This window comes from Moschus berezovskii, chromosome 13 (genome assembly GCF_049115385.1).
Source record: "Moschus berezovskii isolate FMDL1 chromosome 13, NW_MosBer_1.0, whole genome shotgun sequence".
NCBI classification, from domain to species: domain Eukaryota; kingdom Metazoa; phylum Chordata; class Mammalia; order Artiodactyla; family Moschidae; genus Moschus; species Moschus berezovskii.
This window is the reverse complement of record NC_142472.1, coordinates 8,345,099-8,489,277: the sequence shown is the minus strand read 5'-3', so window position 1 is coordinate 8,489,277 and position 144,179 is coordinate 8,345,099. Positions and strand designations below refer to the sequence as shown.

Sequence of the window (144,179 nt, the reverse complement as noted above, 5' to 3'; positions counted from 1 at the left end):
CTGAACAACAACAGAGGCAATTAGACATTTGCAAAGTAATTGGAACCAAGGAAGGAACTGAGGACACAGAGGCTGGTACTGAACTAACTTTAGGGATAAAATAAGACAATGAATTACAGAAGTGTTGGGCAATAATTGTTTTAACTACTGAGTCATTTCTTTAAGTAATACAAAGATGAAGAAAGCATCATCAGAAACTTTCTTATTTTCTCTTAAAAAATGATGAGGCAACAGGTGCAGTTGGGGAGTTATTCAAATAAACAAGATACTGAGTAATGTATGGAACATGATCAAGGACCAGTGAAATTTTCTGAGCTGTATTTTACATGCTTCACTAATTTGTGTGATCTGGAAGCCTGCTCCCTGTGATAGCATAGACTCTCTACTTCTGTGTGTGCCCTGTGTTTTTTGAGAGTTATTTGTGTCTCTTTCTCCATTGTATGGAACAAAATCAACCTATTACAAGATATTTGCAAGAATATAGAACTATAAAAGAAGTATAGAATTAACCAAGGATCAATCTGATCAATGTGCCTATGTTTTAAATTTGAGTTTTCAGGGAACTTGGGGAAAAGGAAAACATTATGAATTAGAAATATTTTATCACAGTAAATAAGAAGACTATCAGATCATCAAGAAAACAAATGTTGTCAGTACCTGGAAAACACAGTGAGTGTCTCCGTGAGAAAGTAGAAATATAGGGAAAACAAATGTTGTCAGTAGCTGGAAAACACAGTGAGTGTCTCTGTGAGAAAGTAGAAATATAGGGAATAAAATTTACTTCACCTAATAGTAATTGAAGACTAGATATAATATTTATCTTGGAAAAGAAGGAAGGCTGAAATTTTAATGAGCAAAGAGTCAACCGCAAAAATTTAGTGAAAGAAGAGCAAATTGCCCAAATAATGGGAAGGGAAAAAAATGAAATCAGCAAAGTGAATATTAAAATAAAGAAGATCAATAAAGCCTTGAAAAACTTGCAAAACTGATAGCGGCTGCCTTCCCAAAAAAATAAATGAGGAAAGCACACATACACACTCACACACACACACACACGTTAGGCATGATGAAAGGGGCTATCACTACAGATGGTGCAGATATTTAAAGGGGAGAAAGAGGAAATTATGAGCAACTTCGTGTATGTTTTTAATGCTACTTGATTGATACAGCTTTGTGAATTATTACGAAATACATGGTATTGCATCCACTTCACAGATCAAGGGAAAGAAGCAAACCAGCCCCAGGGTAGCCCCCAGTATGTCCAGTCCCAGCCCCAGCTGTCTCCCTGCACAAGCAACAACTCTCCTGCCGGTTAAGGCACTCGCTTCCTGGAGGAGTTTGCAGGAGAGGAGCCGGAGGAAAAGCTGCCCAATGGGGAAAAGGAAATCAGCGGGTGGAGTGTAACAAGACAGGACAAAAGAAGCGAATAGAGAAACCAAGGGACAGTGGAAGGAAGGGAAGTCAGAAGAGTCCAGTCCCCCCAGATGGGAGGCGCTGCAGAGTGGTCATATTCCTGGGGGAAAGATCCAGTTGAAATAGAGAGAGGTTACAGTCTGAGCATGGAGAATTCATCACAGAGTGTGAGAAAGCTAAAAGAGTTAACCGCATATTAACCATAATTAACCATATATTAGTGTGAAATCTAGAAAAATGGTATGCTGCTGCTGCTACATCGCTTAAGTCATGTCCGACTCTGTAACCCCATAGGCTCCCCCAGTCCCTGGGATTCTCCACGCAAGAACACTGGAGCGGGTTGCCATTTCCTTCTCCAATGTGTGAAAGTGAAAGTGAATTCACTCAGTCGTGTTGGACTCGTAGCGACCCCATGGACTGCAGCCTACCAGGCTCCTTCCTCCATGGGATTTTCCAGGCAAGAGTACTGGAGTGGCTTGCCATTGCCTTCTCCGGAAAAATGGTATAGATGGTCTTATTTGCAAAACAGAAGTAGAGACACAGACAGAGAACAAACAGATGGACAGCAAGGGGAGAAAGGAGGGTGGTGGGGTACATTGGGAGACTGAGATTAACACACACACACTTACGCTTCCCAGGTGGCACTAGCGGTGAAGAACCTGCCTGCCAGTACAGGAGACGTAAGCGAGGCGGGTTCAGTCCTGGGTCTGGAAGATCCCCTGGAGGAGGGCATGGAGATCCACTCCAGTATTCTTGCCTGGAGAATCCCACAGACAAAGGAGCCTGGCGGGCTGCGGTCCATAAGGTCGCAAAGAGTTGGACACGACTTAAACCCTGCACATAAAACAGACAACTAACGAGAATGCTCAGGGAACCCTATTGAGTGCTCTGTGGTGACTTAAATGGGGAGGAAATCCAAAACACAAGGGGATATATGTGTATGGCTGATTCACTCTGCTTACTAACGCAACATTGTAAAGCAACTGTACACCAATAAAAATTAATTTTAAGAAAAAAAAGAGAGATGATGCAGAATCTAAATGAAGTTTGGGACACGTTGAATTTTTAGAAAATGCTCTCCCTCCCTCTGGAGGGAAGAAATACGTGGGTTTTGATGCTGGTAGGTTTCTCGACTTGGAAGTGAACAGATTAAATTCTTAGCTGATGACTTCAATGTTTAAGTGAAAGAAGACTCAAAGTTAGGAGTGGGGATGAAAGGGGGATGGAGTAGCTTGTGGAGAACGGAAATGGGACAAAATAGAAAGTGAGAAACTTACAAGACAAATCCAATCGAGTTGTCAGGCAGGGTTGGGTGCCCTCTTGGAGTTTGCGATGATTAATTTAAAGGAAAGCTAGGCTGCCTGTCTTCTCGTCCTGAAACATTCATCTGTCTGTGTGTAAGCACAGAAGTCATGGTCGGGTGGTTGAGTCATCACAGACCAGGGTTTGACCGGGCAAAAATGACAGAAGAAAAGAGAAGGTGAAGGAGATGGCAGGAGAGTAACAATGATGAAATAATGATAAGCCAAGGACTCTGCGTTGCCCCAGGAAGAGAGTGAAGACAGGTGTGTGTGTCTGGGGGGCAAGGGTGTGAGCTGGTGAGAAAGTGCCAGGGTAGGTTAACTGGAGAGAACTCACTGATGAGAGTTTGGGGCCGTGAAATTATTTAAGCCCGTGAGCGAGGAAAGGAGGTGGTCGAAGAACTGGGGCGAACTGGAGACTTCAAAGATGGTGCAGTCTATCCACATGACGAGTTTCCGGTTGGCCGGTGAGGGCGGAAGGCTGCGGGGGTGGCGGAGGAAAGGATGATTGTGGAAACGGGGGCCGAGGAAGAGAGAGGCTGTTACCCCAGACGGCACGCACCCCGGAACGGTGAAATCCCCGTCGAGGACAGCGTGAGTCAGGGAGAAGGGGAAGGCTGGAGCCGGCAGGATTTGGGGAGCGAAGCGCAGAGGCCGTGGGTGGTGCGGACGCGGCAATGAGGGAGAGAGAAGAGCGGCTGTGCCGCCCGCCATCTTTGAAGCCCTGAGACTCTTGTGTGGGAAACCCCCGGGGCCCCTTGCCCTCTGGTTTCCGGTTCCGCCACCGGTGAGCCCTCTCAGGAGGCTGGCGGCGGGGAGGCCTGAGTCCTCCTCCCCCAGGGGGCACCAGGCTGACTGTGCCCCTCAGCTGAAGGTCACTAGTAGCTCAAGGCAGCCAACCCTACGTGAGTCTCTCCTCCTGGGTTCTGACAATTCCCTCCTGCCTCCCTTGAGGCGACCAAGGTTACTAGCTCCCGGTTTCTGCCCCATTCCTGCGCTATTCCATGTGGTTTCTCTACACCCTATTTGTATCTTTGTAGAGTCTCCCTTTTTTAAAATCCTATTTGAATTTTCCTACTCTGAGGTGCCATCTGTTTCCTTGCTGAATCTCTGATACCACGATAGGATCCAATGGTGTGAGCATGAAGTTTAAAACGAAGGAAGGAGAGAGAAGGGGAGGAAAGAGGGAGGCTGGGAGGGAGGGAGGAAAAGACAGAAAAAGATTGATAGTCCAGAAGGGGTGATGAGAATTAAGGAGGACGCCTACCCCACCAAGTGTCTTGGAATCTTGTGGTATGTGAGAGAGAGAAAAACAATGCCTCCAATTGGGAACAATGTCCTCAAAAACCTGCCAGACATCTGTTAGAGGCCATAAGTGGGAAGAATGGCAAAAATAAAAATAAAAATACCCACAGCATTTGAGGATGGTGGGAAAGATGGGACAAATAAAAGAAGACGTCACACTTCTTCCATCCTGTATCGATGTTTGAGGTGCGGGTGTACCCTGTTCTTCAAGACAAGGAAAGAATGACCCAGAAGGCAGTTCAGAGGCCACCAGAGCTGTCTCTTCTGCTTCAAAGAGTGAGGCCATCATCTCGGTTTCAGCAGGCAAGATGGCAGTCACCCGGAGCCTTGGAAACCTGACGCTCACCCTGCAGAGCAGCAGAGGCAGGACCTCCCCCTCAGGGGGTCTGAAAAACAGAACATTGAACCAGAGAGGATTCTTCTTGAGCCTTAAGAGCTAATGGTATTTAGCAAATGCTATTTGCTGGGGACACATCACCTTTTTTCTCTTCCCTATTTCTCCTGTTTGGAATGGGAACGCCCGTCCCACCAGGAAGTACATGAATTACCTGGGTTCACAGGTTCACAGCTGGAGAGGAATTCTCCTCTGAATCATTCTTCAAGTCTCACCCGTTTCTGACTGAGATCATGTTTAGACTTGGGGCTTTAGACTTTAGAATTGGTGCTGGAAGGGATGAAAACTGTGGAGCTATTGGGAAGGCATTTATATATTTCACATGAGGGGAGAATGTGAATTTCGGGGGCCAGGAGCAGAATGCTATGGGTTAAATGTTTGTGTCCTTGCAAAATTCAGGTTGAAGTCCTAACCCCCAATCTGATGGTACATGGAGGCAGAGCCTCTGGGAAATAAGTGGGTTTAGATGAGGTTATGAGGGGGGCTTCCATGGTGGCTTAGTGGTAAAGAATCCACCTGCCAGTGCAGGGGACACAGGTTAAGATCCCTGGGCCAGGAAGATCCCATGGAGAAAGAAACGGCAACCCCCTCCAGCATTCTTGCCTGGAGAATTCCATGAACAGAGGAGCCTGGTGGGCTACAGTCCCTGGGGTCGTAAAGGATCGCACATGACTGAACACACATGCACACCTCACAGAGTGCAATTGGCAACTTGGATCATGGCAGTTTTGTTAGGCAGGAAACAGGGCAAAGCTGTTCCTATAGGCTATGGTCAGTGTCTAGCTACAGATGAGGGGCACTGCTGTCCGAACGCGGAGATTAGGGGGCAAGTCATAGAAAGCTTTTTTAAGATGGAAGGGACTGGGATGTGTTGAAAGGCTAATGGGAAAGAGATTAAGATAGAGCCAAGGCTGAAGACTCAGAAAGAGAGAGGGCGTAATCCAGGAGAGGAAGTCTCACAGGCAGCTAGCTCCTGACGGTGGTGTGATGGGACTGGTCTGCCTCATTTTGATGGGAGGGAGGAGTTTCGCTAAGAAGCCACAGGGATCTGCCGAGGATGGCACATCATGTACTCTGCATATTAATTACTCTGAATTAGTAATGACACACAGAGGCAGCAAGCTCTGGGCTGAATGAGTCTGTGTCCTCCTCGGGGTTTTCCTTGTCCCCAGGCTGACCTGACCCAGGAGATCTGCTTTTTTTTTTTGCTTCCATGAGTGTCACCCGTGACAGGACTGCACGTCTCCCATGTATCTGAACACTCAAAGTTTAAAACCGGGGTCTCTTTTCTGCCCTCTTTTGGTCCAGCAGAGACATTCTCCATGCTATGCGAATGTTAAAGATCTTAGAGCTCCTATGATGAAACGGCCCTTTACTGCTTGGGGTTTAAACATTGTATGATGGTTCCTCTCATACAGCACCCTAAACGTGCCGAGTCTTCAGCAACCATAGGGGAGTGGTTACACTAGCCTCCACGAAGGCGGTCACCAAGTCGTACATTGGGAACAGAGGCAGGGAGGTCACCATCCAAAGATCAGAGGATGAATCCAATGAAATAGGGGAAGCCGTGGTGTTTGCCTGAATGACCTGAACATAGGAAACCACGTCCAAAGTCCAATAAATCCAGACTGATGGCAACTGCAAAACTCTGTTCCAAGGGAAACAGAGTTCAAGCCAAAGGGAATGTGGACTGAGCAGGGAATCTATCCATAATGTACAGGACAAGGTCAATGAAAGCATTTGAGTTTGTTACAGAGTGAGTGTGACATAAATAGGGAAGGAACCAGGGACGTTTTCTCAGCCAGCCTACTGCAGGAATTAGATCCATGAAGGGTAAAGAGAAACAGGAAAGGGAAAAGAAATACTAGTTTGGGAAGGAAGCGTGGGGTTGGAGAGGTCACCAACTGAGAGCACAGAAAAGTGCCTGGCACCCCCTCCTGGGCCCCGACCAGTGACTATTTCCAAATGATTTCTGGGACAGATGCTATTAATAGCCTGCCAGTGGCTCAAGGGAAATGTATTGAGTAGAGGCTTATTGCTGGGCTGCTGCTCCATAGGAATGGTCACGTACCCACACAACATGACCTGAGTACAAGAGATACACGTAGTAAAACTCTGATAGACCTCGCTTAACGTACATTACCAGGTCTCTGTTTCTTCTGAAGAAGGTATCTCCGACTCAGAAGACAGAGAGTGGAGCTGATCTGAGAGAGGAAAAGGTTTCTTCCACCCTTGAGACTCAGAGATGCTGAGATTGAAAGGATGGGAGTCTGGTTCCCCAAGATGATAAAACCGATCAGGCAGGGGGAAGGCTTGAACCTAGATGGGGGGCTGTATGCATGTGGGTGATCCTACTGCAACTGCTCTGCACGTGGATGCAATCTCACATTACTTGAATGTCTCCCAACTCAATCTAATCTGGCTCGGCACTCAAACGCCAGATTGACATGAAGTCAATCTTAGCCCTTGAGGGTCCTCCCCGCTCTCTCTTGGATAGTGAAAGAAACTGAATCCCCTGCGTTTTCCCAAAGTTGTTGTTTAGTCTTTCAGTCCTGTCTAACTGTCTGTGACCCCATGGACCACAGCATGCCAGGCTTCCCTGTCCTTCGCCATCTCTCAGAGTTTGCTCAAACTCATGTCCACAGAGTGGATGATGCCATCCAACCATCTCATCCTCTGTTGTCCCATTCTCATCCTTCCCTTAATCTTTCTCAGCATCAAGGTCTTCTCCAGTGAGTCAGTTCTTTCCATCAGGTGGCCAAAGTATTAGAGCTTCATCTTCAGCATCAGTCCTTCCAATTAATATTCAGGGTTGATTTCCTTTAGCCCATTTTTGTCCCAAAGAGTTCTCCCAAATGTCCACTCCTCAAAAAGGAAACAGACATTTGCTTTTCGTTTCAGACTTCCAACTGGCCCTCCCCCGTGTCAGCAAAACCCGAGCTGTCACCAGCTACAGGCTCAGGCCCATCAGGTCCTTTGAAAGCTGTGGTTGACTTGTCGTGACCCAGGTGGCCTAGTGGCAGGACCGGGCTTAGTGTTCATGTTTGTTCACCAGCATTTTCCTGAGCCTGGACTACAGAGCGATGCGTCAGAACACGTGTGTTCCACCCACAATAAAGTCACACCCACCTTCGCCTTTCCCCCTGAATTTGGGGATACCCACAGAGTCAAGCTGCTTTTCTTTTCCACCTCTGAAATATCAGCTCCTTCTCTCTGAAAGAAAAATGATTACCCAAGAGAAGGCCTGGACTTTTGAGATAGAAAGGCAATCATTTTCCTTTCTCTAAGAGAAAAACTTGGAGGTTAAAAGTGTAAAAGCATTTATGCCTCTTCTGAGCATATGTGCTTAGTCACTCAGTCGTGTCTGACTCTTGCGACCCCATAGACTGTAGCCTGCCAGGCTCCTCTGTCCATGGAATTCTCCAGGCAAAAAACTGGAGTGGGTTGCCATTTACTTCTCCTCTGAGCATATAGAGTTAGGGTAAACTCCGGGAGTTGGTGATGGACAGGGAGGCCTGGTATGCTGCAGTCGATAGGGTCGCAAAGAGTCGGACACGACTGAGTGACTTATCTGAATTGAACTGAGCATATAGGGTAGAAAGAACAATCTCCACCTCCCTCCTTCCAGTTAAGTAAACAGGTTCCCCTACACACACCCAAAATCAAAACAGTTTTTTTTTTTTTTCTTGGCTGATGGGAGGGGAAAAAAAATGGGTAGACCTACTTTTACCAGCTCACCTCCACTACATGTCTAAACTCAAGAAGCTGTGTGAGCCATGAGCGAAGCTGAACCTAGATCACTGGTCTGGAAGGTCCCAGAGTCTGTGGGCTCCCTTTGCACACCTGGGACATGTAGCTCAAGCACCTGCATGTCATGTAGGAACACGGACTCAATGATGGTGACTCCACCCTGAGAAAAGAAGTGTCTGAGCTGCGGAGTAGCGCCAGACAGCAGCCATGGATGACATTGGGCTTCCAGGCCACCGGACTGTTTAGGGAGGGGACACTGAGGTTGGGGGGCCCTGGCCCAGTTCTGGGGACAAAGGAGACAGCGCTGGGGCAGCTGGTTGGCCTGTGTTTCAACAGTGACACCCTGTGGCAGCAAGGGCTATGGGGACAGCAGAGGACAGGAGAGGACAGGTTTTCTCTCTGACATTAATGACTAGTGACTCTCTGATCCCCTGGAGGAGGAAGTGGCAACCCACACCAGGATTCTTTTTCCTTTTTTTTTAATTTGTTTTTTTAATTGAAGGATAATTGCTTTACAGAATTCTGTTGTTTTCTGCCAGACATCAGCATGAATCAGCCATAGGTGTGCATATGTCCCCTCCCTTTTGAACCTCCCTCCCATCTCCCTCCCCACCCCTCTAGGTTGATACAGAGCCCCTGTTTGAGTTCCCTGAGACCTACAGCCAATTCCCATCGGCTTTCCATTTTACATATAAGGTGGTGCTGAAGAGTTTATTTGCAGGGCAGCAGTGGAGAAACAGACCGAGAGAACAGACTTATGGACGCGGGGAGGGGAGGAGAGGGTGGGAGGTCTGGAGAGAGGAACCACTCCAGCATTCTTGCCTGGAGAATCCCACGGACAGAGGAGCCTGGCGGGCTGCAAAGAGTCGGACAGGACCGAGTGACTAACACTTTCGCTCTCACGAGTAGCCCAAACAAAAAGGATTGTCACCTCCTCCAGGCAACCCTGAGGGGTTTGTACACAGGGATTCAGGGCTCCATCTCTGTCCCTGTTGTCCTGGCAAGATTCTCTGCGTATGGTTCATTCGGGAACCTCAAAAGAGAGAGTAGTTCAGCTAGGACAGAAAGGTCCAGTTCTTCCTCCAGTCAAATGCCAGCTTGAACTCGGCCCATTCATTCTCTGAAAAGACCCCCAAGGTACAGGATGCGAAAGGATGTACTCATGGAAGGATCCATGCCCTCCACTGCCCAGTCCTGGAGACAGCAGGAAGTGGAACAAAAGCACCAAAGACTTGGGCTTCTTTCTAAATTCCAAGAGGAAGATTCTCTGCTGTGGGAGGACTTGCAAAAGACAGGACAGAATGCGCGTGAGTCCAGGCACCAGCATGTTGAAATCCAGTCTTCAGACCTGACAGATGGCCACAGCCAGGAGCCAGGAGCCAGGAGTGTGTGTGTTCGAAGCAGGCATTGTGAGGAGCTTGGCAAAGAAAACGTTGCCTGCGCACTGACGCTTCATGTATGGCAACCTGTGTTTTCAGAGTCACTCGCTCCAAAGCAAGTAAGTGAACAAAAGTGGTGAAACAGTCTGTAACTATCAGAATTTCACAGCGGAAAGGGGAGGGCAAGGGGAATGGAACTCCACTGGCTAGATTCAAAGGAGGATACATTTTAAAAAAAGAAAGGAGGTACAGGAGTCGCAGAAATCAAAGAATTTCAGGCCGAAAAGAAACCCTACATTTCTAATTCTATCCTCTCACTTCCAGGAAAGACTGTGGGTTTGCTTGTTTGTTTATCTTTTGGAGTTTTCCAGAGAAGACTCTTTAGGTTCTTCGCAAATGTATCATAGCTCCTCTCACACATCACCAGTCACCTGGAGGGCTCAGAGGTTTTATCTTAGTTTGTATTCCTAATTGCATACATTTCTACATCAAAAGAGATTTTGCTTTTTGCCCGAAGTATAAACTTGGCTACTGAAGTGCACTCAGGAGATCACTGTAAATGTAAATCAGAACTGTTGGTGATACAACAATAAATCCAAGACTTTTGAAAAGGTTAATTGAAATAGCATATGCGGTTAATAGGAACTCCTTCACCGTGAACTAAATGCACAATTCCATTGCTCTCTAAAGGTGGAAAGGCAATAAGTTAATACAGTATATTTAATACCTTCATTCTTTATGCAATTTTGATATGTGGCGGTTACTTGGGGCTTTCCAGGTGACTCAGCTGGTAAAGAATCCTCCTGCCAAGCAGGAGACCTGGGTTTGATCCCTGGGTCAGGAAGATCCCCTGGAAAAGGAAATGGCACCCACTCCAGTATTCTTGCCTGCGGAATCCCATGGAGAGAGGAGCCTGGCAGGCCATGGTCCATAGGGTCGCAGAGAGTCGGACATGACTGTAACAACTAAGCACGTGAGCACGCACGCAAATGTTGTTAATATTTTGGTTCAAAGGAGCGGTTTTATAACTTGGGTCTCATCCAGTAGCAATACAGAGGAACTGACCAAAGCTTTGAAATTTTAGTCTTTTATTTGTATCTCTTTTTTTTTTTTTCATCTTTACGAAAGGTGAAGAGCAATAGGGAAGCACATTTTCCCTCTAAAATGCATTATTCTTCTGCAACAGCCATTATAATAACAGTCAATTTTGTTTAGAATAACATTTTTCCTTCATTACATAGAAACTGCTGCTGCTGCTAAGTCACTTCAGTCGTGTCCGACTCTGTGCGACCCCATAGATGGTAGCCCACCAGGCTCCACCGTCTCTGGGATTCTCCAGGCAAGAACACTGGAGTGGGCTGCCATTTCCTTCTCCAATGCATGAAAGTGAAAAGTGAAAGTGAAGTCACTCAGTCGTGTCCGACTCTTCGCGACCCCATGGACTACAGCCTACCAGGCTCCTCCACCCATGAGATTTTCCAGGCAAGAGTACTGGAGTGGGTTGCCATTGCCTTCTCCCACATAGAAACTGAAACTGACACAAAACAAGGCAGAGTGAGGGGTTGCAGGTATGTTTGCCCAGTTTAGGCCCATTTTTGAGTATATCTCATATCTCTCATTTTCCTAAAGATATGATACTCTGTACTGTTCCATTTGTCCATGTGGTAGACACTAGCCATGTGTGGCTAACCCAAGTTTTCAATTTTCATTAATTAAAAATAAACATTTGACACCAGCCACACTTCAAGTGCTCAATAGCCACGTGCAACTGGTGTCTACTGTATTGTGGCTGCTCAGTTGCTAAGTCGCATCTGAGTCTTTGCTACCCAGTGGACTGTAGTCAGGCTCCTCTGTCCATGGGATTTCCCAGGCAAGAATACTGGAGTGGTGTCATTTTCTGCTCCAGAGGGTCTTCCCAACCCAGGGGCCGAATCCACATGTCTTGCATCTCCTGCATTGGGAGATGGATTCTTTACCGCTGGAAAGCCCCATCGATTCTCTCAGGGCAGAAATAGAACATTTCCTTCAATGCAGAAATCTCTATTAGATGGTACCATTCTAGGTGGAAAAAAAAAAAATATGTACTTACTTTTGTTAACCTGTTCCACAGTTTTATATCACTTATCTAACCTGTGGTTAATCTTATGGAAAACATATTGAATATACCACAGTTGAGGAGATTCGGGTTTTAAATCATGAGATATATAGTGAAAAAGAACTATCTTTGAATTTTGAAGTGCCCACCAGAAAAATCTGATTTCTTCTCACTGCTTCTAGAGCTTTCAAAGGAATGCCCACTGATAGCTTTGTTAGCTAATATAAAATGCTGATTAAAGCTGGAGGAAGTACATGGCAAGTCCATTGTAGTGACCAAGGACATTTAAAATGAGGAGATGAGACATTTACTGCTTAACTCACCTCTTCATCTGAACCTTGGTATTTTCAGTCCACCCTTACGCCAGTTGGTGAAGTGTCAACCAAAAAGTAGCACAGACCCAAGACCATGTTACCCGTTCGGAATTAAACCTGTTTTTATTCTTGCAGTCACTTTCCTCACATTGCTCTTCAGCCCACATACCAACAGCTGCAAAAGATGACCTGAAATGCCAACAGACAGAAAATGATGATGACGGCCAATTCCAGACTCCTGCCTAAAGACCCTGAGCCCCTGGGAACACTGGGGCCGGGCCATGACCCCAAAGCCCCACGATGCCCCCTTCCAGCAGGAAGTAGCCAGAGACGACAACGTCACCCCTTATCCTATCAAAAGGATCGGAATGTAAGGCCAGACCCCGGTGGCCATCTTGGCTTCTCCTCCCCGGTGGCCATCTTGGCTTCTTCTTCTTCTCCTCTTCATTTCCCGCCAGCGGGAAAAAGTCCTGCCAAACCGCTGAAGAGTCTCTACACAACAGCTCTCGACAGAAATCAACCCTCCCTCCTAACCTCCAGAGCGAGGTCTCACCACCTCAACTAGCTGACCTATGAGAGACAGCCACTCCAGACCTCTCCTTTTTTGGAAAGAATTACGCTGCTCCTTACTGAGAGGCTGTATAAGTCGCCCTCTGCCTTTGTTCAGTGCAGACTTCTCGACCTCGCTCTGTTAGGTCTTGGGGTTCTGCCCGGGGGCACCTGCCATTAAAGCCTGCTACATTATCCAAAAAAAAAAAAAAGCACTTTAGTGTTAGATTTTTATCCTCTGATCAAAGTAATTCTAATGAGATAATTGAAAGAAAATATTATATGAGTCTCCAAAGAAATCTTAGGAGGTTTTTCTATAATTTATTCATAGATTTAGTATAAGGACCTTCCTATCAATGAAAAACAATCACACATAAAAGTAAAACTGTAATTAATTAAAATAGATTTATTGGGTTGGCCAAAAAGTACGTTTAGATTTTCCATAATACCTAACCCCAAACAACTTTTTTGGGCCAATTCAATGCAATAATGCCTACATACATATGTATTGCACCATTTCATATATTATCTCATTTAAAGTCTTGACAGTCTCCTGGTGCAGGTATCATGATTCCATTTTACACATGAGGTCATTGGAGAGAAGAGATTATTCTTAAAGACCACATTCCCAGTAAGTGAAGAGCCATGTCCACCAAATGTTCTTCACTCTACTTTACTCTAGAATGTAAAAGAGTTGGGCATTCAGGGAACACATGGTAGGTCAACTCTTTGTTATTCATTGACGCTCAAGACCAAGTGATGGCAACCAACAAGGAGCCGTCATCCACCTCCATCGTGCTGCTTAAGAGAAACAGGGTCCCATAAGCCCCAGGCTTGCCAGTGGTCACACATCTGACACTGGCATCCGCCAATGATAATAAGCAGCTCATCATTCGTTTCTAAGCTCATTGTCATAGAAACACACCGTTCACTCATTCAACAAATGTGCCTGGAGTTCTCTTTCATGTCAGGACCTATGCTAGGCACTGCACTAGACAAAGGCTTGGATGTGGTCCCTGCATCCCAGACTTAGTGGACCAGTGGCCCCTCAGACTGGTGTTCTCCCTATGTGGTGCTTTAAGCAGATATTTGATTTTACTCAATGCTGTTCTCTCAGTTCGTCCCACCCTCTCCTTCCCCACCTGTGTCCACAAGTCTGTTCTCTGCATCTGCGTCTCCACTGCTGCTCTGCAGACAGGCTCATTGAAACATGCACGTTGCCATCTGTAAAACCGGATAGCCAGTGGAAAGTTTCTGCATAATGCTGGGACTAAAATCCGGTGCTCTGGGATAACCTAAAGGGGTGGGATGGGGTGGGAGGTGGAAGGGATGTTCAAGAGTGAGTGAAGTGAAAGTTGCTCGGTTGTGTCCGACTCTTTGCAACCCCGTGGACTATACAGTCCATGGACTTCTCCAGGCCAGAATACTGGAGTGGGTAACCTTTCCCTTCTCCAGGAGATCTCCCCAACCCAGGGATTGAACCCACATCTCCCACATTGCAGGCAATTCTTTACCAGCTGAGCCACATAGGACATATATAGAACTGTGGCTGATTCACACTGATATAAGGCAGAGACCAACACAATGCTGTAACGCAAGTATCCTCCAATTAAAAATAAATAAATTAAAACATTGAGTGAAAAAAGGAAGATATTAATTTAAAAGTCAGTGGAAGTTTAATATTGGCTGAGGTCTGTTGAACTTTAGGTGTGGGAGAGGGTGAGAGAGGTTTGGGAGGTGTGGGAGAGGTTTGGGAGAATGGCATTGAAACATGTATATTATCATATGTGAAACGAATCGCCAGTTCAGGGTCAATGCATGTTATAGGATGCTCAGGGCTGGTATGCAGGGATGACCCAGAGGGAGGATAAGGGGAGGAGGGAGGTGGGAGGGGGGTTCAGGAGGGGGAACTCATGTACACCCAGGGCGGATTCATGTCAATGTATGGCAAAACCAACCAATATAATATTGTGAAATAATTAGCCTCCAATAAAAATAAAAATATGTATATACCTAATTAATCACCTCCCACCCATTAGGATGACTATTACTAAAAAAAAAAAAAAAAAAAAAACAGGAAACAACAAATATTGTCAAGAATGGGGAGAGATTGGAATCCATTATAGGTGGGAATTTAAAATAGTGCAGACACTATGGAAAACAATACGGCTATTCCTCAAACGGTAATAGAACTACCACATGATTGAGCGATCTCATCTCTGAGTATATACCTCCAAAATGTTAGAACTACTAGACGAATTCAGTAGTGTCAGGATACAAAATCAATATACAAAACTTAGTGTGTTTCTTTACATGAACAATGAAGTTCTGAAAAAGAAATAAAGACAAAAATCTAATCTATCATAGCATCAGAAAAAAATAAAATACTTAGAAAGAAATTCAACCAAGGAAATGAATGGAATAGAGAGAAGAGGAGTGACAGAGAATATTGTTAGGAAGTCAGTGAAATGAGAAAGAAATGAGAAAAGTTAAGCCTATACAAGGGTGTGGGGAAAAGAGGAGGAAAGATGGATTTAGGGGTGCTTGGAAAGTAGAATCAACGATGCTAAGTGGCAAACTGTGTGAAAAGGAAATGGAAACAGTAATTGAATTCTGGTGCTCTTTTGTTTCTTCATAAATTGGACTTTATTGATGTTGGTCTTTTCTTCCTTATGTGTGTTAAAATTTAAGGATATGCATTTCCTATTAAGTATGGTGTCAACTGTATGACATGACTTTTTATGTGTAGTATAGCTATTATCACTTCTAAGTGATTTCAGATTTCCATTAAAATGTCTTTTGGAGGAATGTGTTATTTAACATGCACATTTATATTTTCAGCTACACAGTGCTTTTCAGTTATTTTTATTTCTTATTTTTTACTGAATTGCACTGGAGTAAGAGGACATATTCTGTATAATAATTCCTCTTAAGCTATATTGATACCTTGTGTACTGTGTGGTACAAAGTTCGTTTTTATAAATGTGTTGTGTGTGTTTGAAAAAAATATGCATTCTATAGTTGTTCAGCACAGAGTTCTACATATGTCCATTGGATAAGATTGTTCATTGATTGCATTTTTTAAATATTCTATATCCCACTCATTTTTTTTACCTACCAATGATTATGAGAAACATTTTAAATATTCTATCAAAGCAATTGTCTTATGGATTTCTTGGTCCTCCTCATTTTTACCTGGTGTATGTTGAGGCTGTATTATGGCTATAGTTTGGGACGGCTATATCTTCTTGGTGAACTGAAAATGTTATCATTATACTGGGCACCTCTTTATTTCTTAAAATCTGTTTCATTTGATGTTCGAGTCTGTTTCTGTCTAATGTTTGCCTGATGCATCTTTTTCTATGTTTTTACTTTTCAAACTTTCAGAAATACAACTCCTGAAAATAACACATAGATGAGTTTATTTTTAAATTTTGTGTGACACTCCTCGTGTCTTCAACAGATTTTAAACAAAATTTTTAAATGGTTCCACCAAAATAAATTGCTCTGAAATTTGAAAAATGAGAGAGAACTGTGTGGGTTCCCTAAACCCTTGTCATTCTTTGCTCTGGACTCACATGGTCCAATATGGTAGCCACTAGCCACATAGGGCTTTTGAGCACTTGAAATGTGACTACTTTAAATTAAGATGTACTATCAGTGTAAAATCAGAGAAGGCAATGGCAAGCCACTCCAGTACTCTTGCCTAGAAAATCCCATGGACGGAGGAGCCTGGTAGGCTGCAGTCTGTGGGGTCGCTAAGGGTCGGACACGACTGAGCGACTTCACTTTTACTTTTCACTTTCACACATTGGAGAAGGAAATGGCAACCCACTCCAGTGTTCTTGCCTGGAGAATCCCAGGGACGGGGGAGCCTGGTGGGCTTCCATCTATGGGGTCACACAGAGTCAGACACGACTGAAGTGACTTAGCAGTAGCAGTAGCATCAGTGTAAAATACACTCTAGATTTCAAAGATTTAGTACCCCCCAAAAAAGAATACAAAATATCTTAATATTCCTGTGCTGTTTACAAAATTAAAATGTTTTTCATAGATTCGGTTAAGTAAAATATATTACAAAAATTAAATTCATCCATTTCTTTTTACTTCTTCATGTGACTATTAGATTAAAATTACCATGTGTTCTACATTTGTGGTTCAGGTAATTTTTCTATTGGACAGCATTATTCTAGATCTTGCTAACGCCCAACTGCATTCTTACCCTTGGGGTCTAGATGATACCTTTGTTATTATTGTAACGAATCCCATCTTTTTTCCTTACTATAGTTCAAGTTGATTTGGGGCACTTGCCAGCAAAAGAGTCATAACTAATTACCAACTATAAAGACTTTCTTTTTGGCATATCATTTATTAGGGACTGAATTGTGCCCACCCAAAGTTCACAAGCCAGGAAGAGAGTTCTCATCGGGAAAGGAATCAGCCAACACCTTGCACTCGGCCTTCCCAGCCTCTAGAACAATGAGAAACCAATTTCTGTTGTGTAAGCCACCCAGTCTGTGGTGACTTCTTATAGCAGCCTGAATGAATCAAGATATTATTTCATCATCCACTGATGCCAAATTCTTACTGTACTGATCCTGAGATGTAAGTTTTCAAGAAGCCACTGAGTCATACAAATAAAAGTAAACTGAATGAAAATATCTGTTGCCAGAACAAAGAGGACAAAATTTTTGAAACGGATCCATTAGCATGTAATTACTAACAATTTTCTCTCCTCCTAAATGTTCCACAGAAAAGAGGTTGAGACATATTCTCTGTGATCCTGGGAATTGATACTCGATAACTCTAGCCCAGTTTTCATCCCTCTGGAGAGACACAGCAGGCGTTATCACATTACAGATTTCAAATTGTTCTCAACTAAAGAAATCAGATTACCTTGGTTGCATTCCCCAAGTTTCTGAAATTCATTTGATCGTAGTTATGATCATGTCTCTGGCCAAATTTGACCATTATTTTCTCAGGAGAACAACCAAAATCTCAAATAAATTTGGAAAATGCTGCCCTGGTGTTTTAAAACTTCAATAATAAAGGTTTTTTTTAATATTTTCTTCATTTTCTTTCCAATAAGTTACATCAGATTTTTAATCAGCAAATAATTCAGAGGCATATGCTCTCATTATTTTGTTGGCCCAAATTGTCAGGAAATCACTTAATCATATCAATGGTTGTAGCAGAACTAATGAAAAAATTGAAGCATTATCATTCATGTAAGAAAGCATGGATAATAACTCACTATTAAGACAGCAAAAGTTGGTTTCCACCAGTTGTGATGGATACAAGCAAATCCATCTAGTCTCTCTTTTCCTCTCACGCTAAATGACAGACTTGTCTGTAACAGCTGGCAAAGTCTAGGGAAGGGGAAATTCAGAGAAGCAGGATGTAAATAAAAGCATCACTTTTTGAACCATAGACTTTATCAATGCAGCCTCATAATAGAATTTTTTGGTTTAGAAAAAAACCATGTGGGATCTTAGTTTCTAGACCAAGGGTGGAACTTGTGCCCTCTGCATTGGAAGGTGGAGTCTGAGCCTCTGGACTGACTGTCCAGGAAGTTTCTAGAATGTTTTTAAACATATCCCTACCTCTTATTGTTTAGGGTGGTCCCCAGTTGGCCTACTTATTTCTTAATTTCTAATGCATCAATGTACAGCATATCTACAGAACATTTCAAAAATCTTAATTATAATTAAGACCTAAATCCACATTTATATGTTCAACTGCTAATATTTCTCTTTAGTTTTTCTTCCATTACCTTTTTAAAAATTCTGTTGCTATTTATAGAGCATTTAGATGTCTGCATATCTGAGGACTCTTTCTAATTTGACAATTAATCCAGTATATACGGTTAAATTGAGACTTGTTTACATTCATCTTTGTACAAGAGGAAAGTGTGCCACTTAGAAATTATTTTCAAATGCTATCAAATTTAGTATTTTTAATTAAATATTACCATTTTTAATTTTTACAAAGTCTCCGGTTAATTTGATGAGTGTTAAATTCTTTAAGATAGATTGGTATACTTATAGGATCAGTTCAGTTCAGTTCAGTCGCTTAGTCGTATCCAACTCTTTGCGACCCCATGAATCACAGCACGCCAGGCCTCCCTGTCCATCACCAACTCCCAGAGTTCACTCAAACTCATGTCCATCGAGTCGGTGATGCCATCCAGCCATCTCATTCTCTGTCGTCCCCGTCTCCTCCTACCCCCAATCCCTCCCAGCATCAGACTCTTTTCCAGTGAGTCAACTCGTCGCATGAGGTGGCCAAAGTACTAGAGTTTCAGCTTTAGCATAAGTCCTTCCAATGAACACCCAGGATTGATCTCCTTTAGAATGGACTGCTTGGATCTCCTTGCAGTCCAAAGGACTCTCAAGAGTCTTCTCCAGCACCACAGTTCAAAAGCATCCATTCTTCAGCGATCAGCTTTCTTCACAGTCCAACTCTCACATCCATACATGACCACGGGAAAAACCATAGCCTTGACTAGACGGACCTTGATTGGCAAAGTAATGTCTCTGCTTTTCAATATGCTATCTAGGCTGGTCATAACTTTCCGGCCAAGGAGTAAGCATCTTTCAATTTCATGGCTGCAATCAGCATCTGAAGTGATTTTGGAGCCCAAAAAAATAAAGTCTGACACTGTTTCCACTGTTTCCCCATCTATTTCCCATGAAGTGATGGGACCAGATGCCATGATCTTTGTTTTCTGAATGTTCACCTTCAAGCCAACCTTTTCACTCTCCTCTTTCACTTTCATCACGAGGCCTTTGAGTTCCTCTTCATTTTCTGCCATAAGGGTGGTGTCATCTGCATATCTGAGGTTCTTGATATTTCTCCCGGCAATCTTGATTCCAGCTTGTGCTTCTTCCAGCCCAGTGTTCCTCATGATGTACTCTGCATATAAGTTAAATAAGCAAGGTGACAATATACAACCTTGACGTACTCCTTTTCCTATTTAGAACCAGTCCGTTGTTCCATGTCCAGTTCTAACTGTTGCTTCCTGACCTGCATACAGGTTTCTCAAGAGGCAGGTCAGGTGGTCTGGGATGCCCATCTCTTTCAGAATGTTCCACAGTTTATTGTGATCCACACAGTCAAAGACTTTGGCATAGTCAATGAAGCAGAAATAGATGTTTTTCTGGCACTCTCTCGCTTTCTCCATGATCCAGTGGATGTTGGCAATTTGATCTCTGGTGCCTCTGCCTTTTCTAAAACCTGCTTGAACATCTGGAAGTTCACGGTTCACATATTGCTGAAGCCTAGCTTGGAGAATTTTGAGCATGACTTTACTAGCGTGTGAGATGAGTGCAATTGTGCGGTAGTTTGAGCATTCTTTGGCATTCCCTTTCTTTGGGATTGGAATGAAGACTGACCTTTTCCAGTCCTATGACCATTGCTGAGTTTTCCAAATTTGCTGGCATATTGAGTGCAGCACTTTCACAGCATCATCTTTCAGGATTTGAAATAGCTCAATTAAAGGATATTCACCAAATTACCTCCAATGACCTTTCTCAGAATTTTATCAGCCATTCTCACACTGCTTTCCTTCTCTAACATGGTAATTAAGAATGAGAGTTACAAGTTATAAAGAGCTTGATTCAATTTATCTCCATTAATCTACAAAACCACAATATATGGTACTTACCATCATTTCAATTCAGGTAACAAAACTGACATAATTGTCAGCTTGTCAGTGAGATATAGTCAGTTCAGCTCAGTCACTCAGTAGTGTCCAACTCTTTGCAACCCCAAGGACTGTAGCATGCCAGGCTTCCCTGTCTATCACCAACTCCAGAGCTTACTCAAACTCATGTCCATTTAGTTGGTCATGCCATCCAACCATCTCATCGTCTGTCGTCCCCTTCTCCTCCTGCCCTCAATCTTTCCCAGCATCAGGGTCTTTTCCAATGAGTCAGTTCTTCTCATCAGGTGGACAAAGTATTGGAGTTTCAGCTTCAGCATCAGTCCTGCCAAAGAATATTCAGGACTAATCTCCTTTAGGATTGATTGGTTTGATCTCCTTGCAGTCCAAGGGACTCTCAAGAGTCTTCTCAAACACCACAGTTTAAAACCATAAATTCTTTGGCACTCGGCTTTCTTTATAGTCCAACTTTCACATCCATACATGACTACTGGAAAAACCGTAGCTTTGACTAGATGGACTTTGTTGGCAAAGTAATGTCTCTGTTTTTTAATAAGCTGTCTAGGTTGGTCATAGCTTTTTTTGCAGGAGCAAGCGTCTTTTAATTTCATGGCTGCAGTCACCATCTGCAGTGATTTTGGACCCCAAGAAAGTGAAGTCTGTCACTGTTTCCATTTTTTCCCCATCTATTTGCCATGAAGTGATGGGACCAGATGCCATGATCTTAGTTTTCTGAATATTGAGTTGTAAGCCAACTTTTTCACTCTCCTCTTTCACCTTCATCAAGAGACTCTTTAGTTCTTCACTTTCTGCCATCAGGGTGGTGTCATCTGCGTGTCTGAGGTTATTGATATTTCTCCTGGTGATCTTGATTCCAGTTTGCGCTTCATCCAGCCCAGCATTTCTCATGATGTACTCTGCATATAAGTTAAATAAGCAGGGTGACAATATACAGGTCTAACTCAATGAACGATGAGCCATGCCATGTAGAGACAACAGAGAGAGGAAAAGTCACGGTTGATTGCAGGTCTGTCTGCTTCAGCTTTCTCCCTCGTATGCTCTAACATATTATTTCTGACTGACATTGTATGTTGTACTCCACTTGACTTAACCAAACACTATGGGGCCTGCATCCTATTAAAACTTAACAACAAGTTTTCTATCACCTAAGGGTATAATTGTGAGGCCAATATCCAGGAGATGAGGAAAGTCCAAAGTGTTCAGACCGGTGTTTGGACCAGTTCTCCTAAAGAGGATCTGACAGTTCCAGAGGGTGCAGATGAGAGTCTCAAAGTTGAGCAGAGCCCTCAAGAGACTCAAAAGCCAAGGGGATCAGCTGCAATAAATGAGTGAAGAAAACAATTCCAGTAGCAATAGTATCCAAAGGAATAAGATACCTAGTTATAAAAGTAACCAAGAAGGTCAAAGTAACCAATAAGTGTGATTTTATACACTGCAAATCACAAAACATTACCAAACCACAGGCTTCTATGGAATGGGCCAGCTGATCCCATGGACACACCCAGGGCTCCAAGGACATGACCTGAGCTTTCGTCCACAAGGTGACCCTTGGAAGGACATCCCAAGACAGGGAACAGGCTGCAGAGGGTGGAAAAGAATATTGGGGGAAACTGCTGCAAGTTTTGTGTAGCTTATGAGTGTGTACTTTGAATTCCCCTTGAAATAGTGGGTTGCTTTTTCACCAAGCTGCACAATCTCTCTGCCTCAGGGCTTCCCACTGTCTGAACCCCTTTCTGCCCTGGCTTAACCCCACAAGCCCCTGCAGACCCAGGTGATAGACAGAGAGGGTGCTTACGAAGTGCTGGGAAAGTTCCACTGTCTGAGCTTGCTCATGGTGACATGGTAACTCACCGAAGTAAACTTTATGATCTGTGTGTGTATCCTTATCTATGTATGTTCTGTTTCAATTAAAAAATACAACAGAGATTTCCCAGGCAGTCTGGTGGTTAAGACTTCACCTTCAGTGCAGAGCGTGCAGCTTCAATCCCTGATGGAGAAGCTAAGATCCCACATGCCTCAAGGCCAAAACACCAAAACATAAAGCAGAAGCAATATTGTCAAAATGGTCTGCAGAAGGCCTGTTTTTGCCATGGGTCTGATGACTTGCTGTATCTTCTTAATCTCTTTGTGTCCTTTTTTTTTTTAAATGAGTAAAGTGTGGTGGGCACATGAGCCAAACCATGCCAAAGTGTTGTTACATGAGTTGATGGGTTTGGAAAGGTTTTGAATAGCATCATCTATAAGGAATGACAGTAAAGAACGCCTAACATACTTGAAAGTGAAAATGCTAGTTGCTCAGTCATCTCTGACTCTTCACAACCCCATGGGCAGGCAGTAGCCCACTGGGCTCCTCTGTCTATGGGACTTCCCAAGCAGGAATACTGGAGTGGGTTGCCATTCCGTTCTCCAGGGCATCGTCCCAACCCAGGGATCAAATCCAGGTCTCCTGCATTGCAGGCAGATTCTTTACCATCTGAGCCACTGGAGAACCCTTAATCCACAATAAAATTCCCATTTGCCTTCAATGAAGTTCTTGAAGGAAGCAGCATTCTATCTGATCTGTACATATAACTACAGTGGAACACTGAGGGGGGAAAAATGATCCACATTTTAAAAAATCTTAAAAAAAAAAAAAGTAAAACAAAATCAAGTGAATAAAAAATTGAAACCTCTCTACCGAAGCCTAATCATGCTCTCCATACTGACTCCTGCTTCTCCCTGACTCTCTGCGACATCCTATCATCCAGCATTTGCCGATAACCTCTGATTTTACCTCCCATGTCGAGGCCAGCTCCCATCTCTGGCTGCAACTGTTTTCACCAGCCCTCAGCCCCCCTCCTGCTCCACTTTCAGCAGCCCCAGACCCCTCAACCAGGTTAGACCCCCATGGTGGGCCTTTTCCTTGAGGTGGAAGCAGACACACTTACGTGGTCCATCTTACCTGCTTTGTACAGGTCTGACTGAACTCAGGAGATCATAAACTCCCCATCTAAAGAAACTGTTTTTCAAATCCATGGTTGCCATGGTGAAGGGATGGTTAAGGACTTTGGGCAGGTCATGTCCACACTGCTATATTTAAAATGGATAACCAACAAAAAACCTATTGTATAGCACATGGAACTCTGCTCAGTGTTATGTGCCAACCTGGATGGGGGGGGGGGTGGGGGAGGATGGATACATGTATATGTCTAGCTGAGTCCCTTCACCGTTCACCTGAAATTATCACAATATTGTTAATTGGCTATAGCCCAATACAAAATGGTTTTGGTATTAAAAAATAAATAAATAGGTATTTTTTTTAAAAAAAGAAACTGTTTTCTTTGTGTTTTCATTCAGCAGAATACCTGGCATGGGCCTGGTGTGCAACAGACATTCAACAGATGAGGATGGTGTTGCCTGGGCGATGTATCTGGTGAGATGTTCCCCATCATCAAAAGAACAGAAGGGGTTGCAGAGACCAGGGTGGGGGGCGGATGCTTTCATGATTCTTGTTCTTAACAAAACGGATTTCATTACATATATCTGAAAGAGTTTAATGGTTTGTTTTGTTTCCTTTCGATTTTGCCCTACAATTGAATCCAAATTCCCCTCTGCAAAGTTCTAACCAAGGTACTCTTTACTATAATTACCCCACTACCAGAGAGATTAATAAGCCTTTTCAGCTTGACTCATAAGTCACAAATTTCTGCAAGTAGGAGATTTTCAAATAAGAGGCAAAATCCCCTTGCTTAGTCACTCTGTTGTCTGCTTGAATCAGCTTAGAGTCTTACAGCACTTCTTGTTCACAGGCATATACAAGTATTGACTTTCTTTGAGAGAAATATTATGTTCTAATGACCAAGAGTGATGAATACTGCATTCAATGAAAATAAGACTCACCCAATATCTCAAATGACTATAAATCTTCTTGTTCTCCCGAGCAAAAACACATTCCTATTTCATTACTAGGGAACAATTTGAAAGATTTGAACTACTAAAGAGACTAAGTAATATTATGCTTGGTAAAGGAACCTGGGTCTTATTGAGCCACGGAGAAGTTGACATTAAAGAAACATTGAGTAGGGACTAAATTCACTTTAGGAACCAAGTGGATAAACTTTGAGGCGATCCTTGGGTTGGGAATTTCTAGCGAGCATTCTAAGGACAGTAACCAAAGATTATTTAGCTAAGAAATCAGGTGTTTGAAACACAGGAAGCAGTGGCTGGTGTTATTCAATTAATTCTACTGTGTGAATTGTTTTTCAACAGACCAGGCTAAATGACAACTTACCACCTCCCACAGGAACCACGGGAAGTTAAATCTAGCTGGGAACCTCCCACCTGTTTCACCCCACAGTTTCCTTCCCTACTCATACCTTTGGCATTTTCAGGTGGCTCAGTGGTAAAGAACCTGCCTTCCACTGCAGGAAATGAGGGTTTGATCCCTGGGTCAGGAAGATCCCCCTGAAGGAGGCAATGGCCACCCTCTGCAGTATACTTGCCTGGGAAATCCCAAGGACAGAGGAGCCTGGGGGGCTGCCTTCCATGGGGTTGCAAAGAGTTGGCCATGACTCACCAACTAAACAACAAAGGAAAAATCTGTAAGAATAGGCATTAGGATTCCCTGAACCAGTCATTTCTCCCTTGGACTGCAAGGAGATCCAACCAGTCCATTCTAAAGGGGGTCGATCCTGGGTGTTCATTGGAAGGACTGATGCTAAAGCTGAAACTGCAATACTTTGGCCACCTCATGCGACGAGTTGACTCACTGGAAAAGACTCTGATGCTGGGAAAGACTGGGGGCAGGAGGAGAAGGGGATGACAGAGAATGAGATGGCTGGATGGCATCACCAACTCGATGGACATGAGTTTGAGTGAACTCCGGGAGTTGGTGATGGACAGGGAGGCCTGGCGTGCTGTGATTCATGGGGTCGCGGAGAAGCGGACATGACTCAGCGACTGAACTGAATTGAACTGAACACAAGACTATCAGAGGAGAGCTTAGTCAATCCCCTCTACAATTCCCTTCAGAGACCTTTCAAACGTTACAGCTAAGAGCAGTGGTGAGACAGGAGTCTCACACGTTAGGAGGGTGGGGTTGTCTGAATTGGGCTGGTGGAGGGCAAAACGCAGTACAGACAGGGAAGTCTCCCAAGCAGGGAGGGTGGTAGGGAAAGGTTGAAATTGTGTTGCTGGGGAATCATGGTGTATGAGATCCTCTGTCACGACACCTGCCTGGGAATGGCCCAAAATGCTCCCATGTCTCTGTCTGACAGCCCTGTATTCCAGAACACAGAAATGGAAACCTTAAAAAAAAAAAAGTGCTCCCGGACAGATGGCCTTGTATAAGTTGTCTCCTGGGGGAGACTCATACTCACTGGGTCAGCAGCCTGAGTCAGCCCTGAAGAAAACGTGGCCTGAGGGAGTGAACAACAGATTGAGAATAATTGCTCCCCTGGGGCCCCTGGGAGATTTTCTTTTTTTTTTTTTCCAGAATGGCTGGAAGCCTACATACTTATAACTTAGGGAAACAAGAAGAGAAAACAAAAACCCTGAAATTTCCCATTAAGAACACTGATAAGGATCAGTTTCGTTAATATATTTTTTAAAATTTTGAAACATTCTCAAAGAAAAAGTACAAATTTTTTTTCCTGTGGTATTTGGGAGGAGGTTGTTGACCCGATGTCCTATGACTGCTGTATACATTAGGGTTTATTTCCTTTAAATAAGGACATTCTCTTACATAACCACAGTTCAGTCAGGAAATTAACACTGATAGATATTACTACTTTACTTTCTAGAGCAGGTTTAGGTTCTCAGCAAAATGGAGTGAACGATACAAAGTTCCCATATACCTGCCTTGTTCCTGCACGCATGCACAGCCTTGCCTGCTGACAACACCTTGACATTTGTTATAATCCGTAAACCTGCACTGACACGTCATTATCGCCCTGAGTCCACAGTTTCCATTAAGGTCCATTCTTGGTGGTATACAGTCTATGAGCTTTGACAAATGTATAATGATATGCACCCACCACTATAGTATCATACAGAACAGTTTCATTGCCCTAAAAAGTCCTTCTTGCCACCCCTGTGTATCCCTCCCATCAACCTGGAGATCACTGGTCTTTTCACTGTTTCCACTGTTGTTGTTGAGTCACTCAGTTGTGAGTCTTTGCATCTCCGTGGACTGCACACCCCAGGCCTCCCTGTCCATCACCAACTCCCGGAGTTCACTCAAACTCATGTCCATCGAGTCGGTGATGCCATCCAACCATCTCATCCTCTGTCGTCCCCTTCTCCTCCTGCCTTCAATCTTTCCCAGCATCAGGGTCTTTTCTAACTCTAAACGAGTTCTGGCTCTTCGCATCAGATGGCCAAAACTGTTTCCATTGTTTTGCCTTTTCCAAAATTGCCCTATGATTGGAATGATAGAATGGGGACTATTTCAAACTGGCTCCTTTCACTTAGTAATACGAATTTATGTTTGTTTCCTCCATGTCTTTTCCTAATTTGGCAGCTTATTTCTTTTTAGTGTTGAATAATATTCCATTGTCTGGTTGTACCACAGCTTATTTATCCCACCTATTGAGGGCTGCTTGGTTACTTCCAAGTTTGGGAGATTATGAACAAAGCTACTATAAATGTATGCGCAGGTGTTTGTGTGGATATCAGTTTTCAAATCTTTTGGGTAAATACCAAGGAGAGCGATTGATGAGTCGTATGCTAAGAGTATGTACAGTTTTTTAAGAAACGCCAAACTTCCCGCTTACCCATGACCATTTATGTAGACTTCATTTTTTGATATTGCAAGTAAAGTTGTAAAGAGAGTTTTGACACATAAGAATGTCTCTAGACCATATTCTAAGAATGGAATTGCTGTCACACAGGTTTTGTGAATATTTGACTGAATCAGATGGTGCCTAACTGCATTCCTAAGTAATTGTAGTAATTTACACTTTTGGTATCACTGTGTGCATGCCCAATCAGTGTGTCTGACCCTTCTGTGACCCTATGGACTGTAGTCCTCCAGACTTCTCTGCCTGTGGGATCATCTAGCAAGAATGCTGGAGTGGGTTGCCATTTCCTCAGCAGTGTGTAAAAAAAATGCCCATTACTCCACATTCTAACACATATTAACAGGTTTCTTTGCTTTTTCTAACCTAGTGATATACAATGGTATTGCATTTTTGTCTTAATTGGCATTTTCTGATTACTGATAAAATTGAGAATTGTTCCATAAGTTTATTGGACTTTAGTATTTTCTTTTCTGTACAATGTCTGTCAATATGGGTTGCTAATTTTTCTGCTGAGCTGACATCTTACTGGTTTGTACTGTTTACATGGCCCCTATGGGTCACCATCATAGTCAAATCACAGCACAGTCCCGTCCGCTCAAGAGCCCCTCCTTGATCATTTTACGGCTGTGACAGCCTCTGTTTCTCCTGAGTCTCCAATCCCTCTCTAACTCCTGGCATCAACTTGGTCTCTCTAATGTTATCATGCCAGAAGTGTTATCTGAGGGCTTAGGGGCGGTTCAGTGGGAAAGAATCCACCTGTCATTGCAGGAGACATGAGTGTCCATCCCTGGTCCGGGAAGATCCCACATGCTGAACCTCTGCTCTGGAGCCTGGGAGCCACAACTACTGAGCTCACAGCTGCAACTACTGAAGCCCACGTGCCTAGAGCCCATCTCCACAACAAGAGAAGCCTCCACAATGAGAAGCCCAAGCACCACAACTAGAGAGTAGACCCCCCACGGGTCACAACTAACCCTCTCACGGCAATGAAGACCCAACGCAGCCAAAAAAAAAAAAATAAACAATATAAAATTACAGTTCAAAAGTTATCTGAATGCAATCATACACCATCCCATGAATCACAGCATGCCAGGCCTCCCTGTCCATCACCAACTCCCGGAGTTCACTCAAACTTATGTCCATAGAGTCGGTGATGCCATCCAGCCATCTCATTCTCCGTCGTCCCCTTCTCCTCCCGCCCCCAATCCCTCCCAGCATCAGAGTCTTTTCCAGTGAGTCAACTCGTCGCATGAGGTGGCCAAAGTACTAGAGTTTCAGCTTTAGCATCAGTCCTTCCAATGAACACCCCGGACTGATCTCCTTTAGAATGGACTGTTTGGATCTCCTTGCAGTCCAAGGGACTCTCAAGAGTCTTCTCCAACACCACAGTTCAACAGCATCAATTCTTCGGCGCTCAGCTTTCTTCACAGTCCAACTCTCACATCCATACATGACCACTGGAAAAAGCATAGGGTTGGTTATTTGATGCAACATAATTTCCTTGAGCTCCAGACAAATTATTGAACAGATCAACAATGTCTTCCTTTTTACTGCTGAGAAGTATTCTGTGATATGAATATGCATATGTTTAACCATTTACCCACTGAAGGACATTTTAGTTGTTTTCAGTGTGGGGCTCATAATTTTATTCATAATAATGAATAAAGCTACTATAAACATCCAAACAAATGTTTTTTTTTGTGTGAACAGGTTTTCATTTCTCTGGAGTAATGCCAAAGAGTGCAATTGTTAGGTTGCATTGTAAGCACATGTATGGCTTTAGAAGAAATAGCCAAACTGTTGTCCATAATATGCCTGCTCCATTGTACACTGTGTCTGTGAGATTAATCCAACTTGCTCATGTTATTTTATCATGTTTATATATTATTGGTCATTTTTCATTAACTTGATTATGTCACATTGATTTAATACTGGTCATTTGGGAGAGTCTCCTCCTGATTTTTAAAAAAATTTTCCCTTTTACTTTGTTAAATAGCTTCTAAATTAATGTTGATATTCTGTATCTGATGATGCCAAAATCTGAACTGTTGGAGCCCTAACTCAATTTTGGTTTTTTTCTGTTAAATTTCATTCATGGTGATTTATCTCCTTGTAGGTTTAATGATTTTTTTAACTCATTTTTTTTTTTTAGGTTGATCTTAATCTGTGGGGAAACCAGAGGCCATAATTGAGGATAGTTTCCCTGTGGAAGGATCTGTGTTCATCTCTGCTGGGGGCTGGAGGAGGTACCACCTGCCTGGGACATTTTAGCTCCTTTTCAGTGCCCCCAGTTCAATTTGGCTTCCCTGGTAGCTCAGATGGTAAAGAATCTGCCTGCAATGTGTAAGATTTGAGTTTGATATCCAGGTCATTAAGATCCCCTGGAGAAGGGAATGGCAATCCACTCCAGTATTCTTGCCTGGGGAATTCCAAGGATGGAGGAGCCTGGTTGGCTACAGTTCAACAAAGAGTTGAACATGACAGAGTCACTAACATTTTTCACTTTCAGTGTAATTTAGGACTCAAATTCCATTCCCCCCAGGTCACACTTATTTCACACCCTGGTCTCCCAATTAAAAGTAGATCTTAAATTTATAGGATAAAGGTAAGCAAGGAGAGGGAAGAATGGAACCAAGTGCTGAGTGGCTTGGGACCATGGCATTCCACAAACCAAGGACCCCAACTGGGTCCCCCAAAATGCACACTGAGCCCTGCATAGGAAGAGACAGAATAAGAAAATAAGCACGAGGATTCAGTGTGGAAAGGTTTCCATAGGAATCAACCAGGGGATGAAATGTTTTCAGGGGCAAACTAGGAAGTACTGTCTTTCAAATTTTACCAAAGACCACCCCTGGAAAAAGCCCTTTGGGGCAGCTTTCAGATATATGAAAAGTCTTTTTTCCAACCTTACTCAGAGCATTAAAATAATGAGCACTTGTATTGCTAGTATCCCAGCTCATCTAAACTGAGTCATGTCAGTTAAACAGTGACTTTAAGTAGGGAAGGCTCTAAGTGATGTTCGCCAAGACCAATGTGAACTAGAACATTCTCCATTTATGGGGTTTGTAGCCCAACTTTTGGATGAGGTCATAGTTACTTATCCAGAGCTAGGGGATATTTCCATGCACAAGGAGTTAGCCAAACCTGGATGCTATATTAAGTGGCCTATTTCCGTGTCTATAACAATCCTTTTCGTTGCATAAGAATACAGAAACACAGACAAGAATGTAAGCGCCTAGTTATATATCCCTCACCAAGTGGCAGGAGGCTGAGTCTACCAGTGCTTGAATATTTCTATTTTGAATATTTTCAAACCTACATAAAAGTAGAGAACAGCATAATAAACTCCCATATATGCACCACTCAGAGTCTAAACTTTATCAAAAATTTTGTCATAATTAGTTCATCCTCTTTGAGATTCTTTTATTTGTTATGTCATGTTCTTGTTTTGAAATGGGATATTGTTTTGTTTTAACTAAAAGATTTTAATGCCACCGATGTGATGTCATTTCAACACTAAATCATTTAATATTTATTACTGATATTTTCAGACAATAAATTTCCCTCCCATAAGCACAATACCATTGATCAGTCACCAAGTCCTGCCCAACTCTTCACAACCCCATGGACTGCCGCACACCAGGCTTCCCTGTCCCTCACCAGGGCAAAGAGAAGATGGTGACAGAGGATGAGATGGTTAGACGGCATCACTGATGCCATGGACATGAGTGGACTTGGGCAAACTCAGGCAGACGGTGAGAGGCAGTCCCATTATCACACCTAAAAACTTTAACATGATGCAGGCTGCATAAGGATTTTTCATAATTTTTTCTACTTTCCCTCTTTTGAGGATCATTTGGGATATTTCTGGGCTTTCCTGGTGGTGCAGACAGTAAAGAATCTGCCTGCAGTGCAGGAGACCCAGGTTCAATCTCTGGTTCAGGAAGATCCCATGGAGAAGGAAATCGCAACTCACTCCAATATTCTTGCCTGGAGAATCCCATGGACAGAGGAGCCTGGCGGGCTTCAGGCCATGGGTTTGCAAAGAGTTGGACATGACTGAGCGACTTCACTTTCTTTCTTTTTCTTCTTTGGGCTATTTCTACTCTTTTGTTTTTGTAAGTAATTATCAGAACTTTCATGACTAAATAATTCCTAAAAGAACATAGAAACTTAATTTTGCTTTGGAGCTCCTTTTCCCAATATATGCTTGTTTTTATACATTCAAGTTCCCCTGCATGTGACCTGTTCTGGATTTCGGCAGGAAGAGTAGGTATATTTACTGAGAGTGTTTCTTGCACTGTGCTAATTCGTTTTGGTTTCATTGGGTGAAGAGGACTGAAGTCAATGGCAGACAGACAAATGTGGCCCCAAAGCATGTAATTTACAAATAAAAAGCAAACCCAGCCTCTGGTCACACTAAGAGAGAATGTAATTTTGACCCCACTGATTTTTAAAAGAACAAGTCTTGAAAGTTTCTGAATTTTATTATAATCTAACATGTATTGGCCTCCATTTCCATGAGTTCTTTTTAATCAAATGAAGCTTTTAAATATCTGAGTCAGTGTGAGGTCAAGCGGCAGATTTTTGTATTCACCATTTGTTCACTGAAATGGAACATCAGAAAGACAGTCAATAAATCACTCTGTCATTTGAAAAGTGAGCTAGAAAGAAGATAATAGGAGTGGTAAGAAAAATTATAAAATGCCAAATATATTCATTGCCATTCATTCATAAAACAGAAGAGAACCAATTTTGATCTTTGAAGCGTAATTCCAAGATAACCTTTCTTTTCTTTCAGTCAAGGAGCTCTGAGAACCAACCTCAGCCTGAACATCTCTAAATATAGAAAATCAGTTTAACTTGGGACATGGGACTGTAAAATGTTAGCAGCCTTTTTTTAAGCTTCTGAAGTCCCAGTTTTCACATGCACACTCCATTTCTAGTGTAAAGGATGAATAATGAATAACTAAGGTCCATCATCCCGGAGAAGGCGATGGCAAGCCACTGAAGTACTCTTGCCTAGAAAATCCCATGGACGGAGGAGCCTGGTAGGCTGCAGTCCATGGGGTCGCTACGAGTCAGACATGACCGAGTGACTTCACTTTCACTTTTCACTTTCACACATTGGAGAAGGCAATGGCAACCCACTCCAGTGTTCTTGCCTGGAGAATCCCAGGGACGGGGAGCCTGGTGGGCTGCCGTCTATGGGGTCACACAGAGTTGGACACGACTGAAGTGACTTAGCAGCAGCAGCAGCAGCAGCAGCAAGGTCCATCATCAACTCTCATTTACCCTTCCCGCCCTGCTCTTCAATAGAAGCCATCAGACTGCATATCAGCCTGTGGAAAAGCCCAAACCCTGGATTTGAGCTGAACAGCGTTCCAGCCCTTGCTTTGACACTTACTGGCTGCGTGACTTTGTATAATAAGATTTCTGAATCTTACTTGTGCCATTATCTGTCACAAAGTCATGTCCATCTCTTTGCGACCCCCTGGACTGTAGCCCACCAGGTTCCTCTGTCCTTGGGATTCTCCAGGCCAGAAGAACACTGGAGCGGGTTGCCATTCCCTTCTCCAGGGGATCTTTCTGACCCAGGTATCCAACCCAAGTCTTCTGCATTGGCAGGTGGGTTCTTTACCACTAGCGCCACCTAGGAAGTCCGTGCCACTATATAAATCTGGATTATAATACCTACTTTCTAAGGTGCGGGAAGAATTAAATTGAGTGTTTCTCAAACCTCTTGGTAATTTTGCGTCACCTGGAAAGCTTTGAAAAACCCAGATGCTCAAACCTCACCCTCGACCGATAAGATCAAAATCTCTGGGGGACACTCAGGTCTCAGTATTTTCTGCTAAGTTCCCTGGCAGATGCCCATTGTACAGTCAAGTTCAAGAACCCCATGGCTCTGATACATATATGTATCTAGTACACTCCTGCCCCTCAGCAGACTTTCCGTCTGTGTTGGCTGTAACTATCATGTCCTATCAAGTTTCAGAAGTTTTCTCTTGCCATTCTGTCACCTGAGGTGTCTTCAGACTATTAACGTGAGTAGAATTTGACATCAGAACTTCCTTGCCATCAACATCTCACATTTATCCCTTTGAAAGTCTCTTTTCATTTCTTTTTTTAAATTAATTTCTATTGGAGTAGAATTGCTTTACAATTCTGCTCAATTTTGTAGATTCTACTCAGCTTTCCACAATTCTAGTTAGTCTCCATTTCTATTGTACCACATGGTGAATCAGCTACACACACACCCTCTTTCTCAGATTCCCCTTCCATCTATGTCTCCAGAGGGCCCTGAGTGGGGTTCCCTGAGCTCTCCAGTAGGTTCTCTTTAGTTATCTATTTTATACAAAGTACCAATAGTATATACATGTCAGTCTCAATCTCGCTGTTCATCCCACCCTCCCTTTCCACCCTTGGTGAGAATCCCCTTTCATTTATTGTCTCCCCATCTACTTACTTAATAGCATAGCCATCTAGGGAAATGTATTCAGTATCCCGTGATAGACCACAATCGAAAAGAAAATGGGGGAGAAAGTATCTATAACTGAGTCATCTGTGCAGTAGAAATGAACACACCATTGTAAATGAAATATACTTCAATAAAATAAATTTCTTATAAAAAAGCCCCCAAAATAGCCATCTTATATACCCCAAATTAAAGATGCCAGGCGAGGGTAGAAAGTTACTCTCTCCGAGTAGAATTTCACACTGCCTGGACTCAGAAAGTGAGATTCAGATCAAGGGGCCATCTTAGTGACTCTCTGTGATAAACTTGATCACTGCTCACTGCACTGGGGTAACCATGGGGTTGAAATTTATGATTCACCACTTCCAACTCTACTCAGTGACACAGTAAGGCTGTTTGGGCTCCTTTGTCATCTGATTCCATATTTTTAGTCCGGTTCTTCTTTGTGTAGTGCAGTAATGATTGTCCTGGTTAATTTCACATCACCATTGTCATGGGTGTCTTGGCACGTGGCCAGACAAACCCTGCAAGCATCTGATTTGAGACACGTCCATTCCCAGGGTGGCCAGATTGTCATTTGTTTGCTTTTAACTGAAATGAAAATATGAGTTAATTAAGATGAGACGGTAAAGTGATGAGTCTGTCCTTAGTCAGAGAAGTATTGCTTCAAGAAAACAAGTTGGAGTATTGCTACATGCATGAGCCACCTCATTTTTATACTGATATGCTTTACAAGCATGTGTCAACCACCCTCAATAGAGTTCTCACACAAAGATGAATAATTTTCTGCAAGACTTGTTCAATCAAGGTGATGATTGAAAATTGACAGATGAAAAATCAAACCTCCCAAATAAGCCCAACACTGGAACCGAACAATATGAAATTTCCATCTCTGCGTCTTTAACGTCTCCAAATTCTTCTATCAGTTTATAGCTCAGACTGATAACAGTAATCAACAAAAACAGTTTCACCGCTGCTGAGCTATTTCTGAGTCCGTGAAGATAAGGCTTTGAAGGAAGGTGTACAGCAGCATTTAGAGTCCATCTTTCCGAGTTTGTCGTCAACTACTTTAAAGAATAGTCAACATGTACACACTGCTATATTTTAAACAAATAACCAACAAGGACCTACTGTATAGCACAGGGAACTTTGCTCAGTACTCTGTACTAACCTTAATGGAAAAAGAATTTGAAAAAAAATACATACATGTATACCTGAATCACTTTCTGCCCACCTGAAACTAACACAACGTTGCTAATCAAATATGTGTGCATACTAAGTCGCTTCAGTCATGTCTGACTCTTTGCAACCCTGTGGACTTGGGACTATAGCCCGCCAGTCTTCTGGGATTCTCCAGGCAAGAATACTGGAGTGGGTTGCCATTTCCTTCTCCAGGGGATCTTCCCAACCCAGGGATTGAACGTGCATCTCTTATGTCTCCTGCATTGGCAGATGGATTCTTTACCACTAGCGCATCCTGGGAAGCCCTAATCAACTGTACTCCAATATGAGAGTTAAATTTAAAAAATTAACGTTGCAACATATCTTTTAAAAAAGAGTAGTTAACATTCACATCAACCATTTCACGGCTCAACTTCCCACGATTAGTGGATGGATAATAAGAAAACGGAACTCAGTGTTCAAGTACCTTTGTTTTGATGGCCATGTCTTGACTCCATTGGTGAGGGAGGGATTCTCACCCTGAGATTTCAGTCCAACCTGCAGCACCCCAACTGGACATAACTGACAGGACTTATGAGTCACAGGGACTCCCAGCCCAGGACAAAAGGACACCCGGCCATGCAGGGCCACCTGGGGGGGTGGGAGGTGTGCTCTGGAATAGGGTGGTCAACCAAAGGCTGGGGGAGGCAGGTTTTACAGTAACAAGAGAGTGGGTGACCCCTGGTTCCTGGCGGAAGGATGTGATTGGCCTGTGTGAATAATTTTGGGGGCAGTAAGAAACCCACTCCTCAGGGGTGAACGGCCCTGTGCCTAGTACCCTTGATGAGTGAAGTTGTTTCCTGGGGAGCCCCATCCTCAGGAGCAGAGTAGGGAAACTTAAGCCACTCAAGGTTTTCCCACGTGTCAAGGCACATGTAATACTGAGCTTTTAGCTTAAGGTCATATTCCCCAGCCTTATACATCGAGGGCTCTCCAATCATTTGAGGGGTCAATGAGAGAGACAATGATAAGCCAAGAGAGCCGGTGGTTGGTGTGCTTAACAGGCATTTCCTTGTGTAACTGTATTGTTCAGTTGCTAAGTCATGTCCAGCTCTTTGAGATCCCACGAACTGCAGCATGCCAGGCTTCCCTGTCCATCACTATCTCCCAGAGTTTGCTCAAACTATGGCCACTGAGCCGGTGATGCCATTCAACCGTCTCATCCTCTGTCGTCCCCGTCTCCTCCCTTCCTCAATCCTGCCCAGCATCAGGGTCTTTTCCAGTGAGTCAGCTCTTCCCATCAGGTGGCCAAAGCACTGAAGCTTCAGCTTCAGCATCAGTCCTTCCAGTGAATGTTCAAGGTTGATCTCCTTTAGAATGGACTGGTTGGATCTCCTTGCAGTCCAAGGGACTCTCAAGAGCCTTCTCCAGCACCACAGTTCAAAAGCATCAGTTTTTCAACACTCAGCCTTCTTTATGGTCTAACTCTCACATCCGTAATTGGCTACTGGAAATCTTTCCCATTAAGCTGGAGACTTCTTGTGGATAAGGGCTGTGTCTCTCTCCATTCCCACCGTAGCCCCAGTTCCACACAGAGCACAGTACATTCTTTGATTAGTTAATGTCTTCCTCAGCTTTCTCAGATCCTCTGCACTTAACCATTCTGTAAGTCTGATTCAAGGATGCTAGTTCAGCTTCATGTTGATGGAGGAAAAAACATGATAGTAACTTCACCACCTTGTTATCTTCAATTTTGCGGCATCGCTTAATTGTGTCCTACTCTGTAGGGCTCTCAGGAAAACAAATATCAAGTTTCAGTCTCTTAATACTGTTTCTAGACACGCTTGTTGAGCGTCTGAGGGCCACAAAAGTGTAGCCTCTGCAGAAATGGAGATCAAAAAGAGCCCGTCTCTAGTCAGGGGGAGTGAGAGTGGTCGTGCTGGCTGGTACACATCCAGCACCCTTTCTTTCGGCGCGCACTACGAGTGTCAGGGATGGTATGCTCCTCTAGGCTGCTCTCTTTAGTGTGCATAATTCTGGAAAATGAGTCACCCTTTCACCTCCCCTTCTCTTCCTCTTTAAAATTCAAAACCAAAGCCCAATCCCAAATACAGTTTATTAAATGCTGGCTCAAGAACAAAACATACTGGGAGACCACTGTTTAAAGTCAATGTAGCAGAACGTATAGATGGACACCAAGGGGAAAAGGGGAGGGAAGGAATTGGGATATTCAGATTGACACACTATTGATACTAGGCATAGCATAGAAAACTAATGAGAACCTGCCACACAGCACAGGGAGACCTACTTAACGTCCTGCGGTGACCTAAGTGGGAAGGAAATCCAAAAGGGAAGGAATATATATATATCTGTGTGGCTGATTCATTTTGCTCTACTGCAGAAACTGTCACAACATTGTAAAGCAACTATACTCCAAGAAAAATTAATTTTAAAATGTTTTAAAACTTTTTTAATTAAAAAATTAAGTCAATTTAGCAAGAGCTGCCCAGAAAAGAAGTAAAATAACGAACACCAATATCCAGATGGCTTTTCTGATTAACAAATTGGATTAAATTCTGTCTCTGATCCACAAGCTTCCTTCTTATACAAGGCAATTTTTCATTATTTTGGCTTATTACAATTTCCAGTAATAAAGTGCCCTCAACACAGCAGCCATTTGAAAGTGATTTCAGCGAGAAGAAAACTGTCTGTAATGAACTATTTCAATGGAGATTAGAATATATTTCATTCTTCACAATTTTCCCCCTGGTAATTAATCCTTAGTGGAAAGAAGTCTGAAGACTTGAATCTCCATTTTGTAAGCTATCTGGACTTGGAGATCACTTAATCTCTCCAAGCTTCCATTTCCTCATCTGTGTAAAGTGGGGACAATAATACTTGTCTTGCCAAGTCATTTTGCAAAATCAATGAGACAGTACCCCTGAAAACGCTTGGCAAAGTACAAAATGTTATGTACAAATGTAAGATACTATCAGACCAAAAAGTTCTTTGGTATTTTCATTTCATGCTTTTTTTTTTTTTCCTCCCTGAATCCTCCAGCTATTTTTCTGTCAACGAAGGAAATGAAAACTAAAATGTTGTTCTTATTACTGAAGATAATCTCGGTAATTTCACCACTCATCCATGGGCAGCTCAAATACAATCTCAGACTCCAAACAGCTCACCTATGGAATACTAATTAGAAGCCTGGTCTCTAGACCAAGTGCCTGGGTTAGATTCTTGTTCTGCTATCTCTGGGCTGTGTAGCCTGTACATGGGTGTGTGTTCAGTCTCAAAGTCATGTCCAACTCTTTGCAACCCCATGGACTGTGGCCCACCAGGTTTCTCTGTCCATAGAATTGTCTAGGTAAGAACGGGTTGTCATTTCCACCTCCAAGAATCTTCCCAACCCAGGGATTGATCCTGAGTCTCTTGCCCACATCTCCTGTGTTGGCAGACAGATTCTTTACCACTTGAGTCACCTATGAAACTGCTGTGTAGCCTAGAATACATCATTTAACCTCTCTGAGCCTCTTGGAGTTTCCTACCACAATACTGGAATAATAATGGCTTTTCCTTCATGGTTCTGATGAGTATTAAATGTGTTCATACATGTTCTATTTCTAGACAGTGCCAGACATAGTACATTTTCAATAGACCTGGTTATATTTAATAGAATTACCTCCAGCCATTTTCTTTTCTCTTTTTTAAAAAATGTTTTATTTTGTATTGTGGCATAGTTGATTAACAATGTCATGATAATTCCAGGTGAACAGCGAAGGGACTCGGCTGCCACATAACATTGAGCAGAGTTCCCTGTGCTGTACGGTAGATCTTTGTGGGTTATCCATTTTAAATATAGCAGTGTGTACATGTCCATCCCAAACCCTAACTATCCCTTCCCCCGATCCTTCCTCCCCACCCCCAGCAACCACAAGTTCGTTCTCTAAGTCTGTGAGTCTCCATTCTGTAAGTCCAACTGTATCATTTCTTTTTAGGTTCCACATATAAGGGATGTCGTGAGGTACTTTTCCTTCTCTGTCTGACTTACTTAACTCAGTGAGACTTTAGAGAGTGTCCTAAGTCCATCCATGTTGCTGCAAATGGCATCATTTCATTCTTTTTCACGGCTGAGTGATATTCCATTGTGTATATGTCCCACTCTTTATCCACTCCCCTGTTGATGGACATTTAGGTTGCTTCCACGTCTTGACTATTGTAAACAGTGCTGCAATGGGCGCTATCCATTTCTACCTGCTTCTCCCCACCTGGCGCCCTGCTATCCAGCAGGTCACCTGTTTCCTCGGAGGTCTGAGGGCCAGAGCTCTGATACTGCGATCTTGCCGACGTCATTCCTTTATTCCTCGATTTTTAATCACTTTGCTCTTCCTTCTCCTCTGTCTTGTTTTCTTTCCTTTGTCTTTTTTTTCTTGCTTTTTTTCTTTCTTTTCTGTTCCCTCTTCTGTAATCCATGTCACTTAGCCCCATGTATTTTTCGGCTTAACAAGCTTTGTAAAGATACTCGGGTATTTGGACCTCACAAAAACCGTGTTAGTCAAAGTCAAACAAGATTTATTTCTTTATTTTTAATTGGAAGATAATTGCTTTACAAAGTTGTGTTGGTTTCTGCCAAACATCAGCATGAATCAGACAAAGGTATATATCCGTCCCCTCCCTCCTGAAACTCTCCCACCTCCCACCCCATCACCTCTCTAGGTTGCCACAGAGCACAAGGTTGAGCTCCCTGTAAACAGGGCTTAGAGTGGATATGAAAGGAAGGCAGTCAAACTTAGAAAAAGAAACAACTCTTCCAGGGTGGTCTCTTAATATTGGGAGTCACTATTTAGCCAAACAGAATCTAAAATATGATACAAACGAACTTATTTACAAAACAGAAACAGATTCACAGACACAGGAAACAAATTTAAGGTTACCAAAGAAGAAGGTGGGCAAAGGATAAATTAGGACTTTGGGATTAGCAGATGCAAACTAAAATATATAAAATAAACAGCAAGGTCCTACTATATAGTACAGAAAACTATGTTCAATATCTCACAAAAACCACAATGATAGAGAATATGAAAAAAGCATTTATTACCGAATGCTTAGCTGGATTCGGAGAGTAAAAGTTTTAATACTCTCAGTATCGTTTACCGTTCTCCTGGAAAAAGAAATGGCAACCCACTCCAGGATTCTTGCCTGGGGTATTCCACGGACAGAGGAGCCTGGCGGGCTACAGTCCATGGGGTCCCACAGTTGAGCAGCTAAACCACCATCATAGTTGATGGTTATGGTTATGGTCTCATCCAGAGATATGGAATCCTGGTTTCATCCCGGAAGCCGCTGCATAGTCCATCAGCTCCAGGGCACGTTGAAAGCGACGAGTCCCAGCTGGCCGGGGGAATCAACCTCCCCTTCCCACCAGGCCCTCTGCGTCTCCCACAGCAGTCCACCTCAGGAATGGCAACCTCCCCATCGGTTCCTGCATCAGGAGGTGGGCAGTACCTGGAGGGGTATGGGCCAGAGCCCCTGGCGCTGCTGCTCCCTGCATCCAAGACTCCCTGGGCATGGACAGACATCAGCCACCCAGGAGCCCACATCCAGGTCCCCAGTCAGGGAGAAACAATGGCCAAACAGGGCCTTCCTCCCAGCCTCGCCATGGGTTCATCGGATGAGGGTGGGCAGGGGCAGTGCAGACACCAGGAGCCAAGAACCCATCACGGGAAGAGGGAAGGAGGAGAAGGGAGGCAGAACCACGTGTGAACCAGCTGGAGGCCCCCAGCACACGCTTGCAGACTTCATTACAAGTTCAAAGAAAAAGTATTCAGAAGTGCAAGACTGCAGTTACTGAGCGTTATACCCCAAACACAAAGTTCTTCTAACTGAGGAGTTCAGTGCAACCTCACTGACCACTCCTTTCATAGCTCAGCAGGTAAAGAACCCACCTGCAATGCAAGAGACAGAGGAGCCACAGGTTCGATCCCTGGGTTGGGAAGATCTCCTGGAGGAGGGAATGGCAACCATTCCAGTATTCTTGCCTGGAGAATCCCAAGGACAGAGGAGCCTGGCGGGCTGCAGTCCTTGGGGTTGCAAAGGGTCGGACACAACCAAGGGAGTAACAAGCACATGTTCACTGGTCACTCAGGGTGCAGCTGATCCTAAGACACATTCCTGTGTCAGTTCAGCCGAAGCAGTGCAGCTAAATGTCAGCTGAAAAGGAAAACGGGCGTATTATCCATCAAAGTTAAGGTTCTCGCTGCTGCTGCGTCACTTCAGTCGTGTCCGACTCTGTGCAACCCCATAGACGGAAGCCCACCAGGCTCCCCCGTCCCTGGGATTCTCCAGGCAAGAACACTGGAGTGGGTTGCCATTTCCTTCTCCAGTGTGTGAAAGTGAAAAGTGGAAGTGAACTCGCTCAGTCGTGTCCGACCCTTAGCGACCCCATGGACTGCAGCCTACCAGGCTCCTCCCTCCATGGGATTTTCCAGGCAAGAGCACTGGAGTGGCTTGCCAGTGCCTTCTCCGACTCAGCCATAAAAAGAATGAAATGTCATTTGCAGCAACATGAATGAATCTAGAGAGTATCGTGCTAAGAGAAGTAAGTCAGAGAAAAACAAATATAACATGATATCACTTATTTGTGGAATCTAAAATATGATACAAATGAACGTATTTACAAAATAGAAAGAGTCGCAGACCTAGGAAACAAACTTACAGTTACCAAAGAAGAAAGGGCTGGGGGAAGGATAAATTAGGGCCTTGGGATCAGCAGGTACAAATTGAGGAGGGCATGGCCACCCACTCCAGTATTCTTGCCTGGAGAACCCCATGGACACAGGAGCCTGGTGGGCTACAGTCCACCAGGTCACAAAGAACTGGACACAAGGGAAATGACTTAGCACGCGCACACACAAACTACCATATATAAAATAGATTAACAACAAGGTCTTACTGTATAGCACAACAAGCTATATTTGATATGTCACAGTAAACCATAATGGAAAAGAATATATATATATATATATATGTGTGTGTGTTTGTTACTGAGTCACTTTGCTGTACCCCAGAGGTTAACACAACATTGTAAGTCAATTATACTTCCATAAAAAATTAAAATAAAAACCCAAGGTTCTATCCCTATTCTTACCAGTCAGTAACTAGTGTTTGCTCTGTACCTACTGAGCCTTGTATTGGGATTAACTAAGGGTGCTGCATTTTGGAAAAGATGGAATTCGGGTACATATTTAATTGCATGAAACAAGCTCTCTTGGATAAAATTAGATTATTAGCGTACTGATGATGAGAAAGAGGAGGACGAAGAGGCGGAGAGGATATGGAGGGGGGAAGGTAGAGGGGGAGAGAAGAAAGAGGAGGTGGAAGGGGAGGAAGAGGCGTGCAGACTTCCCTGGTGGTCCAGAGGCTAGGAGTCTGCTTTGCCACGCAGGGGACGGTGTTCAATCCCTGCTTGGGAACTAAGATCCCACTGTGCTGCGGGGCAGCTAACCCCACTCACCACAGCTAGAGAGCCCACGCCACAATCACCCCCAGTGCCCCCCCACAAAAATGTAAATAAGGAAGAGACAGGGAATAGGAGGGAGGAGAGAGAAGTGGAACACAGTGGAGAGATCAAACAGAGCTCGTACTTTCAGTAAATCCCAACAATTACTACTGATTTCTTCTTGCTGGAAAAAAAAAAAACAGTCAGATAACATGTCTGAGTTAGGCATGATTAGACAGAATTCAGCCAGGGTAATGTCAACTGTTTATGTCATTAGTCACGCAACTAGTTTAACTTGCTCTGAGTCTTCCCATTATAAAGCAAATAGAACACAATTTACTCAAAGTCTTTTACTAGAATTTAAGAGCACCATGAGCTACTTATTTTTGTTTTCCGGGTGTATATTTATGCAATTTTACTTTCTGAGTGTGTATAGCTTATCTTTTAAAAAATACTTACAATGATGTTTCTGCAAATGTTCCTATTTACTGGTTGAGCTGTAGTTATAAAAACTCATTTTATTTGCATCTAACTGAATTTCAAAGTTTATAGAAAGACATTTATATTAGTCAACCCCCCCAAAAAATAAGTTTTGTTTTAATGCTACTATTAATTATTAGCTCCAAGCAAGACAGAAAATCAAAGTTAACCTTAAAAGCTATGAAAATGGAATTGGGATTGTTGTTATTTTTTTTTTGGCCGAGCCACGTGGATTGTGGATCTTAGTTCTGCCTACGGATTGAACCTGGGCCCCCAACAGTGGAAGTGCAGAATTCTGCCTGCCAGGAAATTCAAAAGAGATGTTTTTAATGATGTCCAAATTTTGTTTTACTTGTAATGATCCTCTTAAGTACCAGTCCAGTACCAGTCTTCCCTGCCTTTCCAGTTTTGGTTTTCACTTACGATACATAAACACACGTTTAAAAGACGTTTCTCCCTTATCCTAGGAAGAACCATGGCTGTTGGGTATATGGGATAAACTCTAATGACTATATATTGAATGCCTTGAGTATGCCGTATGGGCTTCCCAGTTAGCACAGTGGTAAAGAATCCGCCTGCCAGTGTAGGAGATGCAGGTTCAACCCCTGGGTCGGGAAGATCCCCTGGAGAAGGAAATGGCAACCCCTCCAGTGTTCTTGCCTGGAGAATCCCATGGACAGAGGAGCCTGGCGGGCTACAGTCCATGGGTTCATGAAGAATCAGACATGACTGAGCAAGCACAGACACACACACACACACACACACACACACACATGACCTATATGCCTTCTAAACAGCATGCAGTAACGACACTCACAAGAGCCATTTGATGTGTGTTTCTGTTTACCTGATGAAGAAACTGACATTCAGCTTGAGGAAGCAATTCGATCAAGGACAAAACTGTCCCTTGGTGGATCTCATCTATTCCTGAACAACTTTAGAACTGCTGCTGTCTGAGAGGTTGCCTTCCTTCTCACGGCAGATAGCTTTTCAGTTCATCCTGTGAGGCAGCAGTCCTAAATGTTTACTTTGAAAAGCAGAGAGGTATGCGTGGTGCTAGTGGTAAAGAACCCACCTGCCGATGCAGGAGATGCAAGAGACACAGGTTCGATTCCTGGGTCAGGAAGATCCCTGGAGAAGGAAATGGCAACCCACTCCAGTATTCCTGCCTGGAAGATCCTATGGACAGAGGAGCCTGGCGGGCTACAGTCCATGGGTTCACTAAGAGCCAGACACAACTGAGCAGACACACACGCGCGTGCGTGCGCGCACACCCACACACACTTGAAAAGCCTCAAAGTTTTCTGAAATAAGCCTCCTAACATCTCTAGTTACAGATGATGTGTTTTGACATTTTTTTCATCGAGTTGAACTTAGAAATTCCAGTCATCAGTACCCTCAACTCCAAATCAACAGTATTTTAAGTGTTTAGTTTCTGACTTTGCTTTCACTTGAGTCACAGTGGGGCTGGGGTGAAGGAGGTGTTGGGCTAGGTCCATTGTAGCCACCTGAATGACTTGGACCCTGAAAAGGGGAAAGCTTCCTGGCAAATGAGAGTACCCTGCTTTACAGCAAAGGATCAGGGAGTATGGGCTGGCCTGGGTGGTGCCTGCTCCACTGTTACACCAACAGAACATCGGGATCTTTTCCCTTGTTCCGTAAGTGTTTGGGAGTGAGTCTTCAGACCTATTGTACTGAGGGACCCAGATAAAAGAGGATCAAATCAGTGGTTTCTGATTCCCTTGGCTAAAAGAGGAGCCATCAGAATAGGTGTGGTTTATTCACATATAGAATGAATGCTTTGGACTATGAAGCCTTTTAATTTCCACTAAACTAGACTACAGTGCCTATTACAGTGCCTGCTACACTAGGAACTCGAATTTTGAGCAACTAAACATCTGAGATTTTCAACAATTTGAAACAAAGAAAATTTACTTCCCTCTGACTCCTTTGAAATGTCAGAATGGATCAGTATATTCTACAAATGTCTACTCTACTAAGAAACTCTCTCAGGGGGAAAAAATGCTTTTCAGAAAAATCACTTCTATAGTCTATGTATTAACAAAACCTCTTTTGAGGGGGAAAAAATTGCCAGTCTTCCAGTCCTGGCAATGTAAATGACAGAACCAGGCAAATTACATCTACACTCTGACAAATTACATCTACCTCTGACAAATTTTTCAGAGATCTATGACTGTATTATTTAATACACTAAAATAACAAGGAATCTACCAGGAAATTGTGGAGTCGAAGATATGAAATGTGTGAATTCAACCCCTGCCTGTTCTAGATGAAATCTTGAGCTATGAAACCCCAAGTCTTAGCCTATGAAACACCAGCCATACATCAAGAACATACAGAGGTGCCATAACTGAAGGAAGAAAAGGATGAACATGTCCAGAAAGACTTCTTTATTATATGAGTGTTTACTGCAATGCAGACTTTAGGGAAAGACACTCTTGTTTCAGTACCAGGAAAAACACATTTTTCTTAATTATAATAATCCCTGTTAGCATTGTCTGGTGGGTCTCAAGACATGTAAACACTGTCAATATATAAACTAAGGTGTATTATTTATTTAATATAGGAAGTTACAATCTTTTTTGAATCACAGAGCCTTTGAGGGAGATGATGAAAGCTCTGGGTCTAATTTTCAGAAAATAATACATTCACACAAAATTGTGCCCCAAATTGCAGGTGATCCATGGACCTCAGATTAACAGTCATATATCTATGAATATCCAGGAGCTGCTCAGATCTTTGGACTTCCCAGGTGGCACTAGTGGTAAAGAACCCCCCTGCCAACTTAAGAGACTTAAGAGACTTGGGTTCAATCCCTGGTCGGGAAGATTCTCCTGGAGGAGGGCATGGCAGCCCACTCCAGCATTCTTGCCTGAAGAATCCCATGGACAGAGGAATCTGGTGGGCTACAGTCCACGGGGTCACACAGAGTTGGACACGACTGAAGGGACTTTACACACACGCACTCAGATTTTTAAATATATAGATATTTATTACCTATCATTTCACATAATATTGTACAATACATATTTATCTTCTGCCACAGAATAGCTGAAATTATTTGCAAAGGGAATCACATTATATCAGAATTTGTTACAAAATTAAACTTACAGGAAATAAAAACAATTTAAATTTTTATCTGAGTCAGGGTTTCAGGACTTCCCAGGTGATGCTAGTGGTAAAGAATTCGCCTGCAAATGCAGGAGACGTAACAGACTCGAGTTCGATCCCTGGGTCGGGAAGATCTCCTGGAGGAGGGCAAGGCAACCCACTCCAGTATTCTTGCCTGGAGAATCCCACGGACAGAGGAGCCTGGTGGGCTACAGTCCATATGGAGTCACAAAGAGTCGGACATGGCTGAAGAGACTTGAGTGCGCACGCATGTAGCAGGGTTTCACTGATCTCTGATGGATAGTGAAATAATGAAATAAAAACCAGTCAACAAAGAGGATAACACTTTTGTAATGAGCAAATTTAGAATATATTAGGATTTGAAGAAACTTCTTTTCACTGGGCATAATAAATCAAATTACCATGAAACAAGAGAATATAAAATTTTTTTTTATCTACTTAGCCTATTTTAGCAAAAGTGGTTTCAAGATGGTCACTAGTTTTCCCGCCTTTTACTTGATTGTGACATTTTGTCTAATTTTAGGGGCAAGAAAACTTGTATTTTCGTTTCATTCATTCACTTTCTCAAAAACATCATCCTATCTCCCAGGAAAACATGGGTTGTCCCGGATCAAGACTCTCTTCAAAAGCTCTATATTGAAAAATAATAATAATTTCCCTGGTGGTCCAGTGGCTAAGACTCTGTGCTTACAATGCCAGGGCCCAGCTTTGATCCCTGGTCAGGGAACTAGATCCCGCATAAGAGGTGGTGCAGCCAAATAGATAAATAAAAACACCCTGCAGTGACCTTTGTGCCATGAGCTGCTGCAGAATCACAAGAATTCCTTCCAAGAAGAAGCTTCCAGAAAGGAGGGCTGCCACATCTGACACGCTTGTGGGTGGAAATACAGGTTCTGGAAAGAGCAGGTTTATCTGATTCATCTTTCCCCCATGACAGCTCCTTGGTGACTCATTCAGCAAGGAGGCTGATCGGAGCCCCAGACACACAGATTATAAGGTTCCAGAGCTTCAGGCTTGCACACCACGTGCACTGTGTATAATGGTCTACAGAAGCCAATGCTCTTCCTGCACAGAGCAGCTGCTCCGTGTTTCTGCAGGGAAGTGAAACTCCTTTCTTGTTGATTTCTTTTCCCCTGTGAGTTAGAAGCAAACATTTGCCACCTGGACTCTTTCCGGTCTTCAGCTTCTGTCTGATGCTAAAGCAAGCCTGGTAGGCCAGTGGATAAAAAATTAGGCTTCAAAGATCCAAACTAGAAATCAGAGTGAGGCTTGTTCATATTTTCCTCAGATTACTGAAGCAAAGCCTCAGCCACGTTACAGCTTTGCGACTTCAGCACCTGCCAGTCAGAATCGATGAGGAGAGCCAATCCAGTTGCCTAATCCTGGATGCATATTTCTTTCTTTGAATTCTTCCAATAACTGCACATATAGCACTTTAAAGTGAAAGTGAAGTCGCTTAGTTGTGGCCGACTCTTTGCAACCCCATGGACTGTAACATATCAGGCTCCTCTGATCATGGGATTTTCCAGACAAGAATACTGGAGTGGGTTGCCATTCCCTTCTCCAGGGAATCTTCCCAACCCAGGGATCGAACCCGTGTCTCCCGTGTCTCCTGTGTCTCCTGCATTACAGGCAGATTCTTTACAGCTTAGCCACTGGGGAAGCCAATATTTTTGTTGTTATAGTTTCCTCATCAAGCTCAGAAATCTTTAAGTTATAGGAGGTCAATAAATATTTGGCTGGATGGATGAGTCAAAAGATGAAGAGAGCATTATCCCAGCCTTGCAAATAAATATTTTTGGAAAATAATTGCTTGGCGTCAATAAATTAATGAATGACCAGTAAAGTTTTCTTCAGAGTTTTCCATACACTTTAGTATCACAAAAGAGATTTTTTTATGGACTATACACTCTATTCTAGTGAAGTTGAAAGGTTTACACTAGTCCTGAAAGCTTCATGCCTTTTATTAATACAGACCAAGACCTCGTCTTTACAGTTATTGATTAATTCTGATAGAAGGCCCAGAAGGAGGTGTGACCAATGGAAGCATCATATAGGTCAGGACTCTCGAGGGGTCATAAGAAGCTCATTCACCAAAGGTGAGATGACCTTAGGCCCCAGCTGACTAATTTCTCCAGCTGACAAAAACCTGATTTTTCACAAAAAAATACAAATTATGCCTATTTGTTTTCAATCATTTCAGTGTAAGAATAAGGAAATATAGAACATAATAAGTATATGTTGCATGTATTATAAAGAAATTTAACTATAAGGATAAAGAAATGTAAGCAACCTGGGCTAATATAGGCTGTGAGTAGAGACCAAGTAGTGTATTGGGAGGACATTCGAAACTTCATTGCTGTTATAATTAAATAGTGTTACTTTTATACTTGAGAAGGGCAAACTTTAACCTCTTCTAAGGTATTAAAACAATATTGAGTGGGTCTTGCTGCCTAGAGGAAAAGATATTTTCATTTCACTACCATGAAATGGTAAAGAATCTGCCTGCCAATGCAGGAGACTCGGGTTTGGGAAGATCTGCTGGAGGAGGAAATGACAACCCACTCCAGTATCCTAGAGAATTCCATGGACAGAGGAGTCTTGAGGGCTACAGTCCATGGGGTCACAAAGTGTCAGACTTGACTGAGCATTTAAACAACAACAGCCACCATATGAAATTACTGGCTGTTTTCCTTTATTCCTTGATATAGTTATTCAATCAATATTTACTGAGAGTCTGCTAGTTGATGAGAGGGTAGCTTGTAACCACTCCATACATGTGCAGTTCCTATGTGCTGTAATTCTTGAATTTACAAGATCTTGTTATACTGTGGGGGCAGCTGTTTGGGCAGAAAGATGAATGGTATGTGAAAGGTAAAATTTCACAGGAAACAGTAAGTCATCCCTTTTGCCACTCATATGAGAAAGACATCTTTCTAAGCCCCCAAATCAGAAATGAACAGTAGGCTTTAGTTGGTCAGAATTATATTGTGCCTAGAAGACTAGAAAGGTCCCTTGCCTGAATATACTACAAGTCAATACAAAGGGAGACTCTACTTTCTTTGGATAAATTCTTTGGTTTTGATTCAGCATAAGAAGGATTCAGAATAAACATCAGGGTCCTGTATTGTTTGTACATCTTTCTCCTTCAAGACCTCGAATTATCAGTAGATCATCAGTTAGTAGGAGATGAGAGGAGACAGCATCTTGCATACAGTTTGACCGGTTATACTTGGAATGTTGCCAGAACTCAGAGGAAAACTAAGTGATCCGCGGGTTTAGGTCAGCACGTCGCTACTAGCAGGAGGAAGGAAGGACGTTCCAGGAATAAGGAACAGCATCAGCAAAGGCACAAGGGTGTGGAAATATTTCTTTCATTTGGGGACTGGAAGTGAGCAGTGTGCTATGGCCAGAAAACAAAAAGAGGTAAGTGATTAGCAAAAAAAAAAAAAAGCAATTTTTAAAGCCCTTAATGATGGAAAGACACCTTAGAACAGAAATTTTGATGTGGGACCTTAAACAAGCACCCCAACTGTCTTGGACCTCAACGGCAATAGAAACAAAGGACGGTAGAATCTCCAAGACTCTTTTCTGGGTGAAAAAGTCAATGATTTAAAAGTCATTCATGTGAAAAATACACCTGAATATTGAGATCCAACCAGTCAATCCTAAAGGAAGTCAACCCTGAATATTCATTGCAAGGACGCACGCTGAAGCTGAAACGCCAATACTTTGGCCACCTGATGCGGAGAAGGGACTCATTTGAAAAGACCCTGATGCTGGGAAAGATTGAAGGCAGGAGGAGAAGGGGACGGCAGAGGATGAGATGATTAGATGGCATCACCCACTCAATGGACATGAGTTTGAGCAAGCTCTGGGAGTTGGTGATGGACAGGGAGGCCTGGCGTGCTGCAGTCTATGGGGTCGCAGAGTCGGACACGACTGAGCGGCTGAACTGAACTGATAGCATACTTCAATATAGTGCAGATATTGGGTTGACCAAGAAATGAATAACGTCTTATGGAAAAATCCAAACTAACTTTTTGGCCAACCCAGTATGGGTCGGACACGACTGAGCGACTTCACTTTCACTTTTCACTTTCACACATTGGAGAAGGAAATGGCAACCCACTCCAGTGTTCTTGCCTGGAGAATCCCAGGGACGGGGGACCCTGGTGGGCTTCTGTCTATGGGGTCGCACAGAGTCGGACACGACTGAAGTGACGCAGCAGCAGTGTTTATTCAACGAGTTTGTATTATGTCATAATCCACACAGCACAGCCGGGACAAATGAATGAAACCAACACAGGATTTTTAAGCCCGTGAAAACGTTCTGCACGATCCCGTCGTGATGGATACAGGCCTTTTCACACATGTCTGAATCCACAGAACCGGCAACACCCAGAGTGAGCCCCAGTACAAACGACGGACTATCAGGGCGTGGTCTCGGGTCCACGTGGGTTCATCAGCGTTCTTGGAGGACTATTCTGCCATCTTGCTGATGTCACTGCCACTGTCTAGAGCCCTGAGCGTCCCCTTCTCAGGGTCCGTCGACAGCAACAAAGATTTCAGCGCCAAGCGCACTCCTGGCGTGGGGCCTCCGAAACTGCCTTTTAAGCAAATGTCCCAATTCACTCTGAGGGCAATAGTGTGTGATCCACACTGCAGAAAAGCATTTCAAACAGAGACTTCAAGTCAGATCTGTCCCTTCGTTTTCGTGTTTTTGCTTCTTCGATAGTACCAAAATTCCCGAATTAAAGACGAACACCAAATAACAAAACAAGCCCTTATCTAAAATACATTAGGACAGTCTGTCTTTAGACTGTGTCCTCTGTCATTAACGATGATTGCTAAAGTAGAGCGGCCTCAATTAGCTGAGAACAAGCCAAAGCTATTATCAGAACTAGATGGCTGAAACTGTTAACATCACTGGGATGAGGAGAGAGAAATAAGTGGGCCTTTTCAGGCAAGGAATTAATAAGGGGAATGGATTCACTTGCCAAGAAAATAAAAACCATTCCTTATGTCAAAAGAGGCCTGGCAAAGAAGCTTGACGTCCAAGCTTGTCAGTGACCATTAGAAACGAGCCCTTCCAGCCAGTGTCTCACAACAGGGCAGGTTCTCCGAGGTGTGGTCCCCAGGGCAAGTCCAGCAGCATCACCTGTTGTTGTGCAGTTGCTAAGTCGTGTCCGACTCTTTGTGACCCCATGGACTGCAGCACGCCAGGTCTCCCTGTCCCTCACTATCTTCCGGAGTTTGCTCAAGTTTACGTCCACTGAATTGGTGATGCTCTCCAACCATCTCATCCTCTTATCCCAGCATTACCTGGGATTCTAGTGAAAAGAAAAAAAGTAACATTTTAAAACCCCTCCCAGTCCCAGCAAGTGAGAAACTCTTAGAGATTAAGCCCAGCAACCTGCAGGTTAACAAGAGCCTTCTGGCTAAGACTATGAAAGCTGGTGAGGAAGTGGAGAAACTGGAACCTGTGGGCACTATTGGTAATATATAATGGTGAAGCCACTATGGAAAACAGAGTGGAGTTCACCCCAAAAATTAACATAGGATCCCACAATCTCACAGCTGAGTATATATCCAAAAACAGTGGAATCGGGATTTCAAAAAGTTATCAGCACTCTCTTGTTCATTTGCAGAATTATGCATAACAGCCAAGATGTGGAAATAACCTAAATGCCCATGGGCAGATGAATGGATCAAGAAAATGTGGCACATACATGCCGTGGAATACCATTCAGTTTTTAAAAAGAAGGAAATCTTGCAACATGCAACACCATGAATGAAACTTGAGGGAATTATGCCCAGTGAAATAAGCCAGGTGAAGAAGGATGAATACTGCGTGAGTCCACTTACAGGAGGTATCTAAAGGAAAGAAAGTCATAGAAAGCAGAGAATAGGATGGTAGCTTCTGGGAGTTGGTGGGGGAACAGAAATGTGAGTTACTAATCAGTACACACAGTGTTTCAGTTCAGTAAAACATATAAACTCTAGAAATCTGTTGTACAAGATTGCACAACCTATAGTCAACCATGTATGGAATTGCACACTTAAAATTTTGTTCAGAGTAGATCTCATTTTAAGTGTAGTTACTAATATAAAGTAAGAATGCCCTGGTGATTCCAATGCAGGCAAAACTTTGAGAACCCCTAAACCTGAGAGTTGGACTGTGAAGAAGGCTGACCGCCGAAGAATCGATGCTTTTGAACTGCGGTGTTGGAGAAGACTCTTGAGAGTCCCTTATACTGCAAGGAGATCCAACCAGTCCATTCTAGAGGAGATCAATCCTGGATGTTCATTGGAGGGACTGATGCTAAAGCTGAAACTGCAATACTTTGGCCACCTCATGCGACGAGTTGACTCACTGGAAAAGACTCTGATGCTGGGAAAGGTTGGGGGCGGGAGGAGAAGGGGACGACGGAGAATGAGATGGCTGGATGGCATCACCGACTCTGTGGACATGAGTTTGAGTGAACTCCGGGAGCTGGTGATGGACAGGGAGGCCTGGCGTGCTGTGATTCATGGGGTCGCGGAGAGTCGGACACGACTGAGCGACTGAACTGAACTGAACTGAACTGAAACCTAGACAGCATATTAAAAAGCAGAGACATTACTTTGGTGACAAAGGTCTGTCTAGTCAAAGTTATGGCTTTTCCAGTAGTCAAGTATGGATGTGAGAGTTGGACCATAAAGAAAGCTTAGCGCCGAAGAATTGATGCTTTTGAACTGTGGTGTTGGAAAAGACTCTTGAAAGTCCCTTGGACTGCAAGGAGATCCAACCAGTCCATCCTAAAGGAAATCAGTCCTGAATATTCTTTGGCAGGACTGATGCTGAAGCTGAAACTCCAACCCTTTGGCCACCCGATATGAAGAACTGACTCACTGGAAAAGACCCTGATGCTGGGAAAGATTGAGGGCAGGAGGAGAAGGGGATGACAGAGGATGAGATGGTTGGATGGCATCACTGACTCCATGGACATGAGTTTGAGCAAACTCTGGGAGACTGTGAGGTACAGGGAAGCCTGGCATGTTTCAGTTCATGGGGCTGCAAAGAATCGAACATGACTGAGCAACTAAACTGAACTGAACCATAAGAGGGAAGTCAGGAGCCAGTTATTTCCTTATCATGCAATTGTTGTGGTTGATCAGTCACTCAGTCAAGTCCTACTCTTTGCAACTGCATGGACTGCAACATGCCAGGCTTCCCTGTCCATCACCAACTCCTGGAGCTTACTCAAACTCATGTCCATCTAATCAGTGATGCCACCCAACCATCTCATCCTCTGTCATCCCTTTCTCCTCCTGCCTTCAATCTTTCCCAGCATCAAGGTATTTTCTAATAAGCCTGCTCTTCACATCAGGTGGCCAAAATATTGGAGTTTCAGCTTCAGCATCAGTCCTTCCAATGAATATTCAGAGTTGATTTCCTTTAGGGGTGACTGGTTTGATCTCCTTTCAATGACTGAGTGTAAAAAAAAAAAAAAAGCTAAACTCAAGTAGTTATAGGAAAGGGTTAAGAAGCACAAAGGGAAAAAAATCTCCAACACAAATCACATTTACACTAGGGAATCTGGCTATTTTCAGATAGCTGAATCAGATGCTTTAACCTTTTATAGCATCCTACACCCACCTCTGGTCTGTGTCTTTCTCCCACTGGAAAAATTCTGCAGTTAATTTTAATTAGCATGACAGTTTACAAAGTGGGTTCATACACATTATCTCATTTGATCTTCCTAGTAATCCACACAAGAGGCGGGGATCATTCCCATTTTATAAGTGAGACAACTGAAACAGACAGATAAAGAGACCAAAGTGAAATTCAGTTCTGTTCAGTCGCTCAGTCGTTTCTGACTCCGTGACCCCATGAACCGCAGCACGCCAGGCCCCCCCATCCATCACCAACTCCCGGAGTCCACCCAAACTCACGTCCATTGAGTCGGTGATGCCATCCAACCATCTCATCCTCTGTCATCCCCTTCTCCTCCTGCCCTCAATCTTTCCCAGCATCAGGGTCTTTTCAAATGAGTCAGCTCTTTGCATCAAGTGGCCAAAGTATTGGAGTTTCAGCTTCAACATCAGTCCTTCCAGTGAATATTCAGGACTGATCTCCTTTAGAATGGACTGGTTGGATCTCCTTGCAGTTCAAGGGACTCTCGAGAGTCTTTTCCAACACCACAGTTCAAAAGCATCAATTCTTCTGCGCTGAGCTTTATAGTCCAACTCTCACATCCATACCTGACCACTGGAAAAACCATAGCCTTGACTAGACGGACCTTTGTTAACAAAGTAATGTCTCTGCTTTTTAATATGCAACGTGAAATTACACAACTCAATTAGCAGTCAGAACCTGAATTCTAGACTTTGGCTCATTCCCTAATTCATTCTGCCTTTCTGTAGACTCAGGTTATCGACATTCAAGAAGTTCCTCCTAAAGGATTTAGTGCAGAATTTCTCAGTCTCGACACTCTGGATGCTTTGGGCGGGTGAGAACTGGGGTGCTGTTTGTTGGTGCAGGGAGGACTGTCCCATACATAGTAAGAAGTTGATCCGCATCCCTGACCTCTCACCACTAGATGGCAATAGCACTCCTACCTCACTTCAGTCACTCCGTGTGTCCGACTCTTTGCAACCCCATGGACCGCAGCACGATGGGCCTCCCTGTCCATGGCCAACTCATCATCATCACCTCGAGTTGCAACAACCCAAAGGGTCACCAGACATAGCTAAATGTCTTAGGGACAGGTTGGCGAGTAAAACCACTCTTGTAGAGAATGCCTGATTTAGTTTAACTAAAACTCCATCAGAATCACCTGGAGTGCTTCATAAACCTCAGATGGCCCTGCCCCAACCCCTGAGTTTTTGATTCAGTAGATCTGATTCCGTTTCGTTCCATCGCTCAGTCATGTCCGACTCTATGCGACCCCATGGACTGTAGCCTACCAGGCTTCTCCATCCATGGGATTCTCCAGGCAAGAATACTGGAGTAGGTTACCATTTCCTTCTCCAATATCTGATTCAAGACCTGAATATTTGCATCTCTAACAAGTTCTCCAATATTTTGGCCACCTGATGCGAAGAGCCGACTCGTTGCAAAAGACTCTGATGCTGGAAAAGACTGAAGAGGACGACAGAGGATGAGATGGTTGGATGGCATCACTGACTCGATGAACATAAGCTTGAGCAAACTCCGGGAGATGGTGAAGGACAGCAGGGCCTGGAGTGCTGCAGTCTACGGGGTCGGTCTCAAAGAGTAGGACACGACTGAGCGCCTGAACATCAAGTTGCCAGGTGATGCTGCTGCTGGTGGTTCAGAGACCATCCTTTGAAAAATCCCTGTCTAAACCACTTGTGAGGTCAAAAAGTATATCCCTAAAAAGGAAGCTTGCTTTTTTAAAAGATTTCATTAGCAAACAATGAATAACGAAAACAAAGATTGCCTTGATCCACAGTGAAAGTGAAAGTCGCTTGGTCTCCTGTCTGACACTTTGCGACTCCATGGACTATACAGTCCATGGAATTCTCCAGGCCGGAATATTGGAGTCGGTAGCCTTTCCCTAGGAGAAGGCAATGGCAAGCCACTCCAGTACTCTTGCCTGGAAACTCCCATGGATGGAGGAGCCTGGTAGGCTGCAGTCCATGGGGTTGCTACGAGTTGGACACGACTGAGCGACTTCACTTTCACTTTTCCTTTCATGCATTGGAGAAGGAAATGGCAACCCACTCCAGTGTTCTTGCCTGGAGAATCCCAGGGATGGGGGAGCCTGGTGGGCTTCCGTCTATGGGGTCACACAGAGTCGGACATGACTGAAGTGACTTAGCAGCAGCAGAAGCAGCCTTTCCCTTCTCCAGGGGATCTTCCCAACACAGGGATTGAACCCAGTTCTCCCGCATTTCCAGCAGGCAGATTCTTTACCAGGTGAGCCACCAGGGAAGCCCAAGAATACTAGAGTGGGTAGCCTATCCCTTCTCCAGCAGATCTTCCTGACCCAGGAATCAAACCAGGGTCTCCTGCATTGGAGGCAGATTCCTTACCAACTGAGCTATCAGGGATTGATCCACAGCCTGCAGTTCAACATGCAACATCTTCCTGGACACCCAAATGAGGTTTTCATTATTAACACATGGCCCTTGAATATTATTTAAACAAAGAGCATTCATGCTGCTGACAGGAAAATACCTCTTACTTCTTCCCATGCTCTTTATGAAATTTTAAAATTTATTAGACCTTCAAATTCCTCTTATGATACAGGAAAGACGACAGTCTAGCTTTTTTTTTTCTTGCCCACCGCTACTAGAGTTAGCAGACCAGCTAAAGAGATGACATGAATAATACTCTCCCTCTCAGAATTATGGAGAGGATCTTATTTTATAATGAATTTAAAGTGCTCTCCCTGAGAGAAAAAAATTCTGAAGTCCTGGGTGCAGAACTTTTCATTGATGTTTTCAGGAGATAAAGCAGGTCTGTTTCAGAATAAAAGTTATTTTTCATTGCTTCCTGCATTTTGTTATTCTTTGGTCGCTAAGTCGTGACAGTCACTAAGTCTGTCTTTGCCACCCCGCAGACTGCAGCACGCCAGGCTTCCCTGTCCTTCACTATCTCCCAGAATTTGCTGAAACTCATGTCCATCGAGTCAGTGATGCCATCCAACCATCTCATCCTCTATCACCCTCTTCTCCTCCTGCCTTCAATCTTTTCCACCATCAGTCTTTCCCAATGAGTCAGTTCTTCGCATCAGGTGGTCAAAGTATTGGAGCTTCAGCACCAGCATCAGTCCTTCCAATGAATATTCAGGGTTGACTTCCTTTAGGATTGACTGGTTTGATCTCTTTGCAGTCCGAGGAACTCTCAAGAGTCTTCTCCAGCACCAAAATTAGAAAGCATCAGTTCTTTGACGCTAAGCTTTCTTTATGGTCCAACTCTCACATTTGTACGTGACTACTGGAAAAACCATAGCTTTGACTATACGGACCTTTGTTGGCAAAATAATGTTGATGTTATTATGAGAATAATTGATGAAGGAACAGTTGCTTATTTCTTCCACCTTAACAGGGAAAAAAAGTGATATTTATGTAATGTGACTAGAAATTCTCTTACTGTAATGGTGATAATTGAAATAAAACAAATACTTTTCTGTTGCCTATCTTCCTTTTGAAATCTAAGTTAGCATTTTAAAAACTAAGCATTGACATTTTAACAGCCAATAATTATGTAATTATAGCCTGTATACTTTTAAATGATTGAAAGGGTAATGGCCCAGGAGAAATGTCTTATAATTAATTGAATGTTTTTATGTGAAAAATAGCAAAATGACTCAAGGGTGAAGCAGTGAAAATTTGCAAAATTATTTCTTTGCAATAAGCTCACTCTATAATCTATTTAACAGGATGTACACACACAATGGGAAATTCAATCAAATGGTAGCTTTGCAAAATAAATGCATTTTCATGGCAGTCTTTTCTTATGTTGGAGTATAACTGCTTTACAATGCTGTGTTGGTTTCTGCTGTACAGCAAAGTGAATCAGCTATATGTATACATACATCCCCTGCCTCTCGGGCCCCCCTCCCATGCCCCGCCCCACCCCTCTAGGTCATCCCAGAGCTCTGCGCTGAGCTCCCTGTGGCAGACAGCAGCTTCCTACTATCTAGTTCCCACAGGGCAGGGTGTGTACATCAACGTTACTCTCGCAACTCATCACCCAAGAAAGGAAGTGTTTCAAGCCCCAGCCCCTTAGCTTTTTCCATCAGCAGTGACCCCCACCACCACCCTGCCCCCTGCCCCACCAGGCTGGGGCCTGGTTCATACAGACCTGAGAAATCACTTTGAAGAGCCAAAGAGATTCCTGAATGAACTGCTGCTGTTAGGACACTCCCAATAATATTGTGGGGACCAGTCTCACAACCCTTATAACCACTCAGTAGTTCAACTCCTCCTTCTTCTCCTGAAATATCTATTGTAGGGGCTTCCCTGGTGGCTCAGACAGTAAAGAATCCACCTACGATGCAGGAGAACAGAGTTCAATTCCTGGGTCAGAAGGATCCTCTAGAAAAGGAAATGGCAACCCACTCCAGTATTCTTGCCTGGAGTATTCCAAGGTCAATAGCCTGGCGGGGTACAGTCCAGGGGGCTGTAAAAGAGTCGAACTCGACTGAGTGACTAACAGTTTCACTTTCCTTTTTCTCCTGAAATATCTGTTGTAGGTTCTCCTCTTACTGTTCTTCTGTTGAAAATTTGGTTTCATCATTTAGTCATAGGAAGGGAATCTAATCCCCTGAAACTTATCAATCAGGAAAGGAAACCTAAGACAATTATCTGAGTGACTCAGATAAACAGCTGCTTCCACTGTTTCAGCATAAGAAAAAGCAGACTTGGCAATCATTTGATAATAACAACAAAAAAATCTGGCCATTGCAATACCTAAGGTTGATTTTATCTTAAATTGGCCATTTGTGCTGTCTTCAAGATGGTCAAGAGTCTGCCTGCAATGTGGGAGACCTGGGTTCAATCCCTGGGTTGGTAAGATCTCCTGGAGAAGGAAATGGCAACCCACTCCAGTATTCTTGCCTGGAAAATCCCACGAACAGAGGAGCCTGGTGGACTACAGTCCATGGGGTCACAAAGAGTCGAACACAACTGAACAACTTCACTTTCAACCTAAACTAAGCAAATCATACTTTGTTTACATCTCTCCATGAAGTGAAGTGAAAGTTGCTCAGTCGTGTTTGACTCTGTGACCCCGTGGACTGTGGAATGCTCCAGGCCAGAATACTGGAGTGGGTAGCCTTTCCCTCCTCCAGGGGATCTTTCCAACCCAGGGATCAAACCCAGGTCTTCCACATTGCAGGCAGATTCTTTACCAGTTGAGCCACAAGAGAAGCCTAAGAATACTGGAGTGAGTAGCCTATCCCTTCTCCAGGGGATCTGCCCAACCCAGGAATCGAACTGAGGTCCCCTGCATTGCCGGCGGATTCTTTACCAACTGAGCTATCGGGGAAGCCCTATAATACCTCCTCATAATAGCTCGAAATACTCAGACTCTATTGTCTGAATACCTGAGAGAAATATGTTTCTGTCTCAAACCATGCACACGTTTCCCTTGCTTGCCTACTTCCCACCAGGGTTGTAGACTGCCTGAGACGCACTGTGTGCCATCAATCAGTCTCTTGGCCAACATGGAAATTCAAGAAGGAGCCAGCCACATGCCTAGCACTAAAGTGACACGGAAATCCTGGTACTGTTTAACATGTAAACACTGGGTTGGCCAAAAAGCCTGTGCGGGTTTTTCCGCACAATAGTATGGAAAACCCAGATGAACATTTTGCCCAGCCCTACATTTCAGTGACAACTGTGGAGATTTTTCAAAGGAAAACTGAGTTGGGAAAAACATGTGATGCCTTCCTTGATTTTGTTTTCTCAGTACCGTGTGTTGCAAACTGCTCATGATAATGGGTGTGCAAGTTGAATCAGGTACAGTCTTTGCCTCCAAATATTTCATGTTCCTTTAGGAAACATAGACAGAAATATCACCAATCATTGTAGCTGCTGACTAGGACTATACACAAAAATGCCCCAAGAGCTTTAAGAATAGAGTTGAAGGCCCTGAAAATGGTGGAGGGGAGTTAGATTTGAGTGGGGCTGTGGGGACCTGGAAGATGAGTGGCATAAGATAAAAACTGTATCATTAACTTTGAGGCTTTCCCTGCAGTGATTACAAAGGGGAGTCACTTATGTATTGGCACAGCTAATTCATATTTTAAGAAGGGAAAGTACACCTAAAAGTGATTTAAAAACAGCCTAAAACCTGAGGCGTGTTTAAACGCCTTAATTTTACCCTTTTAATATTTAAAGCTCAAGTCAGCGTTTGTTATGCATTAAGCTTCTGTGTTTCTGAATCTCCCAAGGTGATTTCTATTAAATGCCTTATTTTTTTAAATAGCAGATATTCTCCTGTGTTTAGACTCTCAGCCTCTCAAGAGCTCACTCCCTCTGCACACTGTTTTCTCTACATTTCTCTGTTCCCTGGGGTTAATAATAATGAGTCAGTGTGAAACCTTCATCAAACACTTTAAATTGCCCTAGAAATGAAAATCTCAATTATTGTGATTAAGTAAGCCCTCTATGGAAAAATGGAGAATAATTGGGGGCTGCTAACAAATTTGGGCAAAATAATGTCTTAAAATATGATTTCCTTCCACGTCTCTTCAGTTCCGTGTTAATGCTGCCTGGCACTCCAGCGCTGTTTCTGGGTGAGATGTAGCCGCCTCTGCCTGGCACTCCAGCGCTGTTTCTGGGTGAGATGTAGCCACCTCTTCCATCTCCTTTCATGATAAACAGGACAACAAACACCGTAACAGCCTCAGGACAGAGTCCAAAGGGAGCCTTGGGGTAGAGGCGATTTTGAACCAGAAACAAGAGGAGGAACAGCTCCAGAAATATTCACAAAGCAGAAAACTAACATCATCACGAGAGCTTTGTGAGAGAACAAATGCCATTTTACCAACACGAGAACATGGAGTCCTATTGACATTCTAACGGAGCTGTATACATCCACACACAAATACGGATATAGTCTATAGACGAATACACGTGAGACAGAAAGGTGCTCAGTGGTGTCCAACTCTTTGTGATCCCGTGGACGATATAGTCCACAAGGCTCCTCTCTCCATGGAATTCTCCAGGCAAGAATACTGGAGTGGGTTGCCATTCCCTTCTGCAGGGAATCTTCCCAATTCAGGGGCCAAACCCAGGTATCCTGCATTGGCAGGCATAATCTTTACTGTCTGAGCCACCAGGGATGCCCATACTCTATATATGAATACATAGATAACTACATATACATTTTTATACATACATACATAAAATATATTTGCACAGATACTATATATAACACTTAAATATAAAGATATCTGTCTATATATACAAAGTACATATGTATTATATATCTCATATGTGTGTATACACTATGTATACACACAGACACATGTGTCTATAATATACAACACACCACTGTGTATGTAGAGTATATGTAAGTGTGTATATTATATACAGCAGTAGCAATAGCTGTGCATACTCAGTCCTGTCCAACTCTCTGCAACCCCACAGACTGTAGCTGCCAGGCTCCTCTGTCCATGGGATTCTCCAGGCAAAAATACTGGAGTGGGTTGCCATTTCCTCCTCCAGGGGATCTTTCCCACCCAGGGTTCAAACCCTTGTCTCCTGAGTCTCCTGCATTGCAGGCAGATTCTTTACTGTTGAGCCACTGGGGAAGCCTTTTTATGTATGAGTATGCATGTGTGTGTATGTGTATATATTTAGTATAAGTGTGTATATATATTATATATAGTATATATGTGTGTATATGTTTTATATGTATATTATATATGAAAACATGTCAACAGTTGCACAGAGGAAATTTTCCAGATTTGTAAACTAAACAGTGAGGTTCTTTCATGCAATGACTATCAAAGCTTGTGACGCAGTAATAAGATATTGTCTCCACAAGCTCTAAGGTATTTTTAAATCACCTTCTCACATGAAACTATCTACATTATTGCTATTGTTGTTCAGTTGCTAAGTCATGTGTCCAACTCCGAGAGCCTGTGGACTGCAGCATGCCAGACTCCTCTGTCCATGGAATTTTTCAGGCGAGAACACTGGAGTGGATTGCCATTTTGCTTCTCCAGGGGACCTTCCTGACCCAGGGCTTGAACATGCGTCGCTTGTATCTCCTGCATTGGCAGGTGGATCCTTTACCACTGCACCACTTGGGAAGCCCCCATAAATCTCAATATCCCGTTTCCATTATGAACCATGTGTCTCTAGTTACCTACTCAAAACAAAGCACAGAGACTTGGGACACAAAAGTAAAGATGTGTGAGGTCCCTGAGAATGATGGCGGTTTATCTTATTTATCTCTGTGTTCTAATCATCTAGCATCGTGCCTTTTCTAAACTGGACACAAATATCCATTAAAAGAATATAATTCAATTCAAGCCAATAGCGTTCTCACTATTCACAGCCTATGTAAATACATTCATGAGTACCAGGCTAATTAGAAAATAAATGGAAAAAAAAATAAATGTAACTCTAATTTGTAGTCCTTGATCTCATGGAGGTTACAATCAGCTATGGAAACAAACACATAAAGCAATTCAGGAATAATAATCCAACTCTTTGGGTTGCTTAATGAGGGAAAGGTGAATTTTTCCCTATAGGTTTTCAGAAGGATGAAAATGAGCTAAATGAAACTGAAAGTCAATTTATCAACTGCTTCTTCATTGAACATGCAAATTTGTTCTCTGTTCAGTTACAAAGACATCTGAATTTGATTCATAGGTTTACTATTTTAGTTAATGGAATGAGGCAGAAATTAACAGAGTGACATCATGACAAATTCGAATGGGAAAAACAAAACACATAAGCCAACGCTGATTCACTTGAAATTTAACATCATCTAATCTAGGGAAATATCCTAAAGAACCGAGGGATTGCTGCCCCCAAGAGGTTAATCAAAAAACTCCAAAATAAAAAGGATGACTCATTTAAGTTCAAGTGTCAAACAACTGAGAAGTGAAGACATCAGGTTGGCCTTATTTTATAAGAAAGGGAGACCCAAGCCCACTAGTTCTGGAAGGAAAAAAGAAAAGAAGGTTGTATGAAGCTTGTCAACAAGGAGAGGAGTTTGTAGCAAAGGAAAGAAAAGAAGGTGAGTTTTGCTCCAATGAACATCAGCGGCAACTTCTTTGGGGAGTCTTAGCAACTTCTAAGTTTTTTCCTTTATTGCCCTCATTTCTATGTAGATACTAGTGTTTAATAACCATGAAGCATACTGAAGGGGCTCTGTCAGTTTAGTCGCTCAGTCGGGTCCGACTCTTTGTGACCCCATGGACTGCAGCATGCCAGGCTTCCCTGTCTATCACCAACTCCTGGAGCTTGCTCAAACTCATGTCCATCAAGTTGGTGATGCCATCTGACCATCTCATCCTGTCATCCCCTCTTCCTCCTGCCTTCAATCTTTCCCAGCATCAGAGTCTTTTCCAATGAGCCAGTTCTTCACATCAGATGGCCAGAGTATTGGAGCTTCAGCTTCAGCATCAGTCCTTCCAATGAACACCCAGGAATGATCTTTAGAACGGACTGACTGGATCTCCTTGCAGTCCAAGGGACTCTCAAGAGTGTTCTCCAACACCACAGTTCAAAAGCATCAATTCTTCAGCAATCAGCTTTCTTTATGGTCCAACCCTCTATGCTCTATGCTTGTTTCAATTATTTAAGAAAAGCTATGGGGTCTTGTCTTACTCAACAATAGGCCACAGGAGGGTAACCTCCATCAGAATTAACCCTTTGCATTTCCCTGGCGGTCCAGTAGTTAAGTCTTTCAATGCAGGCGACACAGATTTGATCCTTGGTTGGGGAATTAAGATCCCACATGACCCCAAGATTTGGTCAAAGAAAAAAGAATGAACCCTTGCATGTATTAGAAGTGAAAGCCTGTAGACAAAAATCTCTGCACCACATAACTCTTCTTAAAGTAACAAGCAGAAGGAAAGGAGTGTGGGGCCCAGACTCTTCTTGTTGCTATTCGGTTGCTACATTGTGTCCGACTCTTTGAGACCACATGGACTGCAACCTGCCAAGCTCCTCTGTCCTTCACCATCTCCCAGGGTTTGCTCAGATTCATGTCCATTGAGTTGGTGATGCCATCCAACCATCTCATCCTCTGACGTCCCCTTCTCCTCCCGCCTTCAGTCTTTCCTAGCATCGGGGTCTTTTCCAATGAGTCAGTTCTTCTCATCAGGTGGCCAAAGTTTTGGAACTTCAGTTTCAGCGTCAGTCCTTCCAATGAATATTCAGGGTTAATTTCCTTTAGGATGGACTGTTTTGATTTCCTTGGAGTCCAAGGGATTCTCAAGAGTCTTCTCCGGCACCATAATTCGAAAGCATCATCTTGAAACACGAGTAGTTTAATTACCAAAAGTCTCTAATAGCAAATTGTTATCTGTGTCAGTTTCAGGAACTCCTCATATTAACTCAAACTTCTAATATTCAGTTAGAAAAGCATATGTAAATCAGGTGGGCAGAAAGAGGAGACAGTGGAGGCTGAAAACAACCTTCATCTCTATCATTGAATGCATTTGGGATTTATGCTTAGAGATTCACATGCCCACCAACTTGAGAGCTTTGTTGTAAATGCTTTTCCCCTAAGGACGGTTGACTTCTGTCTCCCCGTGCCTGTCCTGACACCCACTTTGTAATCCCACAAAGAGGGACTGGTCATATAGACTGCTTCGCCAACTCACACATGTACCAATGCTCCTCCAGCCAAATCCACGTCATCCAAGATCAGGACTGCACCCTACTTCACACAAAGCCAATGTCCACCAGGCAAGCCGAGTGACATGGAAACCAAATCTACCCTTACGAGGTGCCTTCTTTCCCTTAAGAGCTAGAAGAGGCTGGTCAAACTGGCTATGACAAGAGCCCTGCAATACCAGGGCTCTGAAAGCAGAAAGAGCCTCAGAAGGGAGAGGGGAGGAGATTAACATCAAACAGATGGATGCACGTGATGGAGAGACGAAGATGGGATCCAACAAGTCTGGAAGTGAAGGTAAATCGATTTTAGGACAGATGTCGGCTGGTAAGGATGGAGCCAAGACAGTCAGAAGCAACAGCTGAGGATTCTCTAGCAAAAAGCCCGAAATGAGTTTAAGGGGAAATTAGCATGTTTAAAGGGGTAACTTAGAACTCACTAGTTCTAACATGGTTGCCGTTTGTTGTTGGTTAGTTGCTAAGTCATGTAGGATTTTTTGTGCCCCCATGGACTGTAGCCCACCAGGCTCCTCTGTCCATGGGATGTCCCAGGCAAGAATACTGGAATGGGTTGCCATTTCCTTCTCCTGACCCAGAGATTGAACCTGCACCTCCTGCTTAGCAGGTGGATCCTTTGCCACATGGTTGTTTGGTCCTGAGTTCATCTTCATCAGGTGGACAGCACAAAGAACAGTGTCGGATGTGTTCTTAGACTGACTTTAATTACTAAATTACCTCTGCCTCATTGTGTGAAGGATTTCACAGTGGTGATGATGTAGGTATTGAGCAATGGAGTACTTGCTGCTATAGCAGTAAACAAGGGTGTCACAATCATCAGTCTTTGCAGCCCTCCACCGCAAGCCCTGAGGAACTCAGCACTGAAACGAGCACCTGCCTTCTAGCAGCCATCAGAATGCAGCCACTCCCTGCTTTGAGTGCTGAGGAAACTCAGATATGAAAACACAGGATACTGGCCCCAGAGAGCTGAGGTGCATATCACAAGAATGATTTCAGAGAGCCCTGGCTCTTGCCTCTTCTAAAACTGAGAAAAGCCCTAAATGCCTGGACATATCCAGTTTCTTTAATTAACAGTATCTTTTGATGTTCCCAAGTACCTGCCCTTTATTGCAAAACTCCTACATTTCCTAGCTTCTCCCCCAGCAGAAACAGCTTGGAGCAATTTCTCAGAGCCACCTGAAATGCTGTCACACGGGCTGAAATAAAACTTAACTCTCGTCTCTGACCTTGGGCTCTTTTTTTTTTTTTAAATCAGCAGTATCCATGCCAAACAGGCATGTTGTCTTAAGCTCTGTCTTTCTGAGCTTCAAACAGAGATTTGTAATAAATCTTCCACAGAAGTTTATGAAAACATCTGTAATCACGGGGAAGCCTCACGCTCATTCGTGTCCAACCCTTTGCAACCCCATGGACTGTAGCCCGCCAGACTCCTCTGTCCATGGGATTTTCCAAGCAGGAATACTGGAATCAGTTACAATTTTCTTCTCCAGGGGTTCTTCCAAACCCAGGGATCAAACCCGAACCCAAACCCGAGTATCCTGTGTCTCCTGCAGGCAGATTATCCCTGGCCTTCAATAAATGTTGTTTTTTGTTGTGGTTGTGGTTCAGACCAGAAGTTCAGATTATACAGAAAAGTTAAAATCAGAAAGAACTTTTAATGTGGAGACACTTTTGAAGACCTAGGGGAAGTTAACACAGATGTGGAAGCCATGGGGTTGTAGTGAACTCAAAGAGACGCTGCCAAGATCCCACTGCAGAAAGCACTGGGTCCCAGTTGCTGGCAGTGAGGGTCCCAGCTGCTGGCAGTGAGGTCACAGGCAGCCTCCACATGTCAGCCTTATGAAATGGAGTCTTTCCTGTCATAGCAGCAAACGAGGATGCCACAGCCACCAGCTATTCTGGCCCTCCAAATGTGAATCTCTGAACCCACAGGGTGCCCAGGAAAAAAATACAATGCCTGTGATCTGGTAGCTCTCAGTCTGCCACCACTCCCCACTATGGGGAGGAGCTAAGGATGTGGAAAATCAGATCACAGGATGCTGGTCCCAGATAGCTGAGATACTCATTAAAGGAATGATTTCAATAAGCGCAGATTCTTGCATCTTCCCATACATATATATAGCACAACAGTGCTATATATTCCTTAACTTGAGATTTCCTGGTTTTCCTTAATTAACAGTAATCTTTTGGTGTTCAGACTACCTGCCCCTTATTATAAGCTTCTATATAACCTGATTCCCCATCCTTCACTCCCACCTCCACCCTCCCATCCCACCCACCCCCCGCCATTGTTTAGAAGTAAATTTTCAGCTTATCCTCAAAAACCAGCTATGAAAAACCCGCTTTGGGATTCAGCTTTGTTAGCCTATTTTTGACTTAGAGTGGAAAGTGATTTTTCTGCTGAGCTAATATATCCATGTGTCCGCATCAATTTTTATCTCAGGAGTAAATCTTTTCAGATATTTGGTGAAGAAATTCTCCTCTTTAATCATTTCACGCTGTAATTAAAACAGTGACTATTTTTAGCTAGCAAAAACAAGTCCTCACCTTGTATTTAAAGACCCTGCATCCTCCAGAAATAGATGGTAAGTGTGAAACACCTTACTAAAAAAGAAACGTAAGCAGCATCTCATTTGGAGCATACATGTTCCAAAAAAGCTGATTCAATGACAAAGTGAGGACGTTTTTAGCATGCTTTCCCAGCTGAGACCAAACAGATGCCTTCCCGTTTGAGGGGGAGCCACGGGGAATCGTCTGAGCAGTCGTCATGTACCTTTGCTCAACAGGATTCAGCGTAAACAATGGGAAACTGCACTCTGGTAGAAAATTGATGATATTAGATTGTTTCCTTGGATAGATTCATACTTAGAAGTACAGGGATGGCTTGTTGTCTCAAAATTTTCATCTCTATAGCCAGAATGGTGTGCTTCCCAGGTGGCGCAGTGGTAAATAATCTGCCTGCCAATGCAGGAGACTCAGGAGACCTGGGTTTGATCCCTGGGTCAGGAAGATCCCCTGGAGATCTGGAGTACTGGAAATGGCAATCTGTTCTAGTATACTTGCCTGGAAACTTTCAACGACAGAGGAGCCTGGCAGGCTGCAGTCCATGCGGTCTCAAAAGAGTCGGACACGACGGAGCACACACATGAACATGTAGGCAGAATGGTGGGCTGCAAAGATGACCTCCATGATGCCAGTCCTAGAAACCATTAATCCTAAATAGTTATGAGGTATCTATTGTGCACGAGACACATTGCTCAGAAAACCTAAGAGGCGATTGTATCGGACTTCTTGCAAGTGACCTAGCTCTTAACGCACTCAGTGCCTGGCTTTGCCTAGCAGCCAGGAAGAGTCTGGCATACCACCTGCCCCCACCAGTTTGGGTACCTTTCTCAATCCTCAACTAAGAAGGTTGTACATCCTGGGGAGTTCACTGAAATGTCAGATCTGGGGGAGAGGGAGGGCGGTCCCTCAGGAATGAAGGGCTGTAGAAGATGGAAATGACACGGGAACCGTGGATGACAGTCCACAAAGGGACACGCGCCAAAGTTCTGCACGCAAATGTCACGGCACAGTCGTCCTTCTGTGGCTCAAGGGTGATTCGTCCAGCTGTTCCTGACGCTGAGTGTCTCCCCTCTGCTCCAACTGAAAAACAAAAACAAAAACGTTCCATTACATCTTTCGAAAAGAGAATGGGTCAATTAGAAGTAAAGGAGCATTCCAAGATTACAAGGTCGGTTTTATTTCCTTGGTAGCTCAGAGGGTAAAGAATCCGCCTACAATGAAGGAGACCTGGATTTGATTCCTGGGTCGGGAAAATCCCCTGGAGAAGGGAATGGAAACCCACTCCAGGATTCTTGCCTGGAAAATCCCATGGACAGAGGAGCCTGGCGGGCTACAATCCATGGGGTCACAAAGAGTCAGATGGGACTGAGCGACTAACGCGTTCAGTTTCGTTTGTTTATATACTTGCCCTAACTTCTTAGCTCTCTCCTCTTTCTATCATCCCCTATGCTTTTTCTCCTCTAGCACCCATCAGACCTGCATCTTTAGGGTGGGGCTCTGTTGAGATTGATTTACCAGAATTCACTCACTGGAACAGAAAAATCACAAGTTACCCAGCAAGGTGGGATCAGTCAGTTCAGTTCAGTCGCTCAGTCGTGTCCGACTCTCCGCGACCCCATGAATCACAGCACGCCAGGCCTCCCTGTCCATCACCAACTCCCGGAGTTCACTCAAACTCATGTCCATCGAGTCGGTGATGCCATCCAGCCATCTCATTCTCCATCGTCCCCTTCTCCTCCCGCCCCCAACCTTTCCCAGCATCAGAGTCTTTTCCAGTGAGTCAACTCGTCGCATGAGGTGGCCAAAGTATTGCAGTTTCAGCTTTAGCATCAGTCCCTCCAATGAACATCCAGGATTGATCTCCTCTAGAATGGACTGGTTGGATCTCCTTGCAGTATAAGGGACTCTCAAGAGTCTTTTCCAACACCACAGTTCAAAAGCATCGATTCTTCGGCGATCAGCCTTCTTCACAGTCCAACTCTCACATCCATACATGACCACGGGAAAAACCATTGCCTTGACTAGACGGACCTTGGTTGGCAAAGTAATGTCTCTGCTTTTTAATATACTATCAAGGTTGGTCATAACTTTCCTTCCAAGGAGCAAGCGTCTTTTAATTTCATGGCTGCAATCAGCATCTGCAGTGATTTTGGAGCCCAAAAAAACGAAGTCTGACACTGTTTCCACTGTTTTTCCATCTATTTCCCATGAAGTGATGGGACCAGATGCCATGATCTTTGTTTTCTGAATGTTGAGCTTCAAGCCAACCTTTTCACTCTCCTCTTTCACTTTCATCAAGAGGCTTTTGAGTTCCTCTTCACTTTCTGCCATAAGGGTAGTGTCATCTGCATATCTGAGGTTATTGATATTTCTCCCGGCAATCTTGATTCCAGCTTGTGCTTCTTCCAGCCCAGCGTTCCTCATGATGTACTCTGCATATAAGTTAAATAAGCAAGGTGACAATATACAACCTTGACGTACACCTTTTCCTATTTGGAACCAGTCTGTTGTTCCATGTCCAGTTCTAACAGTTGCTTCCTGACCTGCACACAGGTTTCTCAAGAGGCAGGTCAGGTGGTCTGGGATTCCCATCTCTTTCAGAATGTTCCACAGTTTATTGTGATCGACACAGTCAAAGGCTTTGGCATAGTCAATAAAGCAGAAATAGATGTTTTTCTGAAACTCTCTTGCTTTCTCCATGATCCAGCGGATGTTGGCAATTTGATCTCTGGTGCCTCTGCCTTTTCTAAAACCTGCTTGAGCATCTGGGAGTTCATGGTTTATATACTGCTGAAGCCTGGCTTGGAGAATTTTGAGCATGACTTTACTAGCGTGTGAGATGAGTGCAATTGTGCGGTAGTTTGAGCATTCTTTAGCATTGCCTTTCTTTGGGATTGGAATGAAGACTGACCTCTTCCAGTCCTGTGGCCACTGCTGAGTTTTCCAAATCTGCTGGCATATTGAGTGCAGCACTTTCACAGCATCATCTTTCAAGACTTGAAATAGCTCAACTGGAATTCCATCACCTCCACTAGCTTGTTCGTAGTGATGCTTTCTAAGGCCCACTTGACTTCACATTCCAAGATGTCTGGCTCTAGGTCAGTGATCACGTTATCGTGACTATCTTGGTCGTGAAGATCTTTTTTTGTACAAGGTGGGATACCGGCCTGTAAAGGCAGATTCTAACCAGACGGTGGCACTGTTGCAAAGGCAAAGCTGAGGGAAGAAACCTAAATGAAGCGGTTTTGATAAGGAACAGTTTCCAGAATTTACACACACACACACACACACAGAGAAATTGAATTAAAGCTTGTATATGACACTTTTACCCCTGTTAAGAATAATTAGAATGGAATTATAGTTGTAGAACGAAACACATATTTTAACTTGTGACCACTGCAGCATGCTTTCCTGCAATGTGTAACTCTGCAGCTTACTTTCTTCTTTCGTCAGTTCTCAGTTGTGATATCACAATCATGTAATCACTAGGAAACAATTGAAATGGTTAAAACTGGGGAATGTTTTTAAAAATCTGGTATATTCATGGAACTATATAGAGATCATGTATATAAACGTTTTAAACTCTGAAAATGAGAATAATGCAACGCTAAATGAAAAGTTTGTATATGAAAAGCTAATCCATAGTAAAAGTCTAATTTTGGCTATTGGTCTCTATTTCGGAGCAGTGGAATGACAATGCTTTTAATTATAATCAAAAGTGCGATGAGGTATCACCTCACACCTGTCAGGCTATTATAAAAACATAAAAAAAGAGAGAAGTGTTGGCAAGGATATGGCAAAACCGGAGCCCTTGTACACTCTTGATGGGAATGCTAAATGATGTAGCCGCCATGAGAAACAGTACGAAGGTCACTCAAAAAATTCAAACTAGAATCAGCAGATGCTCCTGGAATCCCACTTCTGGGTATATAGTCAAAGAATTGCAATCAGGATCTTGATGAGACATCTCTAGTCCCATGATCTTTGCAGCATGATTCATAATAGCCAGGATATGGAAACAACCAAATGGTCATCAACAGACGATGGATAAAGAAAAGTTAGCAAATACGTTGTCATGTGTCTAGTCGCTCAGTCGTGTCCGACACTTTGTGATTCTTTGAGATTGGAGGTGTATTTAGTTAAAGTAAATTCATTTTTAGAATTCTAAATTCTAGAAATAGTAAAAAAACTTATCTGTCCATGTTACATCTCACCAACAATGGAGCAAGCTGTCTGACCTATTTACTTCAAGAAAACAGGCTTTTAATCAACTGCATGCCTCAGTTGACTTTTTATATATATATATAGTTATTTTCTTTCGGGCTGAGCTGGGTCTTCATTGCTGCGTGTGGGCTTTCTCTAGTTGCTGCTTCATTGCGGCATGCAGGCTTCTCTTTGCCATGACTTTTCTTGCTTTTCTTTGATTCAGTGAGCATGGGCTCCATGGCACGTGGGATCTTCCTGGGCCAGGAATGGAACCAGTGCCTCTTGCGTTGCAAGGCAGACTCTTAATCTTCCCTGCACCACCAGGGAAGCCCAGCCTCAGTTGATTTTTACAACCCATTTCTTACAAACTAAATAATCCCTTTAAAAAAAAAATTGATTTACCTGCTCTCTGGAAGTCTTAACTTTAGGTGGCGGGATGCCAAATGATATGACCGGTCCCTACACACTGAGTCATACGGCTTCCGAGCCAGCTGTAATAATAGTGATTATTTGATTATTTATTGTCACTGTGGAAGGTACTTTTTCTCATTTAACCCTGATAAAACCTTCAGATTTGTAGTTGAGGATACTGAGGCCTTCTTAATGGTCATGAAGCTAATGAGTGGCGGAGCTAGTCCCCAGAGGCAAGACCCCTTAGCTTCTAAGTGCTTTTACTCAAGTATTCTTGGCCTCTCTCCATCGAGTCAGGAAACGGGCTCATCATTATGCTGTCTGTGCTTAGTAGCTCAGTCATGTCTGACTCTTTGCAACCCCATGGACTGTAGCCTCTGTCCATGGGGATTGTCCAGGCAAGAATACTGGAGTGGGTTGCCATGCCCTCCTCCAGGGGACCTTCCCTACCCAGGGGTTGAACTCAGATCTCCTGCATTGCAGGCAGATTCTTTACCAGCTGAGCCACCAGGGAACCCCTGGGACCATCATTAGGACTGGCCTTTAATTGGATCCTGAACCTAATAAGTTTTCTTGACACTCTGAGTTTGGGCAGATGGATGGGACTTTAGAAATCCCATGCAGGTGTGCAAATATCAAGAGCTGCAGTGGTTGGGCTGGTCCGGCCTGTGCCCGTCCTATCAAGAGAGACCCACGGCTCTGAGATGCCTCCTGCAGTGACACCTCAGAGGGCAGGAACTGTCCTTGAGTAGCTCCTGCATTGCACAACTTAATTCATGTCTGTCCACATAAGCGTGATTTACTGTCTTGGGATTCAGTGGGAGCAATGTGTTTGCTAACTGATACACATACCGAACGAGGGTGGAACAAAATAAATACCACGTGCTCTGTTCTAGGTAAAGCTCTTTCAATTAAGTAAGACAAAATTCCAAAGACTATGAAACAAAAGTGTTTAATATTAGGAGGGTGCTCAGGGGTAGAGAATCCACCTGCCGATGCAGGAAATGAGGGCTTGATTCTTGGTCCGGGAAGATCCCCTGGAGAAGGAAGTGGCAACCCATTCCAGTATTCTTACCTGGGGAATCTCATGGACAGAGGAGCCTGGGGGGCTACAGTCCAAGGGGTCACATAGTGTTGGACACGACTTGGCGACTAAACAGCAACATGAGGGAATCACCATAAACCAAAAGCAGCAGCTCAGTGGGCTAGGGCTTTTCCGAGAATATGATAGTCCTGGATAACAGAGTATTCTCAGCCCCCCAGCAGTGGGGCTCAAGAGCCAGCTTTCAAGAACTTCACTCCAACTGTCCATCACACACTACACGCCCATCTGTTTCTTTCACCCACCTGAGCACAGGACAACTCTCAGTCCCTTCAGCTACAGCTAGATAGAACTTGGGGACATCCTTGCTGCCCACATAGAGGGGACCATTTGCCTTGTGTGAAGGGAAGCCTAAGCTCTCCCCATACTTCTTAAATGAGGACCCACCATAGCGATCTCCACAAATAATCAATCCCAATCCACTGCATGTATTTTGTGTCTCCATTAAGTCTACCGGCTCCAAATGTCCTCCGGAAGCCAATGGATTCGCTATTCTGCCCACTTTCTACTGATGCTGCAGAAGGAAGGGGTGGTCTCTGGTCCCCGGGACAGCTGGTCAGAGGGGTAAAGGGCAGCTCTGGTCCCAGAAACGAGAGGAAAATGGAGATAGACTTACACCATGGCGTGTGCCTGTTTACCCGCACTAAACATCTGCAGTTAAACGCACCTCACCTCTCCCAGTATTTATTTCCTTCCAAAGGCACCCCTCTCTCCTATGTGAAAAACTCTCACTGGTCCTATATATATAACACTGACTCTATTTCTCAGCAACTGACAACTCTAGCCTCAGTATGCTAAGAGCACATGCCCTGGGGGACATGTTTAAACTTTCTTAGATTACCTGACAATAAAATGTTCTGTTTTGAAACTGATTTAAAAATTTCCCCCCTGTAACTACAAAGGAAGGGGGCTCCGATAACTCTTTCCCATGCAAGTGAGTAAACTGAAGTCCGGAGAGATTCACTGTCTTGTTAAAATGACAAACCAATGAACTGGGACTAAAGTTCAGGTCTCCGGATTCCTAAAGCCAGCTCCCAGTTCAGTTCAGTCGCTCAGCTGTGTCCAACTCTTTGCGATCCCGTGGACTGCAGCACACCAGGCCTCCCTGTCCATCACCAGCTTCCAGAGCTTATTCAAACTCATGTCCATTGAGTCAGTGATGCCATCTAATCATCTCATTCTCTGTCGTCCTCTTCTCCTCCTGCCTTCAACCTTTCCCAGCATCAGGGTCTTTTCCAAGGAGTCAGTAATTTGCATCAGGTGGCCAAAGTAATGGAGTTTCAGCTTCAGCAGCTCACATCCACCTCCCAGTACCAATTTCTGCACGGGGGAGACATGAACGGCCTTCTGACATGGCCCACCCCACAGGCACATGATCTTCACCTTTTCAATTTTTCCAGGATTTTTCTCCCTATTTCCCTTTGCCCTGAAAGGCAAGACTGTCCTAAATGTTCTGCTCCAGGCTCTGGGTTTATATCTGCTCCAGAAATTCTTCACCCCACTGCTAGCCCTAGGAGGCCTACAAGCAGGTATTTTTCATATGTTGTCCAGTTTTCCCTCAATATTCCTAGCAGGAGTCTTGATCCAAATTGCCTAGTTTATTATTTCTCTTATTGAAGTTTCTTGGAGCTGGAACTACGTTACATTGTTTAATTGAGTTCGGAGGTAGAAAGAATAGAAATAGAAAAAAAAAAAATAGAGAGGATGGCAAGTATCACTTAAAGTATTTAGAATCATATAAGTCTTAAGACTAAACGAATAGATATTATTTATATGTTGGCATAGAAAATGTTTGGTATGATGAACAAATCTTTTGAACTGAGGCATTTTTGGAATGGCCTTTCTATAGTTATAGAATTTCCCACATTGTCAGTCCTGCCTGCCCATGCAAGAAGTCAGAACTTACTCTCCCAGCCTCCTTTACAGTTAAGCGCAGACCTGGGCCTTAAACTTGAGGAATACATGGGTCCATTGGTCCATCCGGCTGTGCCCGCGGAGATTGTCCAGGCAGTGGGCCGGTAGCTAGGCAAGGGCGCCCTTTGCCTCCGGGGGGCGGCAGTGCTCAAGTCTGAAGCACCTGAATCTGTTTCTCTGGTGTGAGCTGTTGTAATCTGCATCCTCCGAGAAACAGATGCCAAGCCTGGCTTCAAGGAGCAAGGATGCTATTGGGGGAAATGCCTGGGCGAGGAAAAACGGTCAAGAGTCCACCACAGGTTTGGGAGAGCCGTGAGGGCGCGATGCGAGCCCGACCCCTGAGTAAAAACGAGAAAAGCCAGCGCTGGGTGCCGCGCAGCCTCGCGAAGGCTTGGCAAAGCCGCCCGGGGAGCCCTGCAGCCCCAGTCGGCTGTCAAGGAAGTTGCTCATCTCGCAGGACCCGAGCGTCCCTCTCGTCCCTTCTCCCCGGGATCATCGCCCGGGGGGCCGCCCACGGAAGGAGGGGCCTCGCTGGCAAACGGCCCTGAATTGCCAAGCCCGGCATCTGGACACGTGGGATGCTTTCCCAATCTCAGCGCGGCCTGGGATGCTTGATCAAAGTATATTCTGTAAATAATACGGTGCCACAATAGTTTCAAAGCAGGTGAGTCAGGGCAAGAGATTGCTGTTGCCCGCGCCTCTGCCTTGGCACGCTGGCCCCCCCGCCCCGCAGGTGATGCGGAAGGGAGGTGGGCCTGGGGACACGTGGCTCAGCGCTTCCCGCTCTGACCGTGCTGCGTGGGAAGGTGCGGGCGTCCCGTCTGGCACTTCACTCCGGATACCAGGCCTTACCCTCCTGACCCTGCGGTGTCCCGGCCTCCCCTTCCTCCTCCTCCCCGTTCCTAAGCCCTCGTTGTGTTTATCTGTATCTTCATTGTTTCCTTCCAGAGCCAAGGATGGGTGAACCGTTGAGCTGTCTGTCCGGTTGCGCAAACGGACTAGGCATTGAAAGCGTTGCCTTAGCTGGGAATGTCATCAAATCCAGGGAGCAGTCGGGGTAAAAACAGAGTGAACAATACTGGGGCTCCAAGACAAAGCATAAATGACTTCGTCCTGAGCTCAAGTAATTTCAGAGGTTTTAAAAAGCAGTGGTCTTCAAACTGTGGTACAAAGTCCCGGATAACTTCAGTCCAATCAGTTTCCAGAGGCTTAAATGTCCTATCTCCTCTTTTCCAAATTGACCTGAGTGAAGACGTGCCTGTGATGGAAGGACACGGCACCTTCCTACCTGTTTCACAGCTGGGTCTCCCACTTTAAAGATAAAAAGGCGTCTTACCATGGCGCACCTCCTGCAGGTGAAGTGGCTTCTTGGACATCACATGAATGGGCGATTTGAAAAACCCTCAGCAAAGTATTTAGTCACAGCCCCGAAGCATGCATCTCATGCATCTTTTTAAGACCTGCAGTGTCAATAAGAATGTTTTGTCTGTAATTTTTATCTTAATCAAATAGTAAAGCTTAGAATGTATGTCATTTTGATCAACTTGCCAATAATTGAAAGGTAATCTAAAAGAAAAATATTAACATTTTGATCCCAGGAAAAATTTTAAACTATTAACATACCTATTTTTGTTGCAGATAATAAATGATCAATAGGACTTTCCATTATAAATATAAATTACATTAGGATAAAATTCTGTGTAGAATGATAAAATTTCAAGAAGAAAGAGCAATGTCAAATGTCTGACTGAATTTAAATGGAATATGTTCAGGTATGTAAAGGTACAATGCTAAGTGTCAAACAACAACAGAGTATCAAAGAGTAACATTCAACTAGCTACATTTAAATGAATGACACAGAAGTTTAAAGAATGTCACTATTTACAAAATGTCAGGTAACACATCCTTTATTCCTTGAGAGTATGATGACAAATTCTAAGTTATATTAAAGCTATATAAGAGGGTACATAATCTTTCTAAAACATTTTTATGGGATACATAAGCAGAAGAAAAATTTTAAACACTGTTACAGGAGTCTAATAAAAAGCCTGCCACTTTGGTTTCATAGTGAACAGTTCATTCCCCATCCATTCATTGGGTGACACTCCAGCAGAGCTCATCAGAAAACAGAGGAGAAAACATCAGAGACAGACAGACTAGAGATCCAGCTTTTTCATCAATTCATTTTGTAACATGTGGCAGTCAGTAAACCTGTCTATCTTTGCTCCTCATCTGTAAAATGAAACAATTGGACAACAGTTGAACCTGGAAGCTATTCCACTCTGTCACTATATGTTTTTCTTGAATGTCTTCTGAGTTTGTCCTTCTCTTTTCTTTCTCAATCACTGTAAGTCCTTTTTGAGGGAATATAAACACAGTTGGGAGTAGGAAGGAAAACTTTAAGCATCCTGTTTGCTCTTCACTAAAGAGAACGTGCTTCTCTAAGACTTACAGAGTAGAATGAATGGACAAGTAATCAATTCAAAGAAACTGCACAACCTTCACAGTAATTTTTGAGACTTCATGGAGAATCCCCCAATCCTGTGAAGTGGAAACTGGTGTACATAGGATTTCCCCTGACACCATGCATTCATAACCTGGAGTCCATGATAGAATCTGAGGGGTTCAAAAACTTGAGTAGAAAAAGAGAAATACAGCTTCACTTCCACTAACCTTTAGGTATTTCCTTCAATTATAGATGTAGGTAATAACCGGAGTGGTATTAGCATTGCTGTTTGCTCCTGTGTCACCCATAAAAATCAGCTTCTTGTCATAGTACAGGTCTCAAAATATCACTTATGCTCCTTACTACTGCGCAATTACGGGCACTTATTAGATTTGGCAATAGCTCCTGTTTACTTTATGCAAAGAAGCATATGTGTAACTACACACACACGTATAAAACTATTTCTGTATAACAAAGTTGGTTTTCATATTTTGATAGCTATTTCAACATAATTTCTTTTGTAATTCTCTATATTATATTTTATGAGTTTAAAATTGTTGTGAGAAGTTGACCTTAAGGCTGACCAGATTGCCAAAGCCATCCGTCCTTGGCACATCCTCACAAAGACTGAGATTGCCCTGGCATGAATACAGACAGAAAAATCATTAAAGGGCCACTGGGGCAGCATGGAGCAACTGATAGAGCCACTCTTACTCTGGGAAAGTGCCAATTGTGGCTCTATCAGGGTTTCCCTGGTGGCTCAGATGGCGAAGAAGTCACCTTCAATGCAGGAGACCCAGATTCGATGCCTGGGTCGGGGAAGATCCACCCCCCGGAGAAGGGAATGGCAACCCACTCCAGTATTCTTGCCTGTAGAATTCCATGCACAGAGGAGCCTGGCGGGCCACATCCAGTCCATGGTTCGCAAAGAGTGGACAAGACTGACTTTCACTTTCAGCTGAGTGAAGAACCCTGAGGACCAACCAGGAACACCAACTTAAAGAGGGAGTCGGAGGAGCGTGGGGGGGAGGGAGAAAAAAAATTTTTCTCAGATATTCCGGAAGCCCAGGGTAAGACAGGAGGACAGGACGGGCCCACTTCGGGATGCTACTTTGTTATTGGCTACAGAGGGCGATGGAATGGCCAGCAACCCGCTTCCTGCTGACTGCAGACTGCAGCCCTGGCCCGTGCCCACCACCATCCTTCAAAGGGACACAGCTTCGAGACTGGGGAACACCAGCCCAACACCACTGAATCAAGGAGCTGCCAATCAGAAAAATCACTCCCACTCTCCCAAATCAAACAACTGGTCTCCCGGCTTTTCGCCAATACCCGACACGCCTAAGAGGTTTAAGCGAGCCCGCGTGGGCTCCCTTTGCTCGGGGTCCACCCGGGGCGTTCCGCCGCAGCTGACCGCGAAGTTGCATTCATCCACACCTGCGCGTTCAGAAGGCATCGGCTGTCAGAGGGGGGCTTCCCGCTTCCCCAGACGCCAAGCCCCTACTTCCTTCTCTGTCCCCCCGGTGGGGCGGGGATACGCGGACCCTCTGCTTAGAAGCCGGCCCGCCCCCTAAGAAAAAGAAATTCCCCGCCCCGCGCGCCTCTCAGGTTTAAGGCCCCCGGGGGTGCCAGTCCCCAAGCCCCGCCGGCCACGCCCCAGGCTCCGCCCCCTTCCCTGCGGCCGCGGGTACCCCTCGGCTCGGCTTCCGGACAGCGGTGCCGTCGGCTCTGACGTAGCGGCTCGGGATTGGCCGGCCCTCCCTGGAGGCTCGCGGATTGGCCGGCGGCCGGCCCCGCCCAGCCCATCCGCACCGCCCTCCCAGCCCAGGCCCGCGGCCGCCCGGCTTGTCCTCGCGCCGCCGCTCGTCCGCGCGCAGCCCGACCGTTTGCGTCCCCGCCGCCCTGCAGCCTGCGTCCATGGCCACCGCCGCGACCGAGGAGCCTTTCCCCTTCCACGGCCTCCTCCCGAAGAAGGAGACCGGGGCCGCGGCCTTCCTGTGCCGCTACCCGGACTATGACGGGCGAGGGGTGCTCATCGCCGTCCTGGACACGGGGGTCGACCCCGGGGCCCCGGGCATGCAGGTGCGGCGGCCGCCCAGGGCCCCAGCGCGGGGGTCGGGGGCGGCGGCGGGGCGACGCGGGCCTCGGAGCCCCGCTGTGCGGCCGAGGGCGCGCCGGGCGCCGGGAGGACGCCTTGCGCTGGGATGCGCGGGGCCCGGGGCGCCCGGGCTGGGCCCCGATCCCGGCCCAGACAAAGCGGCGGAGCCCGGCGCGGCCGGTCGGGGCGCCGATCGCCGACCCCGCACCCCCGGAAAGACCCCTCCAGCCTGGGCGCCGCCAGGCCCCGGGGCCCGCGGGCGCCCTGCTGCCCAGCCCGGCGCCCTCCGCCGCCGCCGCGGCTGCCTCGTGGACCCGAGCGGCCAGTGCCCGTTATTTACCATTTTATTATCCTGGGGAGGGTGGTGTGGTGCTGGCGGGGAGGCTGCAGAGAAGGGGCAAATCACAACTTTTCGTGTTTGTTTTTTTTCCTGTTTTTTCTCACTGTCGTTCGGGTGATTCGATTTGGGGTGGAATGGTTTTGTTTTTTTTTTTTTTAATCTCGAAACAACGAAAGCCGCCGGTTTCAAGAAGAGAAGTCAACTTCCGGAATTGTTTCCTCCGGTAGTTTTCTGTGTGCTATTTTTAAACCCTCTTCTGCAGTGTACTTGTTTAGGGTCAGCTGAAACGCAGGGCTTATTAGGCTTTTACGTAAAGAAGAAGCTGATTGAGTTTGTTGTTGGGTTTTTTTTCTTTTTTTTGCGAACTCTTCCAGGGTGCATTCAATTATGCTTTCTTTAATTTTTCAACCTCAAAATGAAAGACCACGTACTTTATGATTTTTTAAGAGACAATTTTGTTTGGCCTTCGGCACCTTTGGAATCGCTGAATCAAGGTACCCTTGTGAAAAAGGTAATTTTTTTAAAAACATTGTATCTCCATTGAAAGCCTTCTTAGTTTTCGAAGTCTGGCTTTTGTAAATTTAGCCTTAGACTTGCAGGGAAACCCAGTAGTCAGCAGAACCTCACCATTGCTCAAGGTCCCATCTCTCGGATGTCTCACCTGGCTGATTGCTGATCTCCCCCTGTGTCAGCCCTTCACCTGTGTGTCTTAAAACCCTGAAGCTGAGGGATTGTCTTCCTCCTCCATGCCTCCGCCCTCTCAAATCCTTGATTGTGTTCTCATAAGCGAGATAGCATCTGGGAAGTTAGGATGTAATTCAAGGGGAAGAGGAAACAGTCAGGTCGGCTGTGTGGAGAATCCCCCCCGGGGGTATCTTGCTTCCTCCCCTTAATTCTTGAGCCAGTCACCTGCTCCTGGCCCTGCGGGGCAGCTCTGGAGCCTCAGAAGAGAAGCAGGTGATGCCTTCCCTCCTGCGCTCTAGTGATCCAGTCGTGTTAATAACTTAGGAGACTCACAGCAGTGACAGCCATCACCTCCTCGAGACTTTATTCCCGGGTAGTAATGGTTTCCATTCCGGGGTGGTGTGTGCCGTTTCCTTTTTATAGGGATAAGTGGGAGGAGAACAGCTGGAGGAGTGGTTCACTGGCTCTTTTGTCAGGATAATAAGGGGATCGGAGGAGTTTGGAGGAGTACTGTCTGGGGAAGAGACGCTTTTGTAGAATCTCCCAGTCCTGCTCGTCCCGTCATTCCCTTCCTCCTCCTATAAAGTGGCAGTGACTCTCATCCCACCGCGCTGCTCTGAAAACTGAGACGATTAGTTACCTGTGACTGTTTAAGGAGCTCAAGAAGAGCGTTCAAGAAAATAACTTTGAGGGAGTCTGTGCTGGATCTTAAATCGCCAGCTTTCTAAAGGATAAATGTGCGTTGGATGTGTGTGTGCTCAGTCGCTTCGGTTGTGTCCAACTCTATAACCCCGTGGACCGTAGCCCGCCAGGCTCCTCTGTCCATGGATTCTCCAGCCGAGAATATTGGAGTCAGTTGCCATCTTCCCGACCCAGGGATCAAACCCTCATCTCTTATCTCTCCTGTTCTGGCAGGCAGGTTCTTTACCACTAGCACCACCTTGGAAGCCTTTAGGTGTGTGCATGTAACAACAAATGTTTGCACAACAGTGTATTTGAAGGGAAATGAAAACTTAACTCTTATCTTCTAACAACTTTGAGAGATTGGCCTAAACATGGCCATCCAAAAAGAATTCAGTAAGGTGACTTGCAAACATGAGTGAATTTTTAAGGTATTTTTTTTTACCCTCCTTACCTGTATATGTGTTTTGTAGATCTGTGTATGCATCATTAAGGTAAGAAGGGAGATAGAAATAAAGTGGAAGAAGCTAGTGAGATAGGAAGAGGTGCTTGAACTGGACATTTGAAAAGCCAGTGAAGTCTGAGCAGAGGACTGGATGTGCAGGGAGAACTTTGAGGAATACCATGGAAAGTCCCGTTCTTTGGAGATGGCCTCGGGCTCAGTTCTCTTTTGTGACAGTGTGTAGGCTTGCTAAATGCAGAGGGTGGCAGGATGAGAGGAGTAATAATTAAATAAGTGGTTAAGTCTTTTCCGCAGCAGATATTAAGGCATCTAAGGTTTTGCATTGAAAGATGCTGGAGTCGTGCAGACTGTAACTGTTAACAGAGATTGATCAGTGGGCCAGCCAGAGTTCATAGAGGAGAGACGGACCTTGGACCGGACCTGGAATTCAGGAACCTCCCGGCCACCACTGGTCATCCTCTGCATTACCAGAGTACCCTTCCTTAAAAAATAAGAAAAAACCCCGCCATCACACCCTTGTTTAATATCAAACCAACCTATTTGGGCCTCCCAGTTGTCTTTGCATGAAAACCCCAGTCCTGAACTTTGCACGGCCCATCGCCACCTCATTCCAGCTCCTTGCGTAACCTTGGTTCGCATCTCAGCACTTCCGCCCCTGGTCCTGGGCTTCCACCAACAACACTCCACCCCTTTCCCAGATTTTCCAGGTCTTTCCCCAGCACACGCGCTACATGTGGGGTTTAATCTGCCCGCAGGCCTTCTACAGGCACCTGTAAAGGCCTATTTAATCCCGTAAGACCCAGCCAGGCCCTCACCTGTTACCTTTGGGGATATCTGCTGATTTACTTCGGTCATCTCCCACCGCGTGTATTGTGTGTTTTTGTGTATATGCCAGCCGCTGTGTCAGGACCGGGGGCTCCCAAAGAAGGGTCGGGCCCAGGCCCTGCTGACTGTTCGTTTCCCCTCTTTGCTCTCAGAGTGGTTTATTCATGTCCTCCTGTAGCACTTAGCCTTTCATTTTAGTCTCTTGCTTTTCATACCTTTTTCCTAATTAAGTTAAAATTCCTCGAAAGCACCTATCCAGATTCATTTTCTGTGAAATTTGTGTGTGTTGAATGGAAAAAAAATGTATATGTGTGATAATATCTAATTTCCTCATGGAAGAAAATATAATTTGGGGACAGAGGTTACAAGTAGTCCTGTAAATGTCTTTCTAATTTTATGTTCACTAAAATATAATAGAGGGGGCTTCCCTGGTGACTCAGTGGTGAAGAATCCTCCTGCCAATGCAGGAGACACGAGTTAGATCCCTGGGTCCTCCCCTGGAGGAGGAAATGGCAACTTGCTTCAGTATTCTTGCCTGGAGAAGAAGCCGGCGGGCTACTATGGGAAAACGGTCAGACACAACTTAGCGACTAAATGACTGCAACAAAATAGAGTACAGGGAGGAAATGATCATAGATGTGTACTTAGTTACTAATAGTAGGTGCTGCCAGTTTTAAGTTTGCCTTTCAGTTTGCCTTTCCTGATTTCCTCCGAGCTGGGTTGTGTGTTCTTATGTGACTTCCTGGACACTGTCCTTCACCTTTATTATTCATTGTCCTGTGTCACTGTTCTCGTCTCATTTGTCTTTCCAGCTGGATTGTAAGCTTTCCGAAAGCAAAGCCTGCCTTACTCATTTTATCGCTGTGTTCTTAGATTAAGAGTGACTTCATAGTGTGTGTTTGCAACATACCATGCTTTGCTCAAAGGAGTGTTTTCAGTATCGTCCCTGAAATTTCAAGTGAGCGCTTGCTCCTTCACTGCGGTTTGTGTGGAAAAATTGGCGAACTTCCCACTCTTGATTCTGATCTTCGGTAAACCCTCGCCAGCTTTGCCACACTAAGTGTTTCACTGGAGATAAAAAGTAGCTGAGGTTCTTGATGTTGGGGAGGAACCTTTGGACAAGTTCTGTTCTGTTCCGCCAGCATCGCCCAGTAAGCATCTCAGTCTCCCACTCCATTCCCAGGGCTTATCACCTTTGCTGTCATCACAGTGGCTGTGTCTCCAGTCCCCTGTGACCATCCAGTCCTCACAGTAGAGGGACAGCGGTCTCAGGTTAGCCGTGCAGTTTCCTCTCCTCCTCCCAGAGCTCTTTGCAGAATTCTCAGCCGGTTTGCCTTTCTAAAACCTTCCTACGCTTGAATTCCCTCTTGCATCTTCCCTCTAGTGGAGTAGGTCCCTTCAGCTAATGATGAAGGGAGAAGTACACAGATAGAAAGCCGTACACATGAGAATTTTTCATGGGTAAGAGAGAGGTCCTAGTGAGTAAAGCTGATCGCAGTAGCATATGCTGAATAAGCCACGAAATCCCATTAGGCTCTTCCTTTGCTCACACACCGATGAATGAGGTCTCCAATGAGAAGGATCCGTGTCGGACTTGTTAGCGATGTCTTGTGATTCTTGATCTCAAGGCACTGATGTTGTTTGCTTTATTGAATGAGAAAATGAAGGCAAATGGTTTGTATTCTTAGTGCTATGGTGCAGCTTTCAAATCACACACTTATTTGGAATACGTTTTAAAATAGATTGTTTGCGTATGGTTTTAATACATGATCCTAGCTAGTTTTATTGGAGAGTTTATAGGAGTTTGCACTTGCTCCTAGCGATTTGTTTTTATCTTGTTAGATTCTCCTACATTTTTCTTCATTCCTATATTTTCATTTCATGTTAGAAGATACTTCGCCAGTCCCTTCAAAATCAGTGTCTAAGTCTTATCATAATCTTGTCGGGGTTGGATATGATTTCTGCGGTGGCTTTTAATTATTATTTGGAGCCTTTGAGTGTATTAGAATACTTATTCCTAATATAGACAGCCCCCAAGAAATAATCACCCAGTTTAAGAATTTTATCACCTAAAAATAACAGCAGTGCGGCCCCGACAGAACTCTCAGCCCTGATTGGTCTATGATTGAAGTGCGATCTGAGATCCACCAGCCCACCCCGTAATTTTCCCTTGTAAAGAAAAAAGTGTGTGTGTTTCCTCCACATAGCGAACTCCCCCGTCCTCTCGGCTGCACCTTAACTGCAGAAGTCTGAGGACCCTGCAGTGGTAGGTGGGTGTGTGTGTCGGGGGGGGGGGTGGGGGTGACGGGAAAGGACTGGACCCTGCACTTCATCTCAAAGAAGGTGAATTCTCGGCTGGAAGGGAATCTGAGGGCTGGGCTCTTGGCACCCTGTAGGCACTTTTTTTTTTTTTAATTCCTGTTTCTCTTTATTGATTTGCTTTTAATTGGAGGATGATCGCTTCACAGTGTTGTGTTGCTGTCTGCCCCGCATGCGCATGGGTCAGCCGCGGGCACACATGGGCCCCTCCCTCTGGAACCTCCCTCGCACCCCCAGCCCTCGAGGCGGGCACAGCGCGCCGGCTTTGATCTCCCTGCCTCATCCAGCAAATTCCCACCGGCTGTGTGTCCTCTGTCGCTCGGGAGGACAGGGGTCTTCTTTTTTTCCGTCCTTTTCGGGTCTGCGCCCCTGATTCCCGCTGCTCACTCAACACGTGTGTCTTGGATGCAACAAATCCCCTTGGCGAAGGTAGCCCAGAAAGAGCCCCAGAAGGGTTTATTTTTTGCCCCCACAAAGGCAATGGTGTGTTCAGTGTTCCCGTGGGCTGCAGGAGTCGGAGGGCTCCCCCGCAGCTGAGGAAAATCCATCGTAACGCCGAGTAAGGAGTGTCAGGCTGTCCAACAAGCCAGGAGCCTCGCGTGCCTGACAGACGCCGCCGGGCTCGGCGAAATCTGGGGACTGAAACAGACACGGCCCTTGCCGCGGTGGAGCCTCCCTTCCACTAGTGCGAATCGGTGAAGTCCCAGCCGTGATTCCGAAGCGAGTGGAGTTCTGCCAAGGCCCCGCGGTACCGTGAGGAGGAATGATCGGGTTTAGGGTGAGGAGCGCTTAGACGAGGCCAGCAGGGAGGTCTCCGTGACGGGGCAGCATTCTCTAGAAAACGGGGTCCCTGAGACGGGACCAGGACCCTTGTGAACAACTGAAGGCACAAAAAGTTCTCAGCAGCAGGGCCTGGTGCAGGAAGGTGGCAGCCACGGCAAGGAGTGGAAAGGAGACCAAGGGGTCAGGGTCGGGAGGGTGCTCCTGTTGATCCTGGAGGGCCTCCTAGGGGAGGTGTCCCTTTAGGAAGGCAGGAGGTGACGGTGGTGGAGAAGCTCGGGATGCTGGTGTGGACATCTGGAGAAGGTGGGTCTGAACTGCACTTCAGAGGCAGAAGGGAGGGCCTCTGGGGAAGCTGGCTGTGAACACTTGACTAGAGAGGCGGAGAAGGACTTCAGCGTTTCTGGCTTGAGCACCCCAGTGGCTTCCTGGGCTGGCAAGGGCGGGGGCAGGTGTGGGTGGTGAGTCTGAACCTGACTTAAGAAGTTTGAGTGCTAGTGTGGCCTCCAGTAATGAAATGTTAGTAAGCGTTTTTCCCTTCAAGCTTTGTACTCGTCCAGTCCAGCCCCAAACTCTCCTTCTTCAGATCTCTCTTCAGATGTTAAGGATCTCAGCAAGACCTTTCTTGAGCAGCCTCCTTAGCGCCGAAAGCCCCATACCACCTGTCTCCTTTCCCTGCTTGACTTTCTTGGTTGTAGTGATTACCGACTGACGTGTTATGTGTCTCCTGGTTTATTGAGTCCATATAACGCAGAGTCTGTGAGGTCAAGAGTTTTCTGTACTGTGCATCTAGTGGAGTGGCCTATGGTAAGTGCTCAGGAAGTATGTACCTGAGCATATGACTGCATTTTCTTGAGAGTATTTGTCAAGCTTTTGGCTTAAAACAATTCAGTTTCCTTTTATAAAGGAATGTAGATTTTATAGGATATTTTATACATGGGGACGTGTATATGCACAAACACACGTTTGGGGGTTGGCATTGCTTTCAGGATAAAAACGATTCTATAATTCATGTTTTAATGGTCTCTTAATCTTCAGGTTACAACTGATGGGAAACCGAAAATCATCGACATCATTGACACAACGGGAAGCGGCGACGTGAACACAGCCACGGTGGTGGAGCCAAAGGACGGTGAAATTGTTGGTCTTTCAGGAAGGGTGCTCAAGGTTGGAGCTTTTATCTTTACACTGAATTTTTCTCTTTATTTTTTTGTGCTTTCACCTCAGAGCATCTTACATTTTTACCTTACATCCTGTGGTACGATGTTCGTTACCTGTTGCTGTATCACAGATCACGCCGAGACGTCATGCTTTCAAGCAACAAATGTTTACAGCTTCTGTGAGTCAGGAAAGCAACACAAGTCTTCAAGTTTCTTTGACTTAACTGTGCTCTGGAAGAATTACCTATGTTCTAATTCTGCTTCTTCCAAATAGCGCATAAACTACTGATGGTTGATGTCTACTTCTTCCACCAGTGTAAGATCAGCTACTGGATGATAGGTGCTTTGAAGATGCTCGTCCTGTCATTCTCTAAGGATGCTATTGCTAAGCCGTCTGGAGTAGCTGGTGGTCGGTTACTTACGGCCAGTAGTAGTTATGGGAACAGATGAAAGCAAAAAAGTGAATAGAAGCATAACGCCTTTCATAGTTAATTGTACAGGCAAAAATAAAAATGCACAAGGCACATATGTACAATTGAGTGAGTAATTTAAGTGAACGCCACTTTACCTGCTATAGATAAGACAGAACATTGCCTCAGGACTTTACTGTGTTCTCCAGATCACAGCGTATTTTGGCTTTTGTGAAATCGGTTCTTTACTTTCCTTTATGGTTTTACCACCTCTGTGTGGATAAGTGGAATCTGTTGTTAGCTTTGCCTATTTGTGGGTTTTATACGAATGGCCTCATTTCTGTGTCATGTCATGTCCTCTTTTCCTGGGTGTTTGTGAGATTCATGAGATTGAGCCGTGATTTGCATGGGGCAGTGATGTGTTCGGTTTCACTGCTGTCTCTGGGACATAGTTGGTTGTACCACGTGGTGTCCATTCTGCTGGGAACAGTCGTTTCCGCTTTGGGACTGGCACAGTTCTTTCAGAAACGTTCTTGCAGACCTGCTCTGCGCACCCGTGTGCAGGCAGCTCTAGGAATTGTGCCTGGGAGTGGAATTGCTGAGTCATAGAGACGCACCTTTACTGGGTGATACACCTTTACCAGTTTTTTACAGCTGATTCCACTAAAATACGTTTCCACCAGCAATATGTAGGACTTGGAGTAGTTGCGCTGCTACCAGTCGATGTTTTCAGGCTTTTTAATTTTTGTGGGTAGATTAGAATTTAGCTGTATACTTTGTAGTTTTAATTTGTGTTTCTCCGATGACTGTTAAGGTTGAGCACCTCCTCATGTGTCGCTTCAGCGTCTGGATTTTCTCTTTCGTGAAGGGCCCCTCCGCGTGCCTTTGCTGGTTGTCTTGGATCCTGAGTCGTCTGTCGTTTTCTTACTCTCGGGGGGTGGCCTGTCCTTGGGTTGCCTGTGTTTCGGTGTCTTCTCCCACTCTGTATGCGTGTTTTCAGGTGATGTCTCTTCACACGCAGGACATCACATCTGCTGTGGTTGGAAATCAGCCTTTTGCCCTTTTGGTTAGCGCTTTTTGTGTCTTAGGAAATCCTTCCTCCTGGAGAAGGCAATGGCACCCCACTCCAGTACTCTTGCCTGGAAAATCCTACGGACAGAGGAGCCTGGAAGGCTGCAGTCCATGGGGTCGCTGAGGGTCAGACACGACTGAGCAACTTTACTTTCACTTTTCACTTTCTTGCATTGGAGAAGGAAACGGCAACCCACTCCAGTGTTCTTGCCTGGAGAATCCCAGGGACGGGGGAGCCTGGTGGGCTGCCATCTATGGGGTCGCACAGAGTCGAACACGACTGAAGTGACTTAGCAGCAGCAGGAAATCCTTCCTCCAGCTGACAATGAGTGAGAAGCGCCGGCCCTTAACCTCACAGACAGAGGGGAACGAACACCCCCAAGCCTGCCAGCAGGCCAGCCGCAGATGAGAGTAGGGCCCGGGCCGCACCTTGGTTGAAGCCAAGTCCAGGATCTAGCCCCGTGGTGCCAGCTTCTGATTGACAGAGCGTGTAAGACAGGAAGTGTGTGTTCTTTCAAGTCACAACGTTTGTGGTAGTTCATAACACAGCAGTAACTAATAGACTCAGCAAAAGACACAGAAGCTATAAGAAACGCTCGGATATTTTAGAACTGAAATTTTTGTGATAGCTGAAATATTTTTTAAAAAAAACGTCCCTGGAAGGATGCGGTAGCAGAAAGATGACAGAAGAGTCTGGGCGAACCTTAAGATCAGCCAATAGAAAATAACCATCCTGAACAATGAAGAGAAACACTGGAGGAACTTGTCAGTCAAGAATGAATGGTCAGATATTTGCATCATCAGACCCTAGGAAAGAGGGGAAAGGAGTGTGCTGCTGGGAAAAAAAATGCTGAAAAAGTTTCGGAGAGGTTCTCCTGAGTTTGGCAAAGATATAAACCTACTAATTCCAGAAGCTGAGTGAACCCCAAATAAGATAAACCAAAAGGAGTTCATGCCCAGAAACATCCAATCAGATTGCCAAAAATGAAAGACCAAAAAAAAAAAAGAAAATCTTGAAAACAGCCAGGAAAAAGTGACCCACTATATAGATGGGAAGAATACTTAATTGACTTCAGAACCCTAGGGGCCTGAAAGGTGTGGCATGACATTTTTCCAGCGCAAAAAGAAAGGGTCTGTCGATCCCAGATTCTATATTCAGTGAAAGTACATTCAGGGGAAAAGGGTGAAATAAAGACATTCCCAGATAAAGTAAGAGTATTTATAGCAAGACTTTTCAAAGGGAAACATGGAGCAGCAGAAATGAAGGACAAGCAAAGGAAACCATAAAAGTCTTGAGTAAATATGATCACCTGCTTTCATTTTTTTTTTTAATCGTGTTTGATAGTAAAGAAAAAAAAAAAAAGAAACCTTTCCTGACCCGAAATCATGAGGATATTTTCCCATTTTTATTTTCTAAGAGCATCCATCATTTTTCTTGTTTGTTCTAGAGTTCACCTGGAATTGATTTAATGCTTCGTTTAAAGTAGGAGTCCCTGTATTCTTTTTTTCCATCTGAACACCCACTTGTCCCACCACACGTGTTAAAAGTCCATAGTTTGCCCACCAGTTTTCAGTGCCGCCTTTTACTTGGCAACCTTCAAACTGTGGTGACTTTCGGCTTCTAAAGCCTCATTGCCCACTCTTTATCGTTAGGGTTTTTGTTTTTTCCTTTTCCTTATTCTGATTTTAGCAGCATTTGGGAAGGAAGCACAGTGCCTTTTAAAGTTCTGCCTCATTTAACTTGAAGTCATTTTTCAAATCATCACTTTTTAGCCTCGTTTAGGCTAGTTCAGAGACCGTGAATGCCTCAGCCAGACTTAACATCGAATTTAGATGCAGTGATAGCTAAAAGGGAGAGGGTCCTTGTGTCCAACCCGACCGTGAGGCTGACAAGTCTGAAGTACACTTTTGAGGCAAAAATCTCAACATGATTTTCTCTCATGGAACGTCAACAACTCACGGTGACACTTGTCTCATTGAGAAAACCTTCAATTCATTAAACAGCCTTTCTTTAAAAGAGTAAAATGAGGTGTAATTAGTAATTAAAGAAATTCTGTTTCTTGTTGGAGACACAGTCTTACCACATTGTAGTTACTATGTAATTAAAACTCTTTTAAAGAGAGCAGCTTAAAATGGTAAAAAATAAATAAAGCACTTTGGTTTTTAAGAGAGACCCAAAATAACTTCATTTGTATGGAATACTCAAATATGTAAAATTACATATCCTCTAATGGCCTCAGAGTAAAGGTAGCTGAGCACAGAAGAACTGATGCTTTTGAACTGTGGTGTTGGAGAAGATTCTTAAAAAGAGTCCCTTGGACAGCAAGGAGATCAAACCAGTCAATCCTAAAGGAAATCAACCCTGAATATTCACTGGAAGCTGAAACTGAAGCTCCAATACTTTGGCCACCTGATGTGAAGAACCCACTCATTTGAAAAGACCCTGATGCTGGGAAAGATTGAGGGCAGGAGGAGAAGGGGAGGACAGAGGATGAGATGGTTGGATGGCATCGCTGACTCAATGGACATGAGTTTGAGCGAGCTCCAGGAGATGGTGAGGGACAGGGAAGCCTGGCGTGCGGCAGTCGATGGGGTGGCAAAGAGTCGGACACGACTGAGTGACTGAACAGCAAACAGAGCTAGCTTTAACATGGTTAAGGTTGACTAGTAGAACCGTGATTATGCATAATTTTTATTTTATTTATTAATTTTTTTTTAGTTACATTGTTGTAACTAGTCCACATGTACTGTGAAGAAAATGCATGGTAGTAATTTGAGAAATATCTGGTTCATGGACCCTGCAGAATTGAGTCTCGCTTTAATTAAACATGAATTATGTCTACTCGATTATTTTTATTGTATTACATACATAGTTAAGTGATGGTGATTGTCTCAACAACCTGATTATTTTGCAGTCACTTTGATCGGTCATTTCATTTAATCCTTTGGCATTTCACAGCTTTTCGTAATCTGCACAAAGAAGCTGTCAGCAGCATATGCGAACAAAGCCACCTGGGTGCTGGGACACCTGTGATTAAATAGGCTAGTGACTGCCTACTCTTTTATTGTTGCAACACGTTATTATTGTGTGTCACGGGTGTTGCAAGAACAAGTTAAGAGTCCCTATTATCTGAAGAAGGCTGGTCAGTTTTGAATGAAAAGCACTAGTTTGTATGCCAGCATATTTAAAATTTCACAAACTCCAGACGTCATTGATTCAGAAATGATTACTGATGTGCAGACTTTTTTTTTTAGTTTCTTTTTAATTGAAGGATAATTGCTTTACAGTATGTGCATGCTTTTGAAGGTCAGTAGATCTTGGAAGTTCTGTGCACAATTGTCTTCCTCTATTTAGTTGTGAGAAAATTTCCTCCACAGGCTTCCTGCCTGGGGAATAATTTGATAAATAGGGACTTGAGGATTCGCGTCGAGTAGAGATCCTGCACACGTGAGAATTGTGAATCAGCCTGCTGCTTTTACTGGTTGATAGTTCAGCTTCATAATCTGTGCACCTTTAGAAGCTGTTTTAGTGATCACGGGTCCTGAGATAGATGTGAAGGGTCCCCATGGTCTTGATTGACATTTCATGTTGGTTGATGTTCACGCAGATTCTTATTCATGGGAATTGTGGAGTAAAGATTATTTTTTTCCTTTTGCACATGAGGAAGTGGAAGCCCGTGGCTCCCACCTGGTGAGTGGCAGAGTTTGGGCCATAGCCAGGTTTGTCCGGCTTTAAATTCTGTATCCTTTACACCAGGTTTTTGTCTCTTGATTGAACTAGATTCCAGCTTTCTTTTCAACCCTCCTGTTTGGGCCAGAAGTTTAATTTCTCTTTGCTTCTTTGCTTTCTCCATTTGTAAACTGGGCATGCTCTTTGTATTTTATGTAAATTAAAAGCTTGAAGTGTTATTTTTAAATACTTAGAGCAGAAAAGACTATTATCAGGATGTTGTCTGTAATTATCGTGATTTTATAGAGCTTTTTTCTTAAGAACACAAAGAGCTGTTTTTAAGAGGCTCTGGCCCATCCCTGTAGTATCTTGGAGGAGAGTGAAGTTCTTTTTGTTAGCAGGACACCCGAGGGCGGAGAGTTTCTGTAAGTTGCTTCCCTCCCCTGGTCGATAGGCCCTTGGGTGATGGGGGAGTGAGTTGTCCTGTATACTTGGGAACTAAAGGTCCTAGCGGTTTAGTGTGATGTTGAAAGCCCGGCATAAACTGTAAAACATTGTGTAAATGAAAGGTACTCTAGTTAAGCTATCTCACTGTTGATAAAAAAGGAGCCAGAGATATGTTAAATGGCAACTTAGAGTATTAACGATATCGCTCTAAGGCGGGAGCCTGCCCCAAGTTGAGTCCCAAGGATAGGTTTTCCCCCAGGACTGTACCATTGGAATTGGGAAGCATTTAGTGAGTGAGAAATGTTCTTTTTTCCCATAGATTCCTGTGACCTGGACAAATCCCTCAGGCAGATATCACATTGGCATAAAAAATGGCTACGATTTCTATCCAAAGGCTCTCAAAGAAAGAATTCAGGTAACGGACAATCTGGTATCGATGGCTTCTTCAGATTCTATTCAGACTGAAGAAAGAGACTGCCTTAGCTCTCACTAACCTGATGATTATTAAGGGGATCTGGAGACTTTCACATGATGACTGCTTCAAGAAAGATGCTATCCAGTGAAACATTACCCATTCATGTTTCCTAATCTGATATACATGGATAAGTTTAGGGAATCTGAATACCTTGAAATTTTATTCACATTTTGTGTATTTGTGTTTTTCGGGGAGAAGGGATATGCTTTCATTGGACAATCAATTTATTCCTGTTCCTGTCATTTCTATAGTAATTTATCCCATTTTCCTAGTCTTTGCCTTGCTTTCTTGATCCCAGTTAGTGATGATTCAGTACTAGGGAAGGAAATAACTCAGACCTAAAGCAGCTGAAGGACGGGAAACACAGTCTGTCTTTGGAGAGCTAAGAATTGTAAAACCAGTGAGGTGGAGCCTGCTTTATAACAGCACTGTCGACCTTTCAGTAGTTACGGGAGAGTGAAATGTTCATTATCCATCCATTATAGTAGCCACGAGCCACGAGTAGCTGTTGAGAACTTAAAATGTGGTTAGTATGACTAAGGAAATGAAGTTTTAATCTTATGTAAGATTTTAAAGCAGTAAAACGAGATGTGATCCTTGCAAATGGGCCTTCAGGGTGAGACCCATGGGCCCTGTAGTTTAGGGTTGTGATTTGATTCTCCAGGGGTCAGTGAGCCAGTAAGAAGTTATTCAGTATTTTACACACAAACCTTTACTTGTCAGATTCCAGTCATTCTGAAAAAAAAAAAAAAAATCAGAAAATAAATGCACATAATTCAACTTCTGTTAGATACTATTTTATTTTAATATTTCAGGCTGAAACGCACTGTATTTTTATGCATTGTATTAAATTTAATCAGCCACATTCAGGTACAGATGAGGTTCAAGCAGATCCCCTTCCTTAGTCCAGTGGAGTTGATTCTTTTACTGGAGAGGCCTTCTTTAACTAGCCAACTTCCACTGGGAGGCACTGTGGTTCAAGACACTCGGGATGGCAGGAAGACCAGTTTGAGCAGCAAAGAACCCCATCAAGTCAAGGAGGGTGGGAAAAAAGAACAGGCCAGGGAGGTAGGAGACAGGAAGTGCACCAGAGTCCAGCTGCAGGCTTACCCCTGTCTTCTGCTTGCTCTTGGCTGAAGGCACTTCTTTTTCCTCAAATGATGGGACTTCAGGCTGTTACCTGACGTGGTATTATCTATTCTTGAAGAAGGATTTAAATGGCGGCCTGTGATGTATAAAAATAACATCTGGTCGTACCTTGGTAAACTTGTGCTCTTAGAGCTCAGGAGTGGTGAATTAAGTAATCAAGATTTTTTTTTTTTTACAACTGATCCATTCATAGCTTTATCAACTTGATTATAAATGATTTTTTTAAACCTCTGTACTATGAGCATTGTATAGCATCACAGCTAATAACAACTCTTAAATTCCTGTCTCGGTTTACCTGAATATTAGTCCACCTCATTGGATGGCCATTTCCCTGTCTTTGCAGAAAGAACGGAAGGAAAAAATCTGGGACCCTGTCCACAGAGTAGCCCTCGCGGAGGCCTGTCGGAAGCAGGAAGAGTTCGACGTTGCCAACAACTGTCCTTCTCAAGTTGGTGCTAGTCGCTTTTATTTAAGCATTACCGTGTTCTTAGAGAATTAACAGTCTTAGAGAACGCACAGACTTTTTCCCCAAGTTTGTTTTCTCCCCCATGTTTTAACTTGTCTAATTTTGCTTATTTTCCTTTCCTCATTTGTCCTGAAATCAATTTATATATCGGTGGAATGTTTAAAAGTGCTTAATGAACACAGAATGCCCGCACGGAAAAGCGCACAGATCCTAGACGTGATATCATGAACCGTCACAAAGGGAGCACCCCGAGTGCACAGATCCTAGTTGTGAACGTGATATCATGAATCGTCACAAAGGGAGCACCCCGAGTGCACAGATCCTAGATGTGAACGTGATATCATGAATCGTCACAAAGGGAGCACCCCGAGTGCACAGATCCTAGACGTGATATCATGAATCGTCACAAAGGGAGCACCCCGAGTGCACAGATCCTAGATGTGAACGTGATATCATGAATCGTCACAAAGGGAGCACCCCGAGTGCACAGATCCTAGACGTGATATCATGAATCGTCACAAAGGGAGCACCCCGAGTGCACAGATCCTAGATGTGAACGTGATATCATGAATCGTCACAAAGGGAGCACCCCGAGTGCACAGATCCTAGACGTGATATCATGAATCGTCACAAAGGCAGCACCCCGAGTGCACAGATCCTAGATGTGATATCATGAACCGTCACAAAGGCAGCACCCCGAGTGCACAGATCCTAGACGTGAACGTGATATCATGAACCGTCACAAAGGCAGCACCCCGAGTGCACAGATCCTAGACGTGATATCATGAACCGTCACAAAGGGAGCACCCCGAGTGCACAGATCCTAGATGTGAACGTGATATCATGAACCGTCACAAAGGGAGCACCCCGAGTGCACAGATCCTAGATGTGAACGTGATATCATGAACCGTCACAAAGGCAGCACCCCGAGTGCACAGATCCTAGACGTGATATCATGAACCGTCACAAAGGCAGCACCCCGAGTGCACAGATCCTAGACGTGATATCATGAACCGTCACAAAGGGAGCACCCCGAGTGCACAGATCCTAGACGTGATATCATGAATCGTCACAAAGGCAGCACCCCGAGTGCACAGATCCTAGATGTGAACGTGATATCATGAACCGTCACAAAGGCAGCACCCCGAGTGCACAGATCCTAGACGTGAACGTGATATCATGAACCGTCACAAAGGCAGCACCCCGAGTGCACAGATCCTAGACGTGAACGTGATATCATGAATCGTCACAAAGGCAGCACCCCGAGTGCACAGATCCTAGACGTGAACGTGATATCATGAATCGTCACAAAGGCAGCACCCCGAGTGCACAGATCCTAGACGTGAACGTGATATCATGAACCGTCACAAAGGCAGCACCCCGAGTGCACAGATCCTAGACGTGAACGTGATATCATGAATCGTCACAAAGGCAGCACCCCGAGTGCACAGATCCTAGACGTGAACGTGATATCATGAACCGTCACAAAGGCAGCACCCCGAGTGCACAGATCCTAGACGTGAACGTGATATCATGAACCGTCACAAAGGCAGCACCCCGAGTGCACAGATCCTAGACGTGAACGTGATATCATGAATCGTCACAAAGGCAGCACCCCGAGTGCACAGATCCTAGACGTGAACGTGATATCATGAACCGTCACAAAGGCAGCACCCCGAGTGCACAGATCCTAGACGTGAACGTGATATCATGAACCGTCACAAAGGCAGCACCCCGAGTGCACAGATCCTAGATGTGAACGTGATATCATGAACCGTCACAAAGGCAGCACCCCGAGTGCACAGATCCTAGACGTGATATCATGAACCGTCACAAAGGCAGCGCCCCGAGTGCACAGATCCTAGACGTGATATCATGAACCGTCACAAAGGCAGCACCCCGAGTGCACAGATCCTAGACGTGATATCATGAACCGTCACAAAGGCAGCACCCCGAGTGCACAGATCCTAGACGTGATATCATGAACCGTCACAAAGGCAGCACCCCGAGTGCACAGATCCTAGACGTGATATCATGAACCGTCACAAAGGCAGCGCCCCGAGTGCACAGATCCTAGACGTGATATCATGAACCGTCACAAAGGCAGCGCCCCGAGTGCACAGATCCTAGACGTGATATCATGAACCGTCACAAAGGCAGCACCCCGAGTGCACAGCACCGCAGCTCTCTCATGCCTCTGGCTGCTCACGGCTGCCTCCGCCCAGAAGCAGCCACCGTCCTCGATGGCTGACTGCTGAAGTGACTTCAGCCGTCTTGAGTTTTATAAAATGGAATCATGCGGTGTCTGTTCTTTTACTCATTGCTGCTTTCATCTGGTGTTTCCTGTACGATCCCTGCAGTGTGGGGTGTTGCAGTAGTCCACTCTCGCTGCTCTGGGAGGGCTGGACCACAATGTACGTGTCCATTCTACAGATTGATCCTTGCTTCGTTTCCAGTTTTTGGCCAGGATGAAAAATTCCTGTTTTGGGAGTTCTAGTGCCGGTCCTCCAGTGGGTTATAAAGTGACCGTACCAATTCCATAGGAAGCGTATGAGAGTTCCCGTTTTTCTGCATTCTTGCCGTTGCATGTTTTGTGAATCAGTCTATGAGATGAAAATAGCATCTTGGTTTATTATGAAAGCAGTAAGTGCTATTGCAGAAACTGGAGCAGCAGAGGTACGTAAGGGTTAGCAGGTGAAAGTCTCTGGAATATCACCAGCCAGGGATGCACGCAGCAACGTGATGTTCGTCCTTCTGAATTTTTCTGTTAATGCATGCCACTTTTTAAGTGAATTTTTTAATCGAAGTATAGTTGAAGTACAGGGTTTTAGGTGTACAGCAAAGTGATTCAGTTATACATACATATATATATATTCTTTTTCAGATTCTTTTCCATTATAGATTATTACAAGATATTGAATATAATTCCCTGTGCTATACAGTAGGTCTTCGTTTATCTATTTAATATGTAGTAGTGTGTATCTGTTACACCCACATTCCTAACTATTCCTTCCCCTCCCTCCCCGCTCTGGTAACCATAATTTGTTTTGTGTCTGTGGGTCTTTTCTGTCATGTCAGTGAGTTCATTTGTGTCATTCTTTTTAAAAGATTCCACATATAAATGATATCATGGCATTTGTCTTTCTCCTTCTGATTTACTTCATTTAGTGTGATAATCTCTATATCCATCCATGTTGCTGCAAATGACATTATTTTGTTCTTTTTATGGCTGAGTAATACTCCATTGTGTGTGTATATATATATATATGTACCACATTTTGTTTATCCAGTCACCTGTTGATGGACATATAGGTTGCTTCCTTGTCTTGGCTATTGTAAACAGTGCTGCTGTGAACACTGGGATGCATGTTAACCTTTTCCAGTTGGAGTTTTTATCTTTTCCAAATATATGCCCTGGAGTGGGATTGCTGGGTCATGTGGTAACTCTATTTTTAGTTTTCTAAGTAATTGCCATACTGTTTTTGAAACATAATAGCTATACCAATTTGTTTCCCACCAGCAGTGTAGGTGGATTCCCTTTCCATACCCTCTCCAGCATTTATTATTTGTAGGCTTTTTGAGGATGGCCATTCTGACCAACATGAAGTGATGGCTTCATTGTAGTTTTGATTTGCATTTCTCTAATAATAAGTGACGTTGAACATCTTTTCCTGGCCCGTTGGCCACATGTGTGTCTTTTTTGGAGGAAGCGCCTATTTAGACTTCTAGGGCATGCATTTCTTAATCAGAAATGGGATTGTATCGGTGATTCTGAGCCCTGGCTGCCTGGTAGGATCACGTGAGGAGATTTAAAAACTCCGTGTTTGTGTCCTAGAGAGGAAATAAATCAGAACCTTACAGAGGAGGAGGCAGGTATTTTAACAACTTCCCAGGAGCTTTCATTAACATGCAGCTCGGGTCAAGGCCCACCAGCCTGTATAGATCTACACAGACACTTTTATTTACTTTATCTGTGTTTGTTTTTAACAGCTGTATGCTTTTCGGTTAGATCACTTTTGGTTCTTCAGCCTCCTGTTGGAGACATGAAATGTGGTATTTCAGGTACCACATACAGAGAACTAACTATAGAAGAGGGGTATGAATTTAATTAGCCGTTTTACTTTGTATGCCAAAAATGTTTATGTAATTGCCTTTTTCCTTGAGGAGGAGTAAACATTGAATATACTGAATAAGGAAAAATGAAGCATAACTTAAGATTTTGGAAACATGTGAAACCTAAATTTTTATTCACTTGGACTACTCAGGCGAATGGAGGGCCACCTCATATAGTATGTAGTTTAAAAAATGCTTAGGTTGAAGCATATGAATTTTCCATTTTCATAGCCCAGAACGGTTGAATAGCAGCTTATATGTACTTGGTCATAAATACAGTATGAACTCAGCAAATTCAACAGAGGCGAGACTTTCATAATTCCTATTATTTATTTGGGCTCTTAAGAAACAGATTTGAAATGGAAATGTTCCTGGATATAAAAATCTAAAGGTAGATAAACTAACGTGTAGCAATTCTAGTGTTACTTTTGGAACTGAATCACAATTATGGGTATGTGACTAACACCCTTGGCCAAATGAGGTCATGGCCAGGTAGCACCGTGCCTTTCCCAAAGCAGGCGTAGTAAGGGACTGACTATGATAGTAAATGAAGTATTTTTTTTATTATTTAATATTTTAATTGATGTCTGCCACTAAACTGAATTTCAAATTGTACAGATATAAAAGGAAAATTTTCTTGCATTTTTCCAGGGTAAAATGACTTTACTGCTGGGTCACATTGTATTGGTTGTCTGTTAATATCACTTGTCAAGAGCACAAAATGTACTAACATCACCACATGTTCTAATTGATTAGGCAAATAAATTAATCAAGGAGGAGCTTCAGAGTCAAGTGGAATTGCTAAACTCTTTTGAGAAAAAATACAGTGATCCTGGCCCTGTATATGACTGCTTGGTGTGGTTTGATGGTGAGACCTGGAGGTAAGCCATGTGGATTTTATACATCTTCATTTAAAAATGGTCTTGCCTGCTCTGAAGAACATTAAGCCCTCAAAACTGGCTAGAGATTTGGTTTACAAGACATCAGTATCTCTAAGCAAAGCTCCTCGAGAGCTGGGTTGGCTTTTGAGTAGTTTTGGATAAAGCCTTTTGAACTTCTTAGTATTTTAGGCATGAAAGCTGACTCTTATCTCTCTTAAAGAATCTTACCTCCTTAACCAGACAGTAGTCATTAAATAGACAACAGCAGGTAGATCACAGAAATGATCCTGATTGAAGCTGGGCAGTTTGGAAAGTAAGAGCAGGAGGATCTGGCAGAGTGTCTGCTATAAGTGTTTTAAGGGCAGAGAAGGAGAGTGGGATAAAGATTTACACCAGACGCTAGATGCTCAGCTGGTCTGGCTCCTTCAGCGGGTGGGTGGTTTTCCCCCTGGAGGGCTGTGAAGGGCAGTTCCTCAAGCCGCTTGCGCCTGACTTCATTTAAGGGCTGGTTGCTTAAGTCATCTTGCCCAGGCTTTACTGAGGCCTTTGTGACAGGCAGCTGCCACGTTTGTGCTGGCAGACAGAGACTGTGGTGAGGAAGACAGCCGAAAAACTACCGCGTGATTTTTAGAAAGGTAGAGAAAGAAGATAAATTGCGTTCAGTTCAGTTCAGTCGCTCAGTCGTGTCCGACTCTCTGCGACCCCATGAATCACAGCACGCCAGGCCTCCCTGTCCATCACCAACTCCCGGAGTTCACTCAAACTCATGTCCATCGAGTCGGTGATGCCATCCAGCCATCTCACTCTCCGTCGTCCCCTTCTCCTCCCACCCCCAATCCCTCCCAGCATCAGAGTCTTTTCCAGTGAGTCAACTCTTCACATGAGGTGGCCAAAGTATTGGAGTTTCAGCTTTAGCATCAGTCCCTCCAATGAACACCCAGGACTGATCTCCTTTAGAATGAACTGGTTGGATCTCCTTGCAGTCCAAGGGACTCTCAAGAGTCTTCTCCAACACCACAGTTCAAAAGCATCAATTCTTCGGCGATCAGCTTTCTTCACAGTCCAACTCTCACATCCATACATGACCACGGGAAAAACCATAGCCTAGACTAGATGGACCTTGGTTGGCAAAGTACCGTCTCTGCTTTTTAATATGCTTATCTAGGTTGGTCATAACTTTCCTTCCAAGGAGTAAGCGTCTTTTAATTTCATGGCTGCAGTCAGCATCCACAGCGATTTTGGAGCCCCCAAAAAATAAAGTCTGACACTGTTTCTACTGTTTCCCCATCTATTTCCCATGAAGTGATGGGACCAGATGCCATGATTTTTGTTTTCTGAATGTTGAGCTTCAAGCCAGCCTTTTCACTCTCCTCTTTCACTTTCATCAAGAGGCTTTTTAGTTCCTCTTCACTTTCTGCCATAAGGGTGGTGTCATCTGCATATCTGAGGTGATTGATATTTCTCCCAGCAATCTTGATTCCAGCTTGTGCTTCTTCCAGCCCAGCGTTCCTCACGATGTACTCTGCATGTAAGTTAAATAAGCAGGGTGACAATATACAACCTTGACGTACTCCTCCTACTCGTAATTCTCCTTTCCCAGAGCCTGCATTGATTCGAACGAAGATGGGGATCTGAGTAAATCGACTGTTCTGAGAAACTACAAAGAGGCCCAGGAGTACGGCTCCTTCGGCACCGCTGAGATGTTGAATTACTCTGTTAACATATATGATGATGGGAACCTGCTCTCCATAGTGACCAGTGGAGGTATTCTGCTTCAGGTTTGCTAACTGGAGATGAACATGCAAAGTACTGGGAGGATAAATTCCTCTACCTAGAAACAGCCTTAAGGAGAATTGACCTATCCCTACGACAGAACTAGGTCTGGAGTCACAGATGTGATTTGATTTCCTGGGAAAGTATTATTTTTTTAAGGCCACAACCATGTAGGATCCATTCCAGGAGTGTAAGCATGGTCCAGCTACAAAAAATAACATAGTTCATTCTATGAACAATAATTTCACCTCCAAATACTAACTCTTGAAAATTCACCCATGATTGTGAAGAGTCAGGTAAAAGGATCCTCACCACAGCTTTCATTGTAATTTCAAAAAAGTTATAAACTTTCTAAATACCCATCGAGAAAAGAATGTGTTTTTTTTTAATTATGTTATTCATCCTGTGGAATATGTTATATAGTAATCAAAATGAATAAATCTGCATTTAACTATATGTATAAATCTCAGATACATAAATTTTACTGAAAAAAATATATTGATGTTAAAAAAATTTGTGTGAAAATTTTGAACGTGCCAAACAATACTGTGTCATGTTTATGGGTATGTGTGTGTGTGTGGTAAAAATATAGGTGCGAAGAAGGTGTGCCCCAGCTGCAGGGCAGTGGTTACTTCTGGGAGGGGGCAAGGAAGGTGAAGTGGGGTACCCAGCTTCCCCACGCCCCCATGTCCATAGAAGCACAGCTCAGGTACAGGAAACTGCACACACTATACTTTGAGTTTGGTGAGTTTTGATGTGTGCACACACCCAGGAAACCATCCCCACAACTGAAATAACAAACATCTCCATCACCACCACCCTCAAAGGCTGGCTTGTTCTTCCTTTATAATCCAGTTGTCTCCACTCACATCCTCTGTTAGCCGCTGAATAGTTTTCTGTCCACCCTCGATTACTGTACATTTGATAGAATTTTATATAAATGGAATTTTTTAAAATACAGTTTTTTTTTTGCCTGCCCATTTCGGCCCATTGGCCTGAATCCATGTTGTGATTACGAGCAGCTTGTCCTTATTGTCGAGTAGTGTTTCATCGTGTCCGTCCACCAGAGTTTGTTTATCCACTCACGTCCTCATGCGCATTTGGGTTGTTGGAACAACTGTGTACAGGTCTGTGTGGAAGCTGGTTTTTGTTTAGTTTGAACCCATGTCTGGGAGAGCCGGTTGGGTGTGGTCGGTCCATACAGTACTGAAGACCCTCCAAGCTCCCCTTGGCAGTAGGAGTCTCACACCCACCACAGAGCGTGAGTGCACATCCCCGCCCACGGCGGCCACCCTCAGCCTCAGCTCTTTAGCAAGGGGTGGCTCCGTGTGGCCTTCATTTGCGTCTCCCAGGTGACTCATCTTTTCATACACTTATTTGGCATTTGGTCATCCTCTTGGGAAATGTTTTTCAAACGCTCTTTACCCATTTTTCTTTTGGGTTCTTTTTTTTTTTTAATTTGAAAGATTATGTTCTCAATACAAGCACTTTGTCAGTTACATGTGTGCGAATGCTTTCTCACCTTTGTGACTTAACAGTGTAGAATCCAGGATGGCAGAATAGCATATGTAATTCACAGTCATTTTCTGTGGATTATTGGTAAGAGGCATAAGAGAACAATGCCCCCTTACACGTTAAGATAGGCGTGTTTTTATTCTGATTACTACCACGCAGGTTGAATCTTGCGGTTAAAACTTGGAACCTCTGAGGATGTTTCCTCATTTTCTCCCCTATTTGCCTCTAGGAGCCCACGGAACACACGTAGCTAGTATAGCTGCCGGGCATTTTCCCGAAGAACCTGAACGGAATGGCGTAGCTCCTGGTGCTCAGATTCTTTCCATCAAGATTGGAGACACAAGACTGAGCACGATGGAGACAGGCACGGGCCTCATCAGAGCTGTGAGTGCTCCTGAGCCGCTCGTGCCCAGGACTGACGGCTCATGGTCGCGGACGCTTTCATTAGCAAGCTGTGCTTGCTCTACCAAAAATACATGGAACTGTATTCAGTGTATAGGACTTTGTTTCAAAGCCCAAAATGCTTAACTCATTTAAAAATATTTTTATTAGAAATCATTAGAGTTAAAGGGATTTGTGGAAATATGAAAACATTGTTTACATTATACTTCTCACTTGTAGTAAATCCCTTTGCAAGCTATTTTGAGATACTTTTAAAAGCATGAAAAAAAGACAGGAAGACATCTCAGCCAGCCTGCTCCATCAGTGTAAGAAGAATTTATTCTTCATTTCACTTTAACATATGAATTCTGTTTCACTTGAATGAGTTTAGACTTTAAAGAGACTGCCTCTGTCTCCAGCTCAATTCTGCAGAGGCTGGTTTGTTTTTTATTGACTCCTTCCTGTGCCTTGTATCAACACCTCCCCCAAACACACATGCACACCTTTTTTTAAGTTTGTCAGCCATATGTCTGGCATTAACTTATGAATTTAGGTATGAATTGGAATATGATTGGTTAGAGAACTGTGGGATGCCTTTATTGTGCTGACTTTTCTGTTTTTATACATTTCTGCCTGAGCTGGATTCTTTATCTTTTTAACAGATGATAGAAGTTATAAATCATAAATGTGATCTTGTCAACTACAGCTACGGAGAAGCGACTCACTGGCCAAATTCCGGGTGAGTGTTCTTTGCCGCTTGTCAGCCGTGGAGGCTCAGCTGACAGAGGAGTGAGCGTTTCTGTGTAACTGGATCGAGTCATGACCGAAGAAGAGCAGACTTGGTGGGTAGATCCCAACTGTGCGTCCCTGAGACCCTTGTCCACGGTCACGTCTTTGACGCCAGGGTCCCCTCCTGGCCGGTGGACCTGACGGCCGCTCGGACCCCCATCCACAGGCAGCCCGACCTCTGGGGCATGCACACCAGACAGGGCCCGGCCCGCGGAAGCCCGGCGGGTCCTGTGTGACAGCACCCCTCAGCTGGCGGCGGGCTCGGGGGCCGCGGGTGTGGGGTCAGCGCTGTCTCTGGTCACAGCGCGCGCCCTTCCCTCCTGGACGGCCGTTTCACACCTTCTCCTTGGGGACTCCTGGCGACCTCCCTGTCAGTCCTCAGCTGGCGTCCTCACTGCTTTCTTTCCCAGCGCAGATAAAAGCCCTCAGAGGGGACTCCGGGCCCTCCTGTGACCCGCCTGACCCCACCTGCGGCCGTCCCTTCTTCTCTCATGAAGCGTGCCCAGGATCAGGAGCCTGGCTCTGGTCCCCTCTGCCTTCAGAGATGCCCTCCAGCATCGACCCTCTCCTTTCCGAGCTCTCTTTACTGTTAGACAGATGTGCTCGAGTATCCACTAGCCTTCAAACTAACTAATAAAGCCTCCTCATCTCCCGTGGCCTTCGCTTACTTTTCCAGCGAAACCTAGACAGGTGTGTTCACCGTGGTCCGTGGACGGGTCTCACTGCCCACTCCCCTCCCTGTGCTGTAAGGGTCTTCCAGCCGCCAGCTTAGCCGTGACCTCATGTTGCCTCAGCCTTTCTGTCTTCATAGCACTAACTTGGCCCTGACCCTATCTGGAGGGTTTCCTCTCACCACCCCATCCGGATCCACCCATTGTGCATTTCCTGCAGCCCTGTGACAGAGCTCTGCCGAAATGCAGATGTCACCAAACTAGGCCTGTAGTTGGCTGTCATCAGTGACTTAGTTTTCACGGGTGCATCATAAATGCTTTTACTGGATGAAAAGAGCCGGTTTCAGTGGCTGTGTGTCTCAGGATTGTGTTTAGGTGACATGTTGGAAGGGACAGGGGTAGGGCTCAAGAACGACCCGTGGGCGCCTGGGAAGGGACCCTGTACCTGCAGATGGCCAGATAACCCCGGGAGGTGCTTAACGCGGTGCTGAAACCATCCCTGTACTTAGGGTGGTGGTTTCACAGGCTGTACATACGTGAAGTCTCAGAACTAGGCACTGAAGAGAAGGTCGGTTCTGCCGTATGTTGATTTAAGAGATAAAAATTTTAAAACCTGTGATTTCCTCAGCTGACTGGTACTGAGTTCCTTGTGCGACAGAGGCTCATTTGCAGACCTGGTAACGAGCGCGTTGTCAGCATCAGTCATGAACGTAACCTCGCAGGAGCGAGCAGGATCTGCTTCCGTGTCGTCCTTACCGCAGTGTATATCTTTCTCTCCTGGGACCATTCTTTGACAGTCTTCTTATTCTAATGTTCTTTTTCCTTCACTTTTGTGATTTTGGAGTATCCTTGGTGCTCTACCTTTTTTACGTCGACCTCATTTTTTTTCCTCGTGGTCTAACTTTACCTCCTGTCATTACTACCAGTGTATTTTTCTTCCTTGCTGTCAAGCTCTAACCAGATCAAATCTCCCCAGTGCCTTATTTCCTCGTTCAGCTTTGCCGCTTGTCACAGCTGTGTGAGGAGTTAGTTCTCCCTACTTCACATGGGGGGTGGAGTGGACCCCCTATGGCCCCTGACACAGTCTCTGCTAACATTTCGGTCTCTGCTTTTGGCCCCTTGGCAGTTTATTTTCCCCACATATACAGATTTGTTTTTAGCACATTCCCCACTAAAAACGGGGCCGCCTAACTCCCTCCACTGAAACCCAACTAGGGTATATCTCTTGGCATGGCTCTGTTGTGCTGCGCTAATGGTACACATGCCAGAATTTACCTGACCTTGCGTTTGAATGTATTTTAGTTTTATAAATACTTTGTGAGTAGAGGCAACGCACTTGCAGTTTGAGAATGTTCCTGAGAATGCACCCCTCCTGACCCGTGACCACCGTTCTACTTCTGCTGCTCACAACCCATGAACCACATTTGAAAATATTTTCACATTACAGTAGTCTGTTTCTTGAAAAGTGGACAGTTCATGTGTTCAAAGGAATCTTCTCCCTCTTTCAGGAGAATATGTGAAGTAATCAGTGAAGCCGTGTGGAAGCACAATATAATTTATGTCTCAAGTGCTGGGAATAACGGCCCCTGCCTGTCTACAGTCGGGTGTCCGGGAGGAACCACGTCCAGTGTGATAGGTGAGTTTCCAATTTTAGAAATAAAAACAAGCGGACGAGAAGATTCAGTCCATCCAGTGTTAACTGTATCTCTCCTACACACAGGACACTGTGAGCCTATAGTAGACCCTCAGGAAAGTGAGCTCTAGTAGGGACCCGCTGATGGAGAATTTCATCTCCAGCAGACGGAGTAAGTGTGGAGGTACAGATCACAGATAGCGGAAGTACAGATCAGGCCTGCTGCTGTTGTTCAGTCGCTAAGTCATGTCCAATTTTTTGTGACCCCATGGATTGCAGCACGCAGGCTTCCCTGTCCTTCACTATCTCCCTGAGCTTGCTCAAACTCACGTCCATTGAGTCGGTGATGCCATCCAACTATCTCATCCTCTGCCACCCCCTTCTCCTCCTGCCTTCTGTCTTTCCCATCATCAGGGTCTTTTCCAGTGAGTCAGTTCTTCACATCAGGTGGTCAAAGTCCTGCTGCTTAGCTTCAGCATCAGTCTTTCCAATGAATACTCAGGGTTGATTTCCTCTAGGATGGACTGGTTGGATCTCCTTGCAGTTCCAGATCAGACTGTGGGATCACAAAAGTGCGGTTTCCTCTGATTTGAGGATCTGGGCAGGGCTTCCTGGAAGAAGTGTAACAGCAAGGATTTCAGTAGGTGGACACAAGCAGGAGAAGGGCTGTCCAGGCTAAGTGAGCAGCATAAATGAAGACAGTTGCTTCACTTTTTATTTATAGAGTACGGCTGTGTATTTATAGCAGAGTTTCCTCCTTTAGTTTCTCTTGGAGCATGCAAGAAGACGTAGAGGTAGAGGAAGGGAGCTTCGTTATTGAGAAAAGCAGGTGAAACACGTTTATTGTGTGAGTGCGGCCTTTCCCCCACCCTTTGGTGTTCAGGATCTGATACGGTATTGTCTGTTTCACTGGAATCCAACAGGAAAATAATGCCTGTCAACGGAAGTTGTAAGAGATAAGATTATTTGCAGTCATAATATGAAAATAATAAAATTAGATTCCATTATACGACAGTAGCTGCCATCTTGTGCAAAAAACAAAAACCCACAAGACGTGAAACCCACCCCTTGGTTTTTTTAACGTGAGGCATGAATGAGAGTTGAGATCCTTCAATCGTAAATGAGGCCTGAAGATTTTTAAATTTGGACTCAAAACACCTCTTACTGTTTGTCATTGAATATGTGACTATAAAAACGTCCCAGTTTTCCTGGTGTATCCGTCATTAACTGCACAGTACATACATATCATAGGAGTTACTACAGTTGTGTAGGTGTTAGAGATGTTACAGATACACAACAGTATTTGGGTATTAAAGGTTAGAATAGTTTGGTTTTGTATTAAAGGTTAGAATAGTTTAAACTGGTCCTTTTAAAAATATTTTTGTTTTAAAATATCAGTGATCTTATATTTATGGGACACACTTATATTTGTGACTTGTAAATTTTAAGCATGGTGTAGCTTGCTTTCGGTAACCTGAAATCTCTTGATTAAGTAATTCTGTTAAATCATGTGTTAAGACAGCAGTGCCTGCCAGTGATTCATGCACTGTGTGTTGTGTATCTCTGGATACTTTTAAGGACACAAAATGAAACAAAATAAACCTGAGAGGTACCTGATGATCAAAATGCACTGCTGCGCCACCTGCTTAGTATTTTGTCATTTTCTTATCCCCAGATTGGCAGAATACTTGAACCTAAATTCTGCAAGACGACGACAGTTTCATGGCAGCATTGTTAACCTCAGTCCTCTTAACCCACTCATTCTGTCCAGCCTTCTACCCAGGAGATGTGTGTGTTGTGAAGGAGAATGAGGAGCTGATAGGCTTGGATCCTGAGTCTTGTCTCTGCTGGTCATTGTCTTTAGTACATTTTTTTAACCCCTCTTGGCCCTGTTTCCACATCCCTGGAATGAAGGACCTGACTTTGCTGTCTGAATTCTGTGATTTCAGGATCTAACTGGTTTGATCTGCACATTTATCTTGGAGGCTGTAGCGTGTTACATGTTTGTTACTGGCTTCAGTTCAGTTCCATTCAGTCCCTCAGTCGTGTCCGACTCTTTGCTACCCCATGAATCACAGCACGCCAGCCCTCCCTGTCCATCACCAACTCCCGGAGTTCATTCAAACTCATGTCCATCGAGCCAGTGATGCCATCCAGCCATCTCATTCTCTGTCATCCCCGTCTCCTCCCACCCCCAATCTCTCCCAGCATCAGAGTCTTTTTCCAGTGAGTCAATTCGTCGCATGAGGTGGCCGAAGTATTGGAGTTTCAGCTTTAGCATCAGTCCTTCCAATGAATATTCAGGACTGATCCCCCTTAGAATGGACTGGTTGGATCTCCTTGCAGTCCAAGGGACTCTCAAGAGTCTTCTCCAGCACCACAGTTCAAAAGCATCCATTCTTCGGCGATCAGCTTTCTTCACAGTCCAAGTCTCACATCCATACATGACCACGGGAAAAACCATAGCCTTGACTAGTTTACTGCAGCCATTTTGCCAGGGAGGGCTGCTGACAATTCATGGGTAGAATTTTCTATGGCGTGGTCATTTAAAAATGAAGATCAGTCAACTGATTCCTTTATTTTCTGAAGTTATATTTTTACAGTTGGAAACACATTTCTCTTTTACACATAGAGTCTTAGTTACATTATCCTGTTTAGTCCACATAACAGTCCGGTAGGTATTTTTATATACAGAAGCACAGCACCTCGTGTGGTGTCTGGTATGTAGTAACCTTGGCTGGGTCCTTAAATTTGTTCGCCTCTCCATCTTGTGAGCGACAACGGTGGTGTCCAGAGAACAGGTGCTTGGCCGGGATCCCGCGGCCGGGGTGGGGGGCAGTGGGTTCCGAAGCGGGACCCCTGTTGTGTGTCCCTTTGTCAGTGAGCACGTCCCCCCGCAGGTGTGGGCGCCTACGTCTCTCCCGACATGATGGTGGCCGAGTACTCTCTGCGAGAGAAGTTGCCTGCGAATCAGTACACGTGGTCTTCTCGAGGCCCCAGGTAGGTGGCGCGTGGCAGTGCAGCGGGTGAAAGCGCAGCCGTGCTGGCCGCCACCCGGAGGGCTGCATGGCCCGAGGGCCTCCCCGGGCCCGGACGCTGGCTCTTCCCTTCTGCGGGGGCCTCGCGTCTGTGCGCCTGCCCGGAGGGCTGCATGGCCCGAGGGCCTCCCCGGCCCGGACGCTGGCGCTTCCCTTCTGCGGGGGCCTCGCGTCTGTCCGCCCGCCCGGGGGGCTGCACGGCCCGCGGGCCTCCCCGGCCCGGACGCCGGCGCGGTGGCGCTTCCCTTCTGCAGGGGCCTCGCGTCTGTCCGTCTGTCCGCCTGCCCCGGGGCGCAGGGCCCGCTGCCCGCGCCCGCCTCGCTGAGCAGACTCTGCCTCCTCTCCTTCAGCGCCGACGGGGCCCTCGGAGTCAGCGTCAGCGCCCCGGGCGGCGCCATCGCCTCCGTGCCCAACTGGACGCTGCGGGGCACCCAGCTCATGAACGGGACGTCCATGTCGTCTCCCAACGCCTGCGGGGGCATCGCGCTGGTCCTGTCAGGTGAGGGGCCCTGCCGCCGCAGCCGCGCGTCGTCGGCTCCTCGGCGTCCCCGCCACAGCCCGCGTGCCCTTGATGCGTTAGAAGTGACACGGAGAAGTGGAGTTTCAAAGCGGCATTTTGCCCTTCGCCTCGCTGTTGTTCGGTCACTGGCTGGGGTCTGCCTGAGCCCGTGGACGGCAGCGTGCCAGCTCCTCTGCCCTTCCTCTGCCTCTCAGTCCCCGTTCTAAAATCCACTGCTTGCTTGTTTACAAGCTTGGTTAAGTAGCTGTCAGGTGTCTAGACACTTCCATAAAATAAATTTGATGGCATCAAATAAAGTCAGATTGTAGGCATAAAAAGTAATTGAGTACCTTTCTCTTCTTGTGGACAGGTATTTTTGTTCTCTAAAGTTCTCAAGGCGAGAAAATGTGCTTGAATTGGTAATGACATGGCCTGTAGTAAAGTGTCTGGTGGAGAATCATTTATGTGATCGTAATGGTTTGAACGTGCATTCACTCAGCAAGCGCAATTATTGGCTGTTACTGACTATTAAGCTTTCTTTTGGCTCTGGGGCTAAAGTAGGGAACAAAACATCAAAAGACCTGCCTGTGTGGAGTTGATATTAAAGCTGGAGGAGGAACAGACTATGAACAAAGTAAAAAATCGCTTCCAGGACATAGTAGAGGGTAGGGGATGTTGCCACAGAGCCGGTGAAGTGGACCACGGGCAGGTGACTGCACGCTTGGCGGGGGAGGCCGGGGCCGTTGGCACTGACTGGGGCTCCACCCTCGCTCTGCTGTGCGGCCTCTCCGAGTGTCTCAGGCTCACCGGTGCCTCTTGTCTGTGGCGCACTATTCTGTCGGCCTGGAGCTTCTTTCCCGCCCAGTCTGGGCCCTGTGAGCGCCTGTGTATTCCCTGAGAGCCAAGCCAGTGTCTGTTCTTCTGGTGGAGCAGCGCCCTCTCCAGGGTGCTCCCTGACAAAATTGTTTGCTTTCCCGGTCTTAGAGTGCCATCATGTTCCCATGTTTGTCTGGTTCACGTTCTACACTCCTCACGAGTATTTGTGTGCATGTTTAGTATCAGTTCTGGAGAGGACAGGCGTGCCCTGTTACTTGGGTCCACCTCTCACAACAGTCATCATCAGAAGGTAGACGGCTGGGTGGCCTCCACGTCACGTAGACAGGCACCCCCAGCCTCGTGGTCCCCTGGTGTCGACCAGGAGGCTTGTCATCAGCCTCCTGGGATCCAGTCTCCAGGGTGCTGATTGAGTTAGGTGGGGCCTGAGCATCTTTCTGGCTTGTTCCTGTAGCCCTGGTGTACATCCTGTGCGCCCTGGTTGAGACCTTCTGCCAGTGACCGTGCTGATCGACCAGCAGTGTCTTAAGGAAAACATCACTGGAATGCCTCTTGGTCCCTGCGCTGAGCCCACCTTCATGCTGTGCCATAGTGGGCATGTGGAAGTTTTCACTGAATGAATCTTTGTGTCATGAGTCATACTGTTTGTCACATTTTTAAGAAAAAAAAGATAGAAAAGTGTTGAGACACAAAAACACTAAAAGCAGAATACGTACACATTATCCATGCTAGGGCAGGGGGGAGGCTGGGGAAGCATTTCAAGGAACTGTCTTCTCTAATAAACACTAGTTTCTTGATTTCATTTTTTGATTTTAGGTCTAAAAGCTAATGATGTTAACTACACAGTTCATTCGGTCAGAAGAGCTCTTGAAAACACTGCAGTGAAGGCTGACAACATAGAAGTATTTGCCCAAGGACACGGTATTATTCAGGTATCGTTGTTTGTTTGAGAAGCAGGTTGTAGATCAATAGGATAATATTTTAGCTGTTATTGGATAATATCCCTACTATAGTGATGATTGAGTTTTTCTAATTATAGACTATGTGGCCAGAGTAGCTCTCTGAACTTTAAGCGAAGAAGGTATGAAAAGAGATCTTATAGTTGAATTTGTGGTGCTGAGATAGAGAAAGGTCACTGATGTAAGACATACAGAGAGATGGCAGGGCAGCGGGTAAGCACGTGGAGGATTCCCAGCACCATCACTGGGGAGTAAGAGGGTGAAGTGGAAGGTGAGTCCAGTGGCTGGTGTTTTGTCCAGTGAGGTAGAACTGCCCTCTTAATGGGGTTTATCATGTAGTTCAGAGAGGCGAATATTGAAGCTGACTTCTTGCTTGTACCTTGCTATAACTGAAACGAAATGGGTGATTTGCAATAGAAGACTTTTTTTGACCCAGCTATGTGTATCTTACAATCTGTGTCCTTTTAATTAGGTCGATAAAGCCTATGACTACCTCGTTCAGAACACATCGTTTGCTAATAAATTAGGTTTCACTGTTACGGTGGGAACTAACCGTGGCATCTACCTCCGAGATCCTGTTCAGGTGGCCGCACCTTCGGATCATGGCGTTGGCATTGAACCTGTATTTCCAGAAAATACTGGTGGGTGGTAGCCAGAGAGTAAGCCCACATGTTCACATGTTTGGTTTGAATCGTACTGTGATAGAGAAGTGCTGTTTAGGCTGATGTTTTAAAGAGGAGACAGGACTCAACAGTGTGAATATTGTTGTACATTTCAGAGCATAGGGGAAACCGATGGCAGTGGGGGACCCTGGCACAGTGGCAGTTGACTTAGCAGTGTGACTACAATAGTAGAATCGGCCTTCAGTCACCTAGAGCTCTCATTAAAGTGTGGGTCATGAAGCATCAGATGCCTTTTCTTTCCCATCTTCACTGCTTGAGTGTAAGACCCAGATTTTGGTTGGCGAGTGGGAAAGTTACTAGAAGCAACCAGGGAGAACCCCAGTTCAGTGAATGTAAACAAAATTGTCATCACTGTAAATTAGGAGTCTCTTAGATTCTGTTAACTGCATGCAGTATGAAAAAAAAGGGCACTAAACGCCTTATGTTAGGGTTGTGGCCGTGCTGGGTGAGCGCATGGATGCACGCCAAGCATGCTGAAATACGTGTGAGGGAGACGGTGTGGCTGATGTGTGTGGGCTGTGCTTGGGGAGCCCGTGGCTACTACAGTTTACAGCCAACCATGCTTTCCTGCTGCTGAATGTTCTTGAGAGATGACAGAACGTTTTAAAATGGAAGAAGAGGAAAACAGAGCTAATCTTCACTTTTTGGTTCTTTTAATGCCAGAAAACTCTGAGAAAATATCCCTCCAGCTTCATTTAGCCTTAACTTCGAATTCCTCGTGGGTTCAGTGTCCCAGCCATTTGGAACTCATGAACCAGTGCAGACACATAAACATACGTGTGGACCCCAGGGGCTTAAGGGAAGGACTGCATTATACGGAGGTACTCAGCTGTGCGTCTTCATTTCTGCTTTCTTTGCACTGTGTCGGAGTGTTTGTGTGGCAGACTGTTTCCCCCTTAGTCTGAGTTAGTCAGGGGTTGGCCTGCATATAGTTCTTCAGGCTGTTTGCCACTGATGCGTGACATGACATCAGAAAAGTGATACCAGCTTTTACTTAGGACCTTTCAGCTTTAATATGAGATGAATTTATTCTGTGAGTCGGTCCACCTTCTTTCATTCTCCCCTTTTAAAGAAGCTTCGTTTGTGGATACTGACACTTAACTCTTTTCTCAAGGTTTGTGGCTACGACATAGCGTCGCCCAATGCGGGTCCTCTGTTCAGAGTCCCCATCACTGCGGTCATCGCAGCAAAGTAAGTGCCCAGTCACCACCAGCGTGCTGTTCGGGTAACTATGAGGTGGCTGTCCATGGAAACGGGCTGAGCTTGTAAAGGAGCCGCAGACCAGAACCGAGGGACTGGGCTTGCTCAGCATCCAAGGTGGCCCGTGGCCGGTCAGCTGTTCCCGTTCACAGGGAGAGAGGCGTCTGCCGCCTGCCCTCCAGCAGGGTGACAGCGCCCTCCCAGCTTCCCAGGCCGGACGCCTGGAGCCTCTGCAGTGTCTTGACACGGACTGTGTCCCTTCCCACCCCGACCTCACCACCGCGGCCCCCATCTCTGGAATCACATCGTCTCCTGGTTCTTCCGCATTTCCAGTCCCCTCTGTTTCCAGGCTCTTCCCTTTCCATCTTGTCTTCCACCCCCGACTGAAGAGTCAGGTCTGATCATACTGCTTCCGTATAAGGTCCTTTAGCGTCTCACCCAAGGATCCTGCTCTGCAGATTGCCACCGGTGGTCCTGCAGAGCCCATGTCTCCTGTGGCTCCATCACCACTTTCTACAGTCCCATGAGCTCACCAGAGCTGACCTTCCCTCTGTCTTCGGGACAGGCCTGTTTGCACAGCTGAGTCTTTACTTCAGTCCCCTGTCTCCTAACCCAATGACCAGGCAGGTTCCCGGTCATCCCCAGCTGAAGGGAGTCCCTCCTTTCTGCTGCTTCTCACTTTTACACGCCTGTGGTTCAGGCTTTAGCCAGCACTCTGTCATTTTTAATTTACCCCATTTGACTGTGAGCCCACAGAAGACTCAGGGCCTGCATCTTACGTAATCACACATGGAGCCCAGTGTACAGAACAGACATAGCAAATGATCCAGTACTGGAAGGACACGACTGAGATGAGAGTTTGGGAAACAGTGGACCCCTCTGTCCCCACGAGACTTGTCGAGGAAAAGGAAAACAGTGCATTCATTGTTGTGCCTGTAGCTTCTATTAGCTGTGCCACCGATGTAGTAGTCTCTCATTAAATGTTTGTCACACTGAGTAGAGTTAATCCTTAGTATCTGCTTTAGCTTTCCAGTGTGGATAAGTATACATTTGACCTTTGTGTTTCACTGATCCTTTGCAAAGATCCTGTGGAAGTAGTTTTCCTTTGTACTGTGTCATTTCTGGCATGGGTGCATTTTGAAGCTACAAAAGGGATTACATTTATTAGTTTCAGAGGGATAAGACTGTCAGAGTCAACAAAACGTTGCCTTTGATTTTAATATTTTAGACTCAAAATAGTCCAGATTCTGGTTTTTGAAAAATTGTGTGGATGTTGTAGAATTTTGTTAACAACAGCTACAAAAAAGAACTGTGTCTGTCTGGGTGTCTTACAGACAAATTATAGAACAAGGACGAAGCAGGAAAGTCATCTATACTGGTCTCCCCTGGCTTCTCTCTGCTGAGATGTTGCAAAGATATTTTGATCCCAGCCTTTCACTTCCTGTGTTCATTTCTCAGGAGCTACTGAAATCTAGAGTGCTGGTGGGTTTACAGTAGGAAGCCCTTTTTAATGAGAGTATCATGTTTAATCATTAATTTTTATGAATTTTCAGAGTAAATGAATCAACACATTATGACCTGGCCTTGACAGATGTGCATTTTAAACCTGGTCAGATCCGAAGGCATTTTATTGAGGTTCCTGAGGGTGCGACATGGGCTGGTAAGTCTGTCTTGCCCACTTGTCTTTTTTTGTTTTTTCTTCAGTTGGAGGATAATTGCATTACAGTGCTGTGTTGGTTTCTACCGGACAACAGCGTTTATCAGTCAGAAGTACACATGTCCCCTCCCTCTTGAAACTCCCTCACACACCCCCACCCCCTCATCTTTACGTGGATTCTGACGGCCAGAGCAGATAAACCGAGGGGGAGAGATTAGGAAAACTCACCAGTGAAGCTGAACAAAGGGATCCTAATGGAACTTAGGCATGGTAACAAACAGAAGTTTCTAAAATTAAAGTCCTCTTTATCAGGAGCTGATTGGCTTTTAGCTAAGGCAAGAGGAGAGGCTGAACTCATCAACAGAGGAGGAAGAGATTTTTTAAATCCCCCAACTAGGATAATTGTGTGTCCATCCGTGGACCGCTTCTGTTTCATGCTCTTTGCAGCATAGCAGTTGCTCATTTAAATCCTTATTTCTTTATTTTCCATAACTAACTTTTCTACCCTCTCATCTTAATTAATATTCTGTCAATTCATTGTTTTTAAGGAAATATGCAGGTTTCATTTGAATGTATCATTTTATTCTTGATAGCTGATTCCGCTCACATAGGTGTAGGCTTAGGGAGACCATTTTGTGTCCATTTGAAATCTCAGCAGTGACAATGTTGCCTCTTGCCTTCTTACTGCAGAGGTCACTGTGTGCTCCTGTTCTTCTGAGGTGTCTGCCAAGTTTGTTCTCCACGCAGTGCAGCTTGTGAAGCAGAGAGCGTACAGAAGTCACGAATTCTACAAATTTTGTTCCCTTCCAGAGAAAGGAACGCTTACTGAAGCTTTTCCGGTCTTAGTAAGTTTTAATTAACAGTTTGCAATCTTCAAACTGTTTCCATTTGTCTTTTGTGTGAGCTGTTGATTCTCAGCCGCTGAGTCGTGTCTGACTCCTTATGACTGCAAGGACTGTAGCCCACCAGGCTTCTCTGTCCATGGGATTCTCCAGGCAAGAATACTGGAGTGGGTAGCCATGCCCTCCTCCAGGGGATCTTCCTGACCCAGGGTTTGAACCCAAGTCTCCTCCTTGGCAGGCGGATTCTTGACCACTGAGCCACCTGGGAAGCCCTTGGTGTGGGCTAAGACTAAGTATTTTGATTTGGTTTTATAGTTCAGAGCACACTGGGCCTGTGTATTTTATTAATGCTCAGTAATGTCAGAAGATAGGTCATCTTACTAAGACACTCAAGACCAAGTGAGGGAAATATTAATCTCTCTAACTTTTAAATAATTTAGTCAAAAGAAAGTTCTGGTGTGCTCCATGCTGCCGCTTCACAGAGTGGACCCTGGTTGAGATTGGTCTCTCATTGTATGGCAGACTTTCCATATTTAAGACTTTTCTACTTCAGTCATTTTATTACTGCCCTGTTGTTAAGAATCCATGAGGTTAATTTGCTCTATAGGTGAAAACTGCCACTCCTTCCTACAGTTACTTCAGTGTGGCAGATTTCCACACTTACCTATAGTGTGAGAAGTGGGGGCTTCCTTCTAGAAGGTGAATGTACTGATGACCTTCTTTAAACTTGCTACTTAGTGTTTTGAGTTGGATCCCTTATCTTCCCTTTATCTCTTCTCGGAAGATAAGTGATCAGAAGATAAACTTTCACTTGTGTTCTTGTATGTGTTAGAGTAATATGATTCATCTTTAAACTTTCTAGTGCAAAGAATGTTCAAACTACCATACACACAATTGCACTCATCTCACATGCTAGCAAAGTAATGCTCAAAATTCTCCAAGCCAGGCTTCAACAGTATGTGAAACATGAACTTCAGATGCTCAAACTGGATTTAGAAAGGGCAGAAGAACCAGAGATCAAATTGCCAACATCTGCTGGATCATTGAAAAAGCAAGAGAGTTCCAGAAAAACATCTACTTCTGCTTTATTGACTACACCAAAGTCTTTGACTCTGTGGATCACAGTCAACTGTGGAAAATTCTGAAAGAGATGGGAATACCAGACCACCTAACCTGCCTCTTGAGAAATCTGTGTGTAGGTCAAGAATTAACAGTTAGAACCAGACATGGAACAATAGACTGGTTGCAACCAGTCCATTCTAAAGGAGATCAATCCTGGGTGTTCATTGGAAGGACTGATGCTAAAGCTGAAACTCCAATACTTTGGCCACCTCATGCGACGAGTTGACTCACTGGAAAAGAGTCTGATGCTAGGAGGGATTGGGGGTGGGAGGAGACGGGGACAACAGAGAATGAGATGGCTGGATGGCATCACCAACTCGATGGACATGAGTTTGAGTGAACTCCGGGAGTTGGTGATGGACAGGGAGGCCTGGCGTGCTGTGATTCATGGGGTCTCAAAGAGTCGGACATGACTGAGCAGCTGAACTGAACTGAAATAGGAAAAGGAGTACGTCAAGGTTGTATATTGTCACCCTGCTTATTTAACTAATATGCAGAGTACATCATGAGAAACACTGGGGTGGAAGAAGCACAAGCTGGAATCAAGATTGCCGGGAGAAATACCAATCACCTCAGATATGCAGATGACACCACCCTTATGGCAGAAAGTGAAGAATAACTAAAGAGCCTCTTGATGAATGTGAAAGAGAAGATTGAAACGGTTGACCTAAAACTCAACATTCAGAAAACTAAGATCATGACATCTGGTCCCATCACTTCATGGCAGATAGATGGGGAAACAATGGAAACAGTGAGAGACTTTATATTTTTGGTCTCCAAAATCACTGCAGATGATGACTGCAGCCATGGAGTTAAAAGACACTTGCTCCTTGGAAGAAAAGCTTTGATCAACCTAGACAGCATATTAAGAAGCAGAGACATAACTTTGCCAACAAAGATTCGTCTAGTCAAAGCTATGGTTTTTCCAGCAGTCATGTATGGATGTGAGAGTTGGACCATAAAGAAAGCTGAGCGCCAAAGGATTGATGCTTTTGAACTGTGGTGTTGGAGAAGACTCTTGAGAGTCCCTTGGACTGCAAGGAGATCCAACCAGTCAGTCCTAAAGGAAATCAACTGGAATATTCATTGGAAAGACTGATGCTGAAGCTGAAACTCCAATACTTTGGCCACCTGATGTGAAGAACTGACTCATTGGAAAAGACCCTGATGCTGGGAAAAATTGAGGGCAGGAGAAGAGGGGTATGACAGAGGATGAGATGGCTGGATGGCATCACCGACTCAATGGAAATGAGTTTGAGCAAGCTCAGGGAGTTGGTGATAAACAGGGAAACCTGGAATGCTGCAGTCCATGGGGTCGTAAAGAATCGGACATGACTGAGCGACTGAACTGAGTACACTGATTACTAGAAAATTTAAAGCTCAGCATTCAAGGAACAGCTTTTGTTTATGACTTTTTTAATAAGAAAGAAGGGAGGGACCATAATTTTACTTGGCTTTGGTTGCCAGGCCGCTCTGAGCCCAAGGCTACTACCTGTGACTACTGAAAATGCCTACACAGCTGTCATACCCCTTCTCTTGCCATTGTTCTTAATGATTTTTCCTTTGGTCCTGTTTTTATTCTGGTTGTTTTCACTGTTAATTTATTATATGTACTTGGAAACTGCCTTAGATCTCCTATAACAAGCAGTTTAGGATTATGGGTAGATAACTGTATATTTAAATACTTACGCTCTGATTTGGGTAACTCCATGCGTAGCTAATAACAGTATTCTTTGAGTTTTCTCTCTGTACAAATAGGAAAAGTTTGAAACCATAGAACAGCTTGAGACATCTGTTTGTATTTTGTGATTCATGCATTTACAGTATGTTTCATTTTTCTCTGCAGGGCGGGAAAGCAATCGAGTTTTGCATTGCTCGCTGGTGGGCGAGTCTCAGCGATGTCAACATTGACTACACTATTTCTTTCCATGGGATCGTATGTACTGCTCCACAGTTAAACATTGTAAGTTCACCTTTCCATCATTTTCAAGGTCATTTATGCATGTTACTGTGAAATAATGTCAACGGTTGGATTTAAATTTTAGTGGGGACATTACCTATGTTCAGCAAATAGCAAGTCTTTTTTCCATGGGTGCTGATAAACTTTGTATTTGACACATTTATTTGAGGTTTAAGTATTTTAAAGTACAGTTCATTTTCAGTAAGTTGGAGAAACTAATTTGATAAATATCCTTTGTAGCATGCATCAGAAGGAATCAACCGTTTTGATGTCCAATCCTCCTTGAAGTATGAAGACCTGGCTCCCTGCATAACTCTGAAGAGCTGGGTCCAGACACTGCGGTATCTCAAATGTTTCAGGGCTACCGTGTTGGGTTTCAGGGGGGAAGTGGGAGGGCCCTCTTCACTCTTTGGAAAGGGTCTTTTTATTTTCTCAAGTCACATGAAGGCTGGAGATGAAAATTCACTGCATGACTTTCCAGCCTAGAAAACTGGACAGGTCTCTGGGAGGCAGCCTCAGAGTTGCTTCTGGCCTTAAGTGACATGTACCTGGAACCCTCGGGGGGCACCTGGCAGGACCCACCCTGTGACAAGGGCAGGACTGTCTGCATTCACACCTGTCCATCAGCTGTTAAGCATCGTCACCCTGGTACTGGGATCTGATCGCATTAGGACTCTTAGTTGGTACTTGAAAATGCTTTTATCATGAAAAGCTTACCTTCATAATACTGCAGAATTTATCTTTGCGTGTTGCTGTGGTTTGGTCAATATGTTATAAATGCACTGAAAAGGACAGTGTCCAGGAATGCTCATTTATCAGTTATTTGATTTGCCATAGTTTTTGCTGATTGTAGTTTTTTCTCATTTAAATGAACCTTTGGCTTGTATGCAATTGTCTGATTACAGCCCACTGAGTGCAAAAACAAAGCCTTTAGGATCAAGAGATGTTTTGCCAAATAATCGTCAACTTTATGAGATGGTCCTGACTTACAGCTTTCATCAAGTGAGTGTTTGTGTGACCAGGCACACCCTCGCAACAAGTTTCTGTGTTTTCATAAATCATAAAAATGGAAGAACAGTGTGTTCAACGGGGGTGTGTGTGTATACATATATATGAAATAGAATCAAATAAATAACTGGCTAATTTAGAATTATTCTTTGGGAAATTATGATATATAATGATGTAAGCACCATTCAGATCTGAAGTCACAAATTTTTCCTTTGTGGCGACCTGAACTTTGGGTCTTAGTTCTTGTGATCACTGACCGTTGTCCTCCGATACCTGTCCGTTGCTACATGTCCACTGGTTCAGTGTCTCATTGAAGCCAGCCACCTTCTGATTATGGACCTGGGCCTCTTTGCTCTCTGCATTGACACAGTGAGACATCAGAATGGCTCCTCGGTTGAATGGGTGGTAAAGGTCATTGAGACGAGCATAAATGTCAGATTAAAGTTTATGGAGAATCAGTAAGATTTTAGTAAAACTCTTACTGAAGCATCATACGAGCTACCACTGGGAAGATATTTGATACTGGTGGATTGTCTAATTTCAACCTTATAAATATATTTGTTTTATTTAAAACCAATGAATTAAAGGTCCTAAAGAATATACATTGCTTTATAAATGAACGCAGTTAGCTAGGTTTGTGTTTTTTAAACCTTGTAAAGCAGAAATACCTTTTATTAGTCCTGAAGTGCTGAGTGTTCTGCGTCAAGATTGGTTACCTCAAGAAAATGTTTTTAATAGCTTTAATGTTAAGTTTCATTGATAACAGTATTACAGATCTGTGTTAGAAATCGTATAAACCATGTCAAGTAATCATTCATTTTTTTTTAAACAGCCCAAAAGCGGGGAAGTAACCCCCAGCTGCCCGCTGCTCTGTGAGTTATTGTATGAGTCAGAATTCGACAGTCAGCTCTGGATTATATTTGACCAGAACAAGAGACAGATGGGCTCCGGCGACGCATATCCTCATCAGGTAGGAAGTGGGCAGTGATTTTTAGAATTCACAGAAGCCGTTTCCTGAGCCGATGAACTCGGGATTCTTGCTCTGGTGACGTCCCTGCTCTGTGTCCCCTGCCGTGTGGGTGTGTGTTCAGTGCTTGGCACAGGGCTGGCAGCTCCTCTGTCTGCTGCAGTGGCTCAGCCGCACCTTTGGGCGCCATCTGGCTTTGGGTTGAGACAGGCCCAGAAGGACGCTCACGGACACCAGCTGGCAGAGCCTTTTATTATTCTCCTTCCGACCCCGTGCTTGCTGCCACCTGAACGCTGGAGCAAACCATCAGTATATGTGAGCACCGAATAGTGGCCCCAGGGCTGAACTGGATTGAGAGCTCAATGACAGGGCCAGGTGTCCTCAGGTTATAGAACTCTGAGATGCGTTCCTTCTTGGTGGGCTTAGCAAGCACTGACTGTCTGCCAGGCGCTGTGCCTGGCACAGTTGTTTGTAAGGAAAACAGTCCCTTCATCCTAGGATTTATAGAAATGTTATCCCTGATTGAGATATTATGACCAAAAAATGACATATTTCCTGTAACATTAATAATTCAATGCTAAACAGTAAAAATAACCTATGCAGGGTTTTCAATCAAGGAATGGTTTCCTTTTTCATCAAAGCGAGGCCAGGCACGTGTCCCTAGTGCAGATGGGTTATCATTACAGCCATTCCTGTGGTTGCTTTAGTCTCAGAAGAACGTGTTGCTACAGAGAGGATAGTGTTCCATCCTCTTGAGCAGCTGGACTGGATGGAGCGTAGTACTGAGTGGATTCGTATTCCTTCACGTCCACGGGCTCCCGTCTCTGCTGTCTGCAGTGAGCGGGGTGGTGTGTTGGATATAGTCTAAAGGTTACCAGTCGTGTGTGTGAAAACACGCATATATGTCTGTCTGAGATATTACACAGCGCCTCAGTTTTGCTCATTCTTGTGTTGATTTATGCGTGCCTATGAAGACCCCTGAACGGGGCGGCGGCAGGGGAGGCCATCGCCTTTGTGAGTGGAGATGGAGTCAGCTGAGAGCATGGGAGTAGCCTGTTGCTGTGGGAGGTACAGGGCTCCAGAGCCAGAGCCGCCTTCAGCTCCCTGATTCTCTACGCTGCACGTGACGTTGGCCAGGTCACGTGACCACTCTGACCCTCACCCTTGCTCACCCACACAGTCGGGACGTTGTGCGCGTGTAAATGTGTGCATCATAACTTGCCCTGTATGTCACACACTGAGCGCTGTGTAAGGGGGCATTCCTACTGTCTGTCCCCTTACATTGTAATTTTGGTTCATATGGCTCAACTTCACTTTTCCCAAATATTTTTCTTTTTCAGTATTCCTTGAAACTGGAGAAAGGAGACTATACAATTCGACTGCAGATACGTCACGAGCAAATCAGTGATCTGGAGCGTCTGAAAGATCTTCCATTCATTGTTTCTCATAGGTTGTCTAATACCTTGAGCTTAGATATTCATGAGAATCATAGCCTTGCACTTCTAGGAAAGAAGAAATCAAGTAACTTGACGTTACCGCCCAAATACAACCAGCCGTTCTTTGTCACTTCCTTACCCGATGACAAGTAAGTGATAACATGACTTGTTTTCAGTGTCTGTCCTATTCTCTGTGGTCTTTTAAGGGATAGTTTACTGCATGAAGCTACACTTACACTGTGTTGTCATTCACCTTTATAGACTAAGGTTATTTCTCCCTTTGGCTTTTGAAATCTTAGCTAAGGGAATTATTTCAGAATGCAGTTGTTGTGATGTTTTTCCCCCTAATTATCCTTGTGAAACTTTCTCTTTTGTTCTTTTACTCCTCTTTTGAATCTTCTGATTAGAATACCTAAAGGGGCCGGACCTGGGTGCTACCTCGCAGGATCCTTAACGCTGTCAAAGACTGAACTTGGAAAGAAAGCTGTAAGTAGTTTTTTTTTGTTTTTCTTTTTACATTGAACTTGCCCATTCTAAAATTTCCTTTTCTTTAAAAATGGGAATTAATTCCACATTGCAGTAAAAGAGAAGATCTCTCCGGAAAATGAAATTTAATAGTTTTTTTCCTGAGTTATTAGTAAAGGTTAATTAATGTTTGGTTGTATTTTTATATATTTAGTATTCTTTTTTCCCAAGTCTTAAGTTCTTGGGCCTTGAACTTGTCCTTTGTTGCATGGTTACTGTACTTGAACTTCCCATGAAATACATAGATCCAGATCCAACTTATCTTAAGTGAATGGGATGTTTAAAATTAGAGAATTTATTGAGTTTTAAGAATGTAATATTGTGGATACAGGGAAAAAATCAGATCTTCTTGGGTGACTTCTAAAAACCAGTCAGAACAGTTATTGCTAATAAGCAGTAGTTTTCACTTATGCAGCTCTTTCTTTTACTGGAATTTTGTGTAATTGTATAGATAACTGCAAGGTACTTCTTTTGGTGTTGTAGTTTCAAAAGTGTGCCGCTTGTTAAAAACGTATCTGTGGTTACATTTTAGAAGTAAATGTTAGATTTGTTTTCCATCTGTTTTCATTACAGATTTATTGTGAGAACAGTGTTTATATAGGTATATCTCCCTTTGTCATAAAGTCATTCATCTCCACCCAATAACAGTTGTTGTTCTTACAATTTTATATTTCTCTTTAGCTTTAGTTCTTACAAAGTAAATCTACAACTTAATTCTGGAATTTATGAGTGCTGTTATCAAAATGAATAGATCTCAAACATCTTAACAAGTATGCTCATTCATTTCTTAACCACTGTTGAACCAAAGATGGTTTATTTGCTGACACAGAAGCGTCATCACTTACGACTTTTGTCCTTAGAAGTCGTTTTCCCTAACATTTCTTGAGTCTTATTTCAGTTCATACTGTTTGCTTATGTGTACTTTAGTATAAGTTATAGACATTTCAGTGTAATGTGAAGTGAATCAGTAGTTACTGGAATTCACAGATGCACTGATTTTGAGAAGTCCTAGTAGTCTTTTTAGGGAGATTTCATTTTCCAGTAGGGGAAACATTGCTGCCTCTGCTTTGGGGCTTCAGCAGCGAGGCTTCTCATCCAGACCACTCTTCTGAAGCGTCTGCTGCCTGTGATGAGTAAGGCAGAAGAGTATTGTGATCGTGGAAGTTCGCTTTTAGCCAGTCAGAACTTGCTTCCTTGCTGTGTTCTTTAAGAGGCCATTGTGCGATTAAATCATGAACAGACGGGATTGACTCGTCATTGCTTACCAGGGTAGATTTTCTTGAGGAGCCCTAAAGCCACAGAGTCAACTGCCATTCGCAGCACATCGTTTATTTCATCTGACCTCAGTCTGGGGCTGCAGCTCTTATGCTTTGGGCAGTGGTGAAGGTAACTGGTTCATGCTGCTCCTCTCTGACCTCCCAGTCACCTTGAATGATGCTGTTCTAGCACCTGGACATGTGTGCTTGCTGTGATGTCCTTGAAAATCCGGCTGTGAACTGTCAGCTAACTTTTAACATCTTCAAAACTGGTCTGATAACGGATGGAGTTTTGCTCTACCAATTGTTGCAATACATTGACCCTTAGGAATAACATATTTGAGTGCACTTTTATTCCAAAAAAAAAAAAAATTCAAGTGGCAGGATTGCTTTCTTTAAAAGCCTGCCATTTTGGTGACAGACCTGACCCTTCTAAGTTCTGTGACACATCCAGCGAGAACGGAAGCTGGAAGAGAATTAGAGGTGGTGTCACCATCCTGTGTAGATTTTGCATGTTTTCTTACAGAATGTCCTTCTAACTCCCAGGGGCAGTCTGCAGCAAAACGACAAGGAAAATTTAAAAAGGTACTGATTGTCAGTTCTTTAAAAAGATGTCTTAAAGCCTTATTTGCATATTAGTTAAACTTCTTTTTCTGTCACTTTTATCTTTTTTAAAAAAACTCTCCCTTAGTTTCCTTTCTTTAAGTTCTGCAGTATAATGCTTTTAGCTTATCAATGTTGACATACTGCTCTCTGAAATTTTTTTTCCTGCCATAAGTTTCTTAAAGACCCCTGGTTTATTTGTGTATAGAGAAAATTCTAATACTATTCATTTCATACCCTACGTATGACCAAAAAATAATACTTGAACTTCTGAATTTCTAAAATCATATACAGAGATGAATGTGCTGTTTTTTTTTTTTAGCTATCTATGACAAAGTTATTTGTAAAAGTCTAAAGACATTTCTTAAGTGAAATGATTTGATTAATAAAATATTATTAAAATATTTAAAGTGAAGTTTATTTCCTGCCCCTTCATCTTCTTAGTTCTAGAAAGGCAGAGACAAAAAGAGCAGTGGACGTAGCAGGATCAGAAGTAAGAACTGTTGGCCCAAAATTAAAACTTACACTGAGCTCGAGCAGAGTTTAAGACCATAACTAGTAAGTGATCTGATCTGCGCCCCTGCTGCTTTTTAAGACAATCTCTGACTGACTGCTGGAGCGAAATTTAGCTTGAAAAACTCTTCTCCAAGTCTGCTTTAGAGAAGAGGTTACATGTTCACTAAGCTCTTGGTGAGGACCTGCTGGCATCATGCATTGTTGTAGAGATGTATGGCTCACGCAGGAAGTACTGCAGGGTGAGAGTTAGAGTTTTGAGATAGAAACAAAAGGTAACGCTGTTTCTAGTGATCAAGAAAATTCAGTGATCTAAAAATGGGGATCACCATTTTGTAAAAGATGGAATGTCTTTATTAAAATGACTTCTGAAATTCTGTATTACTATGTAACGGTAAAGACTTTGTTCAAACAAAATGCACCACTGGGGGATAAAGGAGCACTGTCTTCTCTGAAGACCACATTCCTCAGCTGAGCTTTTTGACCCATTTGAATGCCTCGCAGATTCACCCAATAGAACTTAACCAGCATTAAAACAAAAACAGAATGAAACAAAGTGTCAGTTCATCAGACTCACAAAACTAACTTCATTTTGTGTGTAGCTGATCTTTGATTCATTTTGAGAACAGCCTGAAAGTCACTGCTTCAGAGAATGAGGGCAGGCATTCTCGAAGCCTAAAGACGGTGCACATCTCAAAGGCAGAGCGGGTGTTTTCTTCCTGTTGTGTAGTCTGGTTGGTCTTTTGGGAGTTTTGGTGAATTTTGTTAGATTGCTTGAGATAAAAATCTATCTTATAAATAGAAGCCTTATTCTGGTGGTTAGGAAGCTTCTAGAGCTGATAGTTGGAGTCACCGCCTCCATTGCTCCCAGTCTTCAATGCAAGTGTATGTGACACTCTTATTTTAAAAATAATCTCTTTTATAGTTTTCTAATCACATTACAATGATAAAATTGTATATATTGTATAATTATGTATTATTATAAATTTATATAAAATTATATGTTTTAATTTATATATTTTATATAAATATATAATTTATATTTAATTATATAATTATACATTATAAAATTATATATATATATATAGTTTATCACCTGAACAAAATACCAACTTTCTGTACATAATCTTCAATGGATTTCTCCTCTGGGTCTCAGTGACTTTTGATTTGGAAATGTATTGTATGCTTCCCATTTTTAAGTTCACTGTAATGTGAAAGAATATAGTTAACATCATAAATAGAACTCAAATATGATATTAATTTTTAAAATAGCTGTTTTACTTTGTGTGAAGCTATTAAAATTTTGAACTTATATTTTTTAAATAATTTAAGAGATAAAGGTATTATGTTTTGAACCAGAATTTAAATGGTGGTGTGTTTTATTGTCCAAAGAATAGTTACTGGTTTGGCAGATAGGTTTGATTTTCTAACTGCCGATCAGGTCAAACACTGCTGATATTCTTTGTGAATAGCTGGAGTGATTTTTTTTTTCTTTAAAAAAACGCTTACTATTAAGTGTCTACTGTAGAGAACTTAGAGCATTTCTGCTCTGAATAGTCTTTTTTGACTGTCTTTTTAAATCATAATCAAGATTTCTTTTGATTTAATGGTATAAAATAATTTCTGTTCAGTTGACCTTATACTAAGCCCTTTAGAAGTTGAGTTGTAAAAATATGTGTTGACAAAAAGAACAGATGACCATGATAAATGAAAAATGACTTCTTATTTTTCGGTTGGGGATTAAAACTTCCATGTCCATAATTTTTAATAATAAAAATTAGTGTTTGTCTTGAAATTTTGTTACAGGATATTTTTAACATTTATAATTACTACTTTGTTACATATTTAACGTATATAATGCTGATTACATAATCAAGATCCTTCATCAACTTCCCCCGTCTCTTGCATTTTCAGAGTAGTTTATGGTTGCTATTATATATGGTTTCTATCTATATATAGATCTTTGTTAGAGTTCATTGTTAATCATCAGTTCAGTTTAATGTATTGTTCATTTTAAACTCAACTGTTTTCTCGCTTTACTAAAACATCTTCAGTTCAGTGCAGTTCAGTCACTCAGTTGTGTCCAACTCTTTGCGACCCCATGAATCACAGTATGCCAGGCCTCCCTGTCCATCACCAACTCCCGCAGTCCACCCAAACTCATGTCCATCGAGTCGGTGATGCCATCCAGCCATCTCATCCTCTGTCGTCCCCTTCTCCTCCTGCCGCCAATCCCTCCCAGCATCACAGTCTTTTCCAATGAGTCAACTCTTCGCATGAGGTGGCCAAAGTTCAGCTTTAGCATCAGTCCTTCCAATGAACACCCAGGATGGATCTCCTCTAGAATGGACTGGTTGGATCTCCTTGCAATCCAAGGGACTCAAGAGTCTTCTCCAACACCACAGTTCAAAAGCATCAATTCTTCGGTGCTCAGCTTTCTTCACAGTCCAACTCTCACATCCATACATGACCATTGGAGAAACCATAGCCTTGACTAGACGGACCTTTGTTGGCAAAGTAATGTCTCTGCTTTTTAATATCTTAGCCAGTGCCTTACCTTGAGTCTCAGAAGAGTCATTGCCTCACAAGAGAGAGGCGTCCCCTCCTGAAGTTTGTCCCTCTCCCTGCCTGGACAAGGAGGCGGGGTCACCAGGGATATGCACATTACATCAGAGGGAGTGCTGGTTGCCCAGTCCCCTCCCCGGGCAAGTCCAGCACCATGCAAAAGCGTGACTCCAAGGGAGTGGGGCTCCAGTAAGAGTAGAGATTGGAGTCACTTCCACCTTAGCGGAAGGCTTAGGTGTGCGGCCTCTGCTACACAGATGACACGAAGTGTCTGTCCCTGTAAGAACTTGGTGATGAGTCATCAACTCCAGGGTGCCGGCACTTTTGACTTGGCTCAAAGCGCAGGCCAGCGCCCACCCAGGACAGCGAGCATGGAGGGGCGAGCAGCGTGGTGGCAGGGACCCTTTCCTCTCCCTAGGCTCACATGTCTCTGGAGCCCTGTGCCCACGGGCTCTGGCCCCCTGACCTCAGAGGTCGCGTGGCGCCAAAATGGCCAAGAGTGGATTTCTGTGGTTCTTCCCTGTCCATGGGTTTCTGCGCTGTAAGTGAGTCCTCCTGAAATTGTTATTTTATTAGCACTACTGCACAGTAGCTCCTTGCGCTTCCTATCACAGTACCCCCAGATAAAGTTTAATTGTGGAAGCTGTTAGAATGGACATATTTTATGTAGCATTCACACCTCAGAATCCTGTTTTAGGAAAGATGAAGCCAGTACTGTTTTGTGGCTCGGGCCTTAAAAGCGCTAGCAGTGTCACTTGTTCCGATTGTAGCAGCACCATTAACGAAAACACATATCCGATTTTAGCTTAGCACCGCTTTTACTGTAAACCCGAAGATAGAATTTTACAAGTTGTCTTAATAACGACGTAATTAGGGCCACCTAGTTAATTGTGTCAAAAACAGACCTAGCAAGTGTCCCATGGGCTGTCACTGCCCAGACGCCGCGTTAACTTTTCCCAAGTGTAGATGTACACGCTAAGGAAATAGATGCAGATCGAGGTAGTTGCACGGGCTCTCATCAAAGCGGAGCGTCTCAGCAGAGCCGTCTCTGCCTGTTGACTTCCCCTTCCCTCCTCGGCTCCCCTCTCCGCCTTTACTGCCGGACCCAGCGCCCGCCTCCCCTGCAGCCCTTCCCCGGTCGGTGCCCGTGGCCGCCGTGCGGCCAGGCTGACAGCTCCCTCTCCCGTCTGATGCCCCCTCCCAGCAGCCCCCGGCCGGCCCCTCTCGGTCTCACGCCAGCTTGGCCCAGGGGCTTCCGTGGCCTCAGACTGTCCCCCTCGACGGGGCGCCACGGCCCGCGCCCGGGCTGGCCTCGTCCAGCCCTCTTGTCGGAAGCACCCCCAGCAGACGCCATCGGCCCTGCACTCACGGGGCGCCCCCGGCCTGTCCATTTCTTCTCTGAGCCGTTCTTCCGTTCCAGGCCGTGTCGGGAGACCCAGGCTTCTTGCCAATTGTTCCGCCCTCTCTCCACTTTTGCCCTCTGTATCCAGTCTCCAAATATCATATCAAAGAGCCAACCAGATGGTTCATCCGTCCAGGATCCAGCGTTAGCCAGCCAAGATCTCAGATCTTTGATCATGCCACTGCCTTGCGCCCGGCTCCTCCTGCTGCGCTCGGAATAAGCCCGTCCTCTCTAACCGCGTCCCGGCAGCTCGGCTTCCTCCCTGTGCCGCCGCCCGCGTCTCCGCAGCTCACCCCGCGCTGACGCCTCTGCCCGCGCTCGGCGTGGCCCTGCAAGCGCTCCTTCCTCGCCTCCTTTCGGTTCTTTAGGTCACCGAGGCTCCGTGAGCTCCAGCTCCTTAGACTGTCTCTGTTAACACTTGTGTCCCCACGGACTCCGCACCAGTCCCCCTGCCCGCCTGTCACACTGTGCCCTCACCCTGCTCTGTTCTCTTGATACTCCGGCCTTACTCGGGTTGTTACCCGTTTGTTGGCCGTCTTCCCGCAGCGCTGAAGGCCCTTGTCTGCTTTGTTTTAGAGCAATTACCTTGCACGTCATGGGGTCTCAGTAAGTTCTAAGGATCAAATAAAGAAGGAAATTTCTCTTTAAATTTACTTAGAAAAGAGGATCTTTCCTTTTTTCAATTCTAATTGATTGCCCTCCTCAGAAATAAAATGTGATCGCTCAGTACTTTGTAGTCTTTCACAGAAAACCAAGAATACCAAATACACGTACATGGGGAAAAAATGTGTCCTTATTTCCTTTGTTTTAAAGGAGATAGTAGAAGCATCATCTCTAAAGTTTGGGAGAAAATGACTTTGATCACAGATGGGAACTTGAGATGCATTGTGGCCCTTAGAATCCGAAGTGCAATGTAGTACCGCTCAGGTGCAGCCCATATTAATGTGCTTTTCAGCTAGTGAAGATTTCTAAGTGAGTAAAATAATTACGCACGTTCATTTAAGACTCTCTCCACAGGATGTAATCCCTGTTCATTACTACCTGATATCTCCACCAACAAAGACTAAAAACGGCAGCAAGGACAAGGAAAAAGACTCGGAAAAAGAGAAGGATTTAAAAGAAGAGTTTACCGAAGCATTACGCGATCTTAAAATTCAGTGGATGACAAAGTAAGTTCTAAATGGCTTTGAACCCTCCAAGTGTTTACTTTTCTTTTCCCAGCTGCAACAGCCTTTATGTATATATGCAAAGACTGTATTCAGAAATGTCAACAGTGAATAGGATTGCAGGTGCTTTTAAATTTTTCCTGTAATTCCATTTATTTTTGAATTCCCTTTTGTAAGGAGAGTTTTTATTTTAATTCTATCCTCATTTGCTCTTGGAAGGGAACTTTATTGGAAAGTGCAAAGAAAACCTGTCACTGTTTGCCCACTCTTCAGAGAGAATCAGCGTCCCATTGTTATTTGTCTCCATGTTTAACTGCGTAGCAGGTTGGCAGATACCGTGTCCTGGTTTTCCAGTCACTGGTTGGTTAAGAGCAAATTTGAAACCACCTTTTTAAGCATCTGGAAATGATCCCGGGGACATGCAGCCAGTGGAGGAACAGCAGTTGCTGAGGCCAAGTCCTGGGTGAATTTGGTTGAGAGGTGGGGGCTCCCTCCTGCTCAGCTCCTGCTTTTGAAGCCGAGGGTCTGCCCGGCCAGGCACCGCTGAGACCCCGAGGCTCTGCCCGTGCTGGGAAGCAGTGACGTCACACCCAACGGAGCAAACCCCGACCTCAGCTGCTGTTCCTCCTGCTATGTAATCAGCAAGAATATAGTTTACTCAGCTTCCCCAGCCAGGAACATGCAACATTTGTCTCTTTACTCATTCAAGACTTCAGGTTTTTAAAGAAAGTATAAATTTTCCTTCTTTGTAGATCTTTTCATCTTAACTCTTTTTGAATTTTTTTCCCTTCCTTTTAATAAATTGAGTTGTAGCTGGTATGTGGGAAGGCTGTTGATGCTTGTTTTTATCCAGCCATCTTACTGAACTCATAATTGAAACAATTTTCAGTGTTATTCTTTCGGTTTTCTAGATACATGGATTTATACTGCCTGCAAATCTTGATCAATAATTATATTTCATATTGATGCCTTAGGTTATTGACTGGTGCTTCAAAACAGTGTTAAATAGGAGTGACAGATCTTTTTCTTTCTAAAAGAACTAAATAATTACTGTTTCTTTCTTATTTCCATAGGCTGGATTCTAGTGACATTTATAATGAATTGAAGGAAACATACCCTAATTACCTTCCTTTGTACGTTGCACGACTTCATCAGTTGGATGCTGAAAAGGTTGGGCATGCTTATTATTTACTATGAGTGTATTACTTTGCTTGCAGTGTTAGATAAGGTTTGCATTTGAAATAAAGGTCCCGTCCTGATCATCTATTCCTGGTGACTGAAAACATGTTTCCTCACCTTGAATGTTATGTTGAGCTATTTTCATAAAGCTCTGGACTTGGTCATTACTATATCATTTGGTTGAACAAATATTCTTGGCTGGTCTGGTTCAGTCAGCGGGAGAAAGAGGAGATAGGAAACCCTAAGGATTGCTCTGTTGACCTTGGCCTGAGAACAGCTAGAAGCAGAAGGCAGTGGTTCTGGCCTCCTGGAAGCCTGAGCAACTGCAGCAGAAGCAGAGTGCTCCTCCTTTGTGTTTAACTATTGTCCTAGCTCCCAGCTGTCTTGACTGGACTGGCTCCCACTGGGAGCCATGGCTGTAGACGGTGCTTATAGCCCTGATCAGCTCAGAGTCCTGAAGGGTTGAGTGTGAGCCAGAAGGTACCGAGGGGAGCAGATTCCTGGGGCCGCCACACTGCAGTCCCCAAAGTGAGACTCGGGTTTCTAGTCCTGCTTTCTCTCATTTTTGAGATTTCAGTAGTAAATCAACCAAGAATTTGTTTCATCAGCTAGTGCTTTTCTTACTCCTTTTTCATGTGGTGTTCAACTAGGGTAACATAGCCAATCACATTTCTAAAGTCTTGATAAGATACCCGGGAAAAGGGTTGCTACCCGGGAAAAGGGTTGCCTTGTAGAAAACAGCTTATGTCTCTATGAACTTGGTCTCTGGCTTAGTCTTGCCTTTTAGTGCTGGCAGGGAGTGTCGGGGTAGCTATTTCCCGTCTGTGCTCAGGTTCTCTAGAGATGCTGATGGTCACACTGGGAGGTAGCACCTGGCCCCTGGCCTGCATAGCCTGCCTGCTCTTACACCACCGCAATTGTCACTCCTCACAGTCAGGCTGCTCGCAGATACTTCCTTTTTCTTATTTCTTCTTTTCTTTCCTCCTCAGGAACGAATGAAAAGACTGAATGAAATTGTTGAAGCTGCAAATGCTGTAATTTCTCATATAGATCAAACAGCCCTAGCAGTTTATATTGCGATGAAGACTGACCCCAGGCCCGATGCAGCTATTATAAAAAAGTACCTAACCAGTAAATACTCTTTCTTGCATCTCATTTCTTAGTTACTTTTTTTGGTTATTGAAAATATCCTCCTTTTCTGGTATTTGTTTATATCTTTATCGTTGGAGTTATCAAGTTGGGGATACTCCATCCTTAAATATTTGGTGGTAGTTTTCTCTAGTCATTTAAGAAAAAGCAACATCATTGGCTTTCTCCACCATCAGGTGCTGTCGTGGTGGAGATATTAGAGTGACTGTGATCATGCAGTCCAGCCATTTGGGGGTTTGTGTGACCTGGACATATGGAGATGCTCATAGCAGCCTATAAAACTAAGTTTTCAATTATTTTTTGACCAATAATAGCATTGTAACACTTAATAAAATGATAAGAAAATTAGCTTAAAACTATTACCTAGCAACCTCAGTGTTATGAAACTGGGTTGACAGTAATACTTGAGAAGGGGGATTGTGATTTAGCCTTAATAAACCTTAGTGTGATATGTAAAACAAGTGAAGCCAGATTTGTGCATTTATTAGTTTCCTTCCATGTGAGAGTGTTTCCACGTGCTGCTGTGACAGTCCACCCTTCATGAGCTCCTGCCGTCATCTCCTGATGGATCGTCCAGGATCACTTCTTCCTCTGTCGCCTGGGTTCATTTCCAACCCCAGGATCCTTAACTGACAAGGGTAGAAATTCCCACCTTCTCTTCAGTTCAGTTCAGTTCAGTCGCTCAGTCGTGTCCGACTCTCCGCGACCCCATGAATCACAGCACGCCAGGCCTCCCTGTCCATCACCAACTCCCAGAGTACACTCAAACTCATGTCCACAGAGTCGGTGATGCCATCCAGCCATCTCATTCTCCGTCGTCCCCTTCTCCTCCCACCCCCAACCTTCCCCAGCATCAGAGTCTTTTCCAGTGAGTTTTAGAGTTGCTATAACTAATAAACGGAAACTGTGCAGACTGCCTGAAAGGACGGTCATTTCCTTGAAAGATTCCGCCTGCTGCAGACAGGATTTTTTTTTTTTTAATACAAAATGCTTGATGGTAAACTGTTAGAACTCTTAGCATTACATCATTCATACTGATGATATAGGTCTTATGAATCTGACAAGCAACAGTTTTCAAGCAGAATAAAATGTTTGCAAAATAGGTGGTTGGCCACTGTCAGCATCCTTCCACAGAGCCTTCTTGAAACATTGCTATGTTATGGTTAATAATTATAGTGGAATTGACATATCCCAATACAAAATGTTTTTGGTGTTTAAAAAAATAATAATAGTGGACAGTGTAGCCACCAATTATATACAAGGGATTCCTAGGAGCATTAATTTCTCATTTCCATGCAAAATTGCTTTTTCACTTAAGTCACTTGTGTCAACAATTGTAAGACAGCCATTTTGTAATCTTAAAAATTCTAATTTTTTTAGGTGATATAATACTGTTTTAATTAAATTTAAATTGCAATTTATTCTGGCCACTAAAGTGTCTAATTGAAGTTGCTTCCTCAAATGTATCTATTACCACCTTGATCAGTCCCTAACTAAATTTGATTCAGATGTTTATTGAACAAACACTGTTTGGGACACCCTTGAGAGGAATGTTAAAAAAAAAAAATGAACCAGACAGTCTCTGCTATTAGAAAATATACTGTCTAGTATAGAAGATAAAATGGTGAGATAGAATGTGACTGAGAGAAGTATTTTAAATTGTGAAGACTTATGGGAAGGAGAGCTGACTTATATTTTTCAAGAAGGGAAAAACCTCATGGAATGATAGGTATTTAATCTGAGCAGGTCAGTTCTCGGAAGAGGGAAAGAAAAGAATATTCCAGATATATGGAATCTGGGCTGTTGGATCAGAGAATGTGGAAATAGCAGGGCGTCTTACAGGTGATGTAACCCAGGTCCGGCTTGTCGAGCACACCCTCCCTCAACCCTGGCCTCCACCCTCTGCGTCCTCCAGCCCTTCTCGGGGCAGTGGGCACAGTCAGTCAGGATGCCACGGGCAACCAGATGTCCAGACCTCTCCCTGCCTTCCCCTTCTTGTTCCATGGCCCCCCTTCTTCACAGAGTGGGTGCAGTGCCTGTGCCTGACCCCTGGGGTTACTGTGAGCACAAGTGAAGTACTCCTGAGATGTTTCAGATGCTGCCCAGCATCTGCAAGGTTGGGGGGGTGAGGGGACCCCATTAAATAAAAAGCTGCATAGTTGTCCCAAGCCCATCCGTCCTTCTGTTCTCAAGTCCAAAGTGACCAAGCACGTCAGGTCCCCGGAAACGTCTCCGTGAAAAGAGTAAGAGTGGGCTCTCTTAAAACTTTGAAACTCTTTGCTGATAAACTCTTAGGCATCTTTTAGGCATAATTTCATCTGCATTGCAAATGTATGAAGGTGGGTAACTTAGGTTGTAGCAGGTTACTGCGTTGTTTGGGGGGTTCTCCCTTCTCATTTTCGTTGTACTGATTACTGCTGACCTGATAGTCCCTGTGGATTTCCTATGGGGCACGTGTCACTCTGCATCCTTCAGAGCCCTCCTTACCATGAGACAGCTTGTCCGTCCCGTCTCTGAGTGCCTCCTGGTCGTCTTCTCCGCACTCTAATCCTCGTTTGCACACAAGTTGGACAGGTTGCCTCAAATAAGTTTTCTGAAGTGCACGCTGTTCCACAGTGTAGGCTGTTAGTGCATTTCATTCCGTAACGGTTTATTGAGTGTTCCGTGCCAGGCATTATTCTGGGCACTTGGAATACATCCAGAAACAGAGATGCCTGCCTGGAAAGCAGGGGTCCTCGGGAAGGACAGCAGCAGTTGCGGGACCAACCGCGGGGCTGAGTCCTGGCCCTGCCACTTCCTGACTGGGGCCTTGAACAGACTGCATGATTTCTCTGTGCCTCAGCTCCCTCCTATGGAAAACGGGGGCCGACTGGTGGTCGCTTACTCGAAGAATTATTCTGAGTATAGATTAATTAATACGTGAAAATACTAAAGAACACTTGCTGGCACATTCAGAGTAAGCGTTGCATTTCTGCGCATGTACGGAAGTTCACGACTACAGAAATATGTAATAAGTCGTATTTACGAGGCACCTAAACACTTAGAAGATGCTGTTCTAAGACTTCTGTAGCTGACAGAATTTAGAGCCCAGCACTCTTTCCCCTCTGTTGCGTAAGGCATGCTGTTTCAACCAAGTACAGTGATCCTAACTCACGTAATCCGTGCGTGTGAATACATGGCTCATGTGTCGTACCAGTAAGCATCTGACCAGGGCTGTATGATATTTCTGCATTGTAAACCTCAGGCAAAGGGTGCATGAGTTTAATCTCAGATAAGGCTGTGCTCTTAAAGCCGTGTCACTGACCTGTGGACTGTTCTGGGCTTGGTGTGCAGTGACATGGACAAGCAGAAGTCGACGCTGGTAGATGCGCTTTGCCGGAAAGGCTGCGCCCTGGCCGACCACCTTCTCCAGGCCCAGGATCAAGATGGTGCCGTGTCCAGTGACTCAGAGGGGCGAGAGGAGGAAGGAGAGAGCACCCTGGACTCTCTGACGGAGACCTTCTGGGAGACGACCAAATGGACTGATCTTTTTGACAATAAGGTACCCTTTGTGCTTTCTGTTTCGGCCCAGCTCTTGGGGGTACGTCCCAGGCCCCTTTCGGGCCCAGCGGGCTGACCAGAGTGGACAGGGTACATGGCCGGAATTTGAGCTGGGCTCTGAAGAAGCCGTGGCCCCAGCGAGGTGTGCCCCTGGCTTCCCAGCTTTGAAAACCACTTGACCGTTGTTTGGTCTGTGTGCATGGTGACCAGTGGCCACGCCAGTTTGGAAAGAGCTGGAGGGTGTATATTGAGTTGGAGGCTCGGGTCACACTGTTTACGTGGGAGCCCAAACTGAGGCACCTGGGAGCTGTCTTCTGCCTCCCACACCTATCCGCATGCTCACTTGTCAGGGTTGGAGGCAAGGGTATTCTGGTTAGTTTAGGTGTTTGTTATTTCCCTCCAGGCTCTAACTGCTGAGTAGTTATTACCTCAATTTATAGCTGACCAGTTTTTTTAAAACCTAGTTTTAGAAAAAGTAACCTGGATGAGCTTTTTGGATTTTCATTATAGAAGCATTTTAAATCCCCTCTGGTGCTCAGCTGTAATTCTTATGGTAGAGACTATGTAACTGCAGGTAACTGTCAGCCTACCTTTTTCTTGGATATAAAGGAAATGAAGTCAGTGGAATGCTTCTTAGCCAGCACAAACTCTTGGGTGTGCTGTTGATTTTTGTTTGTTTGTTTTAAGCAGACAGATGCTTGTTTTTAAGAACAGCTATAGTAATTAGTAGTAACGACCTCTGGATGGAAGTAGAAAATTCTTCCTGTCCACCATGTTTTTCCACCTGAATACAGAAGTGCGGTTGGAGAAGGAACTCAGTTATGTTCTGGAGACTGAAGGAGTCAGCCCCAGAGGTTAAGAAATTAAATCTGAAATCAGCGCCTGGAGCTTGAACCAGGCCTGCCCCTGCGGCGCTGACCGTGCGAGCTGAGGCAGGTGGCTGGCTTCTGATGTGGGCTGTGGGCTCCCTCAGGCTCTCAGGAGTGAGTGTTGAGAGCCTGGATGGGCGTCAGCAATATTCACTGTTACTACAGCAGTTACCACATGTCTGCCGTGTGCCAGACATTGCACTTGCTGCTGGGGAAAGATTAGTAAGAACCTGATCCAACAGCCAGTGGCTAAACCCTTTTACCGTGATGAGCATCATGGTAAAATTGTTACAGGCAATTCCCTTCTTGCCACAGTGCTTTTGTTATTCAGGGCCACTTCTGCCTTTTGTTACCTGCCTGTTTACTGTGTGTATAGCAATGATCATTGAACCCTTTGCTTGACTCTAGAATACAAATAAATGTGAATGGGATTCCTTTCTTTGAGGACATTCTCCACATTCTAAAAGTGGAGACTATCACATATAAACCCCTTTTATGGATTACAGCCTTGTGGTGAAGGGGCTTGTGTCACTGAATGAAGCCATCAGCCATGCCATGCAGGGCCACCCAGATGGATGGGTCACAGTGAAGGGTCTTGACAGAACGTGGGCTACTGAGGCAGGAAAAAGCAAGTGGTTACAAGTGACTGCTAAGGATTGATCACAATAGCTGTCTTACCCCAATCAAGTATCTGTTCTGTGCAATACTCAGGTCTTTTAAAGACACTGATTGTTCTTTTAAAAAGTTGTAAAAATTGGCTTGATGTGATATGTTCATTTGAAAAATTACATTTCTGTTAATGCTTCAATTCTTTCATTATTAAAGCAATACGCTTAAATTGTAAACTATTTTGTAGATAAGCTGTATCTTGTTTTATATTATAGGTTTTAACATTTGCATACAAGCATGCATTAGTGAATAAAATGTATGGGAGAGGCCTTAAATTTGCAACCAAACTTGTAGAAGAAAAACCAACAAAAGAAAACTGGAAAAATTGTATTCAAGTAAGTGATATTTAAATCAACTGTGTTGAGTGTCATTTCAGTGTTGTTTAGTGACAAGATAGTTAGAAAGCCTCCTGATAAAGATAGGATAACACCAATTTCATCATGACTTTTCATTATTAGTCTAATTAACGTGATCTGAACTACACTATAAGTGCATGAAAGATAGTAAACCCTTTACTTTTTTTTTTTAAACATTTTTCACTTCTGTCCAAAAAACCTGTTTAGCCTGTAGTGTTTTCAACACAGGCAAAATGTGTTGCAGATTTTGTGTAGTTAGAAGACAGTTTTCCTTTATGAAGGAAACAAATAATTCCTTTTAAATACATGTTGGCTCAAAGCCAAAATGCTTGAACTTTTTAGAGTTTGTTTGATTTGATTTGTCATTTTAAAATGATAGGCCATTTTTTAATTTTACCATGTGTTATATTGCAAGCAAGTTCTACACTTGAGCTTTCTGTGCAAGTTAAATGTTGAGTGTAAAAACTTAGTGAATTCCAAAGAAATTGTTTCAGCCTAGCCTTGTCTTTCGGAGAAGGCAATGGCAAGCCACTCCAGTACTCTTGCCTAGAAAATCCCATGAACGGAGGAGCCTGGTAGGCTGCAGTCCGTGGGGTCGCTACGAGTCAGACATGACTGAGCGACTTCAGTTTCACGTTTCACTTTCACACATTGGAGAAGGAAATGGCAACCCACTCCAGTGTTCTTGCCTGGAGAATCCCAGGGACGGGGGAGCCTGGTGGGCTGCCGTCTATGGGGTCACACAGAGTCGGACACGACTGAAGTGACTTAGCAGCAGCAGCAGCCTTGTCTTTGGACAAACATGATTAGTTTATGCCAATAAGGTAGTCGATGGTTGAGGAGAGCTGGTCACGCCAAAGGCGACCAGGGGCCTGGTCTTCGTATTTCAGGTGGTAGTAAAAACTCACCTGTGGCCATTTTTGGTAGTTAAACTAGAGCTTATCTTTACTCTGAGACCTCTCCTGTGTATCTTTACCAAGTCAGTTCAGATTGGAAAACATCTTAAAATTTTCTGTTTTCTCAAAAAAATGTTTTTATTACTTCGGGAATCTTCATTGTTCTCGAGTTGCGGCCAGTAAGGGCTCCTCTCTGGTTGCGCTGAGCGGGCTTCTCATCATGGCGGCGCCTCCTGTCGCAGAGCAGAGGCTCCAGGGCGCACAGGCCTCAGCAGTTGCAGTTCCCAGGCTCTAGGGCACAGGCTCGGTGGTGGTGGCGCGCACCGGCTTAGCTGCTTCGAGGCAGGTGGGATGCTCCCAGATCAGGAATCCATCCCGCGTCTCCCGCATTGGCAGGCGGATTGTTTACCTCTGAGCCACCAGGGAAGCCCCGTAAGACCTCAGTTCATGTCTTCAGATCTTTGAGGAGGTGGCGGGAGCTCTTGCTGGAACCAGTTGGTAGTGTCTTCCCATCACGGACTCTGTAAACTGAGCCCTTGTACTTGTGAAGCCATCCGTCCTCCCAGACTCGCTCATCAGGGCACGTTCCATAGCTTGTCTCCATCCGCTCGCCGGCTGTCTGTTCTCCACACAACAGCTGGAAAGGACAGCTTCACACCCTCGGGGTGAAGCCCCCTCACATTCAGACTACGATCCACATTCCCCATGGCTTGTGAGGCCCGTGGAGTCCAGCTGCTGCCGCACTCCCCAGCCGCAGCTCACCCACGTCCCACGTCCCACGTCTCGTCCCCCGTCTCACGTCGCACGTCCCCCGTCCCCCGACACACGTTGCACGTCCCACGTCTCACGTCCCACGTCTCGTCCCACGTCCCCCATCCCACGTCACACGTCACACGTCCTACGTCACACGTCCCACGTCCCCCGTCCCACATCCCACATCTCACATCCGCCCTCTGCTTCCCCTGTCTGGGTGGCTGACACCCACCCCCTCCCAATCTGTATTAACAGCAAATTTTATTTTTACTATATACCGGATATATTCTTAATTATTTACTTATTTATTCATCTGTACAATAGCTTTTGACTTTCCTGAACAGAACAGAAGTTTATTGAAAGTGGGAAGTGACTTTGCTGAATGCTTTTTCCTGACAGAGCAGGGAAACTAGGGTGGGACGGAGGAAAGGAGCAGGTCTAGTCATGTTGATGGGGAGGAAGACGGGAGGGAAGCAGGGAAGTCTCCCGGGATGATGATCATCACCAGGGAGGTTGGTTGGTGGGCTTCCCTGGTGGCTCAGTTGGTAAAGAACCCGCCTGCAATGCGGGAGACCTGGGTTCGATCCCTGGGTTGGGAAGAGCCCCTGGAGAAGGGAAAGGCTGCCCACTCCAGTATTCTGGCCTGGAAAGTCCATGGACTGTATAGTCCATGGGGTTGCAAAGAGTCGGACATGACTGAGCAACTTTCAGGTTGGTTGGTAGGAAAGTTGGTTGATTAGTTGGTCATGAATAACACTGGTAGGTAGGAAGGAAGGTTGGTGGGTGGGTTGATGGTGGATTGGATGGAAGGAAAGGTCTACTTGCTACTTCTTTATTATTGCTACATATTTAACGCGGAATTTACCCTAAATACTGAGCTTGGAACATCTATTTTTAAAATAGTATTTACGTACATTTTATTATTTTCGTGTTTTGTTACAGCTGATGAAGCTGCTTGGATGGACCCATTGTGCGTCTTTTACTGAAAACTGGCTCCCCATCATGTATCCTCCTGATTATTGTGTATTCTGAGATAGGAACCAAGACTTTACATTTTAAAAAAGAAAGTTTTATAGTGAATGAATTTAAAAGCAAATCTGTGGCATTTTTAGTCTAATGCATGTTTTCATCCGCTATCAAATACTGATTATTAAAATGATGTGTATTTATCAGAGAATTTGCTGGCGTGTGGCTTAATACATGTAAACCTAGACCTCTGACATCATGGTGTTTTCTTAATGCCTCACATTGCTGGCAGCGGGCTGTGCCCTGGGTGCCAGCGCCAAGGACTTTCAGTTGGGTTGCAGCTCTTACATGCATGAGAGGATTTGAACAGTAACTTTTAACTGCAAACCTGTAAAATTCTATTTTTTATTTTATAAATGAACAGGGTTTTAACATGCTTGACTTTAATTTTTTTGAATTGTATGAAGGCCTTAAAAAAGCTACATTACGTGTAGCTAAAATTATTTATTGGACTAAAAAGTAACAGAACTTCATTTCCAGATTTTTTTTTGGCAAACGTTTACATTCAATTAAGGGGAAAAAATAAAACCGGCACAAATAAATGCGTGGCAAATGCTGGAGCATATCTGCTTCAATCACTCTTCATCTTGGAGTTCTTTCAGGCCAATCATTCTTAATATCTCTTGAAGTGCAGAGCATCAGAATGAACTAATAATACATGTATAAGTGCCAGACAGCTTAAATCTGTATCAGGTATTGTAAAGATACCCATATGGTTTGTTTATTACAGTTGAAATCATGTAAACAACGTGAATAAATGTGCAGAACCAAGATCACAGTACACCATATGCACTCTGATACCTTAATTTTTTTTATAAATAATAAAAGTGAATATTGAAGCTTCTTAAAGTTGGTCTTAATTTTTCATGAATAAAATTTGGGGTTAGAACAGAAATAATATATTAAACCTACAGAAAAAAAATATTCAATATGAAGTAATTTATAATGTTTATTAGAGGCTTGCAATTATTTGAATATATTTCCAAATCTTTTATGTGATTCCCTTGTGTATGTTTAATTTTATTATTTTTATCTTTCTGGCTACTATCCTTCTTTCATCTTTCTTCTGTAAAATAAACACACGTAGACAATGTTAAAAGGCCTCTACTCACTTATAGCAAATATGTGTATGTGTGCATGCATGCATACGTGTGTATGTGGCTTCTAAATCTTTCCTTAGATTTCACTACTGTAAAAGGCCTACCAGAGATCTGGTCTGATTAATCATTCATAACTGTTTTTTAAGTAATTGACTCCTCTATCTGATGAAAACATCAGACCCTTGATGAAAAAGTGCAAATATGCATGCAGACATTTTGCAGTTTCTGAGCCGTCTTTGTTCATCTAAAGTCCATCCATGAACAGCCACATTCATGTTCTCTCACACACACATACTTTCACCGAAACATATACGGGCCCCCACATACACAGGTTCAATCCAGTCAAGAAATCGAGATGTTCAGGAGGGGTAGGGTGGTGCCCCAAGGTTGTGCTGCTGGCTGACTACTAATTAGAGAAAGTGCTTTACAGCAAGTTTGCCATTTCCAAAAGAACTTCCTGCCACACAGAGCCTCAGGCTCAGCTATGGGTGAGTGCTCGGGTCTTCCGTGAGGATGCGTTGAGCCCCGCGACATGTGTGGCTGACATCAAGGAATATGACAGCTTTCAGAGTCCCTCTGAGCATCTCATTTACCTTTAAGCTTTTGAATTAGTCCCAGCAGTTGTCCATCATCTCAGGCAGCCACAGAATTATACAGTTGCTTGTAATGATCTCAACAAACACCCCTGGGAAAAGGCTTCTTAGTCTGTGAGAGAGCTGAGTCCTGTCCAAGACGGCCTTGCACATGGTGTTTTCTAGGAAATGATTGAGTTTTGAAAAAGTTGCTTTTGAGAATTTTTGTCAGTTTTCTTATAACTTAATGGAGGAGAGAATTTTCAGAGGTGCTCTTTCACTGACATTAAGTGACACCGTTTCATTGAGATCACACCTTTTTTTTTTTCAAGAACATGACTGTAGTATCAAATTTTAATGTAATTTTAAGATTAGAAACTTCCTACTAATAGATTTATTTTATGCACAGGGAGGCCTGGTGTGCTGTGATTCATGGGGTCGCAAAGAGTCGGACACGACTGAGCGACTGAACTGAACTACCTTCTGAGTTGTGTCAGGATATAGTGAATCCTTCAAATACATTTTTGTGTAAAATCACCGTTGTTACAGAGTTCCCTGATTTCTCACTTTATTATTCAGGTTTTGGTCTTTTTGCTATATTTTTTAATGTGGAAGGAAAAATTAAGCCCATGGTGGGTTTTGGATACACTCTTTAAAGAAAGCGTGGAGTTCCAAGTGCAGTGAACTGCTGGGCCCTCATGACAGGCCGGGTCCACAGGGGCTAGGTCCTCTGGTGCCATCATGGTCCTGACGGAGTGCGAGGCAATCAGGTGGGGTGCCAGTCTGCAGAGAGAGGTGGTGAGTGACAGCGCTTCTCAATAGAACATGTGATACAGCTTGAATGTATTTATGATAACACCAGAGGAGTCACACACGGGTGAATTTTTTTTTTTTAATGTGAGTCACATCTGGCTCTGTTGTACCAAGGACTTTTGTATCCAAATACTACTCTCTTTCAATGAGATACAAGTCTTTTTCAGATAAGTTTAAGTTTGCTGTGGAAGTTACAGGTCCACAGGCTGGCAGGATCTGCTGTGAACTGTTCATCCTAGAAAGACCAGTCCCTCAGTTTTACCCGCGGGTAGTGACACAAAGCTGCCTTGTTGGCCCCTCTTTCTGTCGAGATTGCTCATTGCCTCCACGCTGACAGCCAGACCCAAATGCGTCCCGGGAGAAGGCATCCTTAGCAAAACTGTACGTTTCTATGAGATCGATACCTGAGGTAAAGTGATAACCTTCTTAAAAATTTTTATTGAAGTTCAGTTACACACATACATACATTCTTTCTTTATAGTCTTTTCCATTATGGTTATCACAAGAAAATGGGTTGTTTTTTAATTTTGTTTTGTTTTTATCATGCCACGTGGCTTATTGAGATCTTAGACCCTACCAGGGATCAAATCCACACCCTCATCAGTCAAAGGGCAGAGTTCTAACCACCAGATCACCAGGGAATTCCCAAAATGGTAGTTTAATGGTGTGTACATTTATTTTTTATACATATTTACTTCAAAAAAACATGACTTCTAAAAAAGAAAACAGGAAATTACTAATTTGGAAAATGTACATCAGCCTCAAAAAAAGCTTTACAAGTTAACACATTATAAGTCTCATAAATACAGTGTTCAGTGGAGAAGCGTATCATAAAAGAATAAACACCGTTAGAGTTCATCTATATAAAGTTCAGAAACAGACCAAACAGTCTTCAGTGATAAGCATGATTATGACTGAACTTTTGTTAAGAATAACTTATCTCCTGAGATAAATTGTTTCAGCAAATTGTTTGCTCGTTGTTTCAGAGACTGTCTTTGCCAATAATTTACTTAACACAGGTTCATGGTGAGAATTATGTTACAAGCCGACAGCATACAGGATGTATCATCTCTTAATAGGCCAATAGAGAAATACTGCAAAGCAGCTGATGGTTGATTCAAATGATTACATTAGAAAAATAATACCATTAAAAATTGAGACAGTTTTCCTCTTTCAGGTGCGGGTGGCCAGTGTCTGCTCCGCACCATTGAAAACAGCGGAAAGAGCTGGATACAGGTGAGCACCTTCTGAGAGAAGCACTAGGGTCTGGCACACAGTGTGCTCAGCACTAGTTCCAGGCCCTTAGAAAACACCCATTTCCTCGTCCCAGCACCGTTTTCTGTATTTTTCAGTTTCAGCCAGTGTGAAGCCTATCAGTCAGTTCAGTTCGGTCGCTCAGTCGTGTCCAACTCTTTGCGACCCCGTGGATTGCAGCACGCCAGGTTTCCCTGTCCATCACCAACTCCTGGAGCTTGCTCAAACTCATGTGCATCAAGTCAATGATGCCTTCCA

General features: G+C 44.3%; 1 protein-coding gene across 3 annotated transcripts; it reads left to right on the top strand.

Moving 5' to 3' along the window:
* The first annotated feature begins 78,540 nt into the window (after nucleotides 1-78,540).
* On the top strand, nucleotides 78,541-141,031 carry TPP2 (tripeptidyl peptidase 2). 3 transcript variants are annotated; one of them, XM_088842625.1, is made up of 30 exons: nucleotides 78,541-78,798; nucleotides 85,945-86,073; nucleotides 91,984-92,079; nucleotides 93,632-93,736; nucleotides 98,624-98,748; nucleotides 100,349-100,512; nucleotides 102,266-102,420; nucleotides 103,080-103,156; nucleotides 105,386-105,513; nucleotides 108,411-108,510; nucleotides 108,899-109,047; nucleotides 110,698-110,813; nucleotides 111,313-111,481; nucleotides 112,187-112,344; nucleotides 112,638-112,714; nucleotides 114,277-114,383; nucleotides 115,071-115,225; nucleotides 118,191-118,307; nucleotides 118,545-118,645; nucleotides 119,210-119,306; nucleotides 120,145-120,282; nucleotides 121,620-121,864; nucleotides 122,123-122,201; nucleotides 124,043-124,081; nucleotides 129,597-129,748; nucleotides 130,819-130,915; nucleotides 131,914-132,044; nucleotides 135,407-135,614; nucleotides 137,367-137,486; nucleotides 140,099-141,031. In XM_088842625.1, exons 1-30 carry the CDS (start codon nucleotides 78,634-78,636, stop codon nucleotides 140,186-140,188), a joined length of 3,789 nt encoding a protein of 1,262 aa, XP_088698751.1. In that variant the 5' UTR covers nucleotides 78,541-78,633; the 3' UTR covers nucleotides 140,189-141,031. The 3 variants fall into 3 exon arrangements, with proteins under 3 accessions (XP_088698751.1, XP_088698752.1, XP_088698753.1); XM_088842626.1 differs by lacking the exon at nucleotides 124,043-124,081; XM_088842627.1 differs by lacking the exons at nucleotides 137,367-137,486; nucleotides 140,099-141,031 and having other exon boundaries at nucleotides 131,914-132,055; nucleotides 135,407-135,578.
* The last annotated feature ends 3,148 nt before the right edge of the window (nucleotides 141,032-144,179 follow it).

Excerpts from the sequence above, each read along its gene's own strand:
- TPP2 (XM_088842625.1), top strand. The coding sequence starts at position 78,634 with ATGGCCACCGCCGCGACCGAGGAGCCTTTCCCCTTCCACGGCCTCCTC. Across the intron at positions 103,157-105,385 it reads ACTCACTGGCCAAATTCCGG|GAGAATATGTGAAGTAATCA; the intron begins GTGAGTGTTCTT and ends TCCCTCTTTCAG. Across the intron at positions 111,482-112,186 it reads TGTATTTCCAGAAAATACTG|AAAACTCTGAGAAAATATCC; the intron begins GTGGGTGGTAGC and ends TTTTAATGCCAG.